Below are 141,842 nucleotides of genomic sequence, written 5' to 3' on the forward strand. Positions count from 1 at the left end.
ACAAGGAGCACAATTTTCAAGTTTTCCCAGACAGAAGCTGCAAAGAAAGGAATCTCCACCTCTCAGGAATCTGGTGTGAAATCCTCCAGGATACAAGAACCCTTGTTAACGTGGACTTTTTGGGGGCATGGACTAGAAACAAGTGGAGCCGGTGTTGTATATGTGCTCAAATTTCACCTGGTTTCTTTCAAAATTCACCTGTTCTTGTTGAAACTAAACCTTTTAGTTAAATAGCCCAGCTTATTTCTTCACTGTTTTATGGCCTTTTAATAAACTCATGTATTTTTCAGTCAACTTGCCCTTGGGTATGGATTGTGTTAGACAACCTAGGGTTCTCCAGACCGAAGAGAGATCCTTCAGTTCTCAGGAGCATGGAACATGGAGCATGAAGTGAAAGGATCAACTTTCATTTTTTAAAGAATGCATTTCCATCCCTTGTAGCTTTGAAAATACCACGAAGGTTTGCAGCTACTACAAAAGAGAAAGACGCAGGCAAGAGAGGTGATGAAAATGAAATGCCCCTTCTTTCCACAAATAAGCCAAAAATTAAACGATAACCTTCCTAAGTCATTTTCAGAACTTGTAATAATTGGCCACAGAAGTTTATACGAGATATAGGAGGCATACAACTGAGATCAGTGTTTCTCAACCTTGGCCTCTTTATAATGTGTGGACTTCAACTCCCAGAATTCCCCAGCCAGCCCCGTTGGCTAGGGAATTCTGGGAGTTGAAGTCCACACATTTAAGGGTTGCCAGACTTAAAACTATGCAAACAACATGGTATATTAAGTTTTTGACAACCTGTTGTCAAAGAAGTATAAGCGACAGCCTTCAAACGAACATACCCAAAGGCAGGTGTGGAGAAAAGCATCCATCAATTTTATTATTTTTCCATTACCAAAAGGCATCCTGAATACATAGCACGAGGTCAAGATCCCCCACCGCTCCACTAAAAGCCAAGAATCAACTGGCCAGCCTGCCAGCTTTTGTAATCGATCGCCCGGTGACCACAAGGGTTGGCCGAGAGAGAAAAGCTGCGGTTTTGGCCGCATCGGCTTGTTGGCTGGACAACTATCCCACAACTGTCCCTCCTTGTTGAAGGGGAAGGGGAGCTCCCCGTGGGTGGCGTGTTCCACCCTGGTGGGAAGGACAGGATGGAGCCATTCCGGAAGACGCGATGAGAACCGATGAGCATCCTGCCCTGGAATGAGCTTCTTCTGAGCCTCCCATCAGGAGGCCAGTGAGGCCAAAGCGTTGCCATTCATCTCCCCGCCCTGAGCTCTTTTCCTCTGAAGTTGGAGAGACGGTCGGCCAGGCTCCATTCCTAGCTAAGCAGCTGAGCCTTCTTTGGGCTGCTTCGTTTCTCCTCCCCGTCGCCCTCCTCTCTCAGCTGGACAGAAGGCAGTTTCTACGGCATCTCCTGGCGGACAAACTCCCTTCGCCTCTCTTTGCCAAATTCACAGTGAGCAACAAGTATCTTGCCATTTTCCTTTCCTTCCTCCCCCCCGAGGTAACTCTTCTTAGGCTAGGAAAGACAGAGCAAGCCTGCTCTGTGGAGCTTATGCCCCGATTGATAGTCGATCACTTTTAATGACCTTCTGAACCGCACCCAATGCAGGCTGTACGGAGGTTTTATCATTATATAATGAACCCCCTAAGTATAACAGTCTCGGTTTTCATTGTACATTTAAATAATATATATCTCTATTTGCCTCTCAGCAAGATCACAAAATCCAGCAAAGAACTTTGTGCAATTAAAAAAAAAAGCTGTTTAATCATATCATAAATATATGGCCCTTGCTATAAGTTTTTAAAATGTTAAGTCTACATCAAAAAGTCTCTTTACCATTTCTAAATCTGATCCTGGCTCTTTTGCAACCCAAATGCACCACTGCCTTTTCCATTCTCCGTCCCTGGCCTCTTCCGGCCTCTTTCCATTCAGAGGGTAGTTCTGGAGAACTCATTGTTTCTCTGTTATTCTTGCCTATTCTTGCCTCTTGTTAACACAGAAGAGAAGAAGAAGAGACTGTTTGAAAAAGTGAAATCTAAATTAAAAAAAAAAAAAATCAGGATGACTTGAATTCTGTATGTAATGCAAAATATATCTATTTATATATTTTCCTTGGGGTTTTTTCCTCCACATCTATCCCTTTAAAGTTACACCACTGCCGTGTGTGCTAAAGAAATCACTTATTCATATGGGGAACGTGTGCCTATGCCAGTGAACTCCATACATAAATGTACGTGGACACTGAGACAATTATAAAAATAAAAAGGCAGGCCCCTATCAATCTATTTTCAGAGAATCCTATAAGGAATGAAAGTCTTCCGCCAACCGTCATTTCTTGGCGAGGGAGGAGAAATGGATTATGCTCTGTATGCTGTGATCAAGTTTACTTTCTGCTTTGGAAAGAAAAGAGATTTCTTCTCCGATATCAGTGTCGGCCTTCAGACAACCTAGATATGACATCCAGCAATTCAACTGATATTTTATAGGGAAAAGGGAAAGCACATTCATTGGGCGCGCGGTTACTCTAGTCATCCAAACCCCATCCTTTCTCATCCTCGGGCGGGCTTAGGTAGGACTCAACTGCATGGTAGATGAAAGGGTACAGCTTGACTTCTGGCCTTGATGTAGAGCAACACCTGCATTCCTCATTGTAGTATCGAAGCAACAGCTTGTAAACATCTCCTGGAAAATGAAAGGAAGACAGATAGACAGAGAGAAAGAAAGAAACAAAAAATTACGTGCAGGTAGTTCTCGACTTACGACTATAATAGAGGCCAAAACGTCTGCTGCTAAGCGAGACATGTATTAAGTGAGCTTTGCCCAATTTTACAGCCTTCCTTGCCACAGTGGGTAAGTCAACCATCCCAGCTGATTCACTTAACCTGTGATTCCCTGAGAGCCAGCTTGGTCTAGGACAGTGGCCACCAACCAGTGGTCTGTGGGCCAATGGTGGTCCGTGAGAAAAATTATTTGCATTTTTTATTTTGCACTAAATACTATTTTATCTTTTAAAAAAAAATCATGTTAGTGATCCACGGGATTTTAAATTATGAATTTAGTGGTCCCTGAGCACAAGAGGTCCAATGTGCAGTTTAAAAGCACATTAAAGGCCACGTAATTGCACGGATCAAAAGACAACTCCCCCTTAAAAATTATAAACTGGGGAGACATTTCTAAGGGGGTTGGAGACGACTACTCAATAGTTTTCGGGAATGCATGCAGCAAGAGCCAGTGGTGATACGTTACGATGTATAAGTTCCATGGTCTTCACCTCATTCTCACGGAAAGCATGTTAGCTCAGTTTATGCAGCTGTTGGGCTGGTCAGCAGTATTAAGTATCTGGGGGTGCAGATAACTAACAATCTGAACTGGTCTCTCCACACGCCATCCTTAGTGAAGCGTGCAAATCAGTGTCTGCATTTCCTGCGTCGGAGGAGGCGAGCACATCTTTCTCCTTCTGTCCTGGCCACTTTTTACAGGGGTACCATTGAGAGCGCTTTACAGAGGCACGATTCAGAGCGTTTTAACAAACTGCATCCCTGTTTGGTTTGGTGGCAGCAGTGCCTCAGATAGAAAGTCCATACAGAGAATGGTGAGGACAACCGGGAAGGTTATAGGAAGCTTGCTCCCTGTGATTCAGGACACTGGTTATAAGCGCTATGTGCTTAGAGCTCGAAGCATCATGAGAGACCCCACACACCCACTTTACGGTCTGTTTCTGTTACTCCCCTCTGGGAGGAGGTTTCAAAGTATTTCTAGCAGGACTACCAGATTCTGTAACAGCTGTGTTCCTTATGCCATCCATCTGGTAAACTCGCAAGATTGGTTTTTCTCGCCACGTACATGTATACATCCGAACTAGACTGTGTTGTTTCTCTGTGTCATAGAACATATGCAGGTACTGTATATGCATAATTTTGTATTTATTTATTCTGTCATGATTATGTAGTGTATATTGGAGGTGGGGACCCTTTGAGAGCTCCATGCAATGAAATTTCATTTTAATGTATACCGATTAGTCTACATTCAAAGTGGCAATAAAGTTATTCTAAGTCGAATTTAGTTCACCCAAATTCAGTTTTTTTCCTAAAATTTCTCCAAGATGTTTTCCTTGAGCTATCCTAGTAAGCATTGCCCCTCCCTTCGGTGGTGTCAGCAGTGCTTCCAAAGGGGAGGGAGGGAGGGAGACGATACGTACCCACCGCTTGGCCCCTCTCGCTCAGAAAGGTGTGCATGCTGTAAATGTCTCTCATCAGCTCAGCATCTCCAAAGGTGAAATAAACCACGTCACGTCCGGCCTCGGCAGCTGCTAAGATCTGTATTAAGGCTAAAGCAGAGGAAGAGAAGGCAGCGGTCAACCTAGCAGCAGCAGCAGCAGCAGGAGGAGAAGCCCATTTTCCACCTGAAGTGGGGCTTCCACAACAGGCCACCTGCACTGAGGTGCTTCTCCAGCTCCAAGCAACGAGAAATGCGGCTGCCATCAAGAGATGCTATCTACGGGAAGGTTGGACAACCTGAGTTTCTCCTGGGAAGATTGAAATTATAATTCAGCGGCAGGGACGGTGTGCTCCTTCTCTCTCGGCTGGGCTGTCGAGACAAGGCGAGCAAAGGGTAAGAAGGGCTGATGGTTACTTTATCTCTTTGTTTAGATGTTTCTCGATACAGTAGCTGATGTTTCTACAATGAACCTTAAGTGAATATTTTTACCCATTTATTTGTTCAAAATGGTAGATTTTAACCTTGAATTGCATTAAAAAAAGTGCTTGGAAAGACAAAGCTTCCATGTATAAACGCAAGAAAGCATCAGAGCCTCCAATGGAGCCCACACCTGAATCATTGGGGGACACATGAGATCAATTTCCAGTAAGAATGGTGGTTTTAATCAATTCTCTTCTATCGGTTTTAATCAAGCGATGACAGAGGCTATGAATTCGCTGCACTCAGCTTTTATGAAAACCCCTCGTTAAGAAGACATGACTTTTCTTTTCTTTTCAAGCAGCAACGATGGTGACAGGAAGATGACCCCCTGCTAAGAAAAAAGTGATTCACTTCTATACTTGGGATACCATGATGAGGACAGAATACTGGAGAACTGCAAAGTGAAATTAATTTACAGGAGATGACCCACGTGCTGAGCCTGAGGAAGGGGTCAAGCGTGTCATCCATCTTGAATCCCTTTGTGCCCACAAGAGATCGAAGTCTAACCCGCCTTGAATTCCTTTGACTCTCATCTACCGCCTATTTGCTTTGGACTGTTAGTAGTTCAGATTCTTATAAAGAGCTTAAGCTTGCAATAAACCTTTATATTCATTTCAGCTGCCTGGACTTCTTAGTCAGTGATCACACAGAATTCAAGAGTGGTCTCTAATGAGGCCTTCAGCTGTCCCGAAGCCTCTGAAGGTCTAGACAACCCAGGGAGGGCAGATCCTAGGAGACCACCCCTTCCCTCCTGCATGGAGAGGTGTGGCTTTCCCCGAGTCCTTCCTCCCACCCAGCCTTCCGCTCCTCAAGTTCGGCAGCCCAGAAGGAAGAGCGTCATCTCGGCCTTCACCTTCCCATTTGTGCTCTTCATCCCTCTCGCACGAAGCTGTAGAAAGGGCGAGCGGTCACGGCAACCCAAAAAACCCTGAGATTTAACTGCAAGGAGAGTCAGGTTTACCTTTCAGTCTTGAATCTCCTCCAAAAGCCCCGCAGCCCCAGTTTCCTGTCGCGACGGCTGGAAGGTGATGCGGAGGGAGACCAGGCCGAGAGAAACCACAGAAAGCCTGCGGGCAGACAAGAAGCTCACAGCCGCTGGCAGGCTTGGTTTTTCAAGGGCACGCCACAATCATCGGACGGTTACTTTGCCTTTTTTTTTTTTTGGGGGGGGGGGGGGTGGATTGGCTGTTTTTAACCCACAGCATCAATCCAACATTAAGGGCATGGCTGAAAAGAAGAAAAGAAAAACCTGACAGGGCAAGAGGGATTAAGAAGTTACTGGCCTTGTTCAGCTCTCTTCTAATTTTCTCCGGAGCAAACTGATCCAGAAAACGTCTGAAATGAAAAGCATCTATAGCCACAATTTCTGTGCAGCGTCTCTGCCATTCATCCCTGGCAAAAGGGAAGAGAGAGAGAATGTGGTAATGATTAGTCATATAAATAAGACAGATCTGAGTTCATCTCTCAAGGGATTTTTATTATTGTTATTATTATTATTTATTCAATTTATATACCGCCCTTCTCCTATCTGACTCAGAGCGGTGCACAGCCAAGGATAAAAAACATACCAATACAAAATTTAAAATCAATTAAAAGAATTACACAGCTTTGGCCCACAATTTAAAACAATCCAATTAAAACCCAATTTACACTTAAAAAGCTAAAAAGAGCTAAAAAAAAGGGGGGGGGGTTCACGCCAGCCCTGCTTGATGGAAAAGTTTTTAGGGCACGGCGAAAGGCCCGGAGATCTGGTATCCTCCGTATCTCCGGGGGCAAATCGTTCCAGAGGGCGGGAGCTGCCACAGAGAAGGCCCTCCCCCTGGGGGTCGCCAGCCGACATTGCCTGGCTGACGGCACCCTGAGGAGTCCCTCTCTGTGGGAGCGAACTGGCCGGTGGGAGGCAATCGGCGGCAGAAGGTGGTCTGGCAGGATTCGAGGATTCAGGATTTACCTGAGACCTCAGAGCAGAGAAACAAGCATCAGGAAAGGCACGGTTCAACTAGGTTACCAATAGTCTGTATTAAAATTGGAGAAGGCAGATGAGAGGGGAGAAGACAAGATGTTTTGTCTCCTAAATATATTTCATGACAACAGTGTCAAATCGGCCACACTCTTAAGGAAGTGCAGGATTGTCAACCCCCCACCCCACCCCCCACTAAAAATGTTGCTATCTAGGTTATCACGGTAACGGGGATGTCATATGTCCAATTCAAGCAATAAATTCTTTTTTCTTTAGCATTTTTTTTGCTTTACACTGAAGCTCTAAGTTTCAGGTGGAGCCCTCAAGTCTTGGCCCACCATTTGCATATTTGTGATCAACACAGGGCACATGATGGACTATGCAAAACCTCCAAGGACTAGACTGGCACTCCCGTCCCTTCCCAATTTTCCGATTTGCATTTAGGGAGGAAAAAAAAAAAATAACCGTAGCAGATATTATGGAAACAGTTCAAGTGGGAGGTCAGGAGGTCTTTACAAGTATGAAAATCAGCCATTTTTTCTCTCTATATGAAGATTTTTTTTAAAATTATTATTATTATTATTATTATTTTGCTAACGGCAGTCAGGCATGTTTTTCTTGGTTATAGCCTCAGCATTGGGAACCTGTCAAAATATAAACTGCATTTGGGAACAAGAAGATCAATGAAAAGAATTACACAGCGCAGGAAGGAGAAATCCAGCTCTGGCTTCCAGCAGTGAATTTTCCATATATCTTCTTCCTCAACATTCTTTTTCCACAAACAGATAAGAAAGAAGACATTTGAACATTCCGGTCGAAGATTTTGTGGCTGTTCAGCTTTTAACATAATTTCCAAGCCTTTAATTGACCTTCCTTTTGCTCGTTTTTTTTTTAGCCCCAATGATCCATAAATACTGTGTTAAAACTACTGTGTGTTGAGCCTTCAATGCTGCCACATTTTTGTTTTGTTGACTAGTGTAATGCAATGCAATGAAACTAACTTAAAATAAACATATAAAAGTCCAAACAAAAAATTATGTCAATACTAATACGATACAATACAATACAATACAATACAAATATATTATAATAATAACAATACAAATTAATAAAGTTAATTTGGAGGGTCAGAATTTTACCTGGGCCTGTCATCTTCATGGCTCCTGGCCCACTGGTAGGTTTCTGCATAGCCAGTATATTCACTGTACTGTTCAGTCCCTGAATTAAAAAAAAAACAAAAACCGTGGCATTAAAGAACTCATTCTCAGATGAGCATTTTACTTTATTCTAGCACTTTCTGGATCCCTCTCCAGCTTTTCTCAGTTTTCAAGGCCAGCAATGGGGAGGAAGGAGAAGAACGATGAAGCCAAAAGTAACCTGGATGGGATATTAAAAAACAGAAGCGCAGGAGATCAATGCAAAGGGGAAGAGCCCTCCTCTCTCTCCAGGAAACGTAGCATATTCTAAATCAGTGTTTCTCAACCATGCAACAAAAAGATGTGTGGACTTCAACTCCCAGAATTCCCTCCCCAATGGCACCGTTTGGAACTAGGGGCCCAACGCATTGACTCAGAAAATTGCTTGAAAGGCATTTCTTTGGAAATGTTCCGAAGGGCACCCAGAGCAGCTCTTTCTGAGCTGCTAAAGCAGACAACATTTCCCCAGTTTTCCCAGCCGTCACAGTCAGCAGACTCTGCATAGGAAACCCACCGTATTCATAAAAGCCTCCTATGGTATTAATTTTAAATTTTAGAGTTATATACATGAAGCACTCGGATGTATTAATTTTCACATTCTGTCTCCAGCTCTCAAAACAAGAAACAAAACATCTCGGAATACAATTATTGGATCATGAGGTTCTTTTGATTCATTGGTGGCTTAGGAAAGGTATCTATTGGTGTTTTTTGCATGACTGATCTCATATTTATTACTGGGATGATCTCAAGCAGATGCCGGTCAATTGCAACAAATCTAATTTCTTTGCAATTTCTCAGTCTCCTCTGCAAAATTCAGCAGCACAGTCCTATCCATTAGGCCACTGAGTCAAGATACATCATTGAAAAAAATGTAATCTATCAGACAGATAGCTGCACACAGCAAAAATCTGCATAAGCAGAGGGGGAAACCAGCCAGAGATCTAATGAAAATGATGAAGTGGCATTTTCCATTAAGAGAGTAGAACGCTGCACCACAGATATGAATTAGAAAATACCAGAATCACTAAAGGATTTTGAAAAAGAATTTTACTTTGGTTTGGATCTTAGAAGCTTCACCTTTTGCATGTAGGATCCAAAAATGTTTGATTTACCCGCAAGGACCGTTTTTAATCTCTTTCTGCCAAGCTTTGCAGGATCATTTTTTTATTTTATTTTTATTTTTTATTTTTATTGAATTTCTATACGTCCCTTCTCCCAAAGGACTCAGGGCAGTGTACAGCCAGAAATAAAACCATGACAACAGAAAAATTAAAAACAAGTTAAAACAATTAAATCAATTGGCTGAAAATTCTAATAAAACAACCCATTAAAAAAGTAAAAATATTATTATTATTTAGGCCAGTCCTGCTTGTTGGAATAGTAATGTTTTTAGGGCACGGCGAAAGGTACGCAGGTCGGTAATCCTACGAATCTCCGGGGGCAGCTCAATCCAGAGGGTAGGTGCCCCCACAGAGAAGGCTCTCCCCCTGGGGGTTGCCAGCCGGCATTGTCTAGCTGACAGCACCCGGAGGAGCCCCTCTCTGTGGGAGCGTACCGGTCGATGGGAGGCTATCGGTGGCAGAAGGCGGTCTCGTAGATACCCAGGGCCCATGCCATGGAGCGCTTTAAAGGTGGCGACCAACACCTTGAATCGCACCCGGAAGACCACCGGGAGCCAGTGCACCTCGCACAGGAGCAGTGTTACACAGGAGCGTCAAGTCGCTCCCATAATTACCTGCGCGGCCGCATTCTGGACCAGTTGGAGCCTCCGGGTGCTCTTCAAGGGGAGCCCCATGTAGAGAGCGTTACAATAGTCCAGACGGGAAGTGACGAGGGCGTGAGTGACTGTAGGGAGTCCCGATCCAGAAAGGGACGCAACTGGTAAATCAGGCAAACCTGATAGAAAGCCCCCCTGGCCACAGCCATCAGATGATCTTCCAAGGACAGCTGCGAGTCCAGGAGGACACCCAAGTTGCGAGTCCTCTCTGAGGGGGTCAAGATCTCACCCCCAATAGTCAGTGATGGAGTCAACTGACTATGACAGTACGCCGGAAACCACAGCCACTCGGTCTTGGAAGGGTTAAGTCTGAGCTTGTTCCTCCCCATCCAGATCCGTACGGCTTCCAGGCACCGGGACATCACTTCAATGGCATCATTGGGGTGGCCCGGGGTGGAAATGTACAGCTGAGTGTCATCAACGTACTGATGGTACTTCACCCCAAAGCCACGGATGATCTCGCCCAGCGGCTTCACATAAATGTTGAACAGGAGGGGCGAGAGGACCGACCCCTGTGGCACCCACAGACTAGGCGCCTTGGGGTCGACCTCTGTCCCCCTGTCAACACAGACTGCGTACGGCCGGAGAGGAAGGAGGCGAACCACCGCATAATGGTGCCCCCCACTCCTAACCCCTCCAGCCGGCGCAGCATGATACCATGGTCGATGGTATCAAAAGCCGCTGAGAGATCTAATAAGACCAGGACAGAGGAGCACCCTCTGTCCCGAGCCCTCCAGAGATCATCGACCAATGCAACCAATGCTGTTTCCGTGTTATACCCGGGCCTGAAACCCGACTGGAACGGATCCAGATAATTTGCTTCATCCAGGTGCTGAGGAAGCTGTCGTGCCACCACACTCTCAACAACCTTCGCCACAAAACGAAGGTTGGAGACAGGACGATAATTTGATAAAACAGCTGGGTCCAGGGAAGGCTTCTTGAGGAGGGGCCTCACCACCGCCTCTTTCAAAGCAGCGGGAAAGAAACCCTCACTCAAAGAAGCATTTATAATCTCCTGGAGCTAGCCACGTGTAACCTCCCAGGAAGCCAGCACCAACCAGGAGGGACACGGGTCCAGCAAACATGTGGTTGCATTCAGCCTACCCAGGACCCTGACCACGTCCTCCGGAGTCACAAGGTCAAACTCCTCCCAGCTAACATTCTCAAAACCTGCCTCCGTCATCCCATCTGAACCCATCCAGTCGGAGTCCAAGCCCTCTCGAATCTGAGCGATTTTGTCGTGCAGATATTGCACAAAGTCCTCAGCCCTACCCTACCTCATCAGGTCCTAATATGCAAACAATACTGACATTTAGCCAACAATTCATAAAGATCATAGGACTATTCTCCAGTTGCTCCCTGGGTTAGTTCCCTCAGCTAAAACTAACTTCACTTCCCACTGGGAAGATTTTCATACAGATTAATGATGAAATTATAATTATAAAGTACTCTCAATCAGACATACAATCATTGTCATTTGGATCCTGTTAAAGCCTATCAATTTTACTTATGTTTAAGCAACGCTTTAAACCAATCTAAGGGCAATTGATTTATTTATTCATCTTCCTATTAACAGTATCTTCAAATCAATGTAAGCACAACCAGTTCATGGCTCATCTCTCTGTTTTCCACTTTCTGTTTACTTCTTCAAACTAATTTGCCAACCCCTAGCACCGCTGCTCTTTAAAAATGGAATTTATTTTCCAATCAAACCGAAACATCTATACGAGAGTTATTTAGCTGTTACTGAGAATATTTTGCAAAAACCCCACAGCCGTGAATCCACTTAAGTTAAAACCTCTAGAGTGTTTATAAAGATTGTCATATTTCTTATTCAATAGTTTGCACAGGAAAAATCCCTGTAATATACTCGGCCTCTAATAAAAACCACCTTGCCAAACAATGGGAAATGAGATTCTAATTTCTCAATCGATCCTCAAAATCAGATCACCATATGCATTAGAGGCTAAGAGCTGCAAAATGCTACAGGAATGGCCTTGCTAAAAACGGCAGGATTCTGTTCTGGTAAACTGAGAAACCGTTCGCTTCTTTCATCTTTCAGTACAAGTGATCCATTTTTGTCTAATCAATGGAGAATTTCTCTTCTGGGACTCATGAATTGACTGGAGAGTTTTAAAGAAGGCTAAATCTTGCAGCAAAGGTGACTTCTCGTGGTTTCGGTCTTAAATCCACCGTTACGTGGATAAAAATTTCCAGTGACCTCAGCTTTCCCAAGGAAACCCTTTTACAGAAGGACCAGAAATTATATGAATTATTGTACCCAGAAGAGCCAAACTAAAGATGGGAAGAAAATAAGGGAAATAATAGCGCCAACATCTCCAAAATGAACTGTGAATCTGGATAACTGCTCTTTTTAAATGTTTCTCTGATTGTGGAAAGGAAAAGCTAGTAAACTATGAAAAAATATGACCAAGAAATCCCACATTGTAGAAAAGTAACAGGCGAGGCCCTCCGTTCTTTGCAATACAACAAAGACTAATAAAGGAGAATATTTGTAGTTCAGGGTTTAAATTAGGGCTCCTTGGTGCTCTCTGAGCTCGTTTCCTTCCTTCCAGACCTTTCATTACCCAACATCATCTAGCACTGACCATGTTACTTGGTTGAATAATGAAACATCTTCAAGAAAACAAGCAAGCGCAGAGAGCACCACGGAGCCCTTTACCACAAGCACAATTCCAGATCTCATTGTATAACCTCAATTCTAGAACATGGTCAGTCTTGACTCGCTCTTTACCAGTAGCACTTGTGAATCACAGCTGGGTTCTGGAACCCACAGGAATCCATCTCGAGGCAGAGTTACTCACCTGTGATGATCAGACACTCGTTGTGATCCAGGACCTCCGTAATGAGACGAGAGACGATCAATTCTGGATTGATTAAGAAGCGGATTTCTTCTTGCACCAATCCTGCTCCAGTGACGCCCCCTCCGACAAAGCGGTTGGCAAAGTCAACCTGACAAGATACACTGAGCGTTAATTTCTGAATATCTGCCTTTGCTGGCCCTGTTCAGTAAGTCCAAAAACGAACGGGAATGTCCATCTCTTGTGGCTGACGGCTACGGGGTTGATTCTGATCACAAGCCACTCGACTTCATTCTGTTAACTGGACATGGCTACTCTAACGTTCATTTTGGGTTTCTTAAACTGCACTTTTAAGATATGCAAATATGCTAAGAATGCCAAAGGTTACCCTAAAAATGGTGCAAAAGCTTGCCTTTGAAGCCTTGCTCAAAATACCAAAACATTAAAAACCAATATTATCTTTCAAATATTTAGTCTGGCTACAGTATATTCTAGCAAGGCAATTTGCTTTGTTTATTCAGAGAGACAAGCTGAAACAGGATTGACAATCCCAGCTCTCAGGTGAAAATGTTCTGAATGCAGTCAAAAGTAAATTTATTAAAGCACAACAATGCAGCTGAACGCATTTTTCATTCCTCTTCCCACAGAGCTACAGTTCTTGAACGGCTGGTTCATGACCAACAGGCCATGTTGATGTTAATGCATATTTAATTTTAAAAAATTACATTACTGGAAAATTGTCTTATTATTTCAAGCAAAACAAAAAACAGTGGACAGTTTTCTGGGCTCAGCTGGAAAATGGATCTTGCAGCTAGAACTTTTGCAACCTCAGAGACTTAAGATATGAAAAAGCAACACCTGAAGATGCCTGAAGAAGCAGGAGACTGCAAAATGTTTTAACAGCATCCTGCTCCAAAGATTTTATTTTATTTTATTAAATTTAGTGGCCACCCCTCTTACCATAATAGGGTGGGTTCTGTTATAATTCAATCGGCCCCCTCCATTGCGCTGTTCCCCCACTGGGGTCCCAAGCCACGTCTTTGGGCCCTTTCGAAAAGTTGGGAGGGCTGGGACCAACCTCACACCAGGGAGGGAGATGTTCCAGAGGGCAGGAGCCCCAGCAGAAAAGGCCCTCCACCTGGACCCCGCCAGCCGGAATCATCGGGCTGACGGGACCCGCAGCAGGCCTCCTCTGCCGGCACGAGTGGGGTGAGACGGTCCCTCCAGTAACCTTGGACCCTCGCCATGAGGGGCTTTAAAGATCTTTCCTCCTCCCTTAAAAACTGAGCCATTCCTGAACGGGATGGCCACCCACAGCAAGGACACGTACTACTGACTTCACTACATTTGGTAGCTTTTTGCACAGTGTAGCAGTATCCAAAGACGCTAATCAAAATTAAAACCCATAAAAAATGTTGTCTGAGCACAAATGGCCGGCCATTTTCTGAGAAGCTCTTAATCAAATTTATGATCATCCGCCACTGAACCAATTTAGTTAAGTGGCAACTAAAAACTGGCACCAAGCTGACTTCTGGCACTATATTCACAATACATTTCTGCATATTCTCCAATCTGGAGAAACTCGTGTATTTTTGTGAGGTTGAATAGGAGACCAATTTCCTCATTCTTTTATGCAATTAATTTCAGTTACTTTTCTTAACTCCAGGATATGTGATGCACAATCTTCTTAATCACATGACTGTTGTCTCTTCGCAAATGCCCTCAACTAGAGACTTACTATTTTGGTTTATAAAACGCACGTCACAATCACAACCCACTTAACAACAACAACAACAACAACAAAAGTCAAGCGTAACCATTGAAAAAGAAACACACATAACCCTTTGTGGTGCTTTTGCAGAGGAAGAATGTTGAGCTGCATCCCAAATGTATTTAAGTGGCTTGCTTGTGGTTCATGGCTCTTACGCTTACGGCCGGCCTTTTTTCCAGGATTCAAGAGGTTTCTTGTGAAGAAGATCCGACATTATCCCCACAATGATAATCCCACGAGGTTGCTTAGACATGTTCCTCAGCCTTGGCATCTTTAGACACGCGTGGACTTCAATCCCCAGAATTCAGAAGTCCACATGTTTCAATTTGCCAAGGTGGAGAAACAATGGTTTACATCAAGATAGATAAAATGGCTGTTCTGTAGTGAGTTTTTAGGGTTAAACGCAGACTTGAACCTTATCCAGGGTCGTCACCACAAACTCACTCTGCCCTGAATAGGATGAGCATGCCCAAATGTTTAAGGAAAATAAAAGGATGTTCGGAACACTTATTTATTTGGGTTCAAAGTAGAAGGCAACCAAACAACCAATATAGGTCAGAGTTCTTCACGCACTTCAAAATTCTTCTTCTTCTCGGACTTGCAAATAGGCAAACAATGCCTAAGGATTATGAACGAGACAGGCTCCATATCAAACTGTCCTGGCTGACTGGTTTTCAGGTCAAAATTATTCCTCCTGCAGCAGATGAAGCTTCCTGAACTTGCTGAGCTGGTCATCAGACAGGGCACAGAAATACTGCGCTCAGTTTTTTTGTTTTGTTTTTTTTTTTGTTTAAAAAAGGGCAAGAACTGAAAAATTGGCAGCCTGGCACTCCCCTACCCTGCCCCCCGACCCTCCTCCAACGCTTGTCAATCTTCACCTGATTTGAAAAACAAACAAACCCTATGCTCCATCCAGGTCTTCTGACTGTCAGTCAAAAAGGCTTTTTCCAAGACGGGAGGCTGAGCCGTCTTATTGCTCTGTTGCAGCGTGATGTGTGATAGCTTTGACACAACCTAACACAGAACTGATTTGTAGATATGTGCAGATTCTACGCGTACCTGGAGCATTCCCTGCCCGTTGCTCTCAATCGTCCCTTCATAGGTGACATGCAACTTTGGCATTTTTTTCGGAGATCTGTAAAAAGATCAAAGCAACATGGTGGGGTTGTTGGTTTTTTGGTCCTCATCTTAACATGCTCTTTGCCCATTAATAAAGCAGCTGCCGCCTCTCCAACTGACAAAAAGTCCCCAAATGGCAGGAAATCTGTACAGAAAACAGGCTGTACTTCTTGCAGGTTTCATACCCAGATCGTGCTGGGTCTTTTTTTGCGCCCCCCCCACCCCAAAGTTGCATCATGAACTTGGTTCTTAATGCAATCTGTCAGCTGGAAATGGATGTAAAGGAGCCTCAGGGACGATTGTGGGCATAACACCCTGTTGTGCCAGCCACATCGCTGATTTGTGAATCAAACAGCAGAGCCTTTTTCTTACCTTTCATTAAACCCAGCTGAAATAAAGCGTGTCATTTACAGATTGCAAGGAGACAAACGTATTAGCAACTGTACCCTTGGCTGAGGCTTGAGAGACCCCTCTCCCAATTTACCAAAATAGCAGCAATAAGAAGCAAGTCCACCATCAGTTTTCAGCATAATTCTTAAAGAAGAATAGCAAATTAAAGACTCTGCATTGTTGAAGGTTTAAGAGCAGGATGGCAAGCTATCTATTTCTATCAAAATGGGGTGCTTGAGGATTTTCATGCAAAATAGAGTTGCTTTTCTCCTTTAGAAATAAAAATAGTCGCCATCCTAACTTACAAAATGGTTTTGCTGTAAAACACACCTCTTGGTTTGGCGCTCCTTTTATATGAACATCGGCGCATCTTCAGATTTTGCCTAATGTAGCACTCGTGACATATTTTATAATTTTTCAGAGAAATTTACTGACCCAAGGACAGCTTAAATTTCTGCCTCTAAAATATTTCACCTGGCATCGCCTAGAACAAAATCTGGATGCCAATGAAATAAATAAACAGGATTTGGGTGGAACTGCCAGCCTCTGAAATGTGCCACCTCAGAATCGATTTTTCTGCCACTAATCATTGGCCATAAGTCGGCAAACTATGAATGCGTGTGTCATTGGGCCCAACTGAGGAAGGCATTCATGCTAGCATGCCTAGAGGTGAAGCCCTCAGTGGTTTCCTAGGGCTGATATATGAACTTTCTTTCCTCTCGATGGTTTTGTCTATATTAGGGTGTCCAGCCTTGGCAACGTTAAGACCTGTGGACTTCAACTCCCAGAATTCCCCAGGCACAGCATAGCACAGCATAGCACAGCATAGCTGGGGAATTCTGGGAGCTGAAGTCCACAGGTCTTAAAATTGCCAAAGCTGGACACCCCTGATCTATATGGTTCTAGAGAGGTGGAATCAACTGTCCTTATATATCTTTATCACTTGTTATGCCCGTTCTTTTTAAGTTATTTGGGCAATCTTGTTTCTTTTTATGATGTTTGTTCCTGGCTGGTCACAACCCTGAAGGGGTTGCAAAATGTTGCTACCTTGCTTACCAATTACACAACAAGAGGTTACTTTTAACTTGTAACAGTGGCCATAGCTATTTGTTGAGATACACTCTTTGCTTCAATTTGCATTTTGAGCTTTCACTGTAATGAATTGAAACTAATAGAAATAAAAAAGGATAGATAGGTTTTGTTTGGCTTTACCTTTCCCATTCTGGAAATTCCTGCAGACACTGTCTGGTAAATGTCACAAGTCCAGTGGGTTCTTATAAGCAAACGGACAGAAACAGATAAATATTAGTAACTCCAATATATTTATATATATATATAAACCTCCTAAGGGAGACAAGTCAAAAAAGCCTTCAATTCTAGTCTGGAAACCCAAGACGTTTTTGGGGAAAGAGAAGGGAGTGTGGCAGCTAGAAAGAATTCACTTCCCTTGGCAAATGGTCTTCTTTTCTGCAGCCACTGTTCATTTATTAAATTCATATACCGCCCACCACACGACTCTGGATGGGTTACAGTACCATAAATACGAGCATAATACAATTAGAAGATTTTTAAAAAACATGAAAACATTAAGCATTAAAAGTTTAAACATTAAAATAAAATAGACAACAGAATACATAAACTTGGATGCCTACTAATAATTAAGGTTGCCATTCTACCTAAGCATTGGGAGAAATCAGAGCCGGAGCCAGAAAGTTTTCTGGACAAGCATTGTACCAGAGGAAACAATGCTTTATTTTACTTTACTTTACTTTAGTTTATTCTTGTGGAAATGCCTCATCTCTTGTGTTTTGCAATGATTCGGCTGATGGATTTGCTAAACAGAGACACGAAGGGAGCAGAATGCAATATCCCCGGAAAATTCTCTATGGAAAATATTTAAAGAGTCTAATTAAACTATTAGAAGCTGCAAAGGATCCAAGCGGTTTGTCGGAAGCCGTGTTCCATTTCCACCCCCAGCAATATTTGCATTAGTCTTTTTGTTTCCCCACAAAATGCCTGTTCTATGAAGAGCTAATGTCACCCAAATAAAGCTTTCCCCTTCTAAAAGCAGAACAGCCCAAGAGTTGGAAGGGACCCTGGAGGTCTTCTAGTCCAACCCCCTGCTCAAGCAGGAGACCCTGCACCATTTCAGACAAACAGCTGTCCGATCTCTCAGCACCCAGCACTTCCGAAGGCAAGCCCTCCCACTCATCCATCGCGCTCACCTTGACATTGGAACGGCTGCTCTAAGGTCAGCCCGCAGCCCTTCCTTTCCCTGGACTAGACAGAGCAAATGGGATAATATTACAAACAGCTCCCTCCCGGTTTAGCAATATGGAAGTTGGGAAAGCTGATGATACAGTTTTAGTTCAATTTCTACAGCAGATAAATAGGTTCTGTTCCACTCACTTATTACAGGAGGGCAGTGAAATGTTTTCTCCCTCTATGGATGAGTTGCTGAAGACGAAGTTTAACAAGGCAAGAGATTCGGCTCTGCCTCGCTATCGTCTAAACACCAAGAGTGTGTGTGTGTGTGTGTGTGTGTGTGGGTGGGTGGGTGGGGGACACAGGACGCTGACGTCGTTTGGCAATAAAGCCAAGTTGATGAATGGGAGGCAGGCAGGTGGTTCAGATTTATGGCCACCATAGAGTCCACAATCCCCATTGTTAAGTAAGATAGTCGTTAAATGAGTTTCCCCCCATTTTACCACCTTTCTTGCCCACGGTTGTTAAGTGAACAGCTGCAGATGTTAAGTTAGTCCCAGGGTTGTTAAGTGAACCTGGCTTCCCCACGGACTTTGCCTGTCAGAAGGTCACCAAAGGGGTCACTGCAATGGCCGTAAGTATGAACTGGCTGCCAAGCCGGGGGTGGGGTGGGGGGGGGATGCTGCAACGCTGGTTAAGGAAAACGGTCGTAAGTCACTTTTTCAGTGCCATTGTAACTTTGAACAGTCACTCAACGAATGGTTGATAAATCGAGGACTACCTGTACAGTTCGTTTAATGACCGTTTAAAATTACAACAGCACTGAAAAAGTGACTTATGACCATTTTTCAGAGTTATGACCTTTGAAGCAGCCCCGTGGTCATCATGTACCAAAATTCAGGCGCTTGGCAACCGACTCGTATTTATGACGGTCGCAGTGCCTCGGGGGTCACGTGGTCCCCTTGTGTGGCCTCCTGACAGGCAAAGTCAAGGGGGAAGCCGGATCCACTTATCCATTGCGTTACACACTAAAAAGCTGCAGTGATTCACTTAATGACTGTGGTAAGAAAGGTCATAAAATGGGCAAAACCAGCTCAACCATTGTCAAGAACAGAAACCTTGGGCTCAATTGTGGTCGTAAATCGAGGACCACCTGCGCTGCCCAATGACTTAAGACGGCTGTTTTTTCAAACCCGTGTCCGAGAGGAGCTACGTGTGCTTCTTGGTGAGGTGATTATTATTCGCTGTGGAGGTGACACTGATAGGGCGGCCCAGGTCTTAGGGTCAAGCTGTTCTGATTTCAGAATAATGGGGTGATGGTTCTTTCTAGGTTTGGACCTCCCTCCTGGTTCAGAGGGAAGAGACCCTGGAGCTGAAGGGCTGACATTCACCCCTTGTCGCCAGTCATTAAACCGGAGAGTTAAAGGCTTCACTAATTCCCCAGGGGCAGAGAAAAGACTGCGGGATTAGCCGCTTTACTTTTTTCAGTGACTCTTCGGAAGTAGCAAAAGAGGGTTTTCAGCTTCTCAGGCTTTCTTGGAGATCGCCCCTCAAACAATCTACGGGAAGCAGAAGGAGAGGACAATTATTGGAAGGGAATTAAGCAAAGCAAAATGAAGCAGTTGCATTCCTCAAAGCCCGTTTTAAAACAATCCCCGTCACAATTTTTCTAGGTCCTGGTTCGCTCCTGGATCTACGGGCCAAGGATCTACAGAAGGAACAAGGCCTAAGTCCACGTCAAAATGCCGGATGGTTCCTTTCTTCGTGCCCCAAATGTACTTTGCCCAGATTATCTGAATCCAATTGGTTCTGCCTAAAATTTCAGCGCCCCCGTCGGGACTCCAGATGTTATTCCGCTGGTCTAAACAGATAGCGGGCGTATACTCAAGAGAGACTTTTTATTAGCCTTATTCAATTGTGGAATTGGGTAATATGTGTTCCTTCCTTGCTCCGTTTTAAGTAGCAAATACAAACTTTGATATTTTTTTATGCTTTATTGGTTTACTATCTATTTTTCATGTGGTACAGGGGGAGCTTTTGCATTCTTTTTCTTCTGAGCTTTTTGCTACGTAACACCTAGCAAGTGAAGGACGCAATAGTTAACAGGTGAAAACAAGGCAAAAGTAACTCTGCCACTTGTGTCACCATTTCTGCATTTGTTTTCTTGGCCACGATTATATTTGCACTGATTTTGTCAATAAGCATTTCAAAATCTCCCCCTTGAATATATTGACAATAAGCTAGATTCCTTCCATGATTTTTTTATCCTGATTAAGGAAAAAAAAAAGATTTTGTTCTTCAGCCATTTCACTGTGCAAGAAACACGTTTCCTTGTTGCATTTCAAAGCTTAGGAAAAAAAAAAAACACCCTCATAAAATCCTGGAACACCTGTAAACATAACTATTTTTAGTCATTAAAAGAGCACATGCTTTTATATCCAGCATGTTTTAAACTACCTTCCAACCATCTGCACTTACATGACTTGATTTGATTTCATACAAAACAAAATTCATCGCAATGGCCGATATATAATGCAATTTGCCTGGAAGGAGAAACTGTGATGGCTTGAGAACAGGAAGAAGGATGCCTCTTAAAGAGTCTCTTCGCTAATAGAGGCCAGAGATGGCAAAAAGAGATTGGGGCGCACTCTCATTTCTCAAATCCACTCTTGAAATGTTGACTAGGAAGGGAGAGTGGTACAAGGGCATCTGTCTAATTTTGTTTGGTAGAAAGGAACGCTCGGTTTTAAGAAAAAGTGAAGTCAGATTCTGACATGTCTGTGGAGATTCTCAGTCATCCAAGTCATGGTTGTCCCAAAGGTGCTTTTATTTTATTCAAGAGGCAACTGGACTTCCTTTGTTTTTCCTAGAGGACATTTTGCTTCTCATCCAAGAAGTTTCTTCGGTGAGGAGGAGAAGCAGCTTCTTGAGAACTGAAGAAACTTCTTGGATGAGAAGCAAAATGTCTTCAAGGAAAAACAAAGGAAGTCCAGTCGCTTCTTGAATAAAATAAATGCATCTTTGGATCACATTTTGATAGCTGGAACTGAAGTCTTTGTTTTAGAAGCTAGCTTTCAAAACAGCGATGCAAAACAAAAAATCCCACAGTTGAAATAACGCTTGCAGAGAAGCCTAGGGCTGGAACCCACGCCCAGGTCAGGAATCCTCAGGCCACCCTGCACCAATGGCTCTCCAGTCTTTTCTTGAAAACCTCCAGAGATGGAGCCCCTCCACAACTTTAGGAGGGAGGGAGGGAGGGAGGCTGTTCCATTGATTAATGCTCTCAAAGTCTGGAAATTCCACCCAAGTTTAAATTTTGGATTGTTCACTGTGAAGCTTCCACCCACTGCTTCTTCTCTTGTCCTCAGGTGCTAGGGAGGCATCCACTCTCTCTTCCCTGTGAGAGCCCTTCATATATTGGAAGGCTGCTATCATGCCTCTCCCCATCCTTCTCTTCTTTAAACTAGACGTGCCAACTTCCTATTTATTGGTTCGATTTATATGCTGCCCTTTTCCGGAGACTCAGGGTGGCTTACAATGCATTAAGCAATAGCCTTCATACTTTTGTATATACCTGCTTAGTAGGGCTTTCGGGCCCCCCCAGCGGTGTTCTTTTTTATACAAAGTCAGCTTATTGCCCCCACAATCCGGGTCCTCATTTTACCTACCTCGGAAGGAGGGAAGGCTGAGTCAACCTTGAGCCTGGTGAGATTTGAACTTGCAGTAATTGCAGGCAGCTGGTGCTACTTAACACTGCTTTAGTCTGTTGCGCCACCAAGGCTCTTTAACTGCCCCTCATAGGGTTTCGCCTCTAAATTCCTTACTATCTTTGAGGTTCTTCTCCGCGCTCTTCCTTTGTATTGCGGTGACCAGAACTGGGCAGAGTTTTCCAGGCGCAGCCCAACCAGGGCAAGATAGGGAAGCATTTTCACTTGTAGTTAATTTCAGTTGTAACGGTGAAGGACACACCCACACAACTCTGGAAATTTCTAAGATGGCAAAAGCTCTAGAGTCAACTTGGGAATTCGCTGGAGATGCTGCGAAGGCTTAAAGAGTATACCTGAAGGTACAGGTGCCTGTGAAGTAGGAAAGAATGAGTTTGCTACTGCTGTACCTGTTAACATGGGTGTCGTATCAGACTGCGATGAATGAAGTAGCAGTACTTATAATCTGGAAGACCTGAAAAGTCCCAGGTTAAAAAGGTCAATCCTACGAAAGGGATCTTTGGTAGATCTTCTGTGACCTGGTGGAATTAGTGTCACCCAGAGACCTCGATGGGTGAACAGAATGGTTGCAAATTGTTCAACTTCTCCGGTTATGAAGAACCAGGCCTCAGCAATGAAATTGACCACCTCAGCAAAAAGGATACACAGCGGATGCTACAGCACCCAATGGTGCCTGCTCTGTTGATTCAGGCTGGAGCAGCAACAGGCATGGACCGAACTAAGAAGAAATGCACCAGTGAAGTCAAGGGGGTAGCGCAGTGGTGCAGCTCATGTGTTTTTGAAGATTGTTCCTTGGCTTAAATGTCCCAGATGTTTTCTGTAGAACCCAGATGTTGCTGGCAGTGGGACTGTGAGAGAATTCCTGATGCTGCAAGACTTTGGTCTTCGGTGGTGCCCCATCTTGCTCCTTACAATTTTATTTAGCTCAGCTCAAGATTTGCAGGAGGGACTTGAAAGCAATTTGTTGATCAGAATTCAGATAATCCATTTGCTAATGGAACATTCTGGCAGTATTTTTGTAGACTTTGACCTAATTATAAAGCAATACAAGTAAAAGGCAAAGCTCATCAATTTGATCATGTAGTGTTGGCTTCTGTTATTCAGTGTCTGAGATTCGACCAATAATGTAATTTGAGCATTATCCCGGGGGGGGGGGAGGTCTTTTTGCTGTAACGGAGCAATGCAGCAAGGGTTGTTACCACGATCGTCATTTTTGGTTTCCTAGCAAACCTGGAGAGATTCAGTCTAAGAGCAGGATTATATTCCGATCCACTTTTTTAGAAGTCTCGATATAAACGTCTGATGGCAGGTGGGATGTGCAAAACGGCTGCTCAGGAAGGAAAGTGCTTTGGGTATCTTTACAGTACTTAAATTTTACAACTTTCCTTCAAGAATTTTAAAAGTATTTTTCTTTTCTTTTTTACTTCATTCCAGTTGCTATAGGTTGCTCCTTATCACACACTTTTATTTGTAGCAGTTTTAATAATTGCAATAGTTTAAGATTATTTAGACCCCTTTATAGAAAAAAAAGTCTACATAATAGAATTTAAGGAAAACAGAGTCCTTCCCTTCAAAAAGTTAAGATGATTAAAAATCACATATTAAAGTTTTATTTTCCAGTTTGCCTGTTTTTCATCTATTAAAAGGTGCCATACACCATCAGCCATACAAAATCTATTTTGCCTTACTGCTACACAATTGTACTACTTTTTCATTTTCTCAAAACATCTTTAGCATCTTTCATAGAGAGTTGGATACTTTAGTCAGCTAAGCATATAAAGAATGTTTGCATTTTACTTTTTCCCCTCAAAGTTCTAGGAAAAGAGAATTTTCCTCAAGTGAGATTTAAGTTTTCTGATGAGAAAGTCTCCAAGCACCTTCAAACCATGTCAAACACAAAGCACCGTGGAAAACAAATTCTTGGTTATGGCTGTGAGTCTTTTAATTAAGCAAATGAGTTTCATTTTCTTTATTTATATAGAAAATAGCTTGGAGGTTTAGGATTCCCCTGGCTTATGAGTAAAAGAACACATTTCAACCATTTCACCTCACAGGCAATATCTTTCCATATTTATTGCAGTCAACCAAATATCTAGTGTAACATCAACTCTACCCAATAAAAAACAACTACTACTACTTGATCTCAAGGTGAATTCTTTTTTTGCACTTGTGACAAAATCATATGTCCCTATCCTCTATGGTATTATCTATCCAACAAGTATTACTTTCCCTGGCTCTTTTTTAAAATCCCTGTAGAAAGTAGAAACATTAAAAACTTTTGTAAATAAAAGAAAAAAAGAAAAAGAGGATGGGAGGGAGGGAGGGAGGGAGGGAGGGAAGGAAGGAAGGAAGGAATATGGTTAAGTCAAGATCTTTACATAAACTGCTATATTTAACCCCTTATGTTCTATTAATTTTCTAGCAGGAAGGCTTTTAGTTAACATTTCAGAGTGCCCTGAAAGGCCAAAGCTACTGGGTTGGGTCTCAATCTTTTATTCCCATGATTCAGTGCTACATTTGTTTATAGGCCTGTGTGTTGTTGAATCTCTATTGAGAGGTCAATGGACCTGCTGGACAAGATCTCCCTTGGCAGCACAAAAGAGGGCGAAATTAAACTTTTAAAGCCATATTTATATGATCAGATGGAGTCGCTGACTAAATCCTACTTAAATGCATCAAACACAATTAAGGTGCAAGTCAAACAAAGTCTACGTTGTATCATCTTAAAATAGCAATGTTTGGTCCCAAAATGAATATTGGATATATTTCTATTTCCCCCAAAACCATCTCCCTTCCACCATCCCTCAGAAAGCCAGCTTATTTTTGTGGCTTGAATATTTATGGAGATTGTCCATCTCCATAAAGGTGGCGAGAATCAATCTTTTGGGTGGATGGATGGGTGGTTATGGCAGCTGTGTAAAACGCCTTATGGACTCAGTCTGAAGGACGGGGGGGCGGGGGGGGGGGGCTCTGACACTTTCCCAAATGTACCTCGAAGTATTGTTGGTCTCTGAGCCGCACAAGAGCTCAACAAGGAAATGTTGCTCTTGTTGTGTTTTTAAATTTTCTATGGGAAAATAATATATTCAATTCATAAACAAGCTAGTTTTTTAAACCAACTCCCAGAAAATATTCAGTGTTGGAAACGAACTCATGTGCAGGAGGTTACCAGAGGCAGTTTTCATACATATGATATGGGGCTCTCTTTCCTAAGTGGATTAGCTCAAATAGATGAAAAAATTGATGGTCATTAAAGTTATTCAATTGATGCTTATGGTAAAAGACAATTGCATTACTGCAAAATCAGATTTCCACTCCCCTGGATAAACATAATATGCAGCAGAATCATTTCCTTGCTTGAGACTATTTCATGCAGTTACATGTATCTTAACTTTAACCTTGTCTTGATTTTTTTTTTAAAGTTCACAAGCTTTCTTTGCTGGCATTCAGGAGAGGACAGGGTTCACCACGGCTTCAGCTTCTAGCTTTAATCAAAGGAACAATACACTACAATCTAAGATTCATCCCTGCATAATATTTTTTATTTAGAGCCGTCCCTCGTTTCTCAAATATGAACACAATGTTCTTTATGGAAGTGAGAAGGCTGTGGCTCTGAGGCTACACTGAGGCTACATCTTTTTCTTCTTAAAAAGATGACTTCATCCTTTATAAGCAATGAGTGATGGGGAGGGACGGAGGGAGGGAGGATAAGGGACATTTATTGTAAGGGGAAGTCACAAGACAGCTGCCTTGCCAAGGCCTTTGAAAATGAAGCGATCTTTGACACTGAAGACAACGAGGCCTCCCGTGTCCTCCCTCCAGGGGTGCTTCTGGCTCCAGTTCCATCAGCAGGGGAGCCCTCCGTGGGTCCTTCTGAGAACGCAGAACCACCTCGGAAAGAGGAGCCATGGCGGAAGAGATCTGAGTCGGGCTCCATCAGGGAAAGAAAAGCGCAGGGTGGGATCGGCCGATTGGCGTCCCTGCTCCCTTGGTTCAGCAATGGCTGTGCTGCACCGGGCTTGGATTTTCCTTGTGTGTTGCCTAAGGTTGCGCCATTCTGTATTGTGCGCTTTCAGTCGGCTTCGTAGGTCTTTCTTCTGAGCATCCACAGTCTTAGCTTCGCAGAAATATCCGTTGTGCGTCACGGGGGGCTTATATCACCTCTTCACCAAGCGACACCGATTTGCGTTTCTGCATGCTTCTCGATTGTTGTGCAAATGCGCGAGTCTCACAGAGGGTGGCTGTTTTAGCATCCCTCTCAAAAACCCCGGACGTTGCCCCTTAGTTTAAAATGCTGCAGGGACTCTCGATCCAAGAGAAATTTTGGAGAACCACAAACTGAATAAACCTCCTTAACACAATCTCCGAAATCCCCGCCTGGCTATCCAGAAGCTCCGCGGTAAACAAAGTCAAAATAATCCAGGTTCCGCTACATAAAATTCCGCAGGGCTAAGAACTTAAGGGTTTCTTTTTTAAGAAAAACTCTCCTGATCAGTTGCTGTCAGCAGCACATAAGAAGGGTGGCAGAAGCATCTTAGGTTTAAGGAAAATAAAATACTTAACATTTTTAACCTTTTGTAGCAAGGGTCTCTTCTTTTGATAAAACAGATGGATTCCCCTGTCATCACACGTATCACTTTTTACTGAAGAGGCAGACCATTTGAAGTTGCTATTTTATTGCCTAAAATGACTCTTATGCCATAGATTTAAGAAGTTATTTTGACAACAGCTGGGTCTCCAAGTAAAAACCAAACCAATGTGAAAGCTTTCAAGCTTCCCCAGCAAAGTGTACCTTAAATGTCTATGGAGATTCTCAAGTCATCCGGGTCATGGTTCTCCCTTCTTCAAGAGGCAACTGGATTTTCTTTGATTTTCTTTGAAGATGTTTCGCTTCTCAGCTCCCCACCATCCAATCAGAGCTGAAGAAGCTTCTTGGATGAGAAGCGAAACGCCTTCAAAAAAAAAAGCCTCTTGAAAAAAGCACCTTTGGGACAAGGGTATGTTAAATTCATTCTTTTTTCCCCCCGTTTGGAAAAAGATTAGCAGTTTAATGGCTAGCTCAGGTAATTAATTGATTTAGAAGGCCATATTCTAAAAGATATCAAATACAAAGATATCCAAGACAAGTTCAAACTATTTCTGAGATAGAATGTCATTTCAACCAACAATATAGATGTTTTAAAAAAATGTGTAACTGTGTTGCAGCAAGCTGTGCAATAAACACAAAATGCCATCTAAATCCACGGTGTTTCTACCCCTTCAGAAATGCCCTTAGAGGCTCCTATTTATCTCAGGAAGACAACATCAGAACCAAGTAAATAAAGGTTCTAATGGTAAAAGACAATTCAGGTACGAATCTAATCCCTCCTACTTCCTGAACTTCAGCAAAATGACTTCTTCTACAATCAGATATTCTGGAGAATACAGGCAGTCCTCAACTTAAGACCACAACTGATCCCAACATTTCCGCTACTGAGCAAGACAGTTGTTAAGTCAGTTCTGCCCTACTTTGCAACCTTTCCTGGCCACAGTTGTTATGCCAGCAACACGGTTGTTAAGCGAGTCTGGCTTTCCCGTTGTCAGAAGATTCCTAAAGGGGATCGTGTGACCCCAGAAGACCGCAAGCGTCTTAAGTGCATGCCAGTTGCGGAGCGGCTGAATTTAGATCACGTGACCCCCCCCCCCCGAGGATGCTGCAATGGTCCCAAGTGTGAAAAATGGTCTCGAGTCCCTTTTCCACCCCCCGTTGTAACTTTGAAGAGTCACTAAATGAACGCTCTGATAAGTCGAGGACCACCTGTAACCAGAGGGAGCCATGAGGCACCACGCAGACAATTCCAGTCAGGCGAAAGCCTGGAGAGGCACTCTACCTGTTGAAGTTAATGTCCGGGTAGCTCGAATACTCCGACTTCATCTTGGCGTTGCGCCGAGGAAAAGTGCAGAAGAAAGCATTGGCTAGCAAACTGGCCGTCTGCTCCTGGGACATTGTGACAGAGTGGTTCATCTTTTGCTTTAGGAGAGGGATTGGCTGAAAGAAAAACAAAACAAGAGGGAGGGTCTAGGGAGGGTCTCCATCATCCAGGCCCAAAAGGCAACTGGGTTTCCTTGGTTTCTTTTCTTTTTTTCCCCCCCTTGAAAACATTTTGCTTCTCAACCAAGAAGCTTCTTCAGTTCTTCTCGGATGAGAGGTAAAACATTTGCAAGGGGAAAAAAAAGAAAGAAAGAAGCCAAGGCAGTTCAGTCCCCTTTTGGAAAAGCCCCTTTGGGAAAAGAGGACAATACATCGTCACTTTAAGAGATTCGGAACCGAAAGCCCCACCCAGCCACACAAGAAGCCAGGAGAACAAAATTGTGCTTGCTAATTTAGAGGCGCTGGTAGCTCCTTAAATCAGCATCGCCCCCGAAGTCGAGAGTTGTTTATCCAAGCTGATTGGGACAAGAGCCTTGTTTGACAAACTGCAGACTTCAATCAATAACAACAAGAAGGCAAACAAAACATCGGGGTCTTGAAGACAAGAAGGGGGGAACGGGGGGGGGGGGGGAAGGTGAAGAAGCCAGGAAGGAAAAAGAAAGCAGGAAGGGATGGCATGAATTGTGCTTAGCAGGCTGGCTCTCATGCCGCTCAGCAAAGGGCAATCACAGGCAATCACATCGCAACAGCTGTGAGGCAAGGCGCCATGATGAGACACCAAACAACACAACTACGTTAGCAGGACTGACGTCTTCCTCTGGCTGATTGCCTTCTTTAAATGGGAAAGAAAATTACGGTTCAAGGAAAAAATAAATGGCAAACCGACGAGCTTTCACCAAAGCATCATTCTTGTCTGGTTGTTTTACGAACGAGTTTAACCTCAACAAAATATACGGCCAGCAGCCCCCAGATAGGGGACAATCCGAGGTCGGGGTTTTTTTTTGTGCAGCTCCTTAAGAAGAAACTTGCAAGCAGAAGTAACTGTTAGGAACAGGGTAAGCAGCAGATTCTCAAAATGTGAGGGCATCCTTAGTTAAAAATTCTCTTTTCTAAATTCAAGAGAAAGGATTATTTGATTACTGGGGCTCTTTGCATTCATAAACTCAGAGGTTCTGTTTTTTCAGGATGATGATTGGAGGTAATCAGCAATTTCTGGTTCAAACTCTTAGTTCTAGGCTGCAGCAGGACGCCTGGATTTTCTAAGTTCTGCTGAAATGGGTCTGTTATGGTCCACTAGCAACCTGCGGAGCTGGCAGCGGAGTCAGACAGTGAGGAGGCTGGGGAGGAACATGGCCCAGTCCTGGAGGCTGGGGAAGCCCTCGGACGAGGGCTCTGCATCGGAGGCAGAGATGGGGCCAGGGCCATCTGGGAGTGATGCGTGGACTCCGGAGCCTCCAGAGTCGGACAGCAGAGAGGCAGAGGGACAGAGGAACCTGTTCCTAGTGTGCGCATATGCAGAGCTGCCAGAAGGCACAAACAGTTAAAACAAAAGGGACAACTCGGGAGTAAGGCCTGGAGATGATTGGCCCCTCCCATAAGGCTTAAAAGAGGAGCAAAGGCATGTGGGCCCTTTGCAGGAAAGCAATGTTGTTAGTTCTGTTCCCAGTCGGCATCTCTGTTTGATTCTGGAATCCATGTGGCTTTGCCAAGTAGGTCTTTGGCAGCATGTCAAGGGAGATAAAGGTTGGTGATTACCCCGAAGGACTTTTTGCAACTAATTGGGACTCAGCTGTGAATGAAAGTAATTCACAGCTGTTGCAATAAAAGAGGTTTTTGGGACTACTGGTGTGTTTTAATGACTCAGGAAGTCTAGGTCACAACAGGGTCGTTTTTCCCTTTGGAAAACAAATGGAAGCCAAGGAAGCACCTACGGGGGAGATAGGAGTTGTATTATTATTGCAAAACTACTTGATGATGTTTACAGATAAGCAAGGTTCGTTTAATAACTGCTGCAAAAAAGGTGGTCACATGATCAGCCTGTTTTACAACCATGGCAACATACAGTACAGATAGTCCTTGACTTACAACATTTCATTTAGCGATCATTCCAAGTTACAATGGCACTGAAAAATAACTTACAACCGTTTTCACTTCAGACCATTGCTCTGTGCAGACCACATCCTCAAAGTGGTGATCAAAATTCAGACGCTTGGCAACTGACTTGTATTTACGACAGTTGCAGTGTCCTGGGGTCACATGATCCCCTTTCGGGATCTTCTGACAAGCAAAGTTAGTGGGGAAGCCAGATTCCCTTAACAATTGGGTTACTAACTTTACAACTGCAGTGATTCACTTAGCAACTGTGGCAACAAAGGTCGCAAAATGGGGCAAAACTCACAACCACAGAAATTTTGGGCTCCATTGTGGTCATAAGTCAAGGACTACCTGGATAACTGTAATAAGCAGGTTCCATTATGGCTGTATGTCGAGAACTACATGTACAGCAAATCAATGATTAGATGGTTAGGGGACTGGAGGCTAAAACACATGAAGAATGGCTGCTGGAATTGGGCATGTCTAGTCTAGTGAAAAAAAGGACTAGGGTGACATGAAAGCAGGTATTCCAGTATTTGAGGGGCTGCCACAAAGGAGAGAGGGTCAACCTATTCTCCAAAGGCAGGACAAGAAGCCATGGGTGAAAACTAATCGAGGAGAGAAGCAACCTGGAACTAAGGAGAAATTTCCTGAGAGTGAGAACAATTAATCAATGGAACGACTTTCCTCCAGAAGTTGTGGGTGCTCCAGCAATGGAAGTTTTTAAGAAGATGTTGGACATCCACCTGTCTGAAATGGTATAAGGTCTCCTGCCTGAGCTGGGGGTGGACGAGAAGACCTCCCAGGTTCCTTCCAATTCTATTATTCTGTTCTGTTCTGTTCTGCATTCCCTTCCTTTCCATTCCACATTCCAACTCATCCTGCATTCTGTCCTGTCCTGTCCCCACTCCAGAGAAGACCCTTCAGACGTGCAGACTCACCTGGGTGCAGATGGTGGGCAGAGAGAGCGCCAGCTTCACCATGTCAGGCAGAATGGACTGAAAAAGATGCTGGGCCTCAGCATCTTCCAGCACCTGGAGTAAAAACAGAAGGAGAAATTCCGACGTCAGGATCAGGGTGGACCAAATCAGGATCTCCGCTCAATGTCCTTTCAGGTGATTTGGGAGGCGATCTGGACGCACAAAAAAAATAAGGTGATTGATGTTTTTCAAGGAATCCCTCCATCCAGCCGAAGGGATTTATTGCTGCACATCCAGTACATCCAGTCAACTTACAACTATTCGTTTGGTTACAACATCACCAGAAGAAAAAAAAATAACTGAGGACCGTTTTTCACACTTAGGATTGTTGCAGCATCTCTCCCCCCCTCCCCCCCCCACACACTCAGAAGCTCGGCAACCGACTCATATTTATGACGGTCGCAGTGTCCTGGGCTCAGTGGATCCCCTTCTGCAGCCTTCTGGCAGGGCAAGAAGTCCATGGGGAAGCTGGATTCACTTCACAGGCCCCATCACTAACTTAAGAAGTGCAGGGATTCACTTAACAACGGTGGCAAGGAAGGTGGTAAAATGGGGCAAAGCTCACTGAACAACTGTCTCACTTAAGAGGCAGAAATCTGGGTTCAAGGACTCCTTGTTTCTGACTCTCCCATCTGTTTGAGTAATGTGCCCATTGCCAGTTGGGTGGGAAAGTAGCATTAAAAAGCCCTTGTAGAAACAGGCCACTGAATCTGTTTCGAAGTAGTTTAAAGCCTAGGGTTGGGAGCCTGTCATGCAAAGGGAAAAAAAGGCAGACTGAGGCAAGCGGAGCACAAAGATTAGGCCCAGAGTTGAACATTTTAAACAGGCCAGCTGAGACGGGGACCAGCAGAATCCAATGGGAAAGCCGGATTCACCTCACCACCACGTCACCAACCGCAAAGATTCACCGAACGAGAAAGGCAAGAAAGGCGGTAAAATGGGGCAAAGCTCGCTTAACAACTGTCTCACTTAGAGGCAGAAATTTTGGACTCAGAAATTCAGTCGTCAGTCGAGGGCCGCCTGTAATCAAATCCTGACCCTCAGATTCCTACAAGGGGATCCCTTAAGCAGCCACGGCTCAATCGATGAGCCAAATTTTGAAAAGTTACTAAAGGAGTTCAAAAGGTCTCCATTTTTTCATTTCTCAATTAATGGCCGCCTATTGCAACCATCTATTCGGAAGGCGGTTCCACGAACGGAGGGCCGTCAAATGCGATCCGTCTTCCCTTTTTCCTCCCGTGTGCTCTGCATTTCCAAATCGTAATGCGTGTGAAATGTCGCAGGTTGAACTTGGATTCTAGGAAGTGACTTCAAACCAGCGCATGTAACATTAATTCAAAAGGTGACATTTGACCTTAAGCATCCAGAAGACGGGTAGATCTTGATGGTGCTGCTAGCCTGGCTCTTTGGAAGCTGACAGGTGAGGCTTTTTCTGACTGCCACGTATCCCGTAACCTCCCTCCCCTGATGACAGATTCTGGCACTGGGCTCTGTTACATCTGTCAGCTCTTCCATGCGGAGAATAAATAGACCTAAAGCACCAAAGACTGAGCTGCACTGCCTCTGCCCGGTTCCTTTTCAAGCCATTTAAAAAAAAACAACAACAAAAAAAAAACCCCATGGGGCTTCATCCATTTATTAGCAATAAACATCAGCACGAACTGGCAAACTATTAGCCCAAAATTAAATGCAATTTGTTGCATTTAAAATCCTGAAGTGCTCAGAATACGTGGATGTCTGGGAGACATCACTTCTCTGAACTAGGATTCAATTATATTTAATTATTCCTGCCTTCCTTTTCATCCGGCCTTTCTTTCAAGCAAAAGATAATAGAGGTAACATTCCTTTTTCCAATTTTTCCAGAAATCTGGATTCAGAACAGAACGGAGCAACTGCTGGAAGGGACCTTGGAGGTCTTCTAGTCCAACCCCCTGCTCAAACAGGAGACCCTAAACCATTCCAGACAACTGGCTGTCAACTGGCTCTTCTTGAAAATGATGGAGCACCCACCACTCTGGAGGAAATTCCTCCTTAGTTCTAAATTGCTTCTCTCCTTGATTAGTTTCCACCCATGGCTTCTTGTCCTGCCCTCAGGTGCTTTGGAGAAGAGGTTGACCGCCCTTTTCTTTGTGGCAGCCCCTCAAATATTGGAACACTGATATCGTGTCCCCCTAGTCCTTCTTTTCACTAGACTACCCAATTCCTGCAACCATTCTTCACGTTTTAGCCTCCAGCCCCTTAATCATCCTTGTTGCTCTCCCTGCAGTCTTTCCAGAGTCTCAATGCCTTTTTTATAACATGGTGACCCAAACTGGATGCAGGATTCCACGTGAGGACTTCCAAAGCCACTTAGTAACTTCCTATGGCAGTGTCGGGTCCATTGCTAGCCCAAGGCCTTTACTGCTATGCTACACCCCTATTTAGAATAGAATAGAAAATAGAATTCTTCACTGGCCAAGTGTCACTGGACACACAAGGAATTCGTCTTGGTGCATACGCTCTCGGTGTACATAAAAGAAAAGAACTGTATATTTGCAAGTTCCTGATGGGTACACATAGGTCTTCACAGAAGCTGACGTATGATGTTACAGTCTCTGTGAGTTCATCAAAGTCTGCAGAGGTACTTTCAAAAACACTCCAATCAGTGCAGTCAAGGCAGGCCTGTAGCTTCAACTCTGCCTCCTCCGTCCAGGTCTTCACTGATTTAATGGTTGGTTTTGTGGTTTTAAGTCTTTGCCTGTAAGCAGCTACAAGGTGAATCATGCAATGATCAGAGGGTCCCACAGCTGCCTGTGGTAAAGACCCATAAGCATCTTTTAGTGTTGTGTAGCAATGGTCTAAAGTATTCTTGCCTCGAGTGGGACAATTGACATGCTGAAAGTATGTTGGTAGCTCTTTCCTTAAGTTTGCTTTGTTTAGATTTCCCAAAATAATGGCCAGTGAATTTGGCTTCAGCCTCCATAATCTGGTCAGCTAGAGTTCGTAATGCCTTGTTTACACAGGCTTGTGGAGGGACAGAAACAGCAATTAGGAGAAATGAGGAGAAGGAGAGTAAAATGGTTTACAGTTGATAAGTAAAGACTCTAAGTTTTCATCACAGAATTGATGTATTATAGTTATATCCTGAGAGCAGCTGTTGTTGATATATAAGCATAAGCCTCCTCCCTTCTTTTTACCTGACGATTCTGCAATTCTGTCTGCTCTGTGTATCTGAAACCCTGGAATTTGCATGCTGCTGTCATCAATATCCTCATGTAACCAGGTTTCAATAAAGGATAGGCCAGCTGCACTGTGAAAATCAGAGTGGCAGCTGTTTAAAAGGAGTATTTCATCCCTCTTGTTAGCAAGTGAACAAGTTCACTTGGGTTGCATTTCTGAAAACCAGTGAAGTCTTCTGTCTTGGCCAAATCCATCGTAAGCAACCAAGAGGACTTCTTGGCAAGAGTCTGGAGACAGAGATGTAGCTCTCCTTCTCAATCGTGCTGGAACTTGTCTAATGAACCGTGGTCTTCTCAGGGGCACTTTAGAAAACAAATCTGCCATGATGATGATTTATTTGTTTTAGAATCCAAAAATACTTCCTACCACTTTAATGCAATGATCTTGAACCATCTTTAAGCAGGTAGTTTCAGTTGATGTGGACCTCTTGATTTCTTCTGAGGAAGAAAGAGACCTTGCCAGGCCTGTCAAAGAGCCATTGGGAAGAGAACTGGCTAACCATTTACCGAAGGAGCCCCCAGCTCACCTGTCCCTGGTTAGTCTCCTCAATGGGAATCAGGCAACAGGCGAATTTAATAAAAGAAACAAATAAGTAGTTTGTGTACTGTAGCCCATTTCTTTAGGTTAGTTTGTTTCTTGATATTTTTATGCCATCCTTTTCCTCAACGGAGAGGTATATAATTAAAGCAGCAAAATGCTTTAATTATATCTTTTTATTTAATTATATTATATAGAAAATGTAGCGAATTAAGACATGCCTGTTATTATTTCTTGTGATCTAAAGATGTTGTTTGGCAATAAAAAGGTTAGGGAGTGCTGTCGTCCACACATAAGCCCTGGTGCGTCATAACGCAACTTTTGAGCAACTAACTTGACACAAAGCAAATGGCAGGTGCGGGTCGATCTTTCTTTCTTAAAAGATGACAGAAAACTGACAAGCCCATTTTTTTAAACTCTCATGTTTAAAATAAATGTTATGACTCAGGAAAGGTTCCTTGTTTACACAATGTTGTTTGCCTCTCACAATTTGGGTGAATTTGATCAAGCTTAACTAAACAAAGAAGCTCCTGAGCGTTTAGCCCAGTTTCACCCTTAAGTCACTGGTGAGGCTAAAGCGATGTTGGGGAGCAGGATGGAGAATACCCCACCTTCCCACCCAATGTCCACACCCCAACCAACCCCTCTGCTCAAAACCTAGCAGGGCTAGGACAAGCAAAACCCTAGGAAGGCCACACCTGGAATACTGCAACCAATTTTGGATGCTGAGACTTTGGAAAATTTTCAGAAAAGAACTACTAAGATGATCAAAGAATGGAACGGAACGGAACAGAACAGAATTCTTTATTGGCCAAGTGTGATTGGACCCACAAGGAATTTGTCTTTGGTGTATATGCTCTCAGTGTACATAAAAGAAAAGATATGTCCTTCAAGAATCATAAGGTACAACACTTAATGATAGTCATAGGCTACAAATAAGCAATCAAATCATACTAGGAAACAATCAATATAAATCCTAAGGATACCAGCAACAAAATTGCAGTCATGCAGTCATAAGTGGGAGGAGATGGGTGATAGGAACGATGACAAGATGAATAGTAGTGCAGACTTAGTAAATCATTGGACGGTGTTGAGGGAATTATTTGTTTAGCAGAGTGATGGCGTTTGGGAAAAAACTGTTCTTGTGCCTAGTTGTTCTGGTGTGCCGTGCTCTATAGAGTCGTTTTGAGGGTAGGAGTTGAAACAGTTTATGTCCAGGATGCGAGGGGTCTGTAAATATTTTCACAGCCCTCTTTTTGACTCTTTTTGCAGTATACAGGCCCTCAATGGAAGGCAGGCTGGCAGCCATTGTTTTTTTCTGCAGTTCTAGTTATCCTCTGAAGTCTGTGTCTGTCTTGTTGGGTTGCAGAACCAAACCAGACAGTGATTGAGGTCTGGAGACTAAACCATATGAAGAATAGCTGCAGGTTTTGGGTCTGACTAGTCTAGAGAAAAGAAGAATTAGGGGTGACATGATAGCAGTCTTCCATTATTTGAGAGGCTGCCACAAAGAAGAGGAGGTCAAATTATTCTCCAAAGCACCCGAGGGCAGGATAAGAAATAATGGTTGGGGACTTCCGGTTTCCTTGTCTTCGGCGACGGCGGCGCTCTTTGAAGCTCCGCCAGCCCCGCCGCCTGTAGAGCCGCTTCGCGATCGAGAAGCGGCTCGAAAACTTCAAAATCCTGAGGATTATTGGAGGAGAGATAGCAGGGCACAGGTCGAGCCCCTGTAACCCCCCAGGGAATCGTTTCTGGGGAGGAAACAGGCGCGGCTCCCTTCCAACCTGCTGAGACTCCGGGCGGCGTGGGACGATTCTGCCTCTGCAGAACAAGCCGGCTGCAGGAAACTTAAAGCGAAAGAACCAGCTTTAATAAACAGCGAAACTACCTGAATCCTGAAATTTGGAAACGCAAGTATTAGCACTTTGTTGACTTTTCAATCTGAGAAAATGCGAGTGAGTGAAAGTGCTTTGAAAAAACATGGCGCCTAGCTTCAGAGTTAACGAGCCAGCGAGTGTGGATTGGTGAAGTTACTTTGTTTTGCTACAAAGTTTCCAAGTTGCTACTAAGCTGCCTTGCTTGTTACAAGAGAAATAACTCGGAAATTTTTTCCCTTTTCAATATTGGACTTTGCTTTATTTTAACCCTTGTTTGATCAAATCTGGGGGACTTTTTTAGAAGTCTTTGTGCAGGAGGGAAAGGAAAAGGAACCTCCCTCTTTAGAAAAACTAGATCACGAGCCAGGATGGCTTCAAAGAAGCAGGAAGGGAAGGCATTAGGGGGGGGATCCCCCACACACAAACAGCAAACGCAACTTCCCCCTGCTCAACAGTTACAAACTCAGAAAAAAGAATTTGATGTGGCAGATTTAAAAGAATTTATTTCTAAAACTTTGGATGATAAATTTCAAGAATCACAACAGGAACTTCAAAAATCACATCAGGAATTTTTGCAGGAAATTAATGAAATTAAAGACATGGTGAAACAGAATCAAATTATGGTGACCAAAAAAATATCAGAAGTGGCGTCTGGCCTGGCAGATTTTATTGGGAAAGTTGATTTTAAAGTTGAAGAATTTAAATCAGAAGTTAATGTTAGGATGAAAGACAATGATTATAAAATTGATGAAGTTGACAATAAAATGCAGAGAATTGAAGATGAGATTGTTATGATACAATTCCGGGCGATGGAATTTGCCATACGGCTTCGGGGAATTCGAGAGGAGGAAAGACAGGACTTGAGACAAGTTTGCTCTGAAGCCCTGGCTAAGATTCTACAAGTTAATCCTGATTTGGTATTTCATAAAATAGATAAAATTTACAGAGTGAACTCTTGGGTGGCCAGGCAAAGACAACTACCCAGAGATGTGGTCATATACTTTACTGAGAGAGAAATTAGAAATGATATCCTGCAAAAATCTTTCCACACCTCTATACAAGTGGGGGGCTCACGGCTTGTAATTTTTAAAGAGTTACCTCCTAAAATGCTGAAAGCTAGAAAAGAATTTGGTTTTCTTGTTAAGGAATTGAAAAATTTACAGATACCCTTCCGGTGGGATGCACCAGCTGGGGTAATTTTCAGATATAAGGGAGAAGGATATCGGTTGAATACCGTGGAGAAGGCGCAACACTTTTACAGTACTATTCTTATGGAAAGAATACCATCTCCACGTACATCTACAGTTCTGGAGATTAAGGAGAGTGAAGAGAGGCAATTGAAAGAACAGTCTAAGCAGGAATTAGAAAACGTGCAAGGTGCAGAAGGAGGTATTCTGAGCGAGCCATCGCTGGATTCTTCTCCAATTTTGGATTTGATTCAGTTGACTGAAGTTAAAGATCAACGTATAACTAGAGCTCAATCCAAGCTACTTAAACAGAAGCAACAACAACAACAGGAAAGACAAGACAAGAAGGCAGTTAAGAGCACTGCACAAGAGATTGGCGCTATGGGAGGAGCGAGATCGAAGCTTGTGGATGAACTTCAAGCATATTGCTCCGCGCTCCATGAAGAGGTTAATGACCTTTAAGTGTTTATCTTGGAATGTCAATGGGTTGAATTCAGCACAGAAAAGGAAAAAATTATTTACATATTTGAAACAATTTAATAATGATATAATATGTTTACAAGAAACGCACATTACAACTCAAGATCAAAAATATTTGATAAACTCAAAACTAGGAGCACATTATATATCTTCAACTTCGCAGAAAAAGAATGGTGTGGTTATTTATGTAAATAAAAAATTAACAGCAAAAGTTATAGAAGTAGATCAAGATGGTAGATTTGTAGCAATTGAATTGTTTACAGCAAATGGACAAATTCTTTTGATTGGAATTTATGCTCCCAACCAACAACAGGATTATTTTTACAAGATGTTACATACTAAAATATTGCAATGGGACTATAGATCTATTTTAATTATGGGAGATTGGAATGGAGTAATTGATTCTAAATTAGATAAAAAGAGCTTGGCAAAGTCTAGAATTAGATTACCACAGACCTTTTTTGATATGAAAGAAGATATGGAACTAAAAGATGTTTGGAGAATACATAACCCAAATGAATTGGATTACACTTTTTTTTCTGATAGACATAGATCTTTTTCTAGGATTGATTTTATCTTGTTGTCAAATGATCTACTTGTTAAGACAAAAAGAACAAAGATTTTTCCAAGAATTTTGACTGATCATAGTCCTGTATGGATAGAAATCGAGATGGATAAGGTTGAGAGACGTTCTTGGAGATTAAATGAGAACCTGTTTAGATATGAAAAAAATATAATAGAACTTAAAAAGCATTTGAAAGAATTTTTTGAAATAAATTTGAATAAAGGTACCCCAGTTGAAATTGTTTGGGATGCAAGTAAAGCTTATATGAGAGGGGTACTTATCTACATGAATTCTAAACATAGACTGTTCCGACAAAAGAAAAGATCTGAGTTGGAAATGGAAATAAAGAATAAAGAACAGTTACTTATTAAAAACCCAACAGATGAAAGAATACGAAGTGCTATAAAACTTTTGAAAGATCAATTCCAAATGCTTATGGCGGAACAAGTTGCAACAAGTTTACAATATGCGAAGCATAATACATTTTGCAATGCTAATAAACCGGGCAGATGGTTGGCTTACACATTGAGGAAAAAACAAAGTATACGGACTATTGATAGTATTGATATTGGAGGGAAAGAAATCTTTCAACAAAAACTAATTAAAGAAGCTTTTGTGGATTATTACACTAAACTATATGCCAAAGATGAGGTGCAGAATGGACTTATAGAAAAATATTTAAAGGACAAGAGAGTTACAAAAATTACTGATCAACAAAAGGAAAGAATGAATTATCCTATAACAGAGGAGGAGATAACAGCAGCAATTAAACAGCTAAAAACAGCCAAAGCTCCTGGCACGGATGGTTTGACTGCAGTGTACTATAAAACTTTACAAGCTGAAATGGTGGGACAACTTAGAGATTTATTTTGCAATATTCAACAAGGGGGTAAAATACCCCCATCCTGGACAACTGCTTATATATCTTTGATACCAAAAGAACAAGTTGGTCCTAAAAAACCAGAGAACTACAGACCAATATCTCTTTTGAATACAGACTATAAAATTTACGCGAAGGTATTAGCCAACAGGTTGATGCCAGTAATCCAAAAGGTGATTCATGAGGACCAAGCGGGATTTATTGAGGGTAGATACATGAAGGACAATGTAAGGCAAGTAATAGACTTATTGGAATATCTTGATAAGAATAAACAGATTTCTGCAGTGCTGGTCTTTTTGGATGCGGAGAAGGCCTTTGATAGAGTGGATTGGAATTTTCTACTAAAGACTTTAAAAAAGATGGGCTTTGGGGACCAGTTTACACAGGCAATTTCAGCAATTTATCAAGAGCAAAAAGCACAGATTATTATTAATGGAAGTTTGACGACAGAGTTTAAAATTGAAAAAGGAACAAGACAGGGATGTCCGTTGTCCCCACTTTTATTTATTTTAACATTGGAAGTCTTGCTAAATACAATACGGGACTCAAAAATTTTGAAAGGCATAATGATAAGGCAAGAGGATTATAGAGTAAAGGCATTTGCAGATGATCTGGTGGTTACCCTATCACAACCAATGGAATCAATAATCTTGATGAACGACATTATACAAGACTATGGTAGAGTTTCAGGTTTCAGAGTGAACTCAAAAAAGACTAAAATGATAGTCAAAAATATGACACAAGATCGTAAATATGAGTTTGAAAGGAGGGCAGGTTTTGAAATTGTACCTAAGGTAAAATATCTTGGAGTTCAGGTTGCAGAATCAAACATGAAATTGTTTCAAAATAACTATGAGGTGTTGTGGCGAGAGGCTCAGAAAGACATGGAGACTTGGAAAAAGCTGCAACTGTCTTTACTTGGAAGAATAGCAGCAGTTAAGATGAACATTTTGCCAAGATTTCTGTTTTTGTTTCAAATGATTCCGGTGCTTAAAAGTGATAAACAACTGAAAGTTTGGCAAACTGGACTTAATAAGTTTGTCTGGAACGAGAAAAAGCCGAGAGTGAAATTGAAAATTATGCAAGATGTTCCAGAAAGAGGAGGCCTTAAACTTCCAAACCTACAGTTATATTATGATGCAGCAGCTTTAACTTTAACAAGTGATTGGTTTGGAAGTAAAAAGGCTGGAATATTGAATGCAGAAAGTTTTGATCTTGAATTTGGATGGCATGCTTACCTATTTTATGATGACAAAGTCGATAAAGTATTTAAAAGTCATATACTTAGAGACTCTTTGATGAGAGTTTGGAAGAAGCACCGACTCAAATGGGATTATAAAATACCGCTATGGCTGGATCTTGGTCATACCTTGTGGAATACAAATATAATGTCACTCGGGGGGTTTTTATACAAAGAGGTTCTTTTTACAGATGCGGGCAGATGGCAGTTGAAGACATTGCAGACACTGTTGGACGAAGGGATTAATTTAACCTGGTTACAATATAATCAATTACAACTGAGATGGAAAGAGGACCAAAAAACTGGTATTATGTTGCATGAGGAAGAATTGGTTAGACATATAAGAGAGAAAGGTCCAATGCATATTAAAAGGCTTTACAATGTTTTGCTAGAAAGGGATTCAGAAACGGAATTAGTTAAAGATTGTATGATTAAGTGGGCACAAAATTTTGAAGAACCAGTGATGTTGGAAACATGGGAAAAAATTTGGGTTCAGAATGTTAAATTTACACAGTCGCAGAATTTGAGGGAAAATTTCTATAAAATGTTTTATAGATGGCATCTAGATCCTAAAAAGTTGTCATGTATGTACCCTAATGTTCAGCCAAAATGTTGGAGATGTGAATGTTTGGATGCTACGTATTATCATGTTTGGTGGACCTGTAGGAAAGTTAAGGTTTTTTGGATAAAAATATGGTGGGTCATGCAGAATGTTTTGAAGAAAAAAATTCAATTTTCTCCACAATTGTTTTTATTGGGCATAGTTAAGGGTTTTACACGGGATGAAACAAAATTAATATTGTATATGATAACAGCAGCAAGATTGTTGATAGGTAAATATTGGAAGAATGAAGCTTTGCCTACTATCGAGGAATGGACTTTGAAGATGGCCAGTTTTGCAGAGATGGCGAAGATTTCAGCATATTTAAAAGATTGTTCACAAGAGACTTATGAATGGGAATGGAAAAGGTGGATAGAATATGTTCAGAACAAATACCAAATTAGAAAGTATCAAATAGCTTTTATTTGAAAACAATGTATTAGAAATATTTTAATATAAAGAGACAAAGAGGGAAAATTATGTAGGGGGAGGGATGGGTTCAGGTATATATATCAGTGTTATTAGTTATGAGTACATAATAGGGAAGTCTGGGGGGGGGAGGGTTAGGGAGGGTTAGGGAGGACGGGAAGTTTGGGGAGGGAGGTGGGGGGGTGAAAAAAAGGGGTGAAAATGTAATTGTAAAACTTTTGCAATAAAAAAAAAAAAAAAAAAAGAAATAATGGTTGGAAACTAATCAAAGAGAGAAGCAACCTGGAATTGAGGAGAAACTTTGTAACAATGAGGACAATTAACCGGTGGAACAGAAGTTGCCTCCAGAAGTCGTGGGTGCTCCATCCCTCGATGTTTTTAAGAGAAGACTGGACAGCCACTTGTCTGTGATGGTTCTCCTGCTTGAGCAGGGGGTTGGACTAGAAGACCTCCAAGGTCCCCTTCCAGCTCTAAGCTATCCTATTCTAAGGCTGCATTTACTTCAATAATAATGAATAATTTAATCCTTGGCACACCCTTCCCTCTTTTGGCTATGCTGGAAGTTAAAATCCAGCAGCCACGTGAAGAGAGCTTCCCAAAGTCTGGGAGGGGGAAGGGCAGGTGGGCGTAGAAGACTCGAGGAGCACTACAGCATTGGGGGGGGGGTGGGGGGGGGAGAGGAAGGTTGCCTGTATATATTACCAGTTTCGGGGGATGAATGTTCATGCCAAAATGGCTTCGTGGTATTCTATATTCCTCCTTCAAAACTCCCAGAGCAAGCGGAAGGTGAAGTAAAACCAGCAAATGGTAAAGTGAGGCTGGGCAGTCTTTAAATCTAATCCTGAAAAGATCTGAAACGAATTCCTTTTAGCAAAGGGCAGCTCATCCTCGCTCAACAGCAGTAAACTGGAACGAAAAATCTGTTGCTAAGCAACCTGGTCCTAAAGCGTGATGTCGTATGCCTGGGTCCCTGTCTCGCTTGCCCCGTTAAGCGAATCACCCTGGTTTATTACGTGACTATTTCATGACGATGACTTCTGACGTCCTGCTGGGGTCCCCACTGACGTTGCTTGTCAGAAGCCGGCTGGGAAGATTGCAAATCCCAATCACGGGATCCCAATTAAGGACCTCGTGATGTCGCACTGGCTGCGGCTACGAGGACCGAGCTCTAAGTAACGCTGGTTCAGTGATCTGTAACTTTGAAGGTTTGTTAAGCGAGGACTAGCTATAAACTCTTTCCACTCTCTCTTTTTTTTTTTGAGTTACAACATAAAATAAATCCACCAGGATAATATATACCGAAAGACCTTCACTATCTTAAAATAAATTTTGATTAGAAAAACACAAACAGAGCGAATGAAGTTGTCTTTGAGTGAAGCACCGAAAGAGTTATTATATTGGAATATACAGAGGAGAGCCTCGTTAGAAGACAGTGAAATGGAACATTTGACATTTATCAGACTCATAAACTGACACTTGGAAAAGAAAGAAGACGGCAGCTTAGATGCGAGCAGTTAATTTGGCGCTCTCTAATTTTTCTTTCCAGAAGGTAAAATATTTCTCCTGCCAATCCAGGATGACAACGAGCTCTCGGGTGTACTGCTCTTGACATGTGAGGCTGCCTGTTAATGACTTCCATAATTTTAAATAAACTTCAACCGTTTAAAAGACTGAGCAATACCAAGTTGCTCTCTTCATTAAGTGATGTGAAAGTGTCGGTTTTGCTGTTTTCAAAACAGCGTTGAGGAACTCGTTCCGAGTTCCCTGTTTAATTTCCATCTTTCCCCCAAGACACACGTTCGGCACCCTCCGTAAGCCGTGCCTCAAAACGCCCGTCTTTGGGGCTCATGACAGATGTTTCCAAAAGCCAAGCAGTCGTGCAACAGGGAAGCTTCTTCCTCCCCTCCAAGTTTCTTCCCTAAATTGACAGCTTGGGAAACTGTAAAGATGCCACAAGATGGTTAAAATGTGAAGACTACACTAGATTTTCTTTTTAAATACAGGTTAGTCTTCAACTTATGACCGCAATTGAGCCCAAAATTTCTGTTGCTAAGCGAGACTGTTGTTGAGTGAGTTTTGCCCCATTTTACCACCTTTCTTGCCGCAGTTGTTAAATTAGTCACACGGCTGTTAAGGGAGTCCGGCTTCCCCATTGACTTTGCCTGTCAGAAGGTCGCAAAAGGGGATCACGTGACCCCCGAGGCACTGCGACCGTCATAAATAGGAGTCATTGTCAAGGGTGTGACAATTTTGATCACGTGACCATGGAGATGCTGCAACGGTCGTAAGTGTGAAAAACGGCCATAAGTCACTTGTTTCAATACTGGGGTAACTTTGAACAGTCACTAAACAAACTATTTTAAGTCGAGGACCACCTGCATATTGCAATGACTAAATTAGTCACTGCAATATATATTTTGTAATATATTCCTAAGAATTATGTTCTTACTGAGACTATAAAGACAGTTGTCCTTCATTGCCAGGAGATACGTTGACCCACCTGGAGGGCACAGGTTCCTTCCCACCTTCCAGAGTGGGGAAATGGGACACAAAGGTCTCCTTCCAGAACTTCTACGTTCTCTTTTCTGGTAGACTCTCTGGGAGGGTAACAGACGAGGAATGTTGTGGAGGAGAGGCTGATGTGCTTCCGACCGAGTCTGCTCAATGGGCCGTTTGGTCTCCAAATGACCATTTCTGGCAGAGGAGCCGGCCTATTTTCCCCATTAAGCCCTCCCCTTGTTCCCAGCTGTGCGGCCAAGGCAGGCCATGCATGGTCTCCTCATCCCTTCTTGGCGCTGCCAGGAAACGTCCTTATCAACCGGAGGCCTTACATCATGGACAAAGCATTGGCCGAAGGAGACTCCAAAAAAGGATGACAAACGCAAGAAAATTCCGAGGGAGGGTAGCCTTCTCGGTCTGGTCTACAACCAGCTCAGCAGAGACTAAAACCCAGGAAAAGCTCCCTTAGGCCCACCACCTGTCCTTTGCTCTGGATCAGTTATGGAAAGATGATTCTGGCCCACCATTAACTGATGCTTCCCATTAAGGACGCGGCCCCTACCCACAAGGATGAAATAGCTGCCCTTCTGGACTTGGTGCCTGAGGTGAGGGGGAAATGAAACCGGGACTTCGGGTTCTGCTGATTGGATTGGTTTGTTGTTAGAGAAACGGACGGTATATATTATTATGTAAAAACAAAAAGTTGAGGTTCTGTGCTATTATCTTATTCTACTGCACTAAAAAGAGAGGGAAGCCAATGCTTTTCTTTCTTTTTTTTCTCCCTACACTTTTTCCTTTTCTCTTTTTTCCCCCCTTCCCTTCCCGTTATTTTCATTTTTCTTTGTATTTTGTATTTTGATAAACTAATAAACCTTTTTGATACAGGAAACAATATTTGAACTTGCATTTCAACCATACCGTCAGTTTAGAGTTACCCCGTGATAAAGATAGGCTAATTGGTAAAGCTAGTTTATTAATACATTTAGTAACGCATTTAATGAATGAATAAATCAACGTAACCTTTCGCAGGCAGCCCTGGGGAAGAAAATTCTCTGAGCAAGACAAGAGCTCCCCCTTCCGTCGGCTTTTTGAAACTTAAGAGAAAACTGAGGGAGCTGCGTCTTATACAAATCATGTTCTCTTTAAATGAAATTCAGGGCATCTTAATCATAACATCTCAAAACAACACACGGGCTTTGTGGCTCAAGACATGGGAGAAGGCGGGTGTGTGTGTGTGTGTGTGTGTGTGTGTGTGGAATCAGAAATGTGGCATCTTTGTACACCTCTAAAAGGCGTAGAGCAGCTAGAAAGGCCTGGAGAAGAGGGAGATTTATTGTGGCTCCTTTTGTCTCTGGAGATTCTCAATCGTCCAGCTCATGGTTGTCCTCCCAAAGGTGCTCTTTTCTTTCTTTTCTTCTTCTTTTTTGGTCATTTTTAAGACAGCAAGAATATCCTGCAGAGAGCAGCCCCTGCTAATTTGTTAACCAATGAAATAACTAAAAGAAAAACTAAACAGCCCAATAGCCTAAGCTCTCTGGCTGCTTTACACTAATGAGGTGAATTCGCAAGGTAAAATAACCAGAACTGTAACTAACAGCAAAAGTAAACCAGCATTGGAATTCAAAACTTGCCTGGAGGTACCAAACTAACTGTGTTGTGAATTTTGGTAGAACAAGCAGTGCATAAAAATCAAGACTCGACATGCAAGAAACATCCATTAATGTGACAGGCAAAAAATAAGCAGTTGCAAGAAAACGGGCCCGGTTTTAATTTATCTCTTTCCTCTTCCGTTTTTACTTCTCAAAAACAGCACCTGTGAGAGGGGCCTTGGAGCCTTAGCGGGTGATCGTCTGAATATGAGCCAGCCGTGTGCAGCCGCCGGCAAAAAAGCGAATACAGTCCTAGGCTGCATAAACAGAGGCACAGAATCAAGGTCACAGGAAGTGTTAGTACCACTTTAAAAACCCCTAGGAGGACCAACACCCGGAACACTGCAACCAATTTTGGTCGCCATACGACAAAAAAAAAGATGTAGAGGCTTTGGAAAAAGTTCAGAGAAGAGCAACTAAGAGGATCAAAGGCCTGGAGACTAAGAATGGCTGCAGGATTTGGGTCTGGCTAGTCTAAACTCCCTGCTCAGACAGGAAACCTCATGCCATTCCAGACAAATGGCTGGAATCCAATCTCCTCTCAAACAGCCGCCAGGGATGGAGCAATCCCAACTTCTGGAGGCCAGCCCTTCCACTCCCTGGCTCACTGTCCTCACCGTCAGGAAATTTCTCCTTAGACCCAGGCTGGTTGTCTCCTTGATTAGTGGCACGCCTGCCTTCACTGATCTGGCCAATTTCATCGCATCAAATCCCCAACCCCCTTTGATTATTTTTTTTTTGAAAGCCAGGTGACAGAAAACATCCACAGTTGGATGTTCTCCCTAAATAGGCTGCTGGAATCAATTCTCTGCTGGTGGCATTTACGTTCTGAGAATAAACCCTTTGCAGGGAAGCCTGGGTCAGGCAATGCAGCCAAACTAGAGAGCAGCGTATGCTCTTCGTTTTCTCCTTAGAGCTGCCTGTGCTTTGTGAGGCTATGGCTGGCTTCTTCCTGAGGGGCCAAGCAGCTCAACCATAAATCCTTAGGGGCCTTGTCAGCGACTGAGACAGAGCCGAGTTGCAGAGTCAAATTAAAGAGCGCCTGGGATCCTTCTCACCTTCTTCTGTCTCTTATTTATGACTGGAATAATCAGGGTCAGACTCTCTGCCCGTTCATCAGAAAGAGTTAAGGGACAATTACATTTAAGAATGAATGATGGCTAATTCCCAGGGGGAGCAAATGCATTTAAAAAAAAAAAAAAAAAAGACCATTGTTAATTGGAAAGAAAAAGAGGTTGCAGGGAGTCCTCCATTTATAATCATTCGTTTAGTGACTGTTCCAAGTTACAAGAGCACTGGAAAAAAAATGGGACGTTGACTGTTTTTCATACTTACGGCCATTGCTGCAACCCCTGGTCAAGTGATCAAAATTCAGACTCGCTTGTATTTATGACGGTCGCAATGGCCCTGGGTCACGGGGTCCCCTTTTGTGACCTTGTGACAAGCCAGGTCAATGGGGGAGCCGGATTCACTTAACCGTTGTCTTACATACTAAACAACTGCAGTCATTCACTTAACGACTGTGGAAAGAAAAGTCATAAAATGGGGCAAAACTCACTTAACAACTGTCTCGCTTAACAACAGAAATCTTGGGCTCAATTGTGGTCATAAGTCAGGGACTACCTATATGGTCACAAAGTACCTAAAATACACACACACACAGAGAAATAAAATTCCTTCTGGTTTTTCTCTGACCTGTGAATTCCACACTAGGCACATTCAGTTAACTACAAGTAGGTATAAAATAGAATTAATGAAAAAATAACCATTCAATTCATATTCAACTATAGAAAGCACTATTATTATTGGGGTTTTTTTTTTTTTTTGCATGTTTCTGGGTCATCTTTTTATTACCTTATCGCAGAATTCAGTAAGGGCCGTGAAGTCCCATTTCTTGGCATAAGTGATATTATACCTGAGGACACCTTCCTACAAAATAAAAATATAGCAAAGCGTTAGCAATGGGAAAAATGTGCTTTGACTCAACTGCACCCTCTGCTGGTCAAATGCTACTTAGCAACAGATGTAATGGCACCACAGATGTCTGCAGAGAAATATATGTATATTCAAAAATTATAGATGAGAGTGAAAATCTCTCTCCACTTCCATTCCCCTCTTTGGGGCTCCCCGAAGGATTGAACAAACGGCCTAAAATTGCCACTTGCGGTACCTCTTTCAGCCAGCTTTCTTCTTTTGGGGTTTTAAGGACAGAAATAGGAACGGAAAACTGGGTGGTCACAACCTTTTGATCGATCGATCGATCGATCTATACCCATCCATCCATCCATCCCCTGCCTTTACTATTTTTACAAATAACTCCAGGCATATCTGGACATATCCAACAGACTTCCCTCCTCCAATTTTTCCCGCAACAACCACCCTGTGAGGCGGGTTGAGAGAAAGGACTGGCCCAAAGTCACCCAGATGCCTTTTATAGGTGAGGTGGGATTTGAACTCAGTGTCGCTTGCTTTTTAGCTCGATGCCTTAACTACTAGACCAAACTGGCTGTGGTGTATGCATGTTGAGATGTTGCAAAAATAAAAAAAATAAAAAATCCAATTCCTGAGCAATCAGTTAGTATTGATTGGCCGTCTCTTAAATTATTGTCATTTTTTTCTTCACCTTGAAGGCTGATTGAATAAAAGGAACTGAATGAACTGTGCACGTGATAAAGAGTATCGACACTCTGATCAACTCACCCAATAACTCACCCATTTCGGCTGCCCAGTTGTGCAATTGCGCCATTCCTCAGCTACCCAAGCCTGCCATGAACCTCTGGGCCATTCTTCATGTTAGGGAATCCAGGCATATTGCCGGACCTTCATCTCACCGTGAAGCATCAGGTCATTCGCCTGAGCTCTTCCGCTTGATCAACCTCTCGAGTCAGACACACGCACACACGCACGCACACACCCCCCCCTCTGAAACAGCAACTCTATCCTATTAAGGCCAGCCAGTTATCTCGACGGATTAGGTGACAGCTTAGAAGAATAAGCCCTGAGATGGCAAGCGTGGGGGATCCATCCCAGTTTTCAGATTCATTGTTATCATCCACCTGCTGGGAATGCAAGCCGAGATGAAGCGGAGGGCTGGGCTTCATTACCCCGGCCGCCACTGTGTGGGTGCGAAAGTCGTGGCTACAAATAATGAAACCTTTGACCACAAGAAATCCAATCTATATTTGAGCAGAGTTACCTTGAGGTAAGGTGGGTGGTCAATAAAATTAATAACAACAACAACAACAACAACACAACCTGGTCTCTAGAAAAGTGTCTTCTAGCTATCAGTCAAGTCTGAGCCCATATAGGAGGAGACAGAGGCTTTTTGCATAGATTAAGTTGCCAAATTATTGTTACAACCAGGGCTGTGAAATTTGTTGAATTTCTGCTCCCTGAGGCCAAAAAGAAAAAAAAAAAATCTGATACCTGAAAGAGGAAACTGAAATATTAACCTCCTCTCCAGCTTCTAAGGAACTTTTCAAACCCAGAAGTCAAAAGGTTTTTTTCCACAGAAGGAAAAAAATAGAACAAGAATTTGAGATGATCCAGAAGGAAATAATACCTCTAAATGGCTTTCCAGTTAAATATAGTTAGGATCTATCAAGAAAATGTGATGAAACTATATGCATAAATACTATACTATTTTAATTCTTTCAAGGGATGTAATCCTTAGACCAGAGCGTAGTTCTGGTAACTAACTACAGCCAGCAATTATTCTTCAGCGTAATGTAAAATCTCTCTCTCTCTCTCTCTCCCTTAACACTGACTTTTAAAAATTATTTTAAAAAAATCACTGGGTTCCACAAAATATTCTTTTAATAAGAAACTGTATTTCCTTACCCAAAATGATGAATTTTAACTATAACCACCCCTATGATGAGTAAGAAGTAAACTGCCACATTTATAACTTGTAAATTCCTGGAAATGCATACAGCAGTTATTTGCTCAGCCAGTAAGCCCCAGTCAATGGTACGGCTTAAGTAAGGAATCAATGCTAAAATTCTGCGGCTTCCTAACTACCATGATTCCTCATTAAAAACCATTCCCAACCTAATTTCATAAATGACTGCTTGCATTCTCATGGCAGAAATCTCCTATATTTTGAAGAATGGGTTGTAAAACCAAATTGCAGCGTTCAGCAAGTCGCAGGCGGGGAGGACCATAAAGCAAATAGAGGCAGTCCTCGTCTTAGGACAATTCACTTAGTGATGCTTCAAAGTTACAACAGTTTATGGTCATGTGATCAAAATTCAGGCATTTGACAACCGGCAGGTATTTATGACGGTTGCAGAATAGCAATGGCAATAGCCCTTAAGACCTATATACCACTTCACAGGGCTTTACCAGCCCTCTCTAAGCGGTTTATAGAGTCAGCCTATGGCCCCAACAATCTAGGTCCTCGTTTTACCCACCTTGGAAAGGATGGAAGTCTGAGTCAACCTTCAGCCTGGTGAGATTCGAACTGATGGCAATGGACAGAGTTTGCCTACAATGCTAGATGAGACAGCAATAGAGTAGAAGCTATATCACTGCTTCACAGGGCTTTCCAGGCCTCTCTAAGCAGTTGACAGAGTCAGCCTCTTGCCCCCAACAATCTGGGTCTTCATTGTACCGACCTCGGAAAAGATGGAAGGCTGAGTCAACCTTGAACTTGGTGAGATTCGAACTCCTGGCTGTGAGGAGTGAGTCAGCTTGTGGTGCTGCCTTCTAACTGCTGAGCCACCGCAGGATGGCTACTTCCCAACAGGCTTCTGACAAGCCAACGGAGGAAGCAGATCGCTGCATGACCGATTCCCTTAACTGCAGTGATTCTCTTAATAGCCATGGCAAAAAAAACCCACAAGAACCCCAACCCCATAAAACCAGCCCCCAATTCCGTGGCCTAGCAATGGAAACTGTGGTCCAAATTTTGGTGGTTAAGTTTATTTATTTATTTATTAAATTTTTATGCCGCCCCCTCTCCCGAAGGACTCGGGGCACTGAACAGCCAAGATTAAAAACATACAATATAAACATTAAAATACATTTAAAACAAAATTGAGGACTGGCTGATTACAGTCTGTATCTGCAAAGTCTTTTACCTTCAAATCTCGGGAACATGTGAATTTCTTGAGGAGCGAAGTCTGTATTAATTCCCATCGGCTCCCAGCAGTCCTATCGCCGTTCTTTATAAAGAACAAATATTTGTATATCATATTAAAACCATTCAGCGTCTTAAGGTTTACTCTCCTATGAGAGCAAAGAAAACTGTGCGTGTAATTTATAAAGCATTAACCAAATTTACAACTGCATTGCTATTCGGGAAGGAAGTATGAAGCATTTACTTAAAATTTAAGAATATTGTACATAGTAATCAACCCTTTCCTCCTCCCCCCCCCCAGTTTGCAGTAGTAATATAATTTAGCATCACGTTTTCTACTAGAAACTTCATTTTATGGCCATCCACACAGACTAAAAAAGGGTTTATAGGACACCGATTTCCCACACGCCTGACATCCTTCACAGCCTTAGAATGAAACCCTTATGAATCCGGACTCCCTCCGGTAAAATCCAATACCAACCTCATCCCAATGAATCATAAACCGGTTTTCAGATCAACTCTCGCAATAAAAGAGAACATAAGGTGAGCAAGTCCTGCAAACATGCGACAGATACAGCATGGGGAAAATATTTTAAGTCACGTGGCCCTCAATTCTTTGGAAAGAAATAAAAAGAATCCCTTTAAATAAGAAAGCTTTGAATGTCAGTCCAACTGATCTGAGGGGTGGGCAGGAACCAAGGCCATGAGCACAGAAGACGATCCCTGAGGCAAACAGGTTCTCAAATCACTTTTTGGCTTAAAAGTCTCTGGACTCTAAAACACAGGCAGTCCTCGACTTACAACAGTTCATGTAGTGACCGCTCAAAGTTACAACGGCACTGAAAAAAGTGACCTGTGACCACTTTTCACGCTTATAACCACTGCAGCAGCCTCACCGTCACCTGATCAGAACTCAGGGGCTTGCCAACCGATTCGTATTTATGACGGTTGTGGTGTCCCGGGGGGGGGGGGGGTGTCACGTGATCCCCTTTTGTGACCTTCTGACAAAGTCAGTAGAGAAGCCAGATTCATTTAACAACCGCGGTACTAACTTAATAACCGCAATGATTCACTTAACAACTCTGGCAAGAGTCATAAACTGGGGCAAAATTCACTTAACAAATGTCTCGCTTAGCAACAGAAATTTTGGGCTCAACCGTGGTGGTAAGTCGAGGACTACCTCTAAACGTAACCAGCACAAAGTGGTGCTAACTGCTTAGACTTCCTAAGCCCATTGATAACTTGGCAGCTGCTTTTCAAGAATTGGACAGTTCCATCTTGTTTGGTACTCAACGCGCACAATCTAGAAGTTGTCGTTGTCAGCTGCCCTGCGACTCACTACCTGACTCCCTATGTGGAAAATCCGTTTGGTACTCAACATTGTTGGTACTCATCACACCTCCTGGAACCAGTTAACGCTGAGTACCGAGGTACCCCAGTAGTCCCACTTACCTAATAAAACTATCATTTTCTAATGCTGAACTTTACTTAAAAAAATTAACATTGTTAATTTTTTGCTTGTGCCTATGGAACAAGCTGGAACCACAGGTTCATACATCATGAAAATATTTGCTTATGGAAATGTTACTGTCAGCAAAAGAGCTGCCACGGATATTAATTTATACAATAAATTGATTATAGACAATGCATCTTGCACATCAGAAACAATTGGCCGACAAAAGTAAGACCAAGATTATAAAAGGCCCTTAGAGCACAGCCAAGAGACACAGAGGATCCTGTTGCTTAAGCGGTAATGTTGCCTCACCTCATCCTCTATAGGATATAAATTCTGTTCTGAGCAAGGCATTTTCACGTGTTTATTGTCCCATGAATCCTTATAATGGGTCGGGAAAGGTTTAGGTACTTCTCCTTCCTTCAGAAGATCTACCTGCAACAGAGAAGACAGGCTGAAGAACAGAAGCAAATCATCTTTAAGCTAAAGATCCGTATTTGCAACACTTCAAGGCTTTTGCAACCACCAAATATACATGTCGGTGTTTCTCAGCCTCAGCAACCCTTAAGGTGTGTGGACTTCAACTCTGAGAATTCCTCTGCTCGTTGAAGCCCAAACATTTTTAAAATTGTTAAAGTTGGGAAACATTTATATACGGAGGCCTTCTCTTGACTTAGGAACCATTCTGTTCCAAAAACATCTCGTTACTTTTTGTACAAATTTGGGTATTTAGCTGTGCACTGTGTTACTTGATGTTTTAGGTACCATTTGCATTTTCAGACTTAAAGCCTGAATATATTTACATAAATATATTTAATATATATTTACAGAGAGTATCTGAAGTTATATCTAACGTTTTACTTCATACAATGCAACCTATGCTCGTTTTACGTCAAATAGATATTACTGGATTTTCTCTCTTTCTCAATGAAGTTGTAGCAAGCTACTGTAATAAAATACGGAAAAAGAACACATCATATTGGCTTAGAAATATTAAGACTTGACTAGCAAATTATGTATTGCACCTCAACACTTCATCTCAAAAAATCTGCTTGTGATGTGTGCAACTGATACAAAACAAGATTTCCTTCCTTCCTTCCTTCCTTCTCCACTCTGAGTCCCATTTGAGCAGACAAAGGGAACTTCTCAGTCCTCCAGGTCATGGTTGCCCCAAAGATAACCTGTTTTCAAGACTTTCTGGTTTATCTTTGAAGACGTTTCGCTTTTCATCCAAGAAGCTTCTTCAGCTATGGCTGGATGATGCAAATGGAAGGATTTATACTCCTTTCAACAGTTCCAAGGCGGCTCCACACCCATTTGCACTACTCAAGTGACCCTGAGGACACAGATAAACCTCCAAGTGGCCTCAAGGACTCTCGAAAAAGGATGCAAATGTCCTGCAAGGAGTACAAATCCTTCCATTCCCCACCATCCAGTCAGAGCTGAAGAAGCTTCTCGGATAAGAAGCTAAACGTCTTCAAAGAAAAAACAGAAAGTCCAGTTGCCTCTTGGAAAAAGGTTATTGTGGGAACAAATGAGAGTTTGGAAATCAGGAAGTGAAGATGAAATCCCCTTACTTGTGTTCTAACACAAGAGCAGCACTAAACCAAACCTGCTTATACCTGCGCTTGTATAAAACATACGATTCACTCCCAATTTTCTCTCTTTCTGAGATCCAGAGTTTGGGGGTGTCAGGATGTATCACTCTAAGTACTTTCTCAACCTACAAAACGTCAAGATGTAATGGAAGAGTGACCAGAGGGTCACTCTGGACGGAAGAGTCACCAGTAAAGGACATGTACATACCCTGATTGTAACCGTATGATTGGCAGATGGTCTCAAATGAGGAAGATGAAGCCCACAGACTGGCATTCTTCGCATCTCTTCAATTGGGGTCCCAAACCACTTTTTGTTAGTTGGGAGTGAGGGAGGGGTATATCTACAATGCTTCCTTCCTGGGCGGTGTTCACTCCTGTCATTGAAAGATTAAAACGTTCATTGTGGAAACAAAAACAATTAGCAATAAACAGGACCCTAATAAAAACTAAAACCAACAAGGATGAAATACAGGAAGTCCATAATTTACAATTTACAACATAATTTACATAATTATTAAATTACTCAATAGCAAAACAGCAGCACTTCTGGTATTAGTGAATCTGGTCCTTAAAAGCAATCCAGTTCAGAAAAGTACAAATGATCCTTCCTTTATTATCATTATGATATTAAGTGCCCACTTCCCAATTGCAACTTCTGGTATTATCGTGTGAGAATTGTGGATCGGCTGTGTTTTATTCCAAATCTGGACCGATGAAATGGAATAATGGAACAATGAAAAAAGCCTTTTAAAAACTCAGAGAGTTTTCCACCATCCCCAAAACCTCTTGTCCTGTCCTATGCCACCCGGTGATTTTGCCACACTGAAGTACCTGCGTCTGTTTTCCATTTTCCTCTGTCACAACTCAAAAGCAGCTCATGGTAATCCCAAATTATGAGACCCGGGGGAGGGGAAACCAATACCTTTTCTCATCCCCTCTATGGACCCGTGGGAAATGGGCGGTAATTTTAGAGTCCTTCCTTCCCCCGTGCTTGGCACTTCTGCCCTCCGATGCCAGGTGAGGCGAGGTTCCCAATACTTCCATGTGCATTTCAGTATCTTTCCAGGGACCGTCCACTCCTTCGGTGTTGAGGCTAAATCGGGGCCCTTCGCTTTTCGGGGGAGCAAACTGTCGCTTTCTGGATTCCGGGTCAGTCTCTGTCCTCTGGAACTGGGTGGAATTGCCTGGTCCTTCCGACACACTGAGATCTCCGTGGTCCTCGAGAAGGGGACTGATTTCTTCATCCGCCTCTGACCCCTGGCAACTGTTTTTGGAATTATCCACATCCATCGGCGATTCAGGCTCACTCTCCTTCTCAAAAGAGGGCGACTCCCCTAAGCACCCCTGATCTCTGTCCCGAAAGCCATAAAGATCGGACGAAGTCGCCAGACAGCCTCCGTCGGAAAGCGGGCTCTCCGGGATCAAGTCTGCCTCGTCCGGCTCAGCTTTAAAACCTACTGGATCCTCAGAGCTGCAATTTTTCAATGGCTGCGGACTCTGTGGAGTTACTTCCCTTGCAGGATCCCAGTCTTTGGAAGCCTGTTTTAGATTTGGCATCTTTGTGGGGCTGCCTATCGAAAGCTTCCTGGCGGGACAGTTTTCCCGGATTTCAGGATCGGTTCGATAAGCCTGAGCACCGGTTTTGTATACATTCGCATTTTTCAAGGGCCCGCTTGCCTGTCTTTGTTTCAGAGCCTCGGCTTCAGATAGCTTATCCCTACAGGTGTCCTCAGCTGGAGGAAAAAAACTCTGCATGGTACTCATTTCTGCGGATAAATTTGAGCAGCCCGGCTGGAAGAGGCCCTCGGCCTCTTTGGCATCATTGTCGAAAACATGATCTTTTTTAACAAAGGCCATTTGGGACTCTGCTTTTATGTTGCTTCTTTTGCTCTGTCTGCAAAAAAAAAAAAAGAAAGAAAGAAAAGAAAAGAAAAGAAAAGAAAGAATATAGAGTTTCACAAAAAACGGAAAGCCATTACACACAATTCCACACCACTGGCCAGGCTGCTAGCAATTGGTATCCCAACATCTGGAGGGTACCCAGTTGCCTATCTTCAAATTAAAATATTAAAAAGCTTTTAGAAAGCTTGATTTGAGCATTACTTTCATTCTAATTTTTCTAGATTAGTTTCTATCCTAATTCCATCATTAGGTCAAAGGACTCTGTACTTCTAAAGTATTTCTATACTTTGCTATATTACAGGAAGTTCTTGACTTACAACAATTTGTTTACTGACCGTTCAAAGTTGCAGCGACACTGAAAAAAGTGACTTATGACTGTTTGTCACCCTTATGACCCCCATGGTTACTTGATTCAAATTCAGATATTTGGGAAACTGCAATGTATTTGTGATGGTTGCAGCATCCCCCAGGGTCACTTGATCAAAAGAAGGTTTTGTAACCTTCAGAGTAGCAGAGTCATTGGGGAAGCCAGATTCACTTAACAGTTGCGTTCCTTAAATGCATGATTCACTTAACCACTATGACAAGAAAGGTTGTAAAATGGGGCAAGAGTCACTTAACTGTCTTAGTTGGCAAAGGAAATTTTGGGCTCAACTGTGGTCGCAAGTTGAGGAATTACCCGTATTTCTTTTTTCTAATTTCCTGAGTATAGGGATTCTTTTCTGACCTTTTTTTTTTTAAAAAAAAAATATGGTTATTGACAGCTTCTAAAAGCTGAAAAGCGCCACAAGACACAACAGAAATAACAGGCAAAAGGTATAGTGTTTTCTCATAAAAATGCCCGAGATACTGCAAATGAGTAAGTTGCAATTAAAAAATGAGAAGGATAAACTAACCAATCAAGCCAAGCCGAGTTTGATTAAACACCCTTCCTTTACAAAACTCCTCAATAGAGAAGCAGGTCCTCGGCGTCTGATATCAGTTTTGTGACACATGTCACCACTTACACCGTTCCTTCTTTTTGTTGACATCTTTGTTAATAAAAGTATACTTCCCTAAAAGTCATCTTATAACAGCAAAAGCTAACGTTTTGGAGGCCTATTAGCATTCTGGTGGAATAATCTGATGGTAGCCGTTCCTATAGGCTGCAGCAGAAATAAAATTAGTTGAACCTTGTTTTCGTTTTACCTTTCAGATCCTACAGTTCTGGGTCCTTTGTTCTCCATCCAAGAGGTAATCCTCTTTTGTTTGTAAACTGGAAGGAAATGCACAGTGGTTTTACTGGAAGTGGGAAGGTTGGACCCAAACACACCAATCTTAAAACAGATGTCTATAAATTAATACATTTACTCTGGTGTTTAATTAGCAGGAAGGCGACCTCATCAGTTTGGGACAATACACCAAAGCATTCAGCATCACCTGCGTATCCAAATACGCAGGTGTCATTTACCAAAGGGCCACTCTTCCGAAAGACCGAGCTACAGGTAGGCCCTGACTCGCGCTCTTCCTGGCCGCTTGTGGTTAAGGGAGTCTGGCTGCCCCGTTGGCTTCGCTGGCCAGACGGTCACGTGAGCCCAGGACCCTGCAGCCCTCAGGAATGGGAACCGGTCGCAGAGTGTCCGAATTTTGATCCTGTGGCCGACCCTCCCCCCCCCCCGAGGATGCTGCAGCGGCCCCAGGTATTTAACACGAAAAGGGCCGCAAGCCCCTCCCCCCCTCCACTGGCGCCCTTCCCACTCCCCAGGGCCGCTCAACAAACGGTGGGGAGTCCAGGGCCCCCTGCAGCTGCCCCCCGCGGCCTCTCTTGAGTGGGGGGGGGAGGGAAGGGGGGGGGTTCCACCTTCCAGGCTTACTGGGTCCAAAGCACCTTGAGTGGGCGGGGGGGAGGGGGGAGGGGGAGGGGGCGGGCCTGAATTCAGAGGCTGAAGACAACGGGGCCTCCGGGGGGAGGGAGGGGGAGGGCGAAGGGGGCACCGGTGGGATCTCCTGGTGGCCTCCCATCCCTCCCTCCGCCTCAATCAGCGGGGCGGGGCGGGGGGGCCGCGCTGACCTTTGTTTCCCACGGTGGCTGAGGGGCCGGCGGGTCCGGGCCCTTCCTCCCGGCGGCGGGGAGGCGGCGGGGGCTGCGGGACCACCGCCTCGGAGGAAGGGAAGAAGCCGGGGCCCAGGCGAGCCCTTTTCCCGGGGGGTTCACACTCGGGCCCCGCGCTCATGCTGGGGGGGGCGACCCAGGTCACCCCCGGGGGACGGAGGAGACCGGACCCATCCTCCCGCTTCCGCTTCCTCGTTTCCCCGCCGAGCCGGAAGGCGACTGTCGCAAAGAGAGAGAGAGAGAGGCGGGGGGAGGAGGAGGAGGAGGAGGCGGAGGAGCGGATGGCGTCGCGAGGGGATGACGTCGTTGGCGCTCGTCGCGCCGGGCCCTCCACGCTTCTCCCGCTTAGAGGTCGTCCGCGTGGTGAAGGGGAGCTTCCGGTTCCAGGACCGGAAGGGGCGGTGCCGAGCGCAACGAGGCCCTGAGGAGAAGGAGCAGGAGGGAAAGGCGGCCCGAGGCCCTCCGCCGCCAGCATGGAGGGAGGCGCCGGGAACTCCAAGAGCTCCGGATTCGCCGGCCTCTTCGGCGCCGGAGGAGGAGTGGCGGGGCCGAGCTATTCGCACGCCGACCTGGCCGGCGTCCCTCGTAAGTGGGCCCGGCCGCTTCCCCCTCCGCCCCGCCTGAGGCTGAGGTGGGGGTTTGGGGCGGGGGGGGGGCGGCGGGAAAGACGCGGGAAAGAAGTCAAAGGGAGGCTGAGCGGTGGGCGGGCGAAGGGAGGCCTCCGTCCCTGGCTGAGCACGCACGTGGGGCGGCTGAGGGCGAAGAGGGCCCGGCGCTTCTGGTTTGCGGGGGTCGGGGCGGCGGTGCCACGGAAGGAGCTCCCCCCGGTTTAATGCCGCGGCATTGTGCCCTGCCCTTCCTTCGCCCGAGCAGGCTGGCCCGGCCTTCCTCCTTCACGAGCCCAGGAGCTCCCGGGACTTGGCGCCTCTGCTGGGTGGGGCTGTTGGGGCTGCGCTCTGCCTTGGCCGAGCTTCTCCTCCTTTGGCGGAAATGGAGTATTCTGCCTCTCTTCAGTGTTCCCCAAAACACGTCATCCTGGGAGCGGTGGGGGTGCGTGTGTGGGGGGGGGGGAACCTTCCCGCAACCTCTTTCGGGGTGTGTGTGTGTGGAGGGGGGGGGGGGGAAGGGATTCCGTCCTTTTGGTTTCAGGGCTGCTCTGGGCCCCCAGGGTGAAAAGGGATTCGTCCCTTGAGTTGGGCTGCTGCTATTATTATCTTCATTAAACATGAAACTCAACTGAACATTCAAAAACGCATCACAAATGCCATTGACGGGGGCTAATGGTTGATAGGGGTTTTTCTGCCAGCGCCCTAGGGATCAACCAAGTACCTTCCGAGTAGCGCAGTTTTTTGCAGTCCCGCTGGTGTTATTGCAGGAGGCTGCAATTTGCTGATTTATCTTATAAAATTCTTGGACATGGTACCAAGTGCCCCTCACCGTGACATGTTTCATCCATAGCTGTGTAGTTTCAATGGCCAGGTTGCGATATTTCATGATTTTTTTCCAGTTCTTTTTCTTCAACTCTGTAGCCCTTCGGGATCTCTCATCCAAGCCTTGCTTATCTCCTGAATCCAGGCATCTCAGCCTCCTATTCTTTTCTTCAGGAGCTGGATCATGCTACGAGTCCCAAAATCCTCAGCCATCATTTGTTGATTTATTGGGATGATAAATGTTTGAACCCATCCGGAGTACGTATGGTGTGGAGTAACTTGCTTGGTGCCCATGTTTTTGTGGAATATTATAGGTCCAGCTTTAGACTTTAATAGCAAAGCTACTAGCATCACTGCACAGTCATCTAGCAATAGCACTTAGACTTAAATACCACTTCACAATGCTTTACAGCCCTCTCTAAGCAGTTTATAGAATCAGCCTCTTGCCCCCAATAATCTGGGTCCTCATTTTACCCACCTCGGAAGGATGGAAGGCTGAGTCAACCTTAAGCCTGGTGAAATTTGAACTGCCAAATTGCAGGCAGGCAGGCAGGCAGGCAGCAGCAGTGGCCTGCAGTACTGCACTCTAACCACCATGGATCAATTATAAACTATAGTAAACTATAAATGTGGCAGTTGTTACTTTCTTTGAAACTTTAATTTAATCCTGGGGAGTGAAGTTTCATACGTTGAAAGTTGATTGAATTGCTTGATATAGTTTGTAGGTGATCTAGGACATGTCCGGCCTTGGCTGCAGGTACCGTAATATGTGTCCCTGATGTTAGGCTTCATCTAAATTGTTATGAAAAATTGAAGGCTGGGAAGCAGAGATTCAGGGACACGGCTAGCTGATGACTATTTTTTTTTTCAAATTCTAGATATTAGGAAGGACATAATTAGGATAGAAACCTGAAACTGCCCAGAAAAAGAACCTCAATATCATGAACACACATATATGCCTATAAGTTCAAACGTATTTTTAACTGACAGCTGATCATTGATATTTATATATTCTTATTAAAGGAAACCTGTTTGCAGATCCTTTTGAATCTGATCTGGTCCTTCCTGCCCCTCAGAACTGATTTAAACTGAAGCACAATTAGAAACTCAGTCTACTTATGAGAAAGTACAGATAGTCCTCAACGTACGACCACAGTTGGGACCAGAATTTCCACGGCCAAGCAGGGTCATTGTTAAGTGAATTGCATCTAATTTTACAACCTTTCTTGCCACACTTCACTGAATTACGTGGTCATTAAATGAATATGACTTCTGTTCACTCTGCTTATTGGAAGCTGGCTGGGATCACTGCAGGTGGTGATTGCATGAACTCCGGGATGTGGCAACCATTGTAAATACATGCCAATTGCCAAGCACCCAATTTTTTAAAAAATATTTTAATTTTTACATATCAAATCAATACATGAACAGTGTGTCATATATTCTAGTATGAATAAAACTAGTAAAATTAATCATAGTTATTACCTTCAGTCAACTTACATATTTCTAATAATGATACATGTTAAACTGCAATCTGTCATTCAATTGTTCCATGTATACACTACTATTTTTCCTTCTCATTTCTGTCACTTATTCTAACTTTTAATCATGTCACCCTTTACTAAAAAACATTTTCTTTCTGTCTTACCTAACTTCTAGTCATGTCACCTACCTAAAAAAAGAAAAGGAGAGAGAAAAGGAAAAGCAAATCAGAACAACAACAAAAAAGAAAAATTATCTATCCATTGTCTCTTGCCCTCTTCAATACTTTAATTGCTATGCTTTTTTTCATTTGCCTCCCAAATTCCTCTCTTGAATCTTTATCTCTGTTTGCCTCTGCTTCTTAGCTATTCAGTCTAGGTATTTCTCCCACCTCTGCCCTCTTCCACTGCCTAGTTTCCAAAATTTCTGCCCAGGCCCCTATCTCCCTTTCAAACATATCTTCCAACTCTCGTAATACATTTTCCCCCTGGTTTAATTCATCAATCACTCTTATTTTCATTGTTATCTCCTCTTTGTCTTCTTCATTTCTTCTGCTGACTCCTCCCTTTCCAAAATTTCTGCCCAGGCCCCTATCTCCCTTTCAAACATATCTTCCAACTTTCTTAATACATTTTCCCCCTGGTTTAATTCATCAATCACTGTTATTTTTGTTGTTATCTCCTCTTTGTCGTCTTCTTCCTTCATTTCTTCTGCTGACTCCTCCCTTTCCTGGGCGTCTTGGTCTTTACTCATCATCCCTTGTATAGTATTTTCTATTTTTTCCGTAATCTACTTAAATCCTTTTTCCATGATGTCTTTTGTGTTTTGAAAAAGTAACGCCATCTCCTTTGAAATTCCATTCATTTCTTCCTTATAAAGCATCTTATTTTGTTTTAAAGGAATCAGCTTTTGTCCAGCAGTCCAAGAACTATTTATTCAGTCCTTAAGTTACCCTTCAAGGAGTGCAGTAGTCCCAGTTCTTTATATCCCATAGGTAAATAGTCAGTTCCATTTAGATAATCCCAGAGGTTATTAAAAGCCTCTTTACGTCCCCTTTACAGGTTCAGTCTTCTAGTATAACATTCAGGGGTCCCTTTAATTAAATAACTTCCTTATTTTCATATTTGAGTCTCCAGTAGTCATAAGGTAGATAAAGATAATCCAATAGATACTTTCACAGTCCTTCATATAGGTATTCCCAGACTTGTAGTTTTTCCTTTTGTCAACAGGTGGCACTTTCAACTTATGTTTCAGTATTGCCACTAGTCAAACATTAGTTGTAAAATAATTATAAAAGCAGAATAAGTTTTGTAAGTAAATGATTCCAGCATTTTCAAATGCCTTCCCATTACCACGTCTTCCCAGTTTAAGAGTCTAATTTTCTGTGTTTCAAAATTTATTATTTTTCTCTCCTCCTTTCACTTCCAGTCTGGTACTTTCTCAGAATGCTCAGATGCCGCTTTAACAAGTAATTCTGAGCAAATAGTTCTAAATTGTTCCTTGGGGTTAAATTTAAAGCAAAAGGAACTCCTCTCCCCCAGTTCCAGTCACTGTTCAACTACTTCGCTCTAGCACCAGTCTTAGTTGTTTATTGGTTGTCCCAGCTTTGTGGCAGCCATCTTTAGGCTGCCTCTTCTTCTTGCCGTGGCTGAGAGGGAAAAAGAACCCTGGGTCAGACAGGAGAGCTGTGACTCTCCTCGACCTCACATGGTACCCCTTTTCGCTTCATTGCCCCTACAAGGCGGCTTTGGCTCCTCTCGGAGCCCACAAACAGGGAGAAATCCGCACAGTGAGCGCGGAGCCCCGTTCACTGTGTCTGAAATCGCTGCGATGTCAACTGGAAGTCCCCCCAGCACCCAATTTTTGATCATGCGACCTTGGGATGTGGTGAGAGGTGTAAGTGCGATTGTAAGTCACTTTTTTAGTGCTGCTATAACATCAAACAGTCACTAAATGAATGGTTCTAAGTCTACCATTACCTGTAGCCCTCTTTCTTTGAACTGTTTTTTATGCTAGCTTGGCATGCTTTCCAACTTGAAACCTTTTTTTTTCTTGCAGTGACTGGAATGAATCCCTTGTCCCCATATTTAAATGTTGACCCCAGATATCTTATACAGGTGAGACATCTGTGATTGCTCGATGTGTACTTGTTTGTGAATCAATTTTCTTTTTTTTTTCTTTTAAATTTTTTATTGTATTTTTATTGTTAAAGAATAACAGAAAAAAGAAAAAAAACAATACAAAAATCAATAATAAAGAAATCAACTTTCAAAAATTTCATTGGGGTTTGTGTGATTATATAAATTATTTGATGTATAATAGAGGTAGTCCTCAAGTTGCAACCATAATCGAGCCCAAAATTTTTGTTGCTAAATGAAATATTTGTTAAGTGAGTTTGCCCCATTTTACGAGTTTTCTTTTTTCAGTGCCGCTGTAACTTTGAACAGTCACTAAATGAACTGTTGTAAGTCAAGGCCCACTGTATGGTGGTTTTGAATAAGATTAAAATAGGTAACTCAAAACATTGTTCATGAAGACTTGGCAGCCTGGCGAACACAAGTGTTTGTGGTCAGGAACTGTTTTCTTTATCCTCTGACTGGAGGACTTCTTGAAAACATCTGGCTGACTTCGGGTGAAAACACATTTCTCCCACAACATATTTGGGAAGGTCAAGCAAGAAACAAATGGATTACTCTGTCATGAATAATACTACCTTAGATTTTAAATACATCACACAAGGGCCTGTGTAACCTAAGTTCTTATGGCACAAATTTATTTCCACTCTATTTGGATGTAATACAAATTCCTTTTCTACCAACTGCCAAATGGAAAGTTACATAGCTGGGTCCATTTTTTGAATTTGAAAAAGTATCAGATTTTTTCCCTTGCTTTATATCATTTAAAAAGAAAATATTAGAGACACTTTCACGATCCATTTTTATTTTTTAGAGAGAAGCGAACCTCAGTGAAAGGTTCTTTTTTTTTTTCCTGTGGGTTTTTCCAGTCCTTCCCATCTGTAGACCTGGCCCTAATCTCAGAGCTGAATATATTTTGTTCCTAAATTCCAGCGGTGGTCAGCTGTCAGTGTCAGAACTGTGTCTTTGACAGTGTTACACTGCTGGGAGAGAAAGATACTGTGTGTTTAGCTGTCTGTCATTTTCTCCGTTCTGGACGTAACTGACACCAGCGTTAGCAGTATTGTGCTTTTCTGAGAGTGTGTTGAGCAGACAATCTCCTGGTCAGCACTAGTCTGAAAGCATATACAAATTGCACAGCTATGGGTTGGCTTTAATTTCTGAAGCGGGGGGGGGGGATTATGCAACAGTGTAGTACAGCTTATTACATCAGCCATGTCAATAGTAACTAATACTGGATTAAGAACGTATTACAGCTTCTCACTGCTGAATAAATGAAAATAACATTTATTTGTACTATAGAAATACAATTGTTCGCTTTTGTAAAAACTGTTCGAATATTCAAAAGGAAAATGGGTAGACTCTTTTCCCTTCTATTTTATTTACGGGATTGATGGACAATTAACAGTTTAAGAGTAAAAGAGTATCATGTGCTTCATTTCATGAAACTAAGGAATTCATATGTGGATATTGCTGAAAAGGATCGTTTTTGTTTCAGGATACAGATGAATTCATTTTACCTACTGGAGCTAATAAAACCAGAGGAAGATTTGAACTGGCGTTCTTTACAATTGGCGGATGTTGTATTACCGGTGGGTCACCATTTTTTATTGATATCACGATGTTGGATGGATGTTTCTATTTGGTAGAATAAAGAGAGAGAAGTAATCAGTCAATTCTTCAAAGTTCCCTTTGGGCAGATAAAGAGTTGCTATATTTGGTGTGTATCAAAAGATGCAACGCCAGTTTGTGAGACTGAATGAACCCTTTAAAAATCTCTACTGTATACTGCATGCAACTCAATTTTTTAAATAAAAGTTATATTTTATCTATTTGACTTTAGCAGTTTTGTAAGCAATTTAAAGACTGTTGAAGATTGCTTGGAGAGGTTATTTATTTTACTATACATTCACGAAGCATACTTTATTATTTATTAGGGAGTCACTGTAAATTATAGTATTCATTTTTATTCATAAATGTGTTTGAACCTTGTGCTTTGATATGGCCTATAGCCGTGATGGCAAACCTGTGGCATGTGGAGCCATATCTGCGGGCATGCGAGCTATTGCCCTAGCTCAGCTCCAGTGCGCATGCACGCTCCGGCCGGCTGATTTTCTGCTGGCCCCGCCCACGCCTCCCCTCCCAGGAGTTTCCACGCAGCCCATTTTGGATGCCAGGTAAGTACAGGCTTCGTGTGGAGGCTCTGGGAGAAAGCCTCTGGAGCCTGGGTAGAGTGAGAAACGGGCCTTCCAGGCCCACCGGAAGTCTGAAAACAGGCTGTTTCCGGCCTCTGGGGGTGAGGGGGAGGCCATTTTCACCCTCCCCAGGCTCCAAGAAAGCCTCTGGAGGCTTCAGGGAGGCCTGCTAGGGTTAGGGGGGGCATTGAATTGTGGGTGTGGGCACGTGCTTTCGGCACCTGAGGAAAAAAAGGTTCGCCATCACTGGCCTCTGGGCTAATCAATAAAGCTATCTACGCTCATAATGTGACCAGGGTGGATTTGATTTAAATCAAGTCGATTTAAACCACGATTTAAATCACTAGTAAAAAAGGCTTGATTTAAATCTACTCTTTAAATCATAATTTTTAAAGAGCAATTGTTATCTCTGTCCCGCAGCAGCTCATCCTCTGACCTGTGGTTAACTCACCGACAGTCCCAATATTGCAGAATATACAGCCTCATGCTACATAACTAAGCTCCATTTCATGCTCAATAAACTAAATTATTAATGTATCTTGAATAGAAAACTATCTTTAGATAGATTTTTACTCCAAAAGCATTTTATGAAAATAAATTTGATAAAAAAAAATCCATTTAAAATTTTAAGAAATCCGATTTTTTTATTATTTTTTAAAAAAATCCTTGCTGTTTATCCACACTGAATGTGACTAATAAAAGCATCACTGTCACAGTAATGTTGGAGAACAATTCATTGGTTTTAACTACAAGCATGAGATTAATAATCCTTTTTACACATTGTTCTGTTCTGATTTATCTGAACAGGAGCTGCTTTTGGGGCATTAAATGGCTTGAGACTAGGTTTGAAGGAGACACAAAACATGGCTTGGTCCAAACCTAGGAATGTACAGTAAGTATTGGATTTCATTAGGGGCCGTTTACTTCGTTCTCTGTTTTGAGGATTCAAAGCTATTCTTGATGTGCGACCAGGGTGGGTGTCCCACGTTTGCTCACTCTCTGCTCTGGTTGGCTGGTGGTGTCAGTGCGGCCCAGGAGGTTTTTATTTATTTATTTATTTATTTTTCATATTTGTATACCGCCCTACTCCCGAAGGACTCAGGGCGGTGAACAGCCATAATAAATACAAATACATATAGAAGTTAAAAACTATTAAGAAACAGATTAAGTAATTTAGGCTCAAAGATTAAAAAACATCCAAATTTATCTAAAGAGGTTTAAAACCCAATTTAAAAGCCAGTTTAAAAGCCAATTAAAAAGGGAGAGTTAGGCCAGACCAGCTTGTTGGAATAGAAATGTTTTCAGGGCACGGCGAAATATGCGTAAGTCTTGGATGTTTCGTAACTCCGGGGGAAGCCCGTTCCAGATGGTAGGTGCCCCCACAGAAAAGGCTCTCCCCCTGGGGGCCATCAGTCGACATTGTTTGGCCGACGGCACCCTGAGGAGCCCCTCTCTATGGGAGCGAACTGGTCGGTGAGAGGCTATTGGTGGCAGGAGGCGGTCTCGTAAGTACCCTGGTCCTGAGCCATGGAGCGCTCTAAAGATAGTAACCAAAACCTTGAAGCGCACCCGGAAGACCACTGGGAGCCAGTGCAGCTCGCGCAGGAGGGGGGTTACATGAGAGCGCCACATTGCTCCCATTACATTGCTCCCATTAGGTTGAGGCAAACGAAGGTTATTGGAGCTGTATGTAAAAGATGCAGGGGAATAAAATATGAAGGATGCCCTAAACAGTCTGTCCCTTTTCTGCTAACACGTTTTAAATTTGGGATGAATTTATTATTTGATAGACCTAAAAAAACCCCTCATCATAAATTAGAAAAAAAGGGCTCAAAGGGATGACTTATACAACCCGGGAAATAACTTCATTTTTAATGAACCTTTGTTGAAAGACTCTAGTCAAAATGGTGCCATGTAATTGTACTGTTGTTCTTAGTTTATTTTGGAACGGCAGTTGCATTTAAATAGGCTAGAGAGGGCATATTTTTGCATTTTCTGTTTGGGTGACTAAAAAAAAATGTGTGACTAATAACTAGATGCTTCTGGAGGTCATTTTAGACTTAAAAGTGGTTATTTGAACCAGCAGATGGCGCCAAACTTCAATTAGCCTTTGTGAGGAAGACCGTAAAGGTAGGGTTGTGGAGGTGTGTGGGGGTTTTTTTTTTCCCCCTAAGCCTTGCTTTATTCCGCAAGCATGGCTGGGACAGGAGAACAATCATGGAGGGTTGCAGATTTCTGGGGGACAAAAGGATAGACTTGATTGCCACTTTGAATGTACACTAACTGGCATATATTAAAATGAAACTTTATTGCATACAGCTCTCCACCTTCAAAATACACTATGTAAATATGATAAAATAAATAAATAAATACAAAATTATACATATACCCACATATATTATATGACACAGAGAAACAACACAGTCTAGTTCGGATGTATACATGTACATGGCGAGAGAAACGAATCCCGTGAGTTTACCAGATGGATGGCACAGGAAACAAAGCTGTTACAGAATCTGGTAGTCCTGCCTAGAATTACTTTGAAACCTCCTCCCAGAGGGGAGCGACAGACACACAGGTGGGTGTGGGGTCTCCAACAATGCTGGATGGAGAAACAGAGATAAAGAGTAGCTCCCCTTCTGAAAAAACAAATTCACGATGCAGACCCAGTGAGGAGGGGAAGCACTGATTTGGGCAGGGGTGTCCCGTAGAGCCAGGAAAGAGAGAGTAGCACCAAACGCACCAGTGTGGGGCTCTGCTAGTAAAAAACAAAACAAAAACACAACCCTGAATGTTCACTATTTTCATCACCATCGTGAGGGGGGGGCATGAGGGGGGGGCTTCTCACAGCATCCTAAGGTTTGTGAAATCCTGCCTTAAGCCAAGAAGAAGCCATTTCCACCAGCAGGCTCCTGTATAGATGCCCTGGCTTGGTAAAATATTCATACATCCAGGGGTCTCTTTTGTGTATAAATTTTTATTGCCCCCAGGGCATATTGAAATTTCAGAACATATTTCTTTGCAAGTTTGTTTTCCCAGCCTAGAAATGATGGATACCTGGGCTTTCCTCCTATTCGTTTCACATAAAGCCATAATGGGTTTTGTTTGAATTCTGAGCTATAGTGAGCGGTATGAGCGTGAAGGTAGAAAACAAGCTCTCGTTGGTTAAAAAAATTGATCAATCTTACTCACGCCTTTGACAGTAAACTACTATTATCTATTGTTCTTCCCCTGGTGAGGATTAGTTAGAAGCTTGATCAGGACACAAAAATAAACTAAAAAGTTATTTGTTACTTCCTGGCTTCTTCCTGCTTTCTTTTTTGGCTTCTAACCGTTCCACTGCAAGGGGAGATGAACTGAAAGGGCAGCAGACAGTTAACTTTGCCTATTTGCAATACTGATTTTAGCTTTCAACAAACTGGCTTTTTCTGTATGTGCAAGTAAGCTAGAATGACGAGTGACATTGGTAGCATGTGAAACTGAAATAACAAGCTGGATCCAAAGCACCGCAGTTGCTGCAAATATTCATCTCCCTCTTGTCCATGTACCAGAACGTACTTTCAGGACAGAGAAAGGTATAAATTCAATTAGTTTTCCTCATGCTTTCTCAGACCTGTATTATAGAAAGGTCTCTAAACCCAAGAGTTTAGAGAAAGCGAGTCCCCAAACTCACCTGCTTTGAGGGCTCTTTAACACAAGGCAGAACATTTTTCCACGAGTGGAAGACTTGCTTCATATCCCAAAGAAGATTTTTTTTTCTCTTCTTTGGGGGTGGGTGGGGGGGGGCTCCTTTCCAGTGGTAGTCAGCTGTCTGGGTCACTTCCATGTCTTTGACAGTGTTACACTACTGGGAGATAAAAGGACCGTCTTGGGGTCTGTTCCGGAGACGGTCGACGTGGCCTTTGCGGTCACACTGGGCTTCCTTGCAAGTGTGCTGAGCAAAACAGACCCGGTCAGCACGGGTTTGGAAGCAAACACACACACGTGTTTCTCCGGTGCAGGGTATGTGCCTTTGATTTTTAAAGGGAAGGCACTGACGTCTATTAAGATACTTTGAGTTTCTAATGTTTTCTAGAAGTTAAAAATTTTAGCAAATGTACGGTCATTGTGCATTTTAAATTCTATTTTATTATTTATTAGTTTGATTTATATGCCGCCCTTCTCCAGAGACTGATCAAATCAAAAATGATTTGAATCAAAAAAATCTGATTTTTTTGATTTTTTTTTAAAAAAAGCATTGATTTTTATCCACCCTGCTTTTAAGCAATAGCCTTCATACTTTTGTACATACCTGCTTAGTAGGGATTTTGCCCCCCCCCAAAGCGGTGTTCTATTTTATAAAGTAGCTAGAGTCAGCTTATTGCCCCCCACAATCCAGATCCTCATTTTATCTACCTCGGAAGGATGGAAGGCTGAGTCAACCTTGAGCCTGGTGAGAATTGAACTCGCAGTAATTGCAGGCAGCTGGCAGCTAAGTACTACTTTAACAGTAGTTTAGTCCACTGCACCACCGGGCTCCTATGTTTATGATACAGTGATACAGTGCCCTGCAATTTATAATTTTATGACTGATTCACAGTCAGAATGCAGCCATGGAACCAGAAGATGTCAGCAACCCAAAAATAAAAGTCCGGAAAATGAATTTCACAGTAAAACCAGCCCAGCCAAACCGCAACCACCTAGCTTCATCAGGCAGCAAAGGCAAGCCATATTAACCGGTCGTCCGTCCTTCGGAGGATCATACCGGCTGCTTCCTGAAACTGACGAGGAAGCCACCCACCTCTGAGCCCAGAGTTACTCGTCCACTTTCAGACCATCTCTGCCTAAACAGATCACCAAACCAACTTCGCCTTGCTGCATGCTGGGATTCCTCCTTGGTCCTGATCTGCCCTCCACAGACAAGCCACAGTGCGCATATTGAATTTCCCCCAAAAAGAGGTGCTTGGGATGGCCACGTGCTTTTCTGAAGGCACCCCGGTCGATCAGGAAGAGTGATAGATGGTGCAATCTGTGCTGCCTGTCATTGGCTCCGCATGTGCTCACTCACTAATGACCAGGTGTCAGAAGAAGCACCTGGCAATAAAATGGTTGAGACCACTTTTCTGTTCTATAAAGTAGCTTGGGAAGAAAGTCTTCTACTGGCCAAATCCTTACAATGGTGGAAACCTAGAGAGAAAATCTCTGTTGGGGACTCACTGCAAAGTAGTTGTATTACCTTTTGCTTACTCTCCAGCTGAATCAAACGATGATCCAATTGCCTTGACTTTCATTCCCAGGAGACTTTGTTATGGATTTCCTTATCAGGAAACGGGATTCAGCCTCTCAAGGTGGACTGCTAAATACATTTAACCAGCATGCTTAGGGAGAAGAGTTTTAGTAACATGTTGATGCCTAGTGCTTTTCTCCAGAGTTGAAAAATTAGACGCTAAAGAGATCCTTAAATGAGGATCTGCTAGGAACCTACCTTGTTTTTCATGTACACGATCATTTGTCTTGTTAGATACGAGTCGTGATTCTTCAGGATCTAGCAGATCAGTTCATTCGCTACTTGGTTTAAACTGTTTATTGTTGAAATAATTGCTGTTTGTATTGATTGTGCTGCAGTAAATGCTAATTATGCAAGTGGTTTTAACATTTTTTTTTGGCCACAGATTGATTGGGTAGTGCCGAATTGGATTTACATAAAAGTGCCAGATTTACTTGACAATACCGTCTTAAAGTTAGATAAACATGTTGGCAGGAAATCACTTTTACTCCATTGCTAATCCAGATATTATGTAGTAAAATTAAATGAAAATATTTGTGTAACACACAGTTCCTTTTCGTGGAAAGGGTTGCCTCATCCTTTAATTATCATTGCCTAATGTAAAACAAGTTATATAAGACAGGGTGTTGGCAGGCAATGTTAAATTGACTGACCTATTATTTGGGTGTCTTACTAAACTTCCCTCTTGTTACTTTCTTGAAGGATTTTAAATATGGTGACACGGCAAGGAGCATTATGGGCAAACACTCTTGGATCTCTAGGTAAGTAGGCTTGTTTCACAAACTAAATCTACAAAACTCTGTTTTTCAAAAATAAAAAGTACATTCTAGGATGCTAAAAGAGAAGGAAATTTTAAGATCCAGCTGGAACTGTATGACAGATCCAGGAGCTCTTACCGACCGACTGACTGGCATAAAGATAGTCCTTGATTTATGACCGCAATCGGGATCAGAATTTCCATTGCTAAGCAGGGCAGTGTTAAATGGGTCACAGCCCATTTTACGGCCTTTTCTTCCACGATTATTAAGTGGATCACGCAATTGTTAAACGAATCTGGCTTTCCCCATTGACTTTGCCTTTGTGGGAAGTCAGCTGGGAAGATCCCAAATGGGAAGATCACGTGGCCTCACGGATGCTGCAGCCATTGTAAATATATGGCCAGTTGCCAAGTGGCTAGATTTTGACCACAGGACCGTGGGGTGCTGCAACCGTCCTAAGACCCTATTTTTCTGTCCTGTGGCAACTGAACGGTCACTAAACAAATGGCTGTAAGTAGAGGACTACTGGAAGAGTGCTTTCACTCCAAATTCATGGATTAAAGCTGTTGATTATTATGCTGCTCACTGAAGATTCAGAGGCCCACTTCACCCTACACGCTGCCTACGGAGCAGATCTAGATTGCCACCCTGGAAAACAGGCCCTAAGACTTTGGCTCAAAGATGACGGGGTTCAAAATTCCAATCAGACCGGTGATACATTAACAGACGCTTCACAGCTGTGTTGGTTTATCTTGGGTAACGTTCCTCTGTGTTCCTGATCTTTTACCCTGACCTGCTTTTGTGCAAATAACATAGATTCAGCAGGCTGATAGGTTACTGGAGAGAGAGGGGAAGGTGAGAAAATGTCTTTTTAGGACTCGGTTCCGGCAGCTGCGCATCCCCAGATCAGCCTTGCCATCTCATTAGCCTGATAGATGTTTTGTTGCACGACTATAAAAGCTAAAAAGAGACAACTCTTCCATCATTAGATCTGGGTTTGTGTACGTGTGTGTGCAGGGTCTTTGAGTCTAACATGAATTGCAGGAGGAGGGGTTTGCTTGACAGTAGCACTAGCAACAGCACTTAGACTTATATACCGCTTCACACTTCTTTACAGCCCTCTCTTAAGCGGTTTTACACAGCCAGCATCTTTCCACTGACAATCCAGGTCCTCATTTTACTGACCTGGAAAGGACGGAAGGCCAAGTCAACCTTGAGCCGGTCAGGATCGAGTTGCCGGCAGTCGGCAGAGTCAGCCTGCAATGCTCCCTTCCAAATAATGCACCAGCATAGCAGTAGATGGCACCACCCACTGATCCGGTCTGCAATGGGTCTGATCTGGTGGGATGAGGGGCCTCCACCATAACATCACCACCACCACCACCAGCAGGAGGGCCAAGCATAACCTGAGTGCTCTTCTGGCCAAATTGAATCAACTACCGCTATTAAAAAGAGAGCAAGGTAAACAACAGCTGCTTCCAAGTGAGCGATGGGCATTCCGAAGCCTTTGCCATGCTTGGGCACAGTTGTTGCTTTCGGAGGGTGGAGCTAGTTTAAAAAAAAAAGGATCCTTTTTGAATCTGATCTCAGTTTCAAAAAGAAAAAAGAAACCTGCATGGCCCTCCGTGCTGAAGAAAGGTGTGCCTGTGGCTCCCTTTTGTGACGGGGGGTCCCTCTGGCTGCTCCCTTCCAGGTGCAGGGCAGGAGGAGCTTCAAGAGAAGGTTGGAAACCACCGAGTTCTTCTTACGTTTTGCTGCTGGTGGTGGTGGTGATGAACAGGGTGGCTGATCAAATACAGGCAGTCCTCGACTCACGGCCACAGTTCAGCCCCAGATTTCTGTTGCTAAGTGGAACATTTGTTAAATGAGTTTTGTTCATTTAACGGATGAACAATTGTCACCAGTTAAATGACAATTGTTCAGTGACAATCCCCGTGTTTAAGCGAATAGAGCGGTTATGTAAGGAATCCGGCTTCCCCATGGACTTTGCTTGCCAGAAGGTCTCCAAAGGGGATCCCAGGGACATTGCAACGGTCGTAAATATGAGTCAATGGCCAAGCGTCGATCGCTCAACTACAGGAATGCCGCAATGGTGAAAAGCACTCCCTTTTTCTGTGCTGTCGTGAACTTCCGACGGTCCCTAAATGAACTGCTGTAAGTCAAGGACTCTGTATACAAAAGGCAGCATCCCTTCCTGCAGCTCCAGCGGGGGCCTCCGTTGAGCTGAAATCCTGGAGGAGAGGGCAGCTCTTTCAATTTCGCAGCCTCCACTGGTCAGCCTGCAGCCACAAGGCCCGTGAGGAAGGCAGGCAGGGAACCTGGGTTTCGCACAGGTTAGGAATGTCCCTTGGTTCCCCCCAAGCCCAGCCTGAGGAGGAAGGGGGGGGAAACAAAGTGGGGCTCCCCTGACGGACCTTCTGGTTTCCTTCCAGCGCTGCTCTACAGTGCCTTTGGCGTCATCGTGGAGAAAACACGGGGGGCCGAAGACGACCTCAACACGGTTGCAGCTGGCACCATGACGGGGATGCTGTATAAGAGCACAGGTAAGTGGGGTGGTGGTGGCAGCAAAGCCACTTTGGCTCCTGCCAGGTTTCAGACTGCAGGCAGTCCTCGGCTCAACGGCCACAATTGAGCCCCATGGTTCTGTTGCTAAGCGAGGCAGTGGTTAACTGAGTTTTGCCCCAAGTTACAACCTTCCTTGCCACAATTCTTAAGCGAAGTGCTACAGTTGTTTGGTTAGTCACACGGTTGTTAAGTGAATCCAGCTTCCGCATGGACTTTGCTCGTCAGAAGGTCACAAAAGGGGATCACATGACCACCATCACACTGGGACGCTGCAGTGGTCGTAAGACTGTGTCTGTTGCTGAGCGTCTGAAGTTTGATCACGTGATCCTGGGGATGCTACAAAGGCAAACAAGTCACTTTTCTCAGTGCCCTTGTAACTCTGAACGACCATTAGTTGAACAGTGTTAATAGCTAGAGAAGAAGGCACCGTTCTTAATTTTTCCTCCGGCTATCGACCAGGGAGTCTTTGTCATTATACCTGACAGGTGGCTAAACTCCACCACCCCTTTGGCCCTGCTGACTGCCAGGCGAAGGTTTCCCAGCAAGCTCCTCCCGGGAAGCGGGAGCAGGACAGAAGCCACGTGGCTGCTCTGAAGGCTGTAGGGAAAAAGACATTGGGCCTTTCTATTTGCCTGAACTTCTCCCTAGTCCAGCTTTAATAGCCCCCTCTTCCTTCAACTCGGCCTTGGTCAGACGTTATTGGATGCAATAAAGCTATTTGTTCTATTTGCTTAAAAGATAAAGTGAACATTAAATCTTAAAAGGCAGCTTTGCTTTACTTGTCCTCAGAGTGACACTTGATACCAGCCACCATTTCTTGTACTAACAATGTTCGTTAGATAAAATATTGGCATTATGTCTGCAAATTGTCATTTAATACTTTGTTCAAAACAAAGTGTCATAAACATTAAATATCAGGATAATATACAGGTAGTCCTCAACGTATGACCACACTTCAGCCCAAAAGTTATGTTGCTACCTGAAACTTGTGTTAAGTGAGTTTTGCCCCACTTTACAACTTTTCTTGCCACGGTGGTTAAGTGAAACACTGCAGTGGTTAAGTTAGTAACACGGTTGTTAAATGAATACGGCCTCCCAATTGACTTTGCTTGTCAGACGGTCACAAAAGGGGATCACGTGACTCTGGGACTCTGCAACCGTCATAAATATGAGTCAGTTTCCAAGCATCTGCATTTTGATCACATGACCATGGAGGTCCCACAGCAGTCATAAATATGAAAAAGGTAACTTTGAACAGTCACTAAATGAACTCTTGTAAATCAAGGATTACTTGACCAGTAAAGTCCGGTAAAGCCTTGTTTTATCTTCAAGACTTGCATTATGGATTTACTCTCCTTTGAGGGCTCTTTAACACAAGGCAGAACATTTTTCCACAAGTGGAAGACTTGCTTCATATCCCAAAGAAGATTTTTTTTCCTCTTCTTTGGGGGTGGGTGGGTGGGGGGGCTCCTTTCCAGTGGTAGTCAGCTGTCTGGGTCACTTCCATGTCTTTGACAGTGTTACACTACTGGGAGATAAAAGGACCGTCTTGGGGTCTGTTCCGGAGACGGTCGACGTGGCCTTTGCGGTCACACTGGGCTTCCTTGCAAGTATGCTGAGCAAAACAGACCCGGTCAGCACGGGTTTGGAAGCAAACACACACACGTGTTTCTCCGGTGCAGGGTATGTGCCTTTGATTTTTAAAGGGAAGGCACTAACGTCTATTAAGATACTTTGAGTTTCTAATGTTTTCTAGAAGTTAAAAATTTTAGCAAATGTACAGTCATTTTAAATTCTGTGTTTATGGTATTGATACAGTGCCCTGTTCAGCTTAACGGCACTTCATTTAAGGGACGCTCCTTGAAACAAGAGGCAGTAGAGAGACCACGTATGGAGTAGCATAAGACAATGCAGAATGCTTAAATTTTTGTAATAGGGTCATAGTGCAAACAACCTAGAGCAGTGATGGCTAACCTTTTTGCCATCGCGTGCCAGGAGAGGGGGGGGGGCGGGGGAGGGTCACGCACCCAACCCCACCCACCCCCGCTCCTGGCACATGATAGCCTGGTAGGCCCATTTTTCTTTCTTACCTGGTTCCAGATCCTTTCTATGCATCTGGGAAGGGCGAAAACAGCCTTTCCCACTCCCTTGGAGGCCCTACGGAGGTTGAAAGGGCCCATTTCCCAACTCTTGGTGGGACAGGAAGTGACATTTTTTGCTGTCCCCAGCCTCCAGAACCTCTCTAGGAGCCTCTCTAGAAGTCTCTGGAGTCTGGGGAAAGGAAAAAAGTCACTTCCTGTCCCACTGGGAGTTGGGAAATGGGCCCTTTCAGCCTCCGTAGGGCCTCCAAGGGAGTGGGAAAGGCTGTTTTCGCCCTTCCCAGATGCATAGAAAGGATCTGGAGCCAGGTAAGAAAGAAAAAAAAGGCCTTCCTCACCTACCCCCAGGCCCTCCAGAGGCAGGAACAGCCTGTTTCCCTACTTCTAGTGGGCCCAGAAGGCCCGAAAATCAGCTGGCTGGCATGCACATGCACCCCAGAGCTGAGCTGGCGTGCCCACTAATATGGCTCTGCGTGAGGTTCGCCATCACGGACCTAGAGCGTGGTATACTTCTACATTTAACAGACAGTCTGGAATAACGGATTCCCCCTTTCCCCAACGAGTGGGTCAATTCAAAGGTGTTCTGTATTCACATTGCTTCTTGTTTTAGTTGGCAACGGTGGGAGTTTAAAATCGCCTGAGGGAAATGCCTGTACAATAATTGAGTTTGTAAAATCCTAGGCAGTAGTTACCCTGGGAATGAGTACCATACAGATACCTGTTAGGACATGCGAGCACATTATTTCATGGAGTTGTGTTGTATGTTTTTTATTCGTTGCTCTTGAAGCATCTTTTGCAACATGCTTATCACACTGACCTAGTTTATGGCAGGCTTTGGGATCAGATTGTGTCCCGGCGTTTCAGAATCTGAGCATTTGGATAGCTTGGGCCCCAACAGGCTTGCACTCTGAATCCTGGCCAAAGGAATATCACAAGACTGTATGTACCCACCATGGCTCCTGAAGAAGTTTGACCCTGGAGTCTGGGTCCCAAGGATGACACCCTGGCCAGTGCAGCACAGTCTCCCTGCCTCTCCCGATTTCTTTTACAGGGGGAAGCAGCATGCCAGCCCCCAATCAGCTGGACTGCCCATTGCACACTTCTCCTTTGGAGAGAGAACCTGTTCAGATTGCAGAGGGTTTCTCCTGTGTAAATGGAGCCACGCAGCTTCTCCGTTGCTGGAGGCCCACAGAAAGGAAAGTGAACAGCTTCTGCGCAATTCATCAGTTGAGTCAGAGGTCACTTTATATCTTCACTTCTTTATAACGTCTGCATAATTAGGCGTGGCTTGTCAATCCACTTATCTGTGGTGGGCCCCTGCTCTTCCCAAGAGATAGGAAACTTAATATTCACCACACACGCAGATAGGCTGCCGGTCCTGCAGGAGACAGACAGACAGACAGACTCTGCAGCATGAGTGGCTGGGGAATTCTGGGAGTTGAAGTCCACAAGTCTTTGGAGATGCCCCCCTCCCCCACTCTTCGGTTTTCAAATCTTCTGACCTGAGTAGCAGCTGCAGCGAGATAACCTACTTACGCTTGTGCCAGTCGGGAGGTGCGCATTTTCACGGAGACAACCGACCCCAGACAGTTGTCATCCAGTCGTGGTTCTCGCCTTTCTTCTTAACTGCTACCTGTGTGTACAAGACAGCAGTGGCATATTTCACTTGCAATTGCAGGGCCGTGTTCCGGAGAGACCTTACTAGCTGGGAAGAAAAATCCAGATATTGTTGTCAGGATAAACCCTTAAAAAAAAAAAAAAAAGCTGTCCTACAGGTTTGCGTGAGTGATGACAAACAGCCCCTTTGTGAGGCTCAGGGGAGTTGACTGCTATCTCGCCCAAGCAGAAGGCTGATTGCAGGGGTGGAGGAGAACCGTGGAAGCCTATCATTTAGTAGACAGAAGGGGAAAAAGAGGAGTTAGAAAGGCATGCGTGGAGTATGGGAATCCCCTGCCCATCTGGGGCTCAGTTTGGCCTTTCCGTGTGTTTCAGGGCAAACTCAAGACGCCCGGCTTCTGAGGGCAAGCAGGGAGGCTGCAGAACTGCGCTCTGTTCCTCTCAGCTTTCAGGATATTGAGGAACACGAGAAAAGAAGTTTCATGCTGTATGAGGGGCTACTCTTTTCTAGCCTTGATGATTGCTGGCAGTCTGTTCGCTTCAACTTCGCTGCTCTTCATTTTTCTGGAAAGCACTTTTCCCACTGGGCAAATTTTTAAATCACGTTTGATGTGAAAACAGATGATGTGTTTCCCGCCTCTTCCTGCTTCAGTGTGACTTTGATAGACCATATCACTGCATTGCTCTGGTTGCATCGTATTTTACTTTTTTGTTGTTGTTGAATTTATTTGCTGCCCATCTCATAGCAAAGGACTCTGGGCAGCATCTTGATTACAACAATAGTGTCGTATGTGCAGGAATACCCACCACCATTTTTTGTAGGTTTGTGATGCTATTCAGTTATAATTGAGATGATTAAAGATCAGTGTCAGTATTCTAATGGGGCATAATTAATATGCAGATGGAAAGCCAGTAACCAAGGAACAGGCTCCCGAGTTCACGTCCACCCTTCCCATAGGCCAACTAGAGTTTTGCTAATAGAGCTTAAGTACTGGAATTGGATTTTCAAAATCAGCACTGTAAATGTTAAGAGTTTTTTTTTCCTTTGGTGGAGCCAGATCATGGCCACAAGGCTCTCAGCTGATTCGGAAGAGAGAGATTTAAGAAGAGAGTTCAAAAGACCAACCCTGATTCTCTCCCTCTTCCTCAGGGTGAGGAAAGGGCAGGTGTTACAAGAGGCAGTAGCTTGTCCTCTACATGCAGGAAAGGTAGTACCCCACCCCACCCTTTGCATATCAATACGTGAGTTTGCCCGTCCCTGAGCCTTCTTGCACGGACTTTGCAGATGGGCCTGCGTGCCTTGCTTGGGGGAAGAAGGTCCACCTTAGCCAAGATCTCACCTGGAAAAACAACATGCTCCAGGTGGTCAGGAAGGCTCAACAGAGACTCCACTTCCTTAGGGTCTTGCGGAAAAATCAGGTGGAACAAGGACTGATGACTTCCTTTTATCAGTCTGCAATAGAAAGCGTCCTCGCATATTGTGGGACATGCTTTGTGACTGCCGTGGACAGAAAGGCATTACAGAGGGTGATGAGCACAGCACAAAAAAAATCATGGGCTGCCCTCTGACCTCACTGGACGAAATCGCCAGGACCCGCTGCCTCAGCAGAGCGGAAAATCCTCAGGCCCAATCCTCAATTCACACCCTGGTCAGCGCTTCTTTACTCTCCTACCATTGGGCCGGAGATAGAGAAGCCCAGCCAGCTGAACGAAGAGGCTGAAGAATAGCTTTCATCCGTCGGCTGTCAAGACTTCTGAACGCAACGTAACATCATTAGGTTTAACAGGGTAGACTTGCAGGGCCACGGCCTGCAACATGTTCATGCCAGGGTACTGTGATGTTATATACATATATGTATATGGGAATGTGTGCTAGTTATTACTTATGTGGGTGTAGGGATTTTCTTTCCTTTGTTTGAGTTTGGGTTATTGAGGGGTAGTCTCTGTCAGGGAGGGGTGGGGGGCGGCGGCTGCACCAAGGGAGGCTCATTCAATCTCATTGTACACACGCTGTGTACAATAAAGGTTTGGTTTGATTTGGCTGCTCCACGCTGGCTGCTGACGTGTCTGTATTTACTGTTGCTTCATGTCCTCACAGGTGGATTGCGTGGGATAGCCAGAGGTGGCGTTGCGGGACTCATGCTCACAGGTCTCTATGCGCTCTACAACAACTGGGAGCATATGAGGGGCTCCATGCAACAGCAGTCCCTTTGAGCCGAGCAGAGGATGGAGCCTCCACCCAAGTAGTGCAATCAGACTTGACCCCTTCGTCATTACAGTACCTAGCGGACACCCCCCCACCCCCACACTCAAGGCCACTGGTTCTCACAGCCCGGTTCTTGAGCAGCGGCTGGTGAAAGGGGCCATTTTATCTGCCAAGATGAAGATCTCGTCTCCATAAGCATGTTCACTTTCGCTCAGTTTGTACACCGAGACCATTGCTTAATTTGACTGTAATAAAATGTGTGTGCTGAAAAACCGACTTCTGCTTGTGACACAGATGTTTCTAAAAGCTCCTGCCTACGGCCCCGCCTTACCAAAGCACCAGGGGTCGGCATTCAAATCCTTCCTTCGGAGCAAGGGGGACGAACGCCCCAGGTACTGTTGTTTCGCGGATCGTTTTCTGGATGCTGAGCTGAAAACATGTTCCGGTAATTTTCAACAATCCTTAGTAATAGACACAAATGTTGGAGTGCATGTTTTAAGAAGAAAAGTTCAACTTGTAAAACAGTTGCTTTATTAAGTCAGTTTCTAGAATGTATAGACCGAGGTTTGATGATTTCTTTTAAGTAAAGTTCTTTCAAAATGGGTTGGAAATGCCTTCGCCCCCTCCTCCTATTTACATGGCAGATTTCTCCTCTTGCCGCTCTGCCTCTTAAAGCAATTGTCAAGAGCTCTGTTCTGTTGTTGAACCTTTGCTAATAAGCTTGTGCAGAAAAGCAGGGGAGCAAGCACGTCACCGTACTCTCTCTCTCTCTTTTTGTAAGGTGATGATGCCCATCACCATGAAACTTGTCCCAGCCACAAATGACTCGTCGTCATTGGTGGGCTTAAATAGGGTTCGTGCCCTGACGGTTGCAGACAGTTGCCCTGGGAGATTGAGAAAGCAATGGGATGCAGCCTCGGTAAGCTGTTCCCAGGTATGCCCGTATATTCACCAAGACTCAAGGCCGGCTTTCTGGTCCCAAGCAGAAAGTTTTGTTAAGGAAAAACAACTTCTGAAGAGCCTAACAAAACATTGAATAGAATTTTGCAGTTCTCCATCAACAGCAGATAAATGGTATAAAAAGGTCCAGAATGACATCACAAGCATTTTGATGCTTCTCTAAGCATAGAGCACCTCTGTGAAGCTTAAGAGAATCTGATCCACTCTTGTGATGTGAGGCAGTTTAGGAGTAGGGCTTAGGCGTTCTGTAGATTTCAGACACTAAACCGCGAATGAAGGCAAGTCCTTCATATAATGATACACAGCCGGATTCACCAGGACCAAGGATTTACTCCCCCGAGCTTCTTTAGGGAACGCCTCTCTTCTGCAATAGGTGCTTTGGGCTATTCCGTGAGTCGTACGTCAGCCAATAGGAAGGCACAGGGTTAGGGTTAGGCACCACAGAAACACAACTCGTGGAATAGCCCAAAGCACCTATTCCAGTAGAGAGGCATTTCTTGAAGATGCGCTCCAATGTGAGTCTGAAAGCTCGGAAAAGGACCAACCCACCTTCCACCCATCAATCCCATCAACAGAGCTATGAAAAAAACAACTTCAGGCAAACGTACTTTTTATTCACAATGGTTTAATGGCATACTTCATTAGCATCACAAACATTTGTGTTTAACGTAAAAGACAGCATTACATATCAGTCAGGTCTTCCACAGGAACCTGAGCAGATACGTTCTTAAGCACTGAAAGGCAAATTTGTAAATAGTGGTTAATTCTTAGGACAGCCGGAAGGCCTATTATGCCTGTGAAATATCTAGCAATTAAAAGTGTACCTGTGGTAAGCCAAGAGCACTTCAAAAACAAAATTTTCATTTTTTAAAAAAAAATTAAAAATTTTAGCATCGCAACTTTTCAAAGTTTCCCCCACAAATTGTGGAAGCAGGTAAAAGTGATATTCAAACTTCAGCATTAAAGTTTCTAAGGTTACTGTCAACCTGTCGGGGGACTATAATTCATAGCGCGAGAGAAATAATTTTTTTGTTCATGCGATACAAAGGATACAACTTGTACTTAGTACTGGGCTTTAAAACCACACACATTTCACCCGCTCTGTGCTTAATTTCGCCCTCCCCCTTCCCATTCTAGTTACTTTAACCAGAATATCGCCAAAGTTGCCAGGTGCCCATGCCAATTATGATGGCTTGCCGTCATCTTACAGCAGAGAAGAGTGTGTATACATTATACAGAACACACAATTCAGAAGCGTCTGAATGACTTCGTAAGAGCTGTACCTCGTGAACATGTTCTGTAAATATATTTAAAATTAGGACCTGGAAACATGGCCAATGGTTTGTGCTCTGGATAAAATTCTGCGTCTCCCACCCCAGCTAAGGGTCATTCTGTCAGAATTTATTTCAAAATACTGGCTTTTACATTTAACGGCGGACGAGTCGCAACAGGCTCTTCACGTCCAGACCAAGAGAACCCAACAAGGACACTTCTGTTTGAGGACTCCAAGGTCCATTTTCTGCAGCTCAACACCAGCTACCTACAGCTTTTAAAGTGACATTTGAAATCTGGAAAAGACAGATGGTCAAAAACACAGGAGAAGGAACAGGCTGCAGTCACTCATTCCAGGGTGTGCGATAATCAGCAGGAAATCAAAGCAATCATTTGGATCACACTGCAGGGATGTTGTTTTTTACTTTTTTCACATCTAGGAAACATAAACCCAGAATTGTGTTAAAACAAAAACAGTGCTAATCAGGCTCCACCAGTAATATTTCAAAAGCGCAACGTCATTGCAGGCGTTCAGGAAAAGATTTTATCTATCTTGCTTAGCCCTGCCTTCACCATCCTTGGCAGGAGTGCTTTGTGCAATCTGAATGCTTAGCCAGGAAGATGAAGCGTCTGGATAGCCTATCTGGTGAGAATCAGCAGCCTTTTGTGGGGAAGCAGCCCTCCTAACGTTGCAAACTGATGCTTGCGCCTCCCCTAAACGAACTGTTGGAGAGAAGTCACATTAGGGTGCATGTTGGTGTAAAAACACCTATTTTTAGAACCCCTCACTGAACAAAACCTGCAAAAAATAATTATCACCCCACTGAATGAGAGACCCTAACCACCTGGCCACCCATTGGAATCGGCTGCTGGTTTCCAGTTAAGAGAAATGTGCTTCCCTGAATTTCTGGACCACATGAACTACAGCTGTAGTCAGAGGCCTTCCAAGCACCATCGGGTCAAAAGCGCTCGGTTAGATTCACACATTCTCCCGAGACACAAAAAGAAGCACCCTGATTGCATTAGCATCTTACCAGAAAGCTAGACTCTCGCATTTTAACAAGATGTTAAAGATAAGCCGGGGTGTTATTTTCAATATCTCTGCGTCTTTCCATCAGACACAGAAAGGAAAAGAATGGATTGTGAACAGGCTAAAATTAAGAAGAAAGCCTAGAATAGTGAACGGATATCTAACCAATCCTGATGTTCTCAAAAAGCGAATTGGGCTCAAACGGATTCTTGCGGGAGCATCCAAAATGAGATGTTAGTTAGACTAAGAAGTTAGTCAAGAAGCCAAAAAGCGAGAACTCAGCTGGGTGGACTTCCGTTTTACGGAGAGGCTTTTACCTGTAAAGGCGTCTGATACAGCCATTTTTCTCTCTCTCCACTCAGGTTCATACAGGCAAAGAGGTCGCAAACGGCAGGGAGGCCGCTGTCCTGTAAGAAACAAGAACTGGTTTCTGTGAGATGAGAAAATTTACTGGTCTGTCTTACATTTCCAAATAAAACAGTGGGCAGCAGGGCGCCAAAGTTAGCACCTTGACTGCCTCTCCAGTGAAGGCTCTTCTGACCCGGCAGCTTTAAGGCGCGGGGACCTCCAACTCCCAGAATTCCTCAGCTAACATGGCTGGGTGGGGAACTCTGGGAGTTGAAGTCCACGCAGCTTAAAGGCGCCATGTTTGGAGAATCCCCTGGGTTATATTAAACATGGCACAGATCGCTTTCAGCGGGTTAAAGGGACTGGGCGAGAATCCTACTTACGTGTGCTTTCTTCCGTAGCAGCCATTTATCTTCCACGAGAGGCTGGCTGGAGACTTCTGCGTTTTTTGACAAGATCCAGCTGTTTATGTTGAAAGGGAGGTGGAAGGGCGTGAGCAGCTCCAGGAAGGAACCCTTACAGCTCACTCCGGCCTCCTCTCGGATCGCCTTCTCTTCGCCGGGTGAAGCTTTGACTTCTTGCTTGGCTAGCCAAGAGGACAGTGAGGTCTCCTGCAATTCTTTCAGAGGTTCTGCCACCTCCCGGACAGCATCCTGTTTTATGGCAGAGCTAGCCGAATCCCCCTCCGTTTGTCGAGAAGGATGGAGCCAGATGTTCAGCACAGGCCGACGTCCCTCGGGTTCGGAAGCCTCTGCTAACGGCATCCCGTTTTTATCCTTGCCTTCTTTCCTAAGAAGCCATTTGCACAGGGCTTCCTTTTCACAGTTCTCGTCACACGCGCACTCGGAAAAGCTGGAACACGGCTCGTTGGCTTTGCATAGGTCCTCGACTCTGAAAGCGGGCTGCTGCAGAAGCCAGCTGTCGGCGTTCGGCGGCTTCCTCGCATCCAGGTGCTCATTAAGGCATTTCAGATTGCCGAGATTTTCTATCTCTACCCCAGTGGCTTGACCGCCACAACAATGACTGCAAGAATCGGTTTTAGGGAGCCAATCGTTCGGGTTATATTCCTCGCGGAAAGGCTTAAAAACCCATTTCCACTTCTCATCGGAGGCATTCTCATTTTGGGGTTCAGAAGGCACAAGGAGCCATTCAGAAAGATCGGTGCCGTCTTCCTCAAAGAGCTCCAATTCGTCAATCTTCTCAATGGACAAGGTGGAAGCGACGGTAGAAGTCGAGCTCTTCCGTCGGCGGAGGTCCGTTCTCTCAGGAAGGTCTCGCTGTTGGTTCTGCAAAAGCCAGTTCTCCAAGTTTTTCAGGTCTCCCCATGCTTTCTCCAAGTAACACACTTCCGAAGGCTTGACATCCTAAGGAGAAGACACCGCAAGCATTTAGATCCATCAAGGTAGCATGCAGTATTGCAGGCTAACTTTACCCACAGCCTAAAAGTTTGATCCTGACCGGCTCAACCTTCCAAGGTTGGTAAAATGAGGACTCAGACTGTTTGTGTGCAAGCGATATGCAAATAATGCTTCTAGAAAGGGCTGTAATAAATCTAAGTGCTATTGCTATTTCTTAGGAAAACAACAGCAAGATTAAGATCGCTCTCAATGTTCCAAGAACAACCTTTTTGGATCCACCAATTCCACTTCTTTTGGGAGATAGATAGGATGATTGATTTGCCGCCCATCTTACCATGAAACCTTACCATGAAACCTCTGAACCAATGTTCAGAGCCACAGCATTTCTTGGAAAATAAACCATTTGGCGATGTATTTGGGTCTGCCTTTTCCATCATTACTCGAAAGCCCTCCTTCTCTATAAATGGAGACAGTAGATCGCAATACCTGATTGGCCGCCTCAGCTTGTGTTTTCAAGAGCCAGTCCTCCTGCTTGTAGCTAGGAATGTAAGGGATACAGCACACACCATCGGATTTGGTTCCAAGAAGCCAGTCAGAGAGAGGGCAACCCAGCGTCCCACGGAAAGGTTTCGGCTAATAATCAAGAACAAACTGAAGGTCAATTTAATCCCGGACAAAATCCACCATGGGAATATACACTCTCTCCCCCCAAGGAGAGATAAAAGTCTCCTGGAGCCCTCTTCGGGAGGAGAATGTTCAGGTGTTTGTGCCACTGAAAATTTCTGGATTTTAAAACAATTCTTTCTTTAGACTTGAATTCTGAACAACCAGCAGCACCCACTATGCATTTTAAGGACTTAAAATTATTTTCTCACAGATCAATTGTGTGTTCTCTTGTGGAGATTAATTAATCTCACTTTCTGGAACACTATGCACTTTTTTAATTTATTGATTTATATCCCGCCTTTCCCCACAAATAACTCAAAGCAGCAAACATATCTAACACACCTTCCTCCTCCTATTTTTGCCCATAACAACAACGCTGGGAGGTAGGTTGGGCTGAGAGAGAGAGTGATTAGCCCAAGTCAACCAGCTGACTTTCATAGCTAAAGCAGGACTTGAACTATGACCTCTCCAGAGGCATGGTGGCCCAGTGGTTGGAATGTAGTATTGTAGGCTAATTCTGTCAATTGCCAGCAGTTCAATCCAGCGGTGAAATCCACTTACCTTCACTACTGGTTCAGGAATGGGAGTGCGCGTGCACTATGCTCACATGTGCCTCTTCTGCACATGTGCAGAAGGTCAAAAACGGGATATAATGACGTCCTGGCGGGTGGGTGGAGCCTCTCGCCACCGGCACTACCGGTTTGCGCATGCCGGATAGATCCGGCTGCATTTCACCGCTGGTTCATTCTTGACCAGCTCAAGGTTGACTCAGCCTTCCAAGGTCAGTAAAATGAGGACCCAGATTATTGACCCTGTAAACCACTTAGAGGGGCTTGTAAAGCATTATGAAGCGGTATATAAGTAAGTGCTATTGCTAAGTGCTATTTTCTAGCCTGGGACCTTATCCACTAGACCAGACCAAACTGGCATTCCTAGCGAACAGCAAGAGAAGACAAAGTTTAAGAACTCTGCTGCCACCCTCCAATTTCAGCTCCTCTAAACAAATCTGTAATTTACCTTTTCGAAACTAGCCGTCACAGGACAGTTCTGCACAGAGATCCAAGGGGCGTAATCTTCTTTATTGGAAGTTTGCTATTAAAGAAAGAAACCAGAGATGATAAGCCATTTTTTCAAACAAACAGAAAGTTAAGTGCCCACACATGTTTAAAAATAACAGATGGAGTCACTTATCCGGGTTCTTTTGGAATTTGAAAAGGATTATGGTAGCTATTTCAAGATAGGTGTTCTGAAAGAGATGGAATAAAGTCCAATCTCATATAAGCCTTAGTATTTCTTCAGGAACCTGGGTTTTAATTACAGGTAGTCCTCGACTTACGACCCATAATTGAGCCCAAAGTTTCTCTTGCTAAAGGAGATAGTTGTTAAGTGAGTTTTGTCCCATTTTATGACCTTTCCTGCCACAGTTAAGTGAATCACTACAATCGTTAAGTTACTAACATGGTTGTGAAGTGAATCTAGTTTCCCCATTGACTTTGTCAGAAGGTTGCATCACCCGGGACGCTGCGACCACCATAAATATATGCCAAACGTCTGAATTTTGACCACGTGACCGTGGGGGTGCTGCAACGGTCATAAGTAGGAAAAATGGTCCGAAATCATTTTTTTCAGTACCTTTGTAACTTCAGTCACTAAATGAACTTATTCACTACATGAATAAGTCAAGGACTACCTGTATAGCTTTCCAAGTTGCATACATCAGAACAGGCCTTTTCATCCTGTGGTACACAAAGCCGCATCCTAGACAAGTGTTAACGGGGAGGATAAGCCTGTGGGAGAGTCAGCTGGAGCTGCGTGGTGGCCACCTCTCCAGCCACAAGGGCGAAGTTTAATGGCAGAGAAACAGGCACAAGTTTCCCATTAAAAGATGGGTATACTTTATCACTTCTTTTTTTTTTTGGGGTCATCAAGTTTCTGACACCTTGCTAAGCCACTGGTGGCATTCAAATATTGCCATGTCCTAAAAGTGGTGCAATCTGTGAAAAGGTTGAAAATCCTTGCATGTGGACACAGCTCCTTTTGCTCACCATTGTTTTAATGGAGCCGAACGAGGTGATTGCCTGGCGAAGAAACGCCACATCAGCCTCAAAGTTCAGGATGGAAGTTTCTTCCGGCTGGAGAGTCAAACTGCCAAGACTTAGGGGAGAAAGCAAAAGTTAAGAATTCAGAAAGAAACCAAGGCGGTAAAGCCATTTCCCAAACAGTCAAGTAAATGTTTATGCATAAAATACATCTGTCTTCCTAAGGGATACCGAATCTTCAAATCCCCCATTTCCACCCACAGAGGTGGCAAGATCTCAAAAATTGACACTCCGGTTCATTTTGCGTGATAGAACCAGAAAGGTTGATGTCACAGCCCACAATGATGCGGAAAACAACCAAGATTAATAAATAGCTGAACGGTCATTCAAAATTTCTTGGAGGGCTCACCTCTCAAAACACGCTGAAATCTGATTTGTGAGATCACCGCTTTGAGGCTGTTCCAGCTGGCGGATGAGGCCACTGAATTGTCCCAACAACTGAAAATTAAACAAAAATACGTGACCTCACTAGGAACAGGATGAGCCAGCATCATCTAAGGTTGAGATACGAAGCTGTGGCCTTGTGCCGCAAACAAACAGCTCACGGTCAAGGCAAAGTCCCCGTAATTCTGGACGCAGGAGGAGAATCCAGAGGCCCATCAGCTCTTACCCAACAGAGCTGCTGTGCTTGTTGCTGCAAAGCCTCTTCCTTCAGCTGCTGAATGAGGTCAACCTGCTCCAACAACCAAACTTCGCGGCTTCGCAGGCATTCCAGGTGGCGACTGATGCAGCTGTGAACCTGAGCTTTCACCTTTAAAGAGAGAAGAAGCCACCTCTATAAGTCTTGTCCCAAAGATGCTTTTCCGAAAGGCAACTGGACCTTCTTGGAACTGAACTGAAGAAGCTTCATGGATCAGAATGGGTTTTTTCCCCCAAAAAACCCGCAAGGAAGTCCAGTTGTAAAAAAAGCACCTTTGGGACGAGAACTGGATGATTGAGAATCTCCGATAAAAAATCTCTATAATTCTATTATTCTGATTCAAGTCTCTCATCCCTCCTGTTCCTATCCCCATATTTTGCAATTCAGGCAGGGTCACCATCCAATGGCAGGATGAGATCCCAAGGGATCAAGATCCAACACGGCTCTCTCACTGGAAAGATGATTCAGTGGCTTGGAAAGGGATGGGGGTTGTTTTACACTGATGGGGACTCAAGCTAGACTTTTAAGGAATTCAGATTTTTTCCCCCCAGAGTTAATCATTGTTCAGCATGAACCTTTGTACTTAAAGGTGCTGAGATTGAGAAATTGAGCTCTGGGGATGTATCACATTTGTTCCTTAGGCAGGAATTTACCCAATCTGCAAAAATTGCAGATTTTACCCAATAAGAGCAGGTATATTTTAAAAATGGCATTGTACCTAAAATAAAAGATGCACCATCTTGATGACCAGTTAGATGGCAACAGCTAAATGATCTTAAATTACTTAGAGAAAACCTAACAGGGTCAAACCTGGTTAGCATTTTGGTGAGACCACATTAGTAAACCCCCGAGTTACGGGTTGAAATCCTAATCTGCAGCCCCCAAGAAAACTACGTGGATGCATGCAGAAGTTTAGATCAACTCAATTCTTTATCTTCACAACCCTGCTTGATGACTGAGTACATCCACACACAGTGAAAGTTAAGACACCCCCCCCCCGCACTCATGAATGCTCTTGTTTTTTTCCAGGCTAGCTTTAAATAGCTGCATAAAACTTGAAGATTAAAAGAAAATCTTTGCCAAGCTACTGCTTAAGAAGTTCTGCAGCCAAGCCCTTTTAAGCAAGGATTTAATCCCTTATTAGAAGCACAAAGCTGTGTCTCTTTTGAATTCCAAATTCCAAATACCTCTTTCCAGTTGTCTTTGACTTGTTGTTCGGCTTTGACAATTTCAGCAAACGCCACTTCCAGGTCTTTTTTGGCCTGCAGACACTTGTCCAAGGCTTCCGTGTTGCCAAGGCTTCCATTTCTCTCTTGGAAGGGGATCATCCTAGCCAATTCTGGAACAGGGAGAAAAAGAACCCACTTCAGAATCTGTGGTACGTCCTAAAAATTGTCCTAGACCAGTGTTGGAAATGAGACTATCATGGAGTCTCTCAGCCCTGGTGGCCCAGTGGTTAGAGTGCAGTACGGCAGGCTGACTCTGCCGACTGCCAGGGGTTCGATCCTGAACAGCTCAACGTTGACTCAGCCTTCCATGGTTGGTAAACTGAGGACCCAGATTGTTGGGGGCAATATGCTGACTCTGTAAACCACTCAAGAGAGGGCTGGAAAGCACTGTGAAGTAGTATATACCGTATTTTTCAGAGTATAAGACGCACTCCCCCCCCCAAGAGAGGGTGAAAATTTGGGTGCGTCTTATACGTGGAATGTAGCCCCGCCCACCCACCAGCCCCCACCCCTCGGCCTTCACCCGTACTCTCAGAACTTCTGGAGCTTTTGGAGGCTGCAAATGCAGCCTCTCAAACGGAGAGCCTCCAAAAGCTCCATTTGCAAAGGAGCTTCTCTTTGCAAAGGCAGCCTCTCAAACGGAGCTTTCGGAGGGTGAAAAAGCAAGGTGCAGAGGCCAAAATGGCTACCTTTACCTGCTGTATTCACTGGAGCACCCTGCAACTATCAGCTGCATTTTTGAAGCTGCGTATCTGCCCCAATGAGGCCCTTACGTGCTCACAACCAGCGAACCTGTTGCTAAAAGTTCACCTCTGCGAACAGCTGATTGGGGGTATTCCGGAGGCGATCCACCTGCCAATCAGCTGTTCGTGTTGAATCAGGCTAATATGCTGAAGCTGACCAGGCTGTTTGCTACGGACGCTAGCCAGATGAATACCGATGGATGCTGTTAGGCAGAGGCAGAATTTTTTTTTCTTGTTTACCTCCCCCCAAAATAAGGTGTCTCTTATACTCCAGAGCATCTTATACTCTGAAAAATACGGTAAGTCTAAGTGCTATTGCTATTTCAGTTTTCAGAGCTGGTTTACACACGTCTTCATTGGTGATTTTCTCCCTTTTTTTTAAAAAAGTCATCTGGCAAATACCTCCAGCGTTGCTAATTCTGGCTACCCAAGACTGAAATTTCTTTAACTTTATTTCTTTGTTAAACTTATTTGCCCCGCCTATCTCGCCGTGGGGCTGCTGTAGGCGGCTGACAACAATAAAAATGGAGAAATGAAAAGAAGCGTCAATATAACAGTAGCAAAGTATTGGAACAATAGAATAAACAACTAAAAAGAAAGCAAGAAGAATATCACAATTTGAGAATAAATAAATACTGAATTGTTATGATTGCAGATTTCCAAAGCAGCTCTTCGGGGTTGGGATGAAAAAACTCCCTTTGCTTAGTAGTCCCCCCAGTGACATCTCCTCAACAGCCAGTTGTGGACTCGCACTTCTAGCCTGCAAGAGCACTGCATGGTGTTGGGCAGTGTTGTAACAACTTTTGAGGCATCTTCCCCAACTTTTAGGCCAATACGGTCTCCAACACCCGGCTCATGTTTTAAGCTCATCTAGCAGCTCATCTTCAGTTACCTGCAAACTTTGCACTAAGACACACACACACACAGCCGCACAGGTCTTAACTTACATTGCAAGCATTTTTTGGCTTGTTTATTCAAGTTCTAACTCTGCTTTCCTACAGGTGTTGAATTAACGTTTCCTACAGGAGCTTTTGGATTGAAGCCCACAGTTCTGAAACATCTAATTCATAGAACTGTGCAATTTTAGGTAGCTGAGAGGAGAGGAGAAAGTTTGAAAGTTTCCCTAATTTAAGGCATCTTGAACACAAAATAAGCATTCAGAACAGGATCCTTTCCATTTTCTGATTATACTAAAGTTTTCAGTAGTTAAACTGCTGCTTCTGGACTATAGTTCATACAAAGCATAGTAAATTAGACCCCCCCCCAAAAAAAACGAACTAGGGAACAGATCCAGATATGCCAAAGCTGGTCTAAAACTAAATCATATTCTGCAACCCAAACAAAGCTAAACTTGAAGGCTAAGTAAAATGACCCAGACCATAATTTATTTAACTGAAGGTTAACCTGTAATCGAAGTGCCAAGCCCAAATCAATAAAATCCAGGAACATAGAAATAAAACCTCTACAACTTGAGTGTAAAAGAGCAAAGCACCCAGCAACGAAATAAAACAAACAAAAATAATAGAAGGATGTCAAAATAAACACTTTTTTCCAGAAAGCTGGAGAAAAAACAATAGAATAAGTTTTAAGAAGTGCCATGCAGGCCTCTCTGGAGAGAGCAAGATTAATATCCTCTGGTTTTTACTGGGCTGTATATCTTTGCAACTGAATTAAATGAATGAATGCAAACCCCACTCCCTTCTAGCACTGATGATGTTACCTAGTTTGGGAATGAAACATCTGCAAGAAAGAGAGCACCAAGGACCCCTCAAAATAATGTAAATTTCTAATTGTTCCTTCAATGGTATTTATTCAGTGCAGAATTTAGGCACTGGTTTGACTCCGATGCTCTTCTTCATGGTTCATGATTATACAAAATCTTCCACTGACTTTTTTCCAATAAACTGAAAATACCTTCTTACATGTTTTGTAAGTCAAATTCTGCTGTGCGCACAAGCCTTGCAAAATCCCCATCCTACGAACCCATCTGTTCCCTTAAAAAATCTTCCAAATTAAAGGTGGTTTTGGTTAACCGATCTCAGTCAGGACGAAACAAACAGCTAGCAAAGAAGCAACTTCTACAACCTCAATTTCTGTCAGCCAACTTCCAGAGTTGGGAATTATTCCTGCTTTATTCCATGCCGCGAAGGCTGCCAGGTCTCCTTTTCCCTTTCCCTCCTTCCCCCCCCCCCCCGGCTCCTGCATACCTCAATTTCTGTTCGGAGAAAGGAGGAAGTTCCAGCTGACGGGAGAGCAGCCGGCCACCTTCTGCAGCGCACAAGATAACTATCAGCAGCCCAGCCTGCTTTAAAACCTGCTTGCCAGCGCACATTTCAGGCCCGGCCCTGGCTTGGCCTCGCCTCCCAAAGCCCACGTGGCCAGGCCGCCACAACTGGAGCACAGCCTTGCACGTCCGCCTTTCACGGCTGTGGAGAGGAGGAGGAGGAGGAGGAGGGAAGAAGATTGAAAACTGCCCAGCAACTCCCCAGGAAGCAAGAGCAGCAGAGAGGCCATTCAGGAAGGGAAGAAATGCAAACCTGAATTGTTGCGAACAAGCTAGAAATGTCTATTTTGTAAAAGAAGCTACTATTTGCATCTTGGTGTGATGTTAAGACCACCTTAGTAGTATGGCTGTATTCTTATTATTGTGCTGTTGTTGTTGTGATGATGATGATTTAATATTCGATTCACAGTCTGGGACTGGTAAAAGCTTAACAATTCAAGTCCTAACCAAGGACCTAAAAGAGCTGCTAAGGTAACGTCTGAGTACATCATCGGCAGCTCCGAGTAAGGTGGTGGGTTTTTTTTTTTTTTCAAAGTCAGGATATTCAGGTCTGATAAGTTCCAATTTTCCCTGTACCCAGGCAGCCCTTCGGGTATGGCTCCAAGGGCTCCTATGTACTATTGGTACAACCCTTGGCTTCTTCCTCCACAGTCGCTCAACTTCAATTTGCAAATCATGATATTTTGTTATTTTTTCTAGCTTTTTCTCTCCCCCTGGTATTGCAATAAATCAATGAACTGGACTTTTTTTCCTTTCCACAATAATGATGCCAGGCGGGTTGTGGGTGTCTGTCTGTTTGGATTTGGAACAACTACGGCAGGAAAGGCCATGTGCTGGGACAAAACTCGCTCAGCAAATGTCTCACTTAACAACAGAAATTTTGGGCTCAATTGTGGTCATAAGTCAAGGACTACCTGTATTATGATTGCCATTATTCTGTTGCTTTGCATGTACACAAAGAGCTTCTGCACCTGAGACCAATTCCTTGCCTGCGCAATCTCACTTGGCCAAAGAAAGCATTCAATTCAATTCAGTTCACCTTCCCGCAAGCAGGTTCAGGACACTCTCAGGCAGGGTTAAAATGAGGATTGCTTTTCCAACTAGGCCAAGCACCAAGGACCCACTCACACATACCCTGCGCCTGGGAGAGAGAGAAATCCTCCAGACCAAGGTGAACCCTATGCCTTGCACCCTCCTCACCGAGCCTCTCCTCTCAGCAAAGACAGCAGGAAGGCGGCCTTGTGGAACAGTCCCCAAACAGGTCATACCAGCTGCAGCAGCATTTCCACCGTCTGCCTGGCCTCCAAAGGAGTTGCATTTCAACTTGCAAAATTCAGAATCCAACGTGGCCGTTTCAAGTATGACAATTTGGATTGTTGGTGGATTTTTGTATCTTTGCTTTCATGGCATTAGTTTGTAGTGCTCGTTCTTGAGCAGCCAGTATTAAGCCTTCCGTTTCTTTCTTGATGGGTCCCATCTTAAGCCATGCCCATGTGAAGTTGTCATCACATTTTCCTTCAATGTTTTTCAAGTGCTGTCCATGCAAAGCTTTGGTTTTCCATCTATTTAATCTGTCATCCAGCTCTTTTTCCTTATATTCTGCCTGTGTTTCTGTTATTTTTATAATGTTCTCCGTTTTCACAGCCTGCAGCAATTTTTCTGTACTTTGGTTCACATAATCATTCAAACTTCGTTTTTCTTCTTCTACAGTTTGATGGATTTGCACTAGTCCTCTGCCCCCTATTTTCCTTGGCAGGTACAACCTGTCGATGTCACTTCATGGATGTAAAGCGTGGTACATATTCAAAAGTTTGTGCATTTCCGGTCCAAATTTTCCAGTTCATTTATTTATTTATTATTCAATTATTATTATTATTATTATTATTATTATTATTATTATTATTATTATTATTATTATTATTAAATCTTTAGTGAGATTCACAGCCTTTGAGGCTGGTTAATAGCTCAGCAGCTCGAGTCCTAACCAAGGACCTAGGAACTGTTAAGGTATCGTCGGAGGATGTAAGCTGTTCCGAGTAAAGTGATTTTTTGTCGAGTCAAAATGTTCAAGTCCGGTAAATTTAGAATTTCTAAATAGCGGGGTAGCCCTTTGGGTATTGCTCCAAGGGCTCCAATTACAATCGGGACAGCACACGATTTCTTTTTCCACAGTTGCTCAACTTCAATTTGTAAGTCCCGGTACTTTGTGATTTTTTCTTGCTGCTTATCTTCAATTCGTGCATCACCAGGTATTGCAATGTCAATGAACCATACTTTTTTCTTTTCAACTATTGTTATGTCAGGTGTGTTGTGGACCAAGTGCCTGTCAGTCTGAATCCTGAAGTCCCACAAGATCTTGAGTTTCTCATTCTCTAAAACTTCCTCAACCTAATGTTCCCAGGTTGGGAATAATAATAATAATAATAATAATAATAATAATAATAATAATAATAATAATAATAATAATAATAATAATAGTAATTGCTGAGGCTGTCTCCCAAACTTCCCAAGCTTAACAGGATTGTTGTGAAGCTGCTGGCCTGGCAATTTTCCTTACTTCCTCCAGATGTTGGTAGGGCTCATTCCGGCTGTTTGTTTGGCCTACAGAGGCCAGGCCAGGCCCCATCTCAAAACCACAAGCTGCTGCAATTCACCCCCCTGTGCTTCATTGCACAATATCCTTTGCTTAATCCAAAAACAGAAAGGTGCAAATGGATTAATGCTTGTTCCATATTCAGTTGGTAAACAGTTATGTGCCCTGTGAAATGCTGTGGTCTGCTGAAATGGCCTGTCTTAAATCCAGCCATTTACCGTATTTTTCAGAGTATAAGACGTACCTTTCCCCCCCCCTAAAAGGGGGTGAAAATTTAGGGGCATCTTATACACCGAATGTAGCCCCGCCCACCCACTGGCACCACCCTTTGGCCTCTGCCTTGCAGCAGTTACCTCCTTGCAAGCAAACAACAAGAAAAACAGCTCCTTTCAGCTTCAGCACATCCTGATTAGTACAAGTTGATTGGATCGGCCTCCCGACTCTCAGCCGATTTGCTCTCAGCTGTTTTGTAGGGGGCCTCTGCTGCTTGTGCAAAGAGGTAAATTGCTGGAGCAGATTTTTTTTTCCTTGTGCTAATCAAGCTATGCTGAAAACGGAAATGAAAGTAAAGCAGGCTGTTTGCTGTAAAGAGGCAAAATTGCTCAGAAGGAGATTTCTTTTTCTTCTTTTCCTCACCAAAAAAGGTAGGTGCATCTGATACTCTGAAAAATATGGTAATTCTTTTTCTTAAGAAACTTCATTCATTAATTAACTGGTGTATCTATTCACAGGCATTGGACCATAAGAAAGGCTGAGCGCCAAAGAATGGAGGCCTTTGAACTCTAGTGCTGGAGAAGATCTCCTAGAGATCAACCCTGACTGCTCTTTAGGCGGCCAGATCCTGAAGATGAAACTCAAATACTTTGGCCACCGAAGGAGAAGGAAGGACTCCCTGGAGAAGAGCCTAATGCTGGGAACGATTGAGGGCAAAAGAAGAAGGGGACGGCAGAGAACGAGGTGGCTGGATGGAGTCAATGAAGCAGTCGGCGTGAGCTTCAATGGACTCCAGAGGATGGTAGAGGACAGGAAGGCCTGGAGGAACGTTGTTCATGGGGTCACGATGGGTCAGACACGACTTCACAACTAACAACAAAATTCACAGGCAGCAATCCAGGGGAGGAGTGGGTGCATATTGACTGCTTCTATTTTTCAACAGGAAAATGTTCACAGCTGCTTTCTGGAAAATGGTTATGTATTCACTTTAGAAATTTCTCATTTCTTCCACTTCCTCCTGCTTGTTTCCACTAAATTTCATCTCAGTCACAGATTTATACCTATGCAAATAAGTGGCCTCTATCTTTTCAACACTACTAGACAAATAATATAGTCCTCAAGTTACAAGTTCATTTAGTGACCGTTCGATGTTACGATGACACTGAAAAAAATGACTCATTACCATTTTTCAGACTTATGATTGTTCCAGCATCCCCATGGTCATGTGATCAAAATTCAGACACTTGGCGACTCATATTTATGACGGTTGTAGTGTCCCAAGGTCATGTGATCCCCTTTTGCGACCTTCTGACAAGCAAAGTCAATGGGGAAGCCAGTTTCACTTAACAACTGTATCACTAACTGAACAACTGCCATGATTCATTTAACAAATGTCGCAAAAAAGGTCAAAAAATGGGGCAAAATTCATTGAACAACTATCTCACCTAGCAACAGAAGTTTTGGCTCAATTGTGGTCATAAATTGAAGATTATCTCTCTCTCGTGTGTGTGTGTGTGTGTGTGTGTGTGTATGTGTGTGTGTATCACCCTTGGCATTTACTCTTGGCATATAGGTAAACATAAAACACCTTTTGTAATCTGTATAAGTGTAAAATTGATTGTCCCCCAAGAGTCATTTAATATATAATTGATGCCTGCCAATTATATTTGAAATTTGATCACACTGAATGAGGATGATGAGATGTCAGATTAGTCAGTTCACTAATAAAAAGTGCAACCAAAGACTCTAGAAGAAACGCTTGTAGTTGTCATGCAGGTAGCAAAATGGCTTTATTTGGGGAAAAAAATCAAATTATTTTAACGTCAACAAATTTCCAGCTTCTTCTTAAATCTCATAACTGAAGCCTGAAAAGTCAGAGAAGGGAACAAAAATATTTTTTTAAAAGGCCTTTCTGCACACTTCATTTTTTTTCCACAAGAACTGTGTTTGTGGCTCATAATAGCCTACAGAAGAGGAACTTCAGCTTTTGTAAGACTGCATTTTTGCTGCTGAAAATCCACCATTTTAAAATAAAGTTTCAAAAAAAGGACCACCAATTATTTCTGTGCAACGTTTCATATTCAGCTCCGTGATCCTGCCAGGTAGATTAGGGCGAGATACAAAACTGGTTAATCCAATTAGCACGGTGGCTAATTAGGAATGGCCCTTGAACCTGTAAGTATAGTAATCGCAATTTAATATTTTACAAGCTTGCCTGTGGCACAGAACTCACGCGATCACTTTTTGCCTGAAAGGATGGGGGGGGGGGATTGTTTTTTTTTCAACTGTTTTTCAAACCTTCTTGGTCTGTCTAGGTCTAAGTCTGTCATTTTTCACCTCAAAAAGGAAAGAGATTTTCAGGAATCCAGGATCCTAGCTTGCCTACTGTTCTTTTGAGGTTTAATGTGACTGCTTGTATTCCCTAAGGATAAATGTGCAAATTGAGTGCTTCAGTAACAAAACAGTAGAAGGAGCAGAATTTCCATACTAATGAAAAGTGGAAAGGTCGATCTTAATTCCTGGGAAAGCAATTAAGGAGGGAACATTAGCAGGAAACCAAGCCAAGATGGAAAATGGGAGTCATAACAACATCATGCTATCTTGCCCGAAGCATAATCCTCTTTGTGGCAAATCTTTGTGGAAGAAACAGCAAATCTCACACCACCTTCAAAACAAATAAAAGTCCAGAAAGCACCTTGACCACATAAACACACAATTATGTTCTTACAGGACCATCAAGTGGCTGATTTTATGACTGTTGAGCCTCTATTCAGAGGCCAAAGTCAAAACAGACTCATTCTATTTTTGACCCCTTTTAATCCTGCACACAAGGGAGAAAAATATCAAGTGAATAAATAAAAGCTGTCACTAAAGCCTCCAGAGTTACCCATGAAACTGAAGGTTATCCTCCAAAACAAGTCTCTGTAAACATTTCACACCAATTATGTGTTGAATTACACCGTCTGCCCTCGCAGCCCGAGAGAAGGCTGAAGTTTTGCACAGTCATGTCTCTTATTTAGTATCCAAATGAATTCAAGCAGGGAAACGCCTATGTCGCCTTCTCTTCTAGCTCTAAGAGGCTCCCACCCTGCGAATGACCTAACAGCAGAGTCTCTTCTTCTACCCCCCCAGTTCAGCTCCCTGATCAAGCAGGAGACCGAGGCCGTTATAAACTACCCGGTTCCGTGGAAAACGAGAGAATAAAATCTGTTGGCAAGAATGATCATTTCCTTTCTGGAAATCGACAGGAATGAATGCAAAGCTCCCAGGCTCTTTATGGGGGAGGAGAGGAGCTTCCCAGGCGAGGGACGGACTGGCCGAGAAAGCCCGGAGGTCCGGGAGGGCAGCCACGTTTCCACGTGCAGGTGGCCCAGGTTCCTCTCAGGACTTGCAAGGCGGAAAAAGGCGGCCCGGCTGCGGCTTCTGCTCTGCGGCTACAAGGCCCCACTGGACGCCGCCGCCCCCCCCCCAGCCCCCCCCCACACACAAAAGGCCCGTTTTAGCTGCTCCTTTCCTCCTCCCCCTCCCCCTCCTCCCCCCCCCCGGCCTCCTTTCTTGGCGACCCCAGGAGGAGCGACAAAGGCGGGGCCCAAAGAAATGAAACGTTAAATGCAGGCATAAAGAAAAGGACCTTTCCCCGCCCAGAACTGCCCGTCTACACCCGGGCTAGGCCGGGCCCCTCCTGCCTCCCTCTCTGCTGCCCTGGCGGTTGGGGGGCCTGGGTGGGAGGGGGCCCCCCGCAGGACCCCTCCGGAGGGGGAGGGGGAGGGGGGGACACGTGCGGGCCCTTCCCACGTGCAGTTACATAGAACAGGGAGACGCGCGTCCTGGGCGAAGCGGGGGAAGGGGGAAGCCGGGGCCCCGGAGCAGGCAAGGCGGCCGGCCTCCACTCACCCGTCGGGCGGCGGTCAGAGCTGCGACCCTCGGAGGCTCCAGGGAAGGGAAAGAGGCCTCCCCGCTCCAGCCTCGCGAGAGTTCCCGGCGCTGGTCTCGCGGGGTTTCCGGGAGACATGCGCAGTGGCGCCCGGTGAAGCCGAGCCAGGAGTTGAGGGGGCGGGGCCTCTCCTGCTTAGCGGAAACGGGAGTTGCGGGCTGGGGGGGGAGGGGCTTTCAGCCCCCCCCCCATGAATGGGGAGCGGCCGCTGCCTCGGGGAGGGGGGTTGGGCTGTGGGGGGGGGAGGGGGGTTGGGCTGTGGGGGGGGGGAGGGGCTTTCGGCTGATCTTAGAAAGGTGAACTGTTGGGAGGCGGATAGGGCGTGGATGGGAGGCCACCAGAAAATGTTATGTCTTCCCACCCAGATTTAGCATTTAGCCTGATCAAAAGCCGCTTTAACTTTGGTCCTCCTGTTTTATTATCCTGTTACTTATTTCCCCTCGCTATTACAATAAAACAATATTTCTTATTGCTGTTTTTTTTTTTTAAAAAAACTCTGGTTTTATAACCCTGTAATCCCATCATCATCATCATCATCATCATCATTAAACTGTAAAGGCTGGTCAAAAGCTCTAATAAAAAAGATACTTGATTTGATTTCAACTTCGATGCCTCTATACAAGAGCGAGAACTTTTGCCCAGGCGGGAAATGCTACCGGGCTGCTTTCCTGAGGGTGCTGGGAGTCCTGCATTGCTTGTCTTTTTGCAAAACCACCTTCTCCTTGCAGGCCTCTCCTTCTCATTTCAATCGGGAAATAAATTTAAATTAAAGCCATCCCAAGCCCTTCCAAAGCAACGAATGGGACTCCTTTTAAACAGAATAGATGTCCGTTTTGCAAGCCAATGAAGCTTCAAAGAGCCATCAGATGCTGCAGCCGCGGGACAACTCTGCAACTCTCCTGTTACAAACTGTTTTGTGTCTCTTTGGCAAGGCAGATCCTTTGACCCGAAGTGGATCTGTGCCTGGAGCACCTTTCCATGTAAATTCACTCCCTCTTCATTGCACCCGTGTGTGAGCTCCATCCAGAATCCCAGGTGGCTTTTAAAAGTCAGTGTCTAGTTTTACATTTAATGCCACAGCTTCAAGGACTTTCTTTTTGTAGCCTCAGCTTTTCGCTTTACCAGCAATATTCCAATTTGAATTCCTGGGGTGAGGAAGAACAACATATTACAAGAAGAATCCCTCAAATCATGGGGAATAGAAATAAGCTACAAATGAATGGGAACGGTCCCTGTGCTGGCTGCTTTTTAAAGAATGGAGTGGAATGGAATGGAATGGCCTCCGTTGCCTGGAGGCCGTGCGGATCTGGATGGGGAGAAACAAGCTCAGACTCAACCCCTCCAAGACCGAGTGGCTGTGGCTTCCGGCGTCCCGGTATAGTCAGCTGGTATCATCACTGACAATTGGGGATGAGATCTTGCTCCCCAGACAGAGGACCCGCAACTTGGGTGTCCTCCTGGATTCATGGCTATCTTTAGAAGATCATTTGACGGCCGTGGCCAGGGGTGCCTTTTATCAGGTTCACCTGATCTGCCAGTTGCGTCCCTTTCTGGATTGGGATGCCTTGCGCACGGTCACTCATGTCCTAGTCACCTCCCGTATGGACTACTGTAATGCTCTCTACATGGGGCTCCCCTTGAAATGCACCCGGAGGCTCCAACTGGTCCAGAATGCGGCCGTGCGGGTGGTTATGGGCGCAGCTCGTTGCGCCCATGTAACACCTCTCCTACGCGAGCTGCACTGGCTCCCGGTGGTCTTCCGGGTGTGATTCAAGGTGTTGGTCATCACTTTTAAAGCGCTCCATGGCTTAGGACCTGGGTACCTACTGTTGGAAGAAACATCCTTCTGGGTTCTGCTCCAAGTGGGGAAAACAGACACTGGAAACATGGAGACTGCTTGGAAAGATGGTTTAATGGTGGACAGGATCACATGGCTTGAGTTCCTGAACAGAAAAGGGCAGATACAGTAAATCCTCGGGTTTTTATGCTCTCTCTGGCTCTGCATTTCTTGGGGCCCCGAAAGAGTATCCTGATTGGTTGTCAGACTCCCAGGGGGTGGGGGTCTTGCTGGCTGATGCAATCTTCCCAGGTGCCATGTGGTGAGCCTCGTCTAGATGGGTCCCATTGTGTTAGTTTCTGTTGCTATTGTGTTGCAAATGTCCTTTGACAAAGGATTGGGTTTCTGCCTCTGTCCCATTAACAAAGGGTGGGGGGCAGGAAGGTGGGAGCTGCTTCTCCCAGGGAACATGCTTCTCCCAGGGAAATATAATATTCTGCCTTTTTCATATTTCCTAAAATATTTCACTCTTCCAGGAGAGGGGTGGGTGCTAACTTCCTACAATCCCTACTCTTTTTTTTTTTCAAAACGTGAGTTTTGAAACAAGTTCTTGGCAAAAGATTAAAATTGATCACATCAGGGAGCCTTAATGGGTGCTTTTAATTTTCTAATGCAAAGGGGAGGCATTGATAGAGGCAACAGAAAAGGATTCCTTCAGTGGCTTCCAAAAGCTTTCAACCATGAAGGTCTAGCAGCCAGGAAAAAATTTCTGGTAAGAATTTTACAGTATCCAATTTTCCATGCCAATTAATTTCAGACTTCAGATATTACTTTCTGTGAGCTTCCAGTCAGGTTTCAGGCAAACACATGTCCCAAAATTTTTCACAGCCATGATTTTCCTTTAAATTGCAGGCTGCCCATTTCCAAGGGTTGGTTACTGAACCTGCCCTAGCTCTTTATTGCATCCAGGATTTGCGAGTCCAAATTGAGGTTAGCCAGTGTACAATATCCATTCCTTTTTTTTTTTTTTTTTTTTGGTGTTACACATAATGAGCCCTGGGATTTCTACTCATGAGACCACCAGTGCAATATATCTTCCTTTACTGGGCAACTGGGCAGCATCATTTGTGAGTCACAGTCAGGGCTTGGGTTTTGGAGATCACTTTTCTGCTATCTCTTCAAGTGAGGGAATTGCCTGAGGGGGGATTGCCCCCTCCCCCATCGAATTAGCAGGTATGACTACTTGGGCTTTTAGTGCTACAGAGCAAAAATCAATCTAGGAGAAGCTTTGTGTGGAGGTAAGTGAAGGAAATAGTTTCAGTCTAATTCTGAATGGTGTGTCTCTGTGTGTGCATGTGCATGCAGCTACTTTTACAATATAGGCAATACAAACATTTTGGACATATTTCTCCTCTCCACCAGACAGAAATCTAGAGTGTACATAACTTGCTGTGGCAATCACTCTCAAATACAATTCTTACAATAAACTGATTGCAATATAAATGAGACAAGAAAGAAAACCTTACAATGAATTTCCACCTTCCCCCCATAGTCTTTCCAGCTGTCTTCTGGGAATTGAAAAGAGTCTTTTGGTCTTTACTTGTACATCTCAGGGTCTTTTCTTTCATGTCTGCTGGGTAGCATGCTTGGTGGTAAGGCTGGTCAGTCAGGCTTGGAAAGGTCTGCTCCACTCTGGTTGCTGTGCTGACTTTCAGTGGAGACTGGATTCAAACCCAATTTCTGGTTCAAACCGATGGAAGGTCTCCTTTGGAGGCAGCATCTGGATCCATGTGCTCTGCTTCCACAGGTTGCAGAGTCCTTTGTGCAGGGCTGAAAGACATTAGAACAGGGTCCCCTCCCCACTTTTGTGGGTAATCTTCCCAGGAAAGGCAATGTAACAGGATTACAGATTGGGGGGGGGTGTAGATAGCTTGCAGGCAGAGTTTGAAAAGAAACAACACAACAGTATTGCAGTTACTAAACAGATAATGCAGTTTCAACAAAATGGAGACACAACAGATAAGAAAAAACTGGATTCACATGCTTCAGGAAAGAGATAAACAGGTAAAACCCATTTAAACACATACAGTAAATGCAAGACTGATTTTTTTTTCTTGTAAACAAACTTAAAACGTTTCCTCATAAACTTGAGTTGTTACTTTAAGATACAGAGAGAGGAGGAGAAAAAAACAGAAATGAAATGAAATGCTCTCTTTAATCTGTGTTTGTTGGCCGGACAAACACAGGGCAAAGGCTCTTTCTTTCTTTTTTCTCTCTCTCCCATTTTTCATTGTTTCAACCTTTTTTTTTTTTTCTCTTTTCTAACAATTTAATATTCTTGTCTCTAGAGATCAGATACATTTTACAGTTACAATTACCTCGAGGGCGCACAAAGACTTAGACACACACACATAAAACAAGGAAGACAAAGAGAAGACAACAGAACTCTGAGATTTCACACACACTGATCATTCCCACATAAATCTCAGTTAAATTAGGGAAGGCACAAATCTTAAACATACCACGTGGTTGCATAGAAGACAGAGAGACAAACAAACAAACAAAACAAACAAACAAAACAAACAAAATTCCCAACATTCCTATTTATATATTTCCCTTTTCTTTTAAGTACCTTTATTTAGCCAAATTTGTCTCCCGGTGTTATCTCTTAGCAAAGCCCATTTTTGACACAATTTTCCTAATTTCCTTTTATCCATGCCCCTCAATATGGGCACCCGCCTGGCGTCCCAGGCCGCGAGCACTTCATCTACTGGGGTCCCCGCCACCCGTGAACTATCGCTACCCATGACCCTTTCCTTTTCTCCGGAAGGATCATTTCGACTTAGCCGGGTGGCACGCCGTCAGTTTTCAGAGAAAAAGCTCTGGGAAGGACTTCGATTCCCTTACGAAGTATGGGCCCCTTCCTCTTAGGGAATCGCCGTAGTTTTTCAGATCCAAAAAGGGGATCCGGGAGGACCTGCTGACCCCAGCAGGTGGTACTGGCACCTCCTCTCACACACACACGCTCGCCCCGTGTCTGGGCTGGACAAAACCGGGTTTCCCTTTCACAATTTTATTACCCCCCCCTTTTTCACACGCTTGGCTTTCGCTTGGCTTCCATTCCTTTTAAACACAAAGTTCCACATTTGGCAACCCCCCCTTGCTTTCTCTATCCTACCGGTCATGGCTCGGTGGAGCTAGCAGTAGGCAGAGGTGCGGCTAGAGGTCACGCAAAGAGGTGAAATCAGACTGTTTTCCAGGTGGAATCCCACACACACACTTCCTCCTTCCCTAACAGAAGGTCCTGTGCTCTGGCAAAACCCCCATGCTCTCCAGACTGTTAGTCTTTCTGCGGCTAGGAAATGCACAGAGGAAGCAAGATCCAACTGTGATTGGGAGAAGGGCCTTCACTCACACACATGCAGGCATACACAAATTTCCCATGCTTTTCCATACTTTAAGATCAAAATTTAGAGGTACTCACCTTCTTTCCAAGCAGCCTTTGAGCTCAAACTCAAAACCCCTTTAAAACCTAGTTCCAAATGGCCAAGGTCCATGAAAACATACCCACAGACTCAATGGGTCTGCTGCTAGCAAGGGAGGCTTACCTGGGCCTGGTCCATTGGTTAGGTTAGCTTGGAGTCCCATCTGGGTTGCCAATTGTTGGAAGAAACATCCTTCTGGGTTCTGCTCCAAGTGGGGAAACAGACACTGGAAACATGGAGACTGCTTGGAAAGATGGTTTAATGGTGGACAGGATCACATGGCTTGAGTTCCTGAACAGAAAAGGGCAGATACAGTAAATCCTCGGGTTTTTATGCTCTCTCTGGCTCTGCATTTCTTGGGGCCCCGAAAGAGTATCCTGATTGGTTGTCAGACTCCCAGGGGGTGGGGGTCTTGCTGGCTGATGCAATCTTCCCAGGTGCCATGTGGTGAGCCTCGTCTAGATGGGTCCCATTGTGTTAGTTTCTGTTGCTATTGTGTTGCAAATGTCCTTTGACAAAGGATTGGGTTTCTGCCTCTGTCCCATTAACAAAGGGTGGGGGGCAGGAAGGTGGGAGCTGCTTCTCCCAGGGAACATGCTTCTCCCAGGGAAATATAATATTCTGCCTTTTTCATATTTCCTAAAATATTTCACTCTTCCAGGAGAGGGGTGGGTGCTAACTTCCTACACTACGAGACCGTCTTTTGCCACCAATAGCCTCCCACCAACCAGTTCGTTCTCACAGGGAGGGACTACTCAGGGTACCGTCAGTCAAATTATGCCGACTGGCGACTCCCAGGGGGAGGGCCTTCTCTGTGGGGGCTCCAACCCTTTGGAATGAACTGCCCCCGGAGATACGGAATATCCCTGATCTCCGTGCTTTCCGCCGTGCCCTCAAGACCCTGATGTTCCAACAAGCGGGGCTAAACATACGAACATGTGAATGATTTTTTAAATGTTATCTAATTTTATGTTCTATTTAATTGGGCCAAACTATGTTATAATAATAATTTTAATTAGCAATTTTATGATGTTTGTGTATCTATATTTTTCTTGATTGTACACCGCCTTGAGTCCTACGGGAGAAAGGCGGTATAGAAATATAATAAATAAATAAATAAATAAACGGAACGGAACGGAACGGAAAAACAGAACAGAACAGAATAGAATTCTTTATTGGCCAAGGAATTTGTCTTTAGTGCATATGCTCTCAATGTACATAAAAATAAAATACATTGATCAAGAATCATAAGATACTACACTTAGTGATAGGCATAGTGTAGGAAGTTAGCACCCACCCCTCTCCTGGAAGAGTGAAATATTTTAGGAAATATGAAAAAGGCAGAATATTATATTTCCCTGGATGAGAAATATGAGAAGCATATTTTACAGACAAAGCAGCTCCCATCTTCCTGCCCTCCACCCTTTGTCAATGGGCCATTAAGGCCTGGGCCAGTCTCCTCTACATAACAAAGATCTGCCTCCTTCAGGCAGAGCCATAGTAGGAATTGCCCAAGATCCAACAAGGATTAGCCCTCTACACAATAGCAGCAGAAACTCACCACATGTGACCTGGGAAGCACATGTGACCATCAGCCAGCAAGGCCCCCACCCCCTGGGAGTCTGACAACCAATCAGGATACTCTTTCGGGGCCCCAAGAAATGCAGAGCCAGAGAGAGCATAAAAACCGGAGGATTTACTGTATCTGCCCCTTTTCTGTTCAGGAACTCAAGCCATGTGATCCTGTCCACCATTAAACCATCTTTCCAAGCAGTCTCCATGTTTCCAGTGTCTGTTTCCCCACTAAAAGCCTCTGACAATCAGGCAACTCAGTTTGGATTGTCAGAGCCTTTTGAAAGCATTTTTTACAACCTCTTCACCAAAGAGGTTGTAGAAAAAATGGTTTTAAAAGTAAAAAAAAAAAAAATTGGCCACGCCCACCCAGTCACATTGCCCTCCCCCCCACACCAAGCCACTTCCCCAGAACCGGTAGTAAAGAATTTTAGATTTCACCCCTGGTTTGGATATAAAAGAAAGGCAAAATAATGCTTGTTTTCCTGCTACCCAAGCCTTGTAGCAAAGGATCACAAATACGTGCTTGGTGTGTGTTGCAGTTTTGCAATTCATTCCAGGTACAGTTTCATCTGGCCTGCATCCCCCTAATCAATGATCCATCCTGATTTGCAGAAATATCTAAATAAGTAATTTAGGGGAAATATGCAAACCCACAAATATGCAATGAGCGAGATTATGGAAGCAGTTACAAGGGAAAATGGAACGGATTATGAAGGAGGACAGTTAAAGCAGCACACGAAGGCTTCAAATTCTCCCTGGAAGAATTGGAAAATGGAAGTGAACCCATTTTTTTCCCAATTAAAATCTTTTAACCCAAAGTGTAGCGAAATTGTGTGACACGTGATCTCCCAGCCATGTAATAGAGCTTTGAACTTTCTGAACTTTGGCAATTTTAAGATGCGTGGACTTCAAATCGCAGAGTTCCCTAGCCTAGGAGAAAGACTTGACATCATGAAAATCCAAGTAGGATCGGACTAGGTTGACATTTGGATAGGACCCCACCAGGAAATCCCAGGGCTCTAGGCTATATGTGGAAGGGGAATAAAATAAAATAAATCCCTAAATAATCCAACTACTATTAAACCACCAAATTTAACTTTTCCCTAATTGAAGTCTCAGAAAAGACCATTTGATACTAAGTCTCAGATAAGCCTCTACTCTTGATCCACAAACAGCTTATAATAGGAAGTGAAAAGCGCTTCTTTTTACATATTTGATGATTCTTTACATGGGTTAGCATGTTGTGTGAATGGGAGAGCTGTAATTCAGCCTCATTCTATGGTCTTAATTTCATGTATTTAATTTGGGAGCCCCCAGAACAAGCCTTGGTTAACGCCACAATTATGTTACACTGCAAGCATCGTTTGTTCTTAATTTATGTACGCTGCCTGTGGGAATTTTGCTTTTGCAGATTAAAACAAGTCCCTGCAGTATTAAATAATATTTAATAATATTTCAGGGGCTGTGCAGCAGGTGGACACTAGGTGGCAAGAAAGAGCTGCCCATAGCCCCTTTCAACTGAGAGTCATTAAATCCATGTTTTTTACAGCAACAGATGGATTACCTTGCTAAACAATCAGCCTCCAAACTGATCTGATATTCATCCCAGGCAGTTTTTGCTCTTCTTCTTTCTTGTCTCTGATCAAAGCAAAAGCATCCTTGCTTTTCTTCTTTTTCATCCATCCATGCCAATTTATTCCCCCCACTGTTACTTAAGATGACGCAGGTGCTATGATCCACCGAGAATCCGATCAGCAGGAAGATAACATCTGGCTGGGTCAGATAGTCAATGGGATTAGTGCATCGGAGAACACCGAAATGGGGGTTTAGGACTCTGCAGTCTCCTTGGGAGTTGATCCTTGGGGTGATTTTGGAAAATCAGCCGTTTTCCTCTTCAGCGTTGATGAGCAATCTACAGGAAGTCCTCGACTTACGACCACAATTGAGCCCAACATTTCTGTTGCTAAGTGAGACTTGTATTAAGTGAGTTTTGCCCCATTTTACGACATTTCCTGCTACAGTTGTTAAGTGAATCATTGCGACTGTTCAGTGAGTGACACAGTTGTTAAGTGAAACTGACTTTGCTTGTCAGAAGGTCGCAAAAGGGTATTGCAAGAAATATCCATCTGGTTCAGTTCCAAATGGGGAGAAAGGCACTGGAAACATGGAGGCTGATTGAAAAGATGGTTTATTGATGAATAGGACCACATGGGTTTGAGGTCCTGGGCAGCTGACCACATGGAATGGAGAGTGAGGGTTATTTATCCCTCTCTTGGGCCTTTTTTTTTTTTTTAATTTGATTTATATGCCGCCCTTCTCCGGAGACTCAGGGCGGCTTACAATGCATTAAGCAATAGCCTTCATACTTTTGTATATTTTTACGAAGTCAGCTTATTGCCCACACAAACTGGGTCCTTATTTTACCTACCTTAGAAAGAATGGAAGGCTGAGTCAACCTTGAGCCTGGCAAGATTCGAACTTACTAATTGCAGACAGCTGGAGTTAAATTACAATGCATTAGTCTGCTGAGCTATCCAGGCCTTGCCCTTGAGCTTCCTGTTCCTGTGCAAGAAATGTATTCTATTGTTATTGTAGGGGTCACTGCTAACTTTGTAGGCTGTCTGAGTCTCAGGCTTGGTTGAAGCTTGCTGGGTGATGCAATGAAGGGCCTTGTTGTGCCATGTGGTGAGCTCTGCTGCTAGATGGTAGAGGGCTAATCCTATTATGTCCTGAGGGGTCATGTCTTAACCCCATCACCCTGGAGCTGAAGGTCTTTTGTCTTGTAGATAAGCTGGCTCAGTCCTGCTGGGGCTATTAAGAAAGGCAGGGGCTGCTTTCCAAGAACATGTTTCTCCTTTAGGGAAATATAATATTTTGCCTTTTTTAATATTTCCCAAAATATTTCATTCTTCTAGGAGAAGGGTGGGTGCTAACTTTCTACAAGGGGATCACGTGACCCCGCGAGACTGCAACCATCGTAAATCTGGGCCAGTTGCCAAGTATCTGAATGATCACATGATCATGGGGATGCTGCAATGGTCATAAGTGTGAAAAACGGTCATAAGTCCGTTAAATTTTGTATCTGCATGTGATACAACAGCTCTGGCTGTTCACCGCCCTGAGTCCACTAGGAGAAGGGCGGTATACAAATTGAAATAAATAAATAAATAAATAATAAATAAGTCACTCTTCAGTGCCATTGTGATTTCAAACGGTCACTAAATGAACTGTTGTAAATTGAGGATTACCTGTATAGATATCCAAACCAGGCTGATTTTAAGGCCAAGCACAGCCCTCGGCTCTTCCATTGGCGAACTGATAAGACACGAACGCTCAGACTTTTAAACTTTAACCCAGTGTTTCTCAACCTTGGTAGCTTGAAGTCCACCCATCTTCAAGCTACCAAGGTTGAGAAACACTGTGACTCCTCTCCTCTGCCAAATATCTCTGGAGATTCTCCGTCATCCAGGTCACAGTTGTCCCAAAGGTTCTTTTTTCAAAAGACAACCGGACTTTCTTGGTGTTTTCTTTGAAAACAAACCGAAGAAGCTTTTCGGAGGAGAAGTGAAATGTGTTCAAAGAAAACACCCAGAAAGTCAGTTTGTCTTTTGGGAAAGAAGCACCTTTGGGTCTCCATGCCAAAGAAAACCTATTTTTTTCATCAATACAGATTGAAGTGGAACAGGGCAGATAAGGACAATTACAAGAAAAGGAAATGGGCTAAAAGCAAGCGAGGCAGTTAAAGACGAAGGGCTTGAAATTTGGGGGAATAATTGTGGGGTCCCACCTCTTTCCTTCAGCCCCTAAGCGCCTCTTTCGTTTGCTTAATGGCCAATCCAGAGTTGGGGCAAACCATCAATGCAGCCTTTTGGCCAAACCTTTTGTTCCCACCCCCAGTTGGACTTTACTCCAAAAGGTCACAGTTGCCTGATAATGTGCAGTGGCTTTGTTCCCACCACAGAATCTGACCAGCCATCCCTGCTCTGGGTCAGTTAAGTCCCCTTCATGTTGCTGCAGCACACAATGCAGTTGTGTGTTACCTGTTTCTTCAGCAGCAGCAATGGAAGCTGAGAGGGTGTCATTTATTTCCTTCCTTCCTTCCTTCCTTCCTTCCTTCCTTCCTTCCTTCCTTCCTTCCTCTCTTCCTCCCTCCCTTCTTCTCATCCCTTCCTTCCTCTTCTCTTTTTTCCTCACACCTCTCCCTCCTTTCTTGTCTTCCTTCTTTCCTTCCTCCCTCCCTCCCTCCCTCCCTCCCTTCCTTCCTTCCTGCCTCTCCTTCCTTCCTTCCTTCCTTCCTTCCTTCCTTCCTCCCTTCCTTCCTTCCTTCCTTCCTTCCTTTCCTTCCTTCCTCCCTCCTTGATTCATTCATTCATTCATTCATTCCAAGTCAAAAGGACTTGGAAAGATGGAGCTTTGAATGAGGAGGGCTATGTTGACCCCAAATCAAAAAGAGTTAGGAAGCCTCTTTTCAGGCTAGCCCATTCTACTAAAAAAAAAAAAAAAAAAAAGCATGAACTGCAGCTCTGACAAGAGGCTGCCAGACCCGCCTTGAGACATGGGGTAGAACCTCCCTCAAAGAGCTGGTTAAGGAAGAGATCCCCAGTCTCTCAGTTATCTCTACTTTAGGAGCCGCCATCTGGTGTAGAAATGTTTTCTTCTCCACATCCATTTAAAAGCCAGTTGATAACTACTCAGCCCCATTCTGTTCATATGGAGAGTCAGAATTGTGTCTGGGTCAGCCGTGCACGTTAAGGGAGCGGGTGACTTACCCCCATGGTCTCATTCTCTCCTGCCACACATAGAAGTCCCACCCCTCGTCCTGTTGGAGAAAGTGAAATGATTGCTTGGGTTCAACAATGCAGACCTGGCTCTTTTCCAACCACAAGACTCCAGAGGAGTCATCTCCGGCTCAGCGTTTCTCAACCTTGGCAGTTGGAAGATGTATGGACTTCAACTCCCAGAATTCCCCAGCCAGCATTTCCGGGAGTTGAAGTCCATACATCTCCAATTCTGGGAGTTGAAGTTCACACACCTTCAAGTGGCCAAGCTTGAGAAGTGCTGTTCTAGCCCTTGTATAGACCTCTTACCCAATGCCTGCAGGGCAAGATCTCCCTCTTGGACTACAGAGGCATCTGCCTCACATCCCAATGATCGTAGCCATCATCGTGTCATCATGCCCATGATGCCAGGCGCCCAATGACATCATGGTGCACGTGACACTACCTGTCCCTCCTACAGACACCCAAAGGGGAACATCCCTTGAAGATAACCCCGTTGCAACAGGACAGGACTCATAATGGAAGAAGGAGGCATCTGTTTCACTGACTTGATCTTAATCTGCAAGAGATTGAATGCACCGTCTGTTTGTCCTTCCTCAACAATTGCAGCCTGCTTTGTAGATGTCAATTCAACAGGATAATTACATTTTATGCCAGGAAGCAGAAGCAGCTATATCACAGAACAGGGGGAGGTTAACTTAAGGTTAAGCATTCATTGTAAAGTAGCCATTCAGATCTCTGCTAACTCTTTGTCTGTTTGTTCTTTGCTTAACCGTGTCGCTAAGCAATGCTATCCTCAAGGGTGTTGGTCCCTGTGGACCAAAGAAGTTGCAAGGAACGTTCTTCCAAAATATCATGTCTACAAAACCACACAAGGACTTCAACTTCTTCAGCCTAGAAGAAAAAAGACATTTATAACATGGATCCTCATAATTCCATAGACATAGAGAAGAGGGGGGGGGGTCAACTTACTGCAGGACAAGAGGCAATGGGTGGAAACTAATCAAGGAGAGGAGCAACCTTAGAACTAAGGAGAAATTTCCTGACAATTAGAACGATTAATCTGTGGAACAGCTTGCCTCCAGAAGTTGTGGGTGCTCCATCACTGGAGGCTTTTAAGGAGAGAATGGACAGCCATTTGTCCGAAATTGTGTAGAGTCTCCAGCTTGAGTAGGGGGTTGGACTAGAAGACCTCCAAGGTCCCTTCCAACTCTCTTATTCTGTCATTCTGTAAGAAGTGTTCCTCTGCCTATTTAATACGTTGTTTACATGTTATTTGCATTGGTACGAAAAGTATAAAATGGCATTCACTCTAGTATTTTAGTGATACAAATAACATTGAGACAGAACAAAATCTAGGCTACAATCAATGTAGAAATATACAGAGATCAACAGCAGGAGGCGATTCTAATAACCAAAAAGAGGAGGTTGTGATATACTCAAGCAGTTGTCAGTCATTCGCTTCATCAATAAAAGAGGTCTTAGGTTCAGTTTTCCCCAAAGATCAAACATAAAAGGAAACTACACAGTTTTTGATTCAGAGAAGGAGGAATAATGTCATATTCCTGCTTTTTTACAGCAGAATTCCCTGCTACTCAAGATGACAAAGTGCAGATAGAAAAAGAAGGCAATAATATTCTTCATGAATTTTTAACCTTCTGGTCTGCTTCTGGAGGCAATATATATATACACACATTGCCGTATAATCACATTTAGAACCCAAGTTCACACTGACATACACCACAAACATGATACAATAAGAAGTATGTGAAGACTCAGACTACTAATCCAGATGGAAGAAGGGTGTTTCAGTCCTTCCAGAAAACCAAAAATGAAGGAAGCTACCCCAATAGGTGGTAGGAGCAGAAATCCTTACAAAGCTGAGGAAAAGTGTGCGTAAGTGGAATGCTCTTCCCCATCAAATGCACCAAGGTAATTCCACAAGTAACATTTTTGTCTTCTCTGCAGGGTGAAATGAAGAGTTTGCTTCCTCTGTGGTTCCTAGGGCTCTTAGGCTGTCCTTTGAGAAGGACAGCCTTCTCAAGCTGTAGCATATCTGATGGGTAGAGGAGATTCTTGTGGTGGCCAGCTTTGCTCCAAGAGGACATCTGTGTTGCACAGGAGAAACAGTGGGCCTCTGCGGGCCTCCAGGCAAAGGGAGTCCCTTGGGGGTGGGGGAGAAAGACCTCACGGTGCAGCAATTGAGGTAGGAGAAGCCAAGAAGGACAATCCTGTGGCCTTTCCTTCCCTGCCAGTGTTGCAGGAGGAATATCAGCCCATTCAGGGTCTCCAGAAAGCTTGACGAGGCTGACCACCAGCAGGCCCCATCCCACCTTTCCCCACTTTTTTAGAGAGCTGAGAAGGAACAGGGAGGGTAGGTGGGGGATTGCCTCAAGAGAGGCTGCAGAGAAGGAGGTGGCAATAGTTCCTTCCCCCTCTTTCTTTGGAGGCCTGTCCTGTACAAGCAGGGCTGTGAAGGTCCCAGGGCCTCCCTGAAGCTTCACTTTTGGGGTGCCCTTGGCCCCCTTGAAGAATCAATGTTTGTTGGCAGTTTGGGAACAATGGTCTTTGGGTGGAGTTCACTCCACTGCCATGTTGGACCGTGCACAGCAGGCTGGGTTTCGCAGACAGTGCATCACCATGGCAAAGGAGATTCGCTTCTCCTCTTTGGCAGGCTGCTTCTCCGTGGCCTTTGCGCAAAGCTCCTCGGGTTCTGTTTGGAATTGTTCTATCTGGATCTCCAGGTGCTTCTGGATGGCCAGTCCAAGCACCTCGGGATCAACCGCTGCCCCATAGACTTCCCAGGTCATGCCTTCATCGTCCCACCTGACGTCTTGCACAGGAGACTTCTCACCTTCAGCTTCTGGCTTCAGGTTCACCTCTGGGAAGACATGAGGCTGGCCTTCTGCCAGAACAGATGGGCTGGTTGCCACGGACTTGCATTCCTTTCCTGTGAAGGTTTGCACTTCTGCGTCTCTGTAGTCCAGCGGAGACTGGAATCCCTGGGTGAGATCATTCCTAGAGGTCATGGTCCATGTGTCTTTGGTCTTTATGACTGTTTGAACCCCGTCTTGGTGGCTGTTCCATACCACATACACGGTCTTCGTTTCCTCCTGACCTTTGCTTGCTCGTCCATAAGGCTGAGGAGGCACCACCCGCTCCCCATGGGCCCCACAGCATCCCGGGATGTGGTTGGCTTCCAGACTTGACCCATTCACAGAGGAGACTTCAGTAGCAGGCAAAGATGAGCAGCCCTCAGGGTTGGCATGTTCTTCGCCCAGTTCATTAATGGGACATGCCGGCCTCTGGGCAAACCGGAGAGAAGGTGTTGGTAAGGAATGGCAGTGGGCGGGAATGGTGCCTTCTCCCTCCGCAGAAGACACGTGGCTGCTGCTGCAGGGCGGAAGGATAGCATTAGGAACAGTCACCATTCCCGGTGGGCAGGTGCCAGTTGAAAAGCTGCCGTGTCCTATTCCACTGTGGGCATGCACTGTCCTGTTGGAGAAAGGAGCAGGACTTGAAGCAAGAACATTTGTGGGATATGCTCCAGAGTCTGTAAAAATAGCAACATTGTGCGATGTAGCCCCTTGGTGAAAGACTTTAGCAGGTACAATATTGGGGTCCCTCGACAAACTTGGAACCTGCATCCTATGGCTTTGCAAATCTGGGCTGTTTTCACGAGGGTCCACTCCATATCTCAGTCCTGCAATCATCAGTCTGTCCACCAAAGCAAAATTACTACTGTGTGAACATACCGCCGGGGATGTGGCACTTGACTCTATGTGGAAGGCTGGACTCGGTTGCTTGCAACTACAGGTGAGGTCGGAGAGGCTTCTCCGGACTGCAACTCCCGGACCCTCCATTGTCCACTGATGTTGGGGGTTGGCACCAGAGGCTGGAGTTAACTTCTCAACAGGACCTCCCTGGAGGTATGTTCTAGGATACATCATCCCTTCTTCAGATGTTGGGGACTGGTCAACACTGAAGAAGTGGCTGCTGTTTCTGATGGGACGTTGTGCATTGTCTTGTGGAGAGAAGCTGCTAAGAATTCTTCCAGCAGTGGTCCCCTTCTCCTGGGCTTGGCAAACAGAACCGCTGAGGCTTTTGGGGAGGTCCTGTCTGTGGCTCTGGCTTTCTTTAAAACTTCCCTGCCTGATGCCTTCTAGGTTTGTGGAGCTCTTTGGCAGAGGGTGGCAGTCGACACTCAGATTATTTGGGTAGAGATAGTTCAAGGTTTCCCCCAGGGAGCAGTTGTGGAGCTGATGGTCTTTGTTTGCCATGATCAGTGGCTGCGTTGGAGGAGGAAAAGACAAGATTAGTGGTCAACTCAGTTGCTGGAGAGCTTGGTTTGAGTTGGGCAATGGATTCCTCTCCTTGGCATCGAACACCTGAGCTATGGTTTTCTGAGCACAAGTTATTTGAAGAGCATTTAAACCAAGGGTGCTTTCAAAGCAGTGTTTACTGTGCTCTTTCCTGCAGCTGGGGTCTCCTGGGGCTTCCTTTATTTGGGGAGCTCGATTGCATATCTAGGTTTCTGAAGACTAAAGACAAAACACTGTAAAAGCTGTAGGTCTCAAATGCCAAACTAGATGAAGGTCTATAAAAGAGGAGAAGAGCTTCTCAAAAGACCTTCCTGCTTAGAGAGGGTCTTGTGTACTGCACCTGATAGAGAAAGATAGATAGAGATAGATAGAAAGATGATGATGATGATAGATAGATAGATGAGAGAGAGAGAGAGAATGGATGGGTGGCTGGATGGATAGATAGAGATAGGGAGGGAGGGAGGGAGGGAGGGAGAGATGGCAGACAGACAGATGATAGAAAGATTGGTGGTCAAATATAGATTTTTCTTAACCTCCTTAGTCCTAAGAGAAGAAATGCAGGTCTTAGAAAGCAGAGCAATAATAATATGTGCCCCAAAGGTGCTTTTCTTAGATGAGAAATGAAACATTTTGAAGGAAAAACCCAAGAAAGTCCGGTTGCTTTTGGAAAAAGCACCTTTGGGACAAGCATGACCTGGGTGATTGTGATTCCCCATAGACAATAACAACAACTGCAACAGCACAAAGGAGACAAAGGAGCTAGAACCCCATGGCAGAGAGTTCATGTTTCATGCGCTTGCTCTCTGCTCTCCAAGCTGTTGCTAGAAGAACAGGAGGGCAAATTTAAAAGCTGGCTTACCAGCATGGCAATCCCTTAAGGAGTACATTACAGGAACCACTGGAGAACAGGGAGGCTGTGCGTTTGTCATGGTGCCTTACATTGAGAGTGTTTTGTCTTTCTACCAGCTTCCCAACAAGTGCAGAGTTTATGGGTGAGTAATTGAGCCTTCCTTGCTTCCTCCCTCCCTCCCTCCTGCCACTTACTTATGGTACTTACTTACTTACTCTCTGTATAGTCTGAGCAGCAATACATTCCATTAAGTTCTTAAAGTTGAACAACTACATTTATCTGCCTTGAGTGAAATCCAGCATAGCTATTAATGGTTTGAGAGTCCTCTTTTAAATTCAGCCTTTTTAACCTCTTCTGGAAAACTAATTACCACAAAAAAAGTCCTGGAATTAAAAAAAGAAAAAGAAAGAAGCAGAACCGCACACACAAAAATGAAAAGATCCCTTTAAAAATATGGCTGTTAGTCCCTTCTGTCTCTTTTATCTTGACAGTGTTTCTGGAAATTTGGGGGGGGGGGGGAATGCCAGCAAGTTCCAGGCACAGGTATTCCCCAATATTCTCTGATAGTCTCAAGACACCAGATTCAGACAATCAACTTGGTCTCCAAGCAAAGAAAGACACCCTTCCTGAATATGCCTGCTGTTTGATTCTACAGGTTCTTGCTTACGTCCTCTTTAATTTTTGACATGTTCTGGAAAAATCCCAGATCTGCATTGCAAAAAAGAGACACGAAATTCAGTGGAGAAACTTCCCGTGTTTTGTTTTTCAAAAACCTCCCTTATATGTTGTTAAAACCTGTCACATTACCTAGCATTTAAAATCATTGTGTGCTCCCTTCCATTTTTATTTAATTCTGCACAAATGGCATGATATTTCATTTATCTCAGATCTGAGCTTTCCCGTTCCTACAGGAGTAATCCTATGATTTGTAACTGCAGCAACCACTATAACATTATTATAATCCCTTTTTGCACATTATTTTATCTGTTCAGGCAGATATGTTCCATCTGCAGATTCATATTTAATGCCACCATTGAACAGGCCCATTTAAAAGGAAAAAAATACAAACTCTGATCAATAAAGATACATTTGTTACAATATTTTTTCCTGGTGGAGAAAGAAATAAATGACCTGACACATGTCAGTCAATAGATCCGTCTAATTTTCTGGTGTTTCAAATCTGCCAGAGTTGTTTAATTTGACCAACTTTAAATTAATCATCTCTTGTGTACATCCATAAAAATGTTTTTACCCACTAGGGCTGTCATCTCAGCTAAGAAAGGGCCCATCTCTCATTTCTATGGATATAACTAAGGATTAATAGAAAGCAGAAGTAGCTGTCTTTCTTTCAGATAATTACAGAACTGAGTTACATTGCAGAATATCATAGTCAATAGATCGGCCACTGAGAGGATGTAATAGACAATCAAAGAGCAATAAAATCAATTTTCTTCCTTCCTTTATTTCAGTGGAGAACAAGAATCTCCTGTCTACATCTCTAAAACTTTCAAGCAGAGACTGGGAACTCAAAAATCAATACGAGATGTAGAGACTTCAGGTCCAGTTCTAGAAGTCACCAACTCAAACCTTAGAACCTGTTTTCTATCTTAATCTGGACCAAGTGGAGAGTAGAGCAAACATGACAAGTATACCTTCACTTTCCCTTCAAACAACCATCAAGTTATTTTTCTATCCCATCAGTTAGACGGACTGGACGAGTGTATACAATACAGTCTGAGCAAACGCTTTCTTAAAAATCCTCCAGGAGCAAAGGGAGTGGGGAATCACAGGAAAAGGAAGCAGACTTTCAGAATGACTGATTTGAGTGTATTTCTTAGCTACTGATTGGGTTTCTTTTGGATCAATTTTCTTTCTCTAGAATAAAACTGGATAATTGCTCCAGTTGTTTTATCAGGCTTCCTGTCTCTACCCCTCCTCGTTCTGCCACTGTTGCTTTTCTAATTTTATAGATTCCGCTTTGTTGTTTGCCCCAAAACCAGCTTCTAACATAAGGTATCTGTCAAGGGTAAGGGGAGAATGAAAGATATTCTGCAAAGATACTTACCTTCCTTCCACGCCCTGAGATTTCACATCCAGATCTGAGAAGGAGTTTTCTAAAAGATGCTCAGGAGTCAGAGAGAAAACCCAAACAGCCTCGGGAGAGTTTTCAACTTCCCCTGGGATCTTTTCTTCAGGGAATGAATCTGAGGAAGGCAACCAAACAAGATCAGAGAAGAGGACATGGTCCTCCCCTTGTCAATGATGGGGAAGACCCCATACCCACACTTAATGCTTCTCTACCCCACTCCCCACCCCCACCCCAACAGACAGCGAGGGAACAAAATGGCCACGAGGGACAGAGATAATCCTATGTGTTTCATCAGATTAGAGCAAGAAGGGGAGGAGAGAGGGAGAAAAGAGAAAGGGGACGTTGAAAGCTGCGGAGATAAAGCAGTGAATGCAGCCACACCACCAATTTGGGGCAATGTGAAAGGGGCAGTAGATGCCAAGCAGCCGAACAGCCATGATGGCCACCTTAGCCACACCTCCCGTTTTAATATTAATTTTTTAAAAAAATTCAGAAGGCAGGAAGAAGAACTTGATCTTCCAGGTCTTCCAACGATGTTCCCGCAGTTGCTGTAATTCAGGCCATCTACCTGCTGACACCCTTTTCTTCTCTTTCTTTCCACTTTTCTCTGCATTGCAGCGTAGGAAGAAAAATCCAGGTCCAGTTCCAAGCCGGGAAATAAAATGGAGGCTGGAAATAAAATGGAGGCTGGCTGCTTAGGAAAGAAGGTCCGTTTATTGATGAGCAGAACCAGCAACAGCCTGTGGTTCTGGGACAGCTGAATGAGTGAATGGATCTTTATAGGTTTTTGTGGCTTTGAAGTTTGAACTGTTCTGGGGATTGTGCAACGAAGGGGCTTTTGTGTCTCTTGCTATTTCAATGGTGGTGGGTTAATCCTATCATGTCCTAAAAGTCCTGTCCTTCTTAATCCCATCACCCTGGAGCTGAAGATGTTTTGTTTCTTGAATAGATTGGCCTGGATTTCTTAATGGGCACAAAATCTCCATCTCTAAAGATTTCAGGCAGCTGCAGGGGGCTCTTTTACTATGCAGGAAACTGGGGCTCCTTTCTGCACTTTTAAGAGCATGTTTCTCCCTTTCTCCTTTGGGGAAATATACTATTCTGCCTCTTAATATCCCCCAAAATATTTCATTCTCTAGGAGGGGGGAACTTCCCACAGTAGACTTCTCCAGAAGTCTAGATCTTCAAATATTATGTCCAAAGGTTGATTATTTGAACCTGGTCATTGGAGTTTTCACTCATCTGGTTGATTGTCTCAATGATCTATTGGTTGGTTTCCTTGACTATTCCTGGTATTCCTTGCCCCCCCCACCCCCCCAACTTAGAAGCAGAGGACCCCACTATTGGCAGGTTAGACTGTAGCCCATATACATGTCGCACACTTGCTTTCCTTCTAAAGCCATCCATTTATGGAGCCATGGAAACTTCCACAAAGGGCAGAGTTTGGCCTGAAATCACCCCTTGCTGATCCCCAGGAGGTAAAGCTTATGGAGGGTTTCCAGAAAGGCAGGTCCCTAAGGGCATTTTGCAAAATGATCTTTCCTCCGTGCACCAGGGGAAGAGGAGGAGGAGGAGGAGGAGGGGAGAAGGAAAAGGAGAAGGAGAAGAGGATGATATGAAGAAATTATTTTAAAACAATTCAGCCCCAGAATTGCAAAATGTGCCAGGTTTTTCTAATGTTGTTTTCCCACAATGCCCTTTTCAGTTTCATGGGCCAAACTTTACTCTAGGAGATTTCAAACTTCATTGTGTCCGCCAGCCACTCTTTACTTGGAGATCTTGCCAGGTGGGCTCACCTGGTGTTCTAAGGATTGGGCTATTTCCTCTCCAGTTAAGGCACGTTGCAGGGAAAGTGGAAGAATGGAGCTTTTTTTACACACAATTTAAAAGACAGCATGTTTGTCCCCAGAGGCCTCTGGAATTCCCACCACCACTTTTGGAGAAGCGAGTAGAAATGCAAGAAAAAAAAATAAGGCCAGGGATGCTTTCATTTCAGCCTTCCCCTGACTACGGAAGGAAAATTGATGAGGCTTGATTTAATGAATAAGCCAAAGCAAGAAAAATTCATCATAATCTGATCTTCTGCTCCGGTTCCTCATCCCGGACAGTTTAGGTCAGAAGGATGCTTTAGAGGCAGGAGCTAAGCCCCCTCGCTTTCCAGGAAGGAAGAGGTGGCTGCTGCCTTGCTGGGGCCCACTGGCTACCTCCTCCCTAGACTTGGCAGCTTCTCCGCAGCCCTGAGACATTCAGGAACTGGTATGTGACCAGGAGGCGGAGCTGGTTGTTCAACAGCCAAAGGCAGACAAAGGCAGACTGAGTGGAGTTCTTGCAGCTTTCTAATACCAGGTATATCAGATCTGGAGGAGGGTGTGGGGAGCAGAGCCATTGCAGCCGAGAGAAAGCCCTGTCTGACTGCTGCTGCTGCCGCTGCTGCTGCGGCCACCACCACCACCACCTCAGACGCCTCAGATAGAGGAGAGCAGAACAGGACAACCACTAGGAGAAAGTGCACGTTGGAGAGTTGGGTCCAAGATGGAATTGAAGCTCTGAGCTGCGGTGCAATCGAAGATCCTGAGAACCTCACCGTGTCTTCCGTCTAGGTGTCATGTCTGGTAAGGAACATCCCTGTGGAACTATTGCTCAGAGAAGGAACTTTGGAGATGGGACAGAAGAGTCGGAGGAGAAGGGCAAACACATCTCACTTTGGATCCTCAGTGGCATCTGTCCACCTCATCTCTTTGAACATGTCTCTGATTTAGCCACGGGTGGTTTCGGAAATGGGAGTCGGTGTCATTCTGCTTGGCTTAGCCAATATTTCTGTCCAGCTGGACCGAGCAGACAAAGTACCAGAATAAGCTTCAAGTTACCAATTGTTGATATGCAGAACTGAGAATCTGAGTAGATGCCACTGGTTCTCTCTTTCACCCATTTACACAATCTGCAGAAATATCTCCTCCCTAGACGAGAGCACCCTCTGTCTGGGTCTTGGAGGTTCAAATGTGTATTTTGCACCCAGGGCTGTAATTTTCCCATTTTTTATGTGTATTGTTCTAGGACGTAAAGACGACAGCCATCGTGATTAACAACTGTGCAGCAAATTCCTTTTCCAATGGTCTCTGGCTTTCTTACCTTCTCCATGCTTCACCCTGATTTTGCCAGGGGATCTGCTCCCTTATCCGACTCCTTCTAATTCTCATGTCTGAACCGCTGTTAAATTCTTTGCAGGTTGAAGGAACTTTTAGGATCTCACGAAAAAGACATGAAAAGTAAGTTCTGATCTCACGAAAAAGACATGAAAAGTAAGTTCTGAGGAAATAAGATCTCAGACACTCTTTGAGAGGGGTTGAAGCTTGAGGGACATGGCCAAACAGAGAGGTCTCCAGGGAGTCGGAGAAAGATTTCCACCCCCAGAGAGCTCCTTCCTTTGACGTATTTCTGAAACCGATGTTGGAAACCACGCAGAGGTGTAACCACGCCTAGGAACTCTACTCATCAAGTCCTTGTAAAGTTAGGAAAATGAGTACAGGTGATCCTCGACTTACAACAGTTTGTTTAGTGATTGTTCAAAGTTACAATGGCCCTGAAAAAAGGGACCTATGACCAGTGGTGGGATCCAAGTAATTTAACAACCGGTTCTCTGCCCTAATGATTTCTTCCAGCAACCAGTTTGCCAAACTGCTCAGAAAGTTAACAACCGAAGTTGTGAGAACTGGCTGAAACCCACCACGGCCTATGACTGTTTTTCACAACGATGACCGTTCCAACCTCCTTGTGGTCGTGTGATCAAAATTCAGATGCTTGACAACTGATTCACAGTTACGACCGTTGCAGTGTCCCCCGGGGTCATGTGATCCCCTTTTGTGACCTTCTGAGGAGCAAAGCCATATTCACTTAACAACCGTGTTACTAACTTAACAACTACAGAAATTGACTTAACAAAGGTGGCAAAGAAAGATCGTAAAATGGGGCAAAAGTCACTTAACAAATGTCTCACTTAGCAACAGAAATTTGGGGCTCAGTTGTGGTCGTAAGTCGAGGACTACCTGTCTCCCTTTCCAGCTGCAGTAGTTCTTCTCCCTCTTCTTCCAGTCTCAGGTATGGTGATTGCTTCAGAGAGAGAGAGCAACCCTGATGTCCCACACCTGTCAGTGGGACATCTGACTGGACGTCCATCTGCCAGAAATGATGTAAGGTCTGCTGATGTAAGGGCAGGGGGGGTTGGACTAGATGACCTACAAGGTCCCTTTCAACTCTCTGTTAATCTGTTAAACCTTTTCTCTGCCATCTCGAAGGTTTCACAGATGCAAAAGCTAAAGAGATGTTCTGTTCTTCCGAAGAACGTTCTCTCTCTTTCCGAGCCAGACTCATCGCTGTATACCTAAAAATGCAGGTCCAATCTGCCTTTATTTATTTTATATCTCAATTTTTCTTCACCACCAGAGGAAGAAAAAAACCATTGGCGTTCCTGTCGTTCTTTAAGGTCTAGCCAAGCGATTGTGTACAAAGGCAAGGAATGCAAAAACGAGAATATTCTGGTCCTGTTCAGCTTCTTGCTGTTTTGCTGTTTTCCAATTAGCAATGCAGGACCTGTTGCTGCGTTCTCACAAAATTGTGGCATGAACTTTTAGATATAAATCAGCATGTACCGTAGTCTGCATGCATCCATGTTGATGTCTAGAGATTAATTTTAAAATATTAATGCTGAACATTTAAAGGAAAACAGCCAATCTCACTTCCTGGCCAGACGACTGCAACCACGAGCATCTCACCTCCACTTGAGGTCCCTTGAGCATCGCACTTAACAATCTAGAATCACAGGCAGCAATCTGCTGCTCTGCCGTCATTTCTCTGAAACAGGCACACGTTTCCACGGTGGATAAATCTGATGTCCATTAAAGAGCGGCTATTTGAGAAGGAAATGAACTTTACTCACAGGGTGGGAGATAACAAAACAAGGGATCAGCTCCATCCATGGACTACCAAGCTGGCACCGAAAATCAACTATTGTGTTTTTCCAAGAGGCAAAATATTGCTGTTAATAGCTGCAAAGTGATGCATGGTTTGTTGATGGCTTGCTAATGTCTCTGCCGGTGGAATGCTTGTGATTGGAGATGCTGAACGCAGGGAGGAAAAAGCTGGATGAGTGATGGCAGTTTCATTCTACCTTCCTCCCAAGTTGCTCTGGGTGTTGGGACTACAGACAGGTCAGGAACTCCAAAATGCTTCCAGTGGCTTTCAAAACACAACCCTTGGGAGATGCTTGCACGGTTCAGTCTTCTAGGTCTTCTACTGTTGCCCAAGCCAGCTCCTTTGGGGCCAAAGAACTTCATCGTGAAAGCTTTCAAGGCTGTGAGGTCCTTGGTGCTCTTTGAGCTTGGTTGTTTTCTTAGCTAGACCCAACTAGCTAACTTCCATCAGTGCTAGAAGGGAAGGGATTTGCTCTCTGTTTACTAGATGTTACCTAGTTATGAAGCGTCTGCTAGAAAACAACCAAGCTCAGAGAACACCAAGGATCCCACAGCTGAACCCTCAGCTACAAATATCCTCTTCTATCGGTACCTTCCAGTGCAATCAAGGTGACTCAATAGCTTTGTAACCCAGCCCTGGAGGGAGGGAGAAGCAATGGACTTCCTTTCGTTTCTTGCGTGAAGTGGGGCTAATGTCTATTTTTCCAGCATGTATGGCAACTTCAGGGGTAGAAAACAGTTTTAAGGAACCACTTGATCTCTTTCATTTGCAGAAGGGACCTTCCATGAAAGAGAGGGAAGTAGTGTAGGAAGTTAGCACCCACCCCATTTCTTCCAACAGTAGGGAGAAAGGATCCCCATTATACACCCTTTTAGTGCCTAGGGCAGCTGGCGATCGTGACTATGACTTGTCTGGTATTTGAACAGTGAGACACAATTTTATTTATTTGCCCTGTTAGCTACAGGACAGAGTCAAGATGGTCCTTTCCAATTAAGTGGAAGGAAGTGGGTGGAGAGATCAAATACCCCTGGATAAGAGCGCAGGTTGGCCTGAAAGGACAAGGAGAAGTGTGGCACACTTGAAGGTGTTGGATGACATAGCCATCTGGTTCAGTTCCAAGTGGGGAGAAAGACGCTGGAAACATGGAGGCTGATTGAAAAGATGGTTTATTGATGAACAGGACCACATGGGTTTGAAGTCTTGGGCAGCTGACCACATGGAGTGGAGAGAGAGAGGTACTTATACCCTCTCTTGGGCTTTGCCTTTGAGCTTCCTGTTCCTGTGCAAGAAATGCATTCTATTGCTGTCGGACTCCCAGGGGGAGGAGGTGCAGCCGAGGTCGGTTTCAGCAGGTTCTGACCCGTTCTGGAGAACCGGTGGTGGAAATTTTGAGTAGTTTGGAGAACCTGTAAATACCACCTCTGACTGGCCCCTCCCCCATCTACTCTCTGCCTCCCGAGTCCCAGCTAATCGGGAGGAAATGGGGATTTTGCAGTAACCTTCCCCTGGATTGGGGAGGGAATGGAGATTTTATAGTATCCTTCCCTGCCACACCAACCATGCCACGCCCACCAAGCCACACCCACAGAAACGATAAGAAATTTTTTTTTGAAACCCACCACTTTTATGCAGGGATCATAGCTAACTTTTTAGGTCTTCTGAATTAAGTCTGATTGAAGCCTGGATTCTCTGAGGTGATGCAATGAGGAGACTTGTGTGCTGAAAGGGTGTTGGGCCATTCCTATTGTGTCTTAATGGCTTTCCTGGTTTGGATCTTGAGCGAGGGCTGAGCCTGCCTTTCTATCTAATTCTGCCTTTCTTCAAAATATCCTGTCTTGAATGGATTACCAAATCTGCATTTCTAAGAGCTGGCCTCAGCTTAGTATCTGCTTGGGGGGCAGGGAACTGTGGCTCCGAGTTTCCGTTTCCTTTAAGATTTCTATTTCTCTTTTAGGGGAAAGATAATATTCTGCCTTTTTAACTATTTCCCCAAGTATCTTCTAGGAGAGGGGCGGGTGCTAACTTTCTACAAAGGAAAGCAGTGGGGATGAAGCAGAAAACAAACAGCTGCCAGAACGGTGGGCAACGTGATTTTTTTTTTTTCCTTTGGGAAGTGGATGTCTTCACTTTGCATGTTTTATGCCTGTGTTTGTGTACACCAGGACAGGCAGTTGCTGTGGCTGGTGGAGTGGTAGCTGGACTTCTGCTTCTGGTCCTTCTGGGGATCGCCGCCTACCTCTTCTGGAAAAGCAAATATCTCAAGGCCTCCTATGAAGAACTGACTGATCCGGTCAACTCAATTTTGCAGGAGCCAGACGTTGCTCAGCCGACTTTGGTTCTTCCTCAAAATGGCAGGTACAAAGGCCCTTTTCCTGCTGGCCATCACCTTCCCTCTTTGGGGACAGAGACGGAGACGCTCTCTCTGCACCTTCATATTCTTTGGGGATCTCCTTCCTCTGCCAGGGATGGGGGATCCAGTCAAGGCTCAAGTGGATCAAAGCCTCTGTGGGTCAGGCTTTGGGGAAGGACAGTCAACCTTGGGAATCCACGGTGGCCGCTCCGACCACTGGGCCAGAGACAAGGAGCCCCTCCTCTTCCATTCCTCTTTACCAAGCAGCCAAAGAAATACACACACACACACACACAAAGCAAAAGTAAACAGAATGCCGGTATTTAAGAGCCCCTGCCGGAAGATTCCAAAAATCAAACAATTCTTCAATAAATGAACAACAGACATTTTCCAGCTCATTGAACAATATCTGACTGCATAATAACAATAAAATAACCACGAATCACTTAAAAGCCCTTCACATTAAGCCAGAGGAAATTTCAACCGATTTTTCCTTTGAAGAGCTGTGGGGGGGGGGGCAACGGGGACCTACACCCTTCTTTCTAATTACCAGCTAATTGGAGGCAGAAGATGTTCCAGGAAAGGTAACAAAGAGAGAGGAAGGAGAATTGGGTAAACTGGGAGAAAGACTCTAGAATTTGTATCAGTCCTGGGGCAAAATTTACACAATCTCTTCATATCAAGTTCCCAGCCATTTTTTTCCAAACCTTTGCATTGATCCACCATTAGTAGGATGTGGAAGCATCTTTGACAGCCATGCTTTGTAATTAAGACATCTAAGCAGACAAAATGCGGATGTTCAGAGCATGCTGTCTATTCTTATAATAATTCACCTTTAGATTAATTAATTTCCCTGTGGTGGTTGAAGAGAAATGAAAGCAATGTGTGTCAAGTTTCAGAATCTGCTTGTCCTGGGACAATATGCAAAGTCATTTAGCCATGATTTGTGGGTATCTTAATGCTTAAGGTTTGGTTTCAATTCAAAACACCATCTTTCCATAGAAAAATTTAAATCTCCTGGATTGAACTTTTTTCAAATTAAAATGAGGCCAAAAAGTAAAGGCGTCTTGGCTTTCTGTCTGTTACTCTTTCTCCCTCTTATTGGTTTTAAATTTTCCCACTTTTATTCATCTCTCTACCTCCTCCTCCCCCACCTCCTTCGCATTTCCATTGGAAGGGAGGTAGTTTATTCCCAGGTCTGACACCGGAACCCTGCAGTAGTGGGTTTCTATTTCGGCCGCTACTGATTGGCTCATGGGCGCATGCGCAGAGACGTCTGGGCGGGTGGGCAGATCCTCCTGCCACCGTCGCTACCAGTTCGCCCAATCCAGGGACCGCTGGAGCCCTGTTTTATCCACTCAGCTGCCAAGTGTTTTAATCAGCAGCTCTTCTCTAAAAAGACTCAAGGTGTCCCAATCTTGAAAAGATGTCCCAAGGAAGTCCTTTTAACCGTTCTATCTTAATTTTAGGCTAATTATTTGGTCTTGTTTTGTCAGATGGTGGTTTTATTGCTCTGATTTTGTTCAGCCTGCTATTATGGATTTTTTTGTTTTTTTTTAACTGTTGCAGCTACTTTGCCGGCCACTGACTGTCAGTAAGTACGATTATGGGAAGAAAAGGAAGATGTAATTCTAGAAAAGGGCCGGGAAGCAACAAGCACAATCTGATTAATGCCAAACATCCTTTTAAGTTCCTTTGACTTTTTGTGGGGCAGATTTCAGCTCCAATTTCTTCCATTTCGGTTGGAAGGGTTCCAGATATTTCAACCTTGCCTGTGCTGTTTTCAGAGCAGTTAGATTCCTGATATGGTTTTTGTTTCCTTAATATAACTCAACTCTGTGTTTGCCTTTGGACAGAGCAAAGAGCGTTCCTTTCATTGTCCCACCCAAATTTCACCGACAAGTGTGGACCGATACGCTAAACGGAGAACAAATTCAAGAGGAGAGTGAGCTTTATGTTACCCCAGACTCTGGACCCCGATCCTCTTTCCATTCTTTAGGTGGGTTGGCACTTGTTTCGGTGAGTAGAATGCCAGGAATTGGGTTTTGCCCCCAAATCCCACTTCTGCATTAAGTCAATGGGCTTAATACTTAAACAGTATTGCTGTTTAAATAAAGCCCTTTCCTGTTTAAATACAATAGTTTCCTGTGATTTTGCACAAACAAACCTATCTGCCAGAAACAGAGGAGGAAAATTATTAAAGTCATTAAGGGTCAGAACCTATTTTGATGGTGCAATCTGGTTGAGGATCACTTCCTGTACTTCCAGTGTCATTCAAAATACTGAATGTGAACATTTGTCCCAGGCCTGGATTGGCTTCAGACCTACGTTGATCCCACAGAAGTTTGTCTTTAGATAAAAGTTAAGATTATAATAGCTGATTAGGAAAGACAATAAGCATGAATTTTCAACAAAATGCCCTAAAACTTTGCATAATTTTATTTAGGAGATTTATATGGCTGCCATTCATTCTCAGTGTCTTTAATAATAATAACAATAAAAATCCAGTATAAAAGAATAAAAAACCCAATACTCCTTCCCCCAGCAACAACACCCAGCCAAAAGAGCCACTTGATCATCGGGGGGGGGGGGATAATTTTTCATTGGTGGAAACATTATCTTATCCCTCCTGCCTCTTTGACTGTTGAGCCTAAGAGGTTCTGTAGCTTTTCTTCCGTTGTCTGCATGCTGGTTGGACCAAATGGAAGGTTCCTTGGTGCCCTGGGGCATTGCAGCCCTCCTCCCTCTGCTTCCTTGGAGCAGAAACATTCATGGTGCAGGAGACGCCACAGTAAGAAGTTTGGAACATGACCCTGCTACCTTCAGAGGGTGCCTATGTCCTGATGAGGCCACCAAGTGCAAAGCTGAAGGCGATGCCTTAATCAAGGGACTGAAAGAGAGAGTGCAACGGTCTCATTTGTTCCCAAGATTTGTTATGACTTTCCAGGTACCGTTGTGCAATTTTAAGTGATCCTGGTCATCCAAAAATGCACTTTTAAATAATGAAAAGGGTTACATAAAACTTTTAAACGGTTGGGATACTATGTGATAACACAGAAATATTGTGTGTATGAGATACTGTAGCTGCTTTTAATTAACAAATTAAGGGTCCATTGAATTGAATGACTATAACGTTTAATTCAAGGAATAAAATTTTTATTTTGGTATCCATTGATTATCTCCTACACATTTATAAGCTAATTCCACTGAACCACGTTATGTTTAAGAGGTGATATGATTCAGCTTCTGTCTTGAAAGCTCGATCACTCTCAGATGCAAAATTATTATATCACCATTCATTGAAATGCATGGATGGTCCACAGTACATACGGTAGAAACAACCAGGTTTTAAACAGGCTTTGCCCACTTCATGTTTCAAACTCAGTGAGCTTGGCTGCTTCCTTTCTGTCCTCAAGCTGGAGCGTACCTTGTAGGGACCATCAATCCAGAGCTCTACCGGTTTCCAGAAGACAAGAGTGAGACGGACTTTCCAGAAGGAAACATTGGTCGGCTTTGGTTCTCCGTGGAATATGAGAAAGAGTCAGAAAGGCTCCTGGTGTCCTTGATTAAAGCCCGAAAGCTGCAGCCTCCTTCTGGTTCCTGCAACCCCTTGGTGAAGATCTACCTGCTCCCTGATGAGAGGCGTTACTTGCAATCTAAAACAAAACGCAAAAATCTCAATCCTCAGTTTGATGAGGATTTTGTGTTCCAGGTAAGCATCGCTGAAGATGAGCTTGATCAATCTCTACTGTGGGGTCTTAGCTTGGTTGTTTTCGTGCAGGCATTGCATATCCCAACTAGGTAACGTCACCCGTGCACAAGAGCAAGGGAATGGGGTTTGTGGAGGAGGAAGGGGAGGAAGAGAACTGTGGGGTCCTTGGTGCGCTCTGGACTGGATTGTTTTCTTCTGGACATTTCACTACCCAACTGGGTAATATCATCAGTGCTAGAAAGGGAGTAGGGTTTCCAGGGGGGAAGAGGAGGAGAACTGTGGGGGTCCTTGGTGCTCTCTGAGCAGGGTGGTTTCCTTGCAGACGTCCCAGCTGGGTAACATCATCAGTGCTAGAAAGGGAGTAGGGTTTGCTCTATGTATGCATAAGTGGCTTGCCCTCTCAGTGTTGGTAGAAGTGTTGTTTTCTTCTTGATAGTTCCTTGATTGGAATTCAGGTTCAGGTTTTCAGCCAGCCAGTCACACCGGCCCCCAAACAATCCCCAAGATCTTATCACTCCCAAATGTTGAGCTAGGAGTGACCAACCGTGGTCTGCTTGAAAGATCATTCTCATCTGAAGGCAGACCAGGGGTGAAATCCAGCAAGTTCTGACAGGTTCTAGAGAACCAGCAGCAGAAATTTTGCACTAGTTCAGAGAATCGGCAAATGCCACCTCTGGCTGGACCCAGGGTTGGGTGGGAATGGAGATTTTGCAATATCCTTCCCCCAGGAGTGGGGAGGAAATGGAGATTTTGCAGCATCCTTCCCCTGCCACTCCCACCAAGCCACGCCCACAGAACTGGTAGTAAAAAAATTTGGATTTCACCACTGAGATAGATCATTGAATTGTTGGATCCAATGTTCCCTTATCCTTCATGAAACTTTGGAAAAAGTCTCCTATGGAGAAACTGACCAGGATGGAGCTTTATGTATTCCCAGAATTAAAAGGGAGAAGGTTCTGCTCTACCTTGAATATTCCAGATTATCTTGTTCTTCCTCGTCTTCAGAGCTGTGGTCAGATTCATCCCAACTGCTTCTCCTCCTGTGCTTCCTCCTCCTCTAGATTTCAAGCACTGTTTTATTTCAGAGGACACTGAAGTTCTGTGTCTACCATGTTGATAAACAGAAGAAGCAGGTCCTCCTGGGTCAAGTGATCTTCCCACTGAAAAACGAAACTTTGGCTGAAGACGGGAAGGTTGTCGTCTGGAGAGATTTGGAACCAGACAACCTGGAGGTAAGGAATGAATGAAATATTAAGTTCATGAGATGAATAACCACATGGTTTGTTTTGGGGTGTTGTTGTTTTTTAGGACAAGTCTGTAAGTAATGAATTTGATAGATCCTTACATACGTTCTATGTTGGCTAGAATTCACATATTATTTAGCTCCCTCTGTGATTGTTTTTAACTTAATGCAGTCTGTGAAATTGCTTATTTGTGATAAAACTGTTATTTTATTGTTTGGGGAGCTGTGGGGTCACCGAGAATGGGGCAGTCCTGGCAAAAATTAGTCGAGGCTGTTTTTCTTTTGATTTGTTGGGACCTTTGGTAGGAGTTCTTTGCTTTCTGAGCTATGCTAAGTCCATGTTGGGAGTGACAAGCCTCAAGTAGGTCCTGTCTCAAAATGGTGAGGATTTGGAATACAAATAAGGGAAGTGAGGATCAAATTAAGTCCTGAAACCTAAAACCGGGTACTTCCGACTTGCATTCAAACTAAAGCTTGATGTGTTCTTCAAGAAACCCTGGCTTAGCGTTATGTGTGACTATAATCAGCATCAGACTGGATGAGCCAAGAAAATCTTACTGATCTTATTTGCCTTCTTCCCTCTTGTCAGTCAATCAGAAGAAATTTCTTGAGGAAAGGAATCAGATGTTGCTGATGTAGGAGAACCTTTCCCAACAATTCTGACCATCCACCAACATCTGGATGGGTGGATGAAGGAGAAAGAGAATTAATTACAGACTCATTAGCTATGCTATTTCTAGTTTAGCCATCCCACTAATAATTGGAGTGAATAACAATTCAAGTATAGATTTCTGACCCGTGTCTTCTTCTACCTCCTTCAAGCCATCTTCTGAACATGGCGACCTCCAGTTCTCCCTCAGCTACAATGACTACCTGGCCCGGCTCACAGTGGTGGTTCTGAGAGCGCGAGGTTTAAAGCTCCAGAATGAGAGAAACGGCACTGGTCAGTAACACCAAACCGGCACCTTCTATTCTTCAACCGTGAGAGGAAAGCAAGAAAACTTTAAATTAAATTAAAATCAAATGTTTGAATATATATTCCACATCTCAGTTTGGGTCTAAATTGCTACCCTATCTGGATTATCCAACTCCAGACCACCAGATGGCAGGATTGAGATATTCTTGATTCTTCTTTCTCTTTGCTTTCATCCAGTGGCCATTCAGAATTTTGCGGCAGCCTACATTAATCTAAAGCAATTCTTCCGTGTACAGAACTTTAGCCCAGAATTCCTCTGTTTCAAAAATTGTTTATTCTCAATATCCAACAATTTTATCCCTATTGGGGACTCAATGTCGAATGTCCTCTAAATAGTTTTAGGAGATTTCAATATTTGCTTAATATTCTATCTGTATTTGACATCTCATGATCTTATGCTGCAGTATTTGACATTTGCTACTTATCAATTGGTGTATAAACTTACGCTACAATACTCCAGCCTATTAAAAATAGTGGACAAATTATTTATGAGGGCACTAATAATCCTCCACATTTTACATACCCCTAATTCTCTTTCCTACGGCACCCCAAGTAGGCAATGTATTGAGGCATTATAAAGAAAGGGCTACAGATTGTGGTAAAAAAAAAAAAAGCCAAATTGGCAAATACAGGGGTGCAATCAAAACTCTTTTTATGTGTGTTGCATGTATGATGCAGATAAGACAGTTGGGGCATTAATCACATCATAGTGGCTTTGATTTTGATTGACACTAATTATAGTACTAATTCCCCCTGCCTTTGTACCTACATGCTTATGTTGTGAACAAAAGAATTCAACTACAGGTGACCTCCCTCCCTTAGAACCATTTCCAAGACCTTCTGAAAGCTTCTCCAAGGTCAGATAGCTGGTGTTTTGTGAGTCAACAAATCCCTGCTTCCTGATGCCATGATTTTTGGGTCTTGGCTTTCCCTGGCAGTCATAATAGGATCTCTAGGAGGTTTGACACATTTATTTAGCAAGTGCCTCCCTCCCAACTTGCCAAAATAAAAACAAATATTAACTATTTCAGTTCCAGAGACTTTTCTCCTATGTTCTTATAGCTTTTGGAGGCTAAAGAGAAAAAAAAAAAAGAATGAGAAAGTTGTGTATTCCTACCCCTCTATATAGCTGAGGTGAGAATAGATCACACTCACAATGTCTGGCTGAATTTAAATAAATGTACATCTCCACCCTGGACCACCCCAACGATGCCCTTGAAGTGATGTCCCGGTGCCTGGAGGCCGTACGGATCTGGATGGGGAGAAACGGGCTCAGGCTCAACCCATCCAAGACCGAGTGGCTGTGGTTTCCGACGTCCCAATATAGTCAGCTGGCGCCATCACTGGCTATTGGGGGCGAATCATTGGCCCCCACGGAAAGGGCTCGTAACTTGGGCGTCCTCCTGGATTCACGGCTGTCTTTAGAAGAACACTTGACGGCCGTGACCGGCAGGATTTTTCATCAGGTTCGCCTGATTCGCCAGTTGCTTCCCTTTCTAGATCGGGACTCGTTACACACGGTCACTCATGCCCTCATCACCTCTCGTCTGGACTATTGTAATGCTCTCTACATGGGGCTCTCCTTGAGGTGCACCCGGAGGCTCCAACTGGCGCAGAGTGCAGCCGCGCGGGTGGTTATGGGAGCGGCGTGGAGCTCCCATGTAACACCTCTCCTGCGCGAGCTGCACTGGCTCCCGGTGGTCTTCTGAGTGCGCTTCAAGGTTCTGGTTATGACCTTTAAAGTGCTCCATGGCTTAGGACCTGGCTATTTACAGGACCGCCTGCTACCACCAATAGCCTCCCACCGACCAGTACACTCCCATAGAGAGGGGCTCCTCCGGGTGCCATCGGCCAAACAATGTCGACTGGTGGCCCCCAGGGGGAGAGCCTTCTCTGTGGGGGCACCTACTATCTGGAACGAGCTCCCCCCCAAGATACGGAGGATTCCGGATCTGCGTACCTTCCGTCGCGCGCTCAAGACGTTCTTATTCCAGCAAGCTGGCCTGACCTAAACTTTTCCTCTTTTTAAATGGGAATTTTAAATTTGGTTTTAAATTATTGGGGTTTTAAAATGGTTCAGCCAAATTTATTTAATTTGTTTTATCTCTATTTTAAATTTTGTATCTATATGTTTTATTTTATGGCTGTTCACAGCCCTGAGTCCTTCGGGAGTAGGGCGGTATACAAATTTAATAAAATGAAAATGAAAATGAAATCATATAGAATAGCATTGGAAGGAACTACGCATTTTGGCTTTCTGATAAGGCATCAAAAGATGATAAACTCAAAGAATTCAACTTTAGAGTTAACTGCCAGACTTTCCTATTAGATGTTGGAGCAGCATACATTGAATATTGACCAAGCTTTGTTTTAGATATCTATATCTATATCTACTTTACAACAAAACCAAATTTCCCATTATCCATGCTTATGCTGCCGGAAAATTTGGGGTATTGTTATGGGTGCAATCCATAAAATTAAATTAAAATTATATGTTGATGGCATTCTTCCAACATATAATTTTATTCTGGCCATATGTTGATGGCCATTCTGGAGGTGGTGCTTGAGCACCATTTTCTTCTCCGTGTTTCCAACCTTGTCCTTTTGTTCCAGGAGTGTGTGTTCGAGTGTCACTAATGAACCACAACCAGCTCATCAAAAGCAAAAGGACCACAGCAATCATTGGATCCTCCAGTCCATTATACAACGAGACTTTTAGCTTCAAGGTGGACCAGCTGGAGCTGGACGCAACCAGTCTGACCTTGTCTGTTCTCCCAGGGGATGGTAAGCAGCCCATGAGGCTACTCTCAGGAGTCTTGGGGACTCCCTTTAAGTTTCCGCCATGATCTTTGTTTAATCCTCACAATTTTTGTGGCTTTGTTTAGAGACCTCCTCCCTGGGCTGTGTGATTGTGGGGCCCTTCATGTACACCCGGGGGAAGGAACTCGAACATTGGAACGAGATGATCAGTAAACCCAAGGAGCTGGTGAAAAGATGGCACGCTCTGTCGCTTAGCAGCTGAAAACTCTCACAAGAGAGCTTCCGTCTCCGCCGTGGGTCCATTCCGATTCAGTTCATCACAGAAGTTCTGGGTCTCAGGGATCAAAGACAAGGGACAACCTTCCTCGAAGAGGCTGGATCACGTGCTAGTACATTATCTCAGATGACCCACTGAACAAAAATGAGAAGACTGTTTGATCCTAAAAGTGAGAAGAGGCCATCAATCACTGAGGAACATGTGCTGGACGTCTTGCTACTTTTATCATAACTGACATTTAATGGCCTTAACCCCAAAGCTCTGTGAATTAGTAGTATAATGCACCCTTAAGTGTAATTCAGAGCTGAAATCAAGGGGTTTAAGAGTACCCATGTCAAGGCAGTTTTGCTTTAACCCCAGACAAATTACAGTTTATGAAGCAACCACCTTTCAAAGGACTCTTCTAACATAATATTGCAGCATTCCTGTTGAAAGCATGAGTATTGAACCAAATGGAATAAACACTCTTAGTTCATTTTAGTCATGTGTTTATTTAGTCCCAACTCAGAGCAGTGGCTCAGTGTGGTTAAGATGGTGAGGACGCTAGGCTTGTCGGCTGGAAAGCTGGCAGCCCTGGTTGGAGACCCGAGCTTCACACGACAGGGTGAGCTCCTGTTGCTTGCTCAGCTCCTGCCAAGCTAGCAGTTTGAAAGCATAGAAATGCAAGTAGATAAATAGGTACCACTTTGGTGGAAAGGTAATAGCGCTCTGTGATGTCACACTGGCTACATGACCTCAGAAATGTCCTCGGACAATGCTGGCTCAATGGCCTTGAAACAGAGATGAGCATTGCCCCATAGACTCAGCAAAGGCTAGTTGAGTAAAATCTTCCTCCCACCCATTGGAAATCTGCCGTCTAAAGTATTTCCACAGTTTATTTATTGTTCATCTTGGGAACAGATTTGTAAGATCTCATACAGGAGTCCAGTGATTATCACTAAAGAACTGAATCACCTTGCAGAGTCAGAAAGAAATAAGGGTCAGCTAGCTGTTATAGTGAGCATAAATATTCTAGCTATCTCCTTGGTGAAGAATGGTTGAAGGAATTGGGTTTGTCTAATTTAATAGAAATAAATAGTAGGACTGTAGGGGCGACATGATAACAGTCCTCCACTATCTAAGGGGCTGCCACAAAGAAAAGGGGGTCAACCTCTTCTCCAAAGCACCCGAAGGCTGGACAAGAAGCAATGGATGGAAACTAGTCAAAGAGAGAACCAGCCTAGAAATAAGGAGAATTTTCCTGACAGTGAGGACAATTAATCAGTAGAATGACGTGCCTTCAGAAGTTGTGGGTGCTCCATCACTGGAGGTTTTGAAGAAGAGATTGGACATTTGTCCTCTGAAATGGTAGAGTTTCCTGCTTGAGAAGGGGTTGGATTAGAAGACCTCCAAGGTCCCTTCCAACTCTGTTATTCTGAAATTTCCATGGACTTCCTTACTTATTACTATCAACAATAGAAGTGGACATTCAGATTTCCATCATGGAGCTCTCAGAAAATTTGATTCTGCCATTAAAAGAGAGTGTAATCCAGTGGTGGGTTGCTCCTGGTTCGGCCCAGTTCTACCGAATAGGTAGTAACTTTAGGAAGTAGTTCTCCAAACCGGTAGTAACGGCAGCCAGGCCCGAACCGGTTCTCCAGTCGCTGCTTGCTTGCCCACCCGAAGCTGACCGGAGCAAAGAAGCATCTCAGCTGCCTGGCCACAGGGTGCCGAAAAGTCCTTCAGCCGGTGAGAAGAGAGCTGTGCATGCGCGAAGATGGCAGCAGCGACTGGAGGTCTTTCCGGCGCTGTGCACCAGTGGCTGGGTGGAAAAGAAGCCTCTCGGCTTCCAAGTTCAGCAGCAGGCTCAGTCCCTTCACACAGGATCGCTTTTCTCCGCACCCGAGAAAGATCAAAAGGTGCGGAGCAGCCTTTAATGACAAAGTCACCTAGACGAGGTAAAAGAAAACAAACCAAGGAGCCCACCGAAGCTGCTGGCGTTGCAGCCGCCCCCTCCTCCCCGCAGCTTGGAGCTCCAAGCGGAAGAAGTCCTCGGCTGTTGCGAAGAAGCGGCAGCTCTGGGTGCACCACGCCCACTTCTTTCTCTTTGAGAGCCGCTTTGCAAACAAGGTGCAAAGCAGCTCTCAAAGAGAACAAAGTGAGCGTGGCGCACCCAGAGCTGCCGCTTCTTCGCAACAGCCGAAGATGGAAGAGTTCACTCAGGAGCGACACCAGCAAGGAAGGCAGCTGGGCCGGAGGGAGGCGTATCTCTGAGATGGGTAAACAAGTGTGGGGAGGCAAAGGGGAGCGGACTTGGCCCTCCGCATGTTGCATCCCCCTCCCAGCCTTCACCTGCACCTCCGTGCCACCAGCGTCTCCCGAAGCCACCGCCGTTGGAGCCGAGATAGGGACGGGGGCAGCCCGGTAGCAGCCATGAGCCGTGCTTTCCTCTAAGCAGTGTGGGCAGCAGAGGGAAACTGATGCTTCTCTCTGTGAGACTTGGAGGAAAGCGCAGCTCATGGCTGCTAAAGCACCTCAATCAGCTACAGCCCAGACAAGCTGAGGAACTGTGGGGAGCCTCCCGTGTGTTGCACCCCCCTCCCAGCCTTCGCCTGTGCCTCCGTGCCTCCAGCGTCTCCCGAAGCCGCCGCCATTGGAGCCACGACAGGGATGGGGGCAGCCCAGTAAGCTGGGTGCCCGAAAATGGTGTGTCTGGGCTGCAGCTGAGTCTGCTGCCCTGAGCTGGCGGAGTGGGTTGCTCCGGCTGCAACCATGAGGAAGGCCCGTCAGAGGCGAGAAGGGGCGCTTTTTGGCCAGGAAGGGCAATGGAGGGAAAGCCGAGACGACCACCGCCACTCCACACGTCCCGACCTGGATATGGAGCCGGAGTGTCAAAAAAAAAGTTTCAAAAAGTCCCAAAAATTTTAGCTATCTTTTCGGTGGGCGTGGCTTGGGGGGGTGTCATGTGACTGAGTGCGTGAGTGACATAACATTGGCCAAGCCCAATCAGTCACCCCCCCCCAGCCACGCCCACCAAACTGGTAGTAAAAAATTTTAGAGCCCACCACTGGTGTAATCCTTTAGTCCTTTCAATAGGGAGGGACAATTGCACTCCATGAGTTATTTCTCTTCCCTTAGCAACAATTCACTAATTATTTGCCTCCAATTTTGGCAGAAAACTGGCAGATAAACACAATGAGGAAAACAAGGTAATCTGAGCTATGGAGGACTGTAATGTCTGCATTATTGGAACTGTTTCCTGTTGTGTGAAGACTTTTTCCATTCTCATGCTGTCTGACACAGCTTGGCAAAATTCTGCATTGATAAAGGAAGTCTTTTAGCTACTACAATCTCTTGAAGAATCAAATGATAAACCTCTACGCTGGGGTCTCCAAGCTTGACAACTTTAAGACTGGTGGACTTCAACTCCCAGAATTCCCCTGGTTGGTTCTCAAAAAAAAAAAAAAAAAAAGAACCTCACCTTTAAATCTGAGATTCAGTTCAATCTTGGTAAATTCTACTTGTGATCCTTTTGCATGTCCATTATTTAAACAAACTTGGGGTGGAGAAATATCAAATTATTTCAGAAACTCCTCTGAGAGTCAACTCATGATCTTTTTGTAGCTAATAATTTATTCCTTAGCTTGACAGCTCTTGAGCAAAGAAAAAAGATAATCAGGAAATTAATTGAAACAGGAAAGGTGTTTTTTGTTTTTCTGTTTTTGTTTGCCAGAACAGGATGCCGTATTAATGAGACCCGTGCTCTTTTGCAAAAACACAGGATTTTGCTCTTTGCTACATAATTATGATTAAAGGAGTTCTGGTAAAGCACCAACATGCCCTCCACCGTGTGGCTAATATAGACTTTACACTTCATGCTGAACTAATTTGTCTCATTTTGGCTTAGCTCCTGTCGTGGGAATCCAGACCCCGTGGTATTTGGACCATATTGTGACGTTCATTCACCCATGATTGAGGTTGAGCTTCTCAGTGCTGATGGTCAGAAAATACAAATGTGTCAATGTACATTGACAGACCGTTGTGGCTAATGCTGGAAGTCTACCATCCAGTTCAGTCTTGCAAACCTGGTTAGCCGAGGATCACTACAGTATTGGCAGCAGCCACATCGTGGTTTTAGCTCATGCCCTCTCCTTGTTTTGTAAACCGTGCGCAGGGGTGATGTCTGAACCCAGCTCATTGTGCTTCTGTGAACAAACTGTGATCAAGCAAATGAAGGCTGAACATAATATTTCTGTGCTGTGTTTTGGCTGATCTATAGCAAAAGAACATGTACATGAAATATCTTTTGAGCCACATCTAATATAATTGGATAATCTGTCTTACACTGTGTTTTGTTAAAATAAAATATTGCAAAGCTTGTCCCTGTCATGTGGGCATTGTGGGTCTCATCTTAAGTCGGGGGTGGGTGGGTGCACAATCTTGGCTCCTATGAGACCTATGGACCTCAACTCCCAGAATTCTCAGAAAGTCATGACAGGCTGGGGAATTCTGGGAGTTGAAGTCCACAAGCCTTATTTTATTTATTTTATTTTATTTGTATACCGCCCTTCTCCAACAGACTCAGGGCGGTGAACAGCCATGGTAAAATATAACATATAAAATTTAAAAGCAATTTTAAAAACATTAAATAATTTTGGCTATCCATTTAAAACAACCCGGGTTAAAACCAATTACAAATTAAAATCGAAGGGATGGAATCAAGCCAGCCCTGCTAGGTGAAAAAGATGTGTTTTCAGGGCGCAAAGAAAAGTCCAGAGGTCTGGTATCGTGCGTATCTCCTGGGGGAGCTCGTTCCAGAGGGCAGGTGCCGCCACAGAGAAGGCTCTCCCCCTGGGGGTCGCCAGCCGACATTGTCTGGCCGACGGCACCCTGAAGAGTCCCTCTCTGTGGGAGCGTACTGGCCGGTGGGAGGCTATTGGCAGCAGAAGGCGGTCTCATAAATACCCCAGCCCTAAGCCATGGAGCGCTTTAAAGGTGGTCACCAACACCTTGAAGTGCACCCTGAAGACCACAGGAAGCCAGTGCAGCTCGCGCAGGAGAGGTGTCACATGGGAGCGCCCCGCACGGCCGCATTCTGGACCAACTGGAGCCTCCGAGTGCACTCCAAGGGGAGCCCCATGTAGAGAGCATTGCAGTAGTCCAGACAGGAAGTGACGAGTCCTTGAGTGACCGTGCGTAGGGAGTCCCGATCTAGAAAGGGATGCAACTGGCGTATCAGGCAAACCTGATAAAAAGCCCCCCCTGGCCACGGCCATCATATGCTCTTCTAAAGACAGCCATGTATCCAGGAGGATGCCCAAGTTGCGAGCCCTTTCAGTGGGGGCCAATGATTCGCCCCCAATAACCAGTGATGGCACCAGCTGGCTATATCGGGACGCTGGAAGCCACAGCCACTCGGTCTTGGAGGGGTTGAGTCGGAGCCTGTTTCTCCCCATCCAGGCCCGCACGGCCTCCAGGCACTGGGACATCACTTCAACGGCATCGTTGGGGTGGCCTGGGGTGGAGATGTACAGCTGAGTGTCATCAGCGTACTGATGGAACTCCACCCCAAAGCCACGGATGATCTCACCCAGCGGCTTCACATAAATGTTGAACAGAAGGGGTGAGAGGACCGACCCTTGCAGCACCCCACAGACAAGGTGCCTCGGGGTCGACCACTGCCCCCCTGCCAACACAGATTGCGACCGGTCAGAGAGGTAGGAGGAGAACCACTGCAAAATGGTGCCCCCCACTCCCAACCCCTCCAACCGGCGCAACATGATACCATGGTCGATGGTATCAAAAGCCGCTGAGAGATCTAACAGGACCAGGATAGAGAAGCAACCCCTATCCTGAGCCCTCCAGAGATCATCCACCAACGCGACCAATGCCGTTTCCGTGCTGTGCCCAGGCCTGAAACCAGACTGGAGCGGATCTAGATAGAAAGCTTCATCCAGGTACTGTGGAAGCTGCCGCGCCACCACACTCTCAACAACCTTCGCAATAAAACGAAGGTTGGAGACTGGACGATAATTAGCCAAAACAGCCGGATCCAGAGAGGGCTTCTTCAGGAGGGGCCTCACCACCGCCTCTTTCAAGGCGGCCAGTAGGACACCCTCGCTCAAGGAAGCGTTAATAATCCTCTGGAGCCAGCCTCGTGTAACCTCCCGGGAAGCCAGCACCAACCAGGAGGGACACAGGTCCAATAAACATGTGGTCGCGTTCAGCCATCCCAGAATCCTGTCCACATCCTCAGGAGCCACAGGATTGAACTCCTCCCAGATAACACTCTCAAGATCTACCTCAGTCATCCCATCTGGACTTACCCAGTCAGAGGCCAGGCCTTCCCGAATCAGAGTGATCTTGTCATGCAGATATTGCACAAAATCCTCAGCTCAACCCTGCAAGGGATCATCCCGCGCTTCCTGATGGAGGAGGGAGTGGGTCACCCTAAACCGGGCGGTTGGGCCATTATCCGATGATGCAATAAGGGCAGCAAAATAGCTAGATTTTGCCGCTTTTATCGCCACTAGGTAGGTCTTAATATGAGACCTCACCAGTGTTCGGTCGGATTCGGAACGGCTGGCCCTCCAACCGCTCTCCAGGCGTCTTTTCCGGTGTTTCATCTCTCTCAGCTCCTCGGAGAACCAAGGAGCTAGGTGAGTTCAGTGCCGGGTCAGAGGCCGCAAAGGCACGACACGGTCCAAGGCCCTGGCAGCCGCACTATCCCAGGCGGCCACCAGGTCTTCAGCTGAGTCATGAGCCAGAGTCTCAGGAATTGGCCCAAGCTCCATCTGGAACCTATCAGGGTCCATCAGGCGCCTGGGGCGGAACCATCTAGTTGGTCCCGCCTTCCTGCGGCGGGATGCAGTGGTTAGAAAGTCAAGTCGAAGGAGCGAGTGGTCAGACCATGACAAGGGTTCAATGACTATATCCCCTGTATCAAGACCACTCGACCACTGACCAGAGACAAAAACTAAGTCCAGAGTGTGCCCACCCGAGTGAGTAGGGCCATGAATTAACTGAGTCAGGTCCATGGCTGTCATGGAAGCCATGAACTCCTGAGCCACCTCAGACGTTTCACCGATAGATGGCAGGTTGAAATCCCCCATGACCAAAAGTCTGGGGGTATCAACCGCCACCTCGGCTATGACATTAAGCAGCTCAGGCAGGGTCGTTGCCACGTGGCAGGGAGCCAGGTACGTGATCAACAAACCCATCTGCACTCCACGGCCCCACTTCACAAGAAGGGACTCACATCCGGCTATCTGTGGAACAGTGGTCTCCCTCGGATCAAGACCTTCCTTTATGATAACCGCCTGTCTTATGCACACCCTGTCTTAAATAAAGGGCATTTGAAAATAATAAATTGGTGCACCTTTTCTAATAATGGTTGCACGTTGTCCAGAGACCTTAGACCCTGGTAGCAGGTTCTGCCTGGCATCCCACACACACCTTCTCAAAGGCCCATCCCTCACAGTTTTCAAAGTACACAATTGAGTTGGGTACAAGGAGCTCCAGGAAAGTTAAGACAAACCCAAAAAAATTTCCCTGCCTACGTAGGAAGCCACTCAAGTAGTGAAAATTGCTATTGTAAATACTTTGGAGAAGACAAGCAATTGCTTTGCTGATT

At 44.4% G+C, this 141,842-nt stretch overlaps 5 protein-coding genes, 1 long non-coding RNA gene and 1 other non-coding gene across 11 annotated transcripts; 3 read left to right on the forward strand and 4 right to left on the reverse strand.

Annotated features, from left to right (window-relative positions):
• Nucleotides 1-858: 858 nt before the first annotated feature.
• PARG (poly(ADP-ribose) glycohydrolase) lies at nucleotides 859-58,421 on the reverse strand. Its single transcript, XM_034434761.3, has 18 exons — nucleotides 57,905-58,421; nucleotides 57,043-57,109; nucleotides 54,875-55,846; nucleotides 54,161-54,326; nucleotides 52,667-52,789; nucleotides 50,903-50,986; nucleotides 47,676-47,750; nucleotides 30,620-30,712; nucleotides 27,544-27,701; nucleotides 19,428-19,507; nucleotides 16,956-17,016; nucleotides 15,294-15,369; nucleotides 12,467-12,614; nucleotides 7,808-7,886; nucleotides 5,992-6,100; nucleotides 5,670-5,775; nucleotides 4,209-4,337; nucleotides 859-2,692 (listed from the first exon to the last, which is right to left on the reverse strand). The coding sequence occupies exons 1-18, from the start codon at nucleotides 58,419-58,421 to the stop codon at nucleotides 2,535-2,537; spliced, it is 3,201 nt and encodes a 1,066-aa protein (XP_034290652.2). The 3' UTR covers nucleotides 859-2,534.
• Nucleotides 58,397-79,975, forward strand: TIMM23B (translocase of inner mitochondrial membrane 23 homolog B). Its single transcript, XM_034434762.2, has 7 exons — nucleotides 58,397-58,531; nucleotides 62,917-62,975; nucleotides 64,492-64,585; nucleotides 65,996-66,080; nucleotides 71,157-71,215; nucleotides 73,645-73,755; nucleotides 79,592-79,975. The coding sequence occupies exons 1-7, from the start codon at nucleotides 58,420-58,422 to the stop codon at nucleotides 79,705-79,707; spliced, it is 636 nt and encodes a 211-aa protein (XP_034290653.1). The 5' UTR covers nucleotides 58,397-58,419; the 3' UTR covers nucleotides 79,708-79,975.
• Nucleotides 63,922-64,123, forward strand: LOC117675788 (small nucleolar RNA SNORA74). The gene has a single exon (XR_004594273.2). It is a non-coding gene; the product is annotated as a small nucleolar RNA SNORA74 (small nucleolar RNA).
• On the reverse strand, nucleotides 76,629-77,585 carry LOC117675776 (uncharacterized). The gene is made up of 2 exons (XR_004594270.2): nucleotides 77,413-77,585; nucleotides 76,629-77,254 (listed from the first exon to the last, which is right to left on the reverse strand). It is a non-coding gene; the product is annotated as an uncharacterized LOC117675776 (long non-coding RNA).
• Nucleotides 79,976-81,267: 1,292 nt separating the features above from the next.
• Nucleotides 81,268-99,199, reverse strand: NCOA4 (nuclear receptor coactivator 4). The gene is made up of 10 exons (XM_034434764.2): nucleotides 99,029-99,199; nucleotides 89,260-89,411; nucleotides 88,043-88,183; nucleotides 87,782-87,870; nucleotides 87,379-87,487; nucleotides 86,351-86,425; nucleotides 85,154-85,300; nucleotides 83,693-84,673; nucleotides 83,279-83,368; nucleotides 81,268-82,367 (listed from the first exon to the last, which is right to left on the reverse strand). The coding sequence occupies exons 1-10, from the start codon at nucleotides 99,144-99,146 to the stop codon at nucleotides 82,362-82,364; spliced, it is 1,908 nt and encodes a 635-aa protein (XP_034290655.2). The 5' UTR covers nucleotides 99,147-99,199; the 3' UTR covers nucleotides 81,268-82,361.
• A 12,182-nt stretch (nucleotides 99,200-111,381) lies between these two features.
• On the reverse strand, nucleotides 111,382-118,357 carry GPRIN2 (G protein regulated inducer of neurite outgrowth 2). Of its 5 annotated transcripts, XM_034434767.3 has the most exons (3): nucleotides 117,921-118,356; nucleotides 116,071-116,238; nucleotides 111,382-114,972 (listed from the first exon to the last, which is right to left on the reverse strand). In XM_034434767.3, exons 2-3 carry the CDS (start codon nucleotides 116,101-116,103, stop codon nucleotides 113,263-113,265), a joined length of 1,743 nt encoding a protein of 580 aa, XP_034290658.1. In that variant the 5' UTR covers nucleotides 116,104-116,238; nucleotides 117,921-118,356; the 3' UTR covers nucleotides 111,382-113,262. The 5 variants fall into 5 exon arrangements, with proteins under 5 accessions (XP_034290658.1, XP_034290661.1, XP_087728065.1 ...); XM_034434770.3 differs by lacking the exon at nucleotides 116,071-116,238 and having other exon boundaries at nucleotides 117,921-118,357; XM_087871939.1 differs by lacking the exon at nucleotides 117,921-118,356 and having other exon boundaries at nucleotides 116,071-116,551.
• A 1,881-nt stretch (nucleotides 118,358-120,238) lies between these two features.
• Nucleotides 120,239-134,710, forward strand: SYT15 (synaptotagmin 15). Its single transcript, XM_034434773.3, has 8 exons — nucleotides 120,239-120,556; nucleotides 125,075-125,267; nucleotides 127,119-127,261; nucleotides 128,679-128,974; nucleotides 130,036-130,206; nucleotides 131,040-131,160; nucleotides 133,807-133,977; nucleotides 134,079-134,710. The coding sequence occupies exons 1-8, from the start codon at nucleotides 120,550-120,552 to the stop codon at nucleotides 134,213-134,215; spliced, it is 1,239 nt and encodes a 412-aa protein (XP_034290664.2). The 5' UTR covers nucleotides 120,239-120,549; the 3' UTR covers nucleotides 134,216-134,710.
• Nucleotides 134,711-141,842: the final 7,132 nt, after the last annotated feature.

The sequence above is a fragment of the Pantherophis guttatus genome, chromosome 6 (genome assembly GCF_059756535.1).
Source record: "Pantherophis guttatus breed Tessera chromosome 6, ASM5975653v1, whole genome shotgun sequence".
NCBI classification, from domain to species: domain Eukaryota; kingdom Metazoa; phylum Chordata; class Lepidosauria; order Squamata; family Colubridae; genus Pantherophis; species Pantherophis guttatus.

What these genes read in the sequence shown, in the direction of transcription:
- TIMM23B (XM_034434762.2), top strand. Translation starts at nt 58,420, where the DNA reads ATGGAGGGAGGCGCCGGGAACTCCAAGAGCTCCGGATTCGCCGGCCTC. An exon ending in CGACCTGGCCGGCGTCCCTC is followed by an intron (nt 58,532 to 62,916) that starts GTAAGTGGGCCC and finishes TTTTTCTTGCAG; the next exon opens with TGACTGGAATGAATCCCTTG. An exon ending in AAACACTCTTGGATCTCTAG is followed by an intron (nt 71,216 to 73,644) that starts GTAAGTAGGCTT and finishes GTTTCCTTCCAG; the next exon opens with CGCTGCTCTACAGTGCCTTT.
- PARG (XM_034434761.3), bottom strand. Translation starts at nt 58,421, where the DNA reads ATGCTGGCGGCGGAGGGCCTCGGGCCGCCTTTCCCTCCTGCTCCTTCT. An exon ending in CATGTTCCCGAGATTTGAAG is followed by an intron (nt 47,751 to 50,902) that starts GTAAAAGACTTT and finishes TTTATTTTGTAG; the next exon opens with GAAGGTGTCCTCAGGTATAA. An exon ending in CGAGTGTCTGATCATCACAG is followed by an intron (nt 7,887 to 12,466) that starts GTGAGTAACTCT and finishes TTTTTAATTCAG; the next exon opens with GGACTGAACAGTACAGTGAA.
- NCOA4 (XM_034434764.2), bottom strand. Translation starts at nt 99,146, where the DNA reads ATGTCTCCCGGAAACCCCGCGAGACCAGCGCCGGGAACTCTCGCGAGG. An exon ending in AAGCACAGCAGCTCTGTTGG is followed by an intron (nt 87,871 to 88,042) that starts GTAAGAGCTGAT and finishes TTTAATTTTCAG; the next exon opens with TTGTTGGGACAATTCAGTGG. An exon ending in ATTTCAGCGTGTTTTGAGAG is followed by an intron (nt 87,488 to 87,781) that starts GTGAGCCCTCCA and finishes TTCTCCCCTAAG; the next exon opens with TCTTGGCAGTTTGACTCTCC.
- GPRIN2 (XM_034434767.3), bottom strand. Translation starts at nt 116,103, where the DNA reads ATGGAATGTATTGCTGCTCAGACTATACAGAGA. An exon ending in CTGCTCAGACTATACAGAGA is followed by an intron (nt 114,973 to 116,070) that starts GTAAGTAAGTAA and finishes CCTCCAACGCAG; the next exon opens with CCACTGATCATGGCAAACAA.
- SYT15 (XM_034434773.3), top strand. An exon ending in ATCCTCTTTCCATTCTTTAG is followed by an intron (nt 127,262 to 128,678) that starts GTGGGTTGGCAC and finishes TCTGTCCTCAAG; the next exon opens with CTGGAGCGTACCTTGTAGGG. An exon ending in TGGAACCAGACAACCTGGAG is followed by an intron (nt 130,207 to 131,039) that starts GTAAGGAATGAA and finishes ACCTCCTTCAAG; the next exon opens with CCATCTTCTGAACATGGCGA.